General features: G+C 40.6%; 1 protein-coding gene and 1 long non-coding RNA gene across 8 annotated transcripts; one reads left to right on the plus strand and one right to left on the minus strand.

Annotated features, from left to right (window-relative positions):
* Positions 1-10,867: 10,867 nt before the first annotated feature.
* On the plus strand, positions 10,868-116,575 carry LOC127574876 (tudor domain-containing protein 15-like). Of its 7 annotated transcripts, XM_052024345.1 has the most exons (6): positions 11,880-11,977; positions 12,656-12,820; positions 88,671-88,778; positions 89,744-93,729; positions 96,513-97,517; positions 116,437-116,573. In XM_052024345.1, the coding sequence occupies exons 4-5, from the start codon at positions 89,749-89,751 to the stop codon at positions 97,506-97,508; spliced, it is 4,977 nt and encodes a 1,658-aa protein (XP_051880305.1). In that variant the 5' UTR covers positions 11,880-11,977; positions 12,656-12,820; positions 88,671-88,778; positions 89,744-89,748; the 3' UTR covers positions 97,509-97,517; positions 116,437-116,573. The 7 variants fall into 7 exon arrangements, 6 of the variants coding, with proteins under 6 accessions (XP_051880304.1, XP_051880303.1, XP_051880308.1 ...); XM_052024344.1 differs by lacking the exons at positions 11,880-11,977; positions 12,656-12,820 and adding an exon at positions 10,868-11,124; XM_052024343.1 differs by lacking the exon at positions 12,656-12,820 and having other exon boundaries at positions 11,857-11,977.
* On the minus strand, positions 63,233-75,021 carry LOC127574879 (uncharacterized). Its single transcript, XR_007956969.1, has 4 exons — positions 74,934-75,021; positions 71,335-71,389; positions 64,924-64,963; positions 63,233-63,946 (listed from the first exon to the last, which is right to left on the minus strand). It is a non-coding gene; the product is annotated as an uncharacterized LOC127574879 (long non-coding RNA).
* Positions 116,576-118,532: the final 1,957 nt, after the last annotated feature.

Genomic DNA, 118,532 nt, shown 5'->3' on the forward strand with positions numbered 1-118,532 from the left:
GTGGGCCAGGACTTGTCCACACTGCCAGACATCTAAAATCCAACGACACACCAAGGTCCCTGCACAGCAGTTCGAGCCTACCTGTAGAAGGTTCGACCACATCCACGTCAACCTCATTGGTCCTCTGCCAGTTTCAAGAGGAGCCTGGTACCTCCTTACCATCGTGGACCGGTTCACGAGGTGGCCAGAGGCAACCCCTCTATCCAACATCACGACTGATTCCTGCGCCCGGGCGCTGCTCACAACTTGGGTTTCGTGATTTGGTGTTCCGGCCCACATCACTTCAGACAGGGGCACCCAGTTTACCTTCAGCCTCTGGTCTGCATTAGCGAACATGCTAGGGACGCAGCTGCACACACCACGGCCTACCACCCTCAATCAAACGGGTTGGTGGAACGTTTCCACTGCCATCTGAAATCAGCCCTGATGGCCCACCTGAAAGGTCCTAACTGGGTCGACGGACTGCCTTGGGTCCTGCTCGGCATATGCACTGCCCCCAAGGAAGACCTCCACACTTCGTCAGTTGAACTCGTGTACGGTGTGCCCCTGGTCGTCCCAGGGGATTTCATACCCGCCCTTCGGGGCCAAGAGGAACAACCCACGGCAGTCCTGGAAAGACTGCGCGAGAGGCTCGGCAGCTTGGCACCGATTCCCACTCCGCGGCATGTTCAAGCCCCATCCTGTGAGCCCAAGGAACTATGAGACTGTAAGTTCATTTTCATTCGCAGGGGCACACCCCGGACACCGTTGCAACAACCATACAAGGGGCCATTCCGGGTCATCAGGAATAATGGGTCCACCTTTATGTTGGACACTGGGGGCAAGGAAGAGGTCTTCATGACGTACCACCTCAAACCGGCCCATTTAGATCTACAACAACCGGTCGAGGTCCCAACACTGCAACGCAGAGGCCGACCTCCTAAGCAACGGCTAGCACAGCCTGCAAACCTTGGGGACCGTATCGCCGGTTCTGGGGGGTGGGGTTGTGTAGCGACTCACCGTCCGAGCAAGCGAACCGGCTCGGCGGTCGGGTCACGTGTCGTCGGAGCGGTGATGCCCAAGATGGCATTGGGCCTTTGTCTTCCCCGAGCAACGGGGAGAACCCGCGTGCGGGAAAAGTTTGATGATGTAGCGCATACATCATTTCCGTTTTCGGTGGGTGGGAACCGTTCCTCTTAAAAGGCCCGCGCAAGGTGGGAAAATAAATCAGTTTTTGTTCTACAGCCCACCGACTAGTGTCTTGCTTTCACATCGCGGTAGCAGCCGCTACAAAATGATCAAGGAACATTACTGTTCAATTTTCAATATTTTATGAAAGAAAAGATGAATTGCCTTTTGTTACGGATTAGGTTACTATTTGGTGAATGTCCCTTTAAGACATAGTACAGTAGTGTGTACTGATAACGACGTGCTGACGTTTTGGTTCAGATGGAGTCAGAAGATGGAGAGAGAGGGGAGAGAGAGACACTGCCGGCTGGTCTCTGTATCGATGGATGAAAAACAATAACTGGGTCTGTCACTACAATCCACGTATGGATTTTTGGAACAAAGCAGTGGAGTCCACTTTGTCATTAACCTGTAGAAGGAAACAGGTATTTGTGTGGACGGCCACGTTTCGGATGCCTTTCGGGGTGGCAGATACTTTGGAACAAAGTAGTGAAGTAATCACTGCTGAGTAGACACTGAGGTGTCATATGGGTTCCATCGTGGAATATTTGGATTTCATAATTTCTCTCTGTTCTCTCTCTACATTTTCTCTTCAGTCAACGGTGGTTTTGCAAAAGCCCTTGCTCACATTTCACCTTACGACTTGCTGAACTGAACTTTGAGAACTATTCCTGGACTTGGAGTTTGGGAATTCGCCACACACACTTCGAGTTTAGTTTTGTGGTTAATGTTTAATATCTAACATTTTTACTTCTAACATTCTAACACCTTTATTTTTTTATTATCATAAGTAGTTATTAATAAAATAGTTTTTAACACTTATACATGACTCGGTGTGTTTCTTTTGTTGCTGGTACGTAACACCTTTGAATACAGAGATATTTTAATTTCCTGTTTTCAATGAGAGTTCATCTCCAACTCCAGCCTGTGAGCAATTTGCAACTTCTTCAATCTAAAAACCTAGAAATCTTTATTCCTATGGACCTTTTGGTGTGTACATAGATATGACTTCCTCTTTCTTGCTCATAGTCTTTTATAGCCTGCAAGCTTACATTTCTATCTGGCTCTTCAGCACAGAGACACGGCCCAGAGTACAGTTGGTTGCAAGGTGATGTTGTTGGGAGGGGTGAGGGATATTAATATTAAGGATTAGTGGGATTAGGAGTGACTACAGGGGAAACTGTGCATCATGAAGTAGCTCAAACCTGTCAACTTCTCTCCCCCGCCATCTCTTCAAATCTACTCTATCATCTACAAGTCCAGACTTCAATAGAATAAGAGCAGAAGGTGCTAGAAATGCTCAGCAGGTCAGGCAGCCTCTATGGAAAGAGAAACAGTTAATATTTCACAAAGAAGACCCTTCATCAAAAAGAATTCAGCATTTTCTGTTTTCAGATTTCCAGCATCTGTTGTTTTCTGATTTTGATTCAATAGAATAGCAACAGCTTCCCCAGATGAGTGCAGCCAAAACAACATTTGTGAAGCTCATTCCCATCCAGGACAGAATATTTAAATATTTCAAGAGTAATGTACACCTCTTCCAGGATGTTCTGCACCAACTACCCAAGATACTTTGACAGTTCTCTACCCCATTACATCTACTCATGAGAAGGATAAATCAGCAATTATCATGGGAGTCTCAATATTTCCAAGAAATACAGCACCTCCTAGGATGCCTATCATTGTCACTTGGTAAAATTCCTGGGATTTCCTACATATCTCCATTGTGGTAGCACAATTGCCAAAACATTTGCAGTTATTTGCTGGTGTCTCCTATATACCAACAACCAATAGTTTTACTTAACCAGATTATTTCACAAAAGCTCTAAAGCTGACAATTCTACCTTTTCTTCTGGTCTGTTGAAACCAGTAGATTGAATGCTATATAAATCAACCAGTATTGTTCTAACATTAAGATACATATATGCAATTTTTGCTTTTTCTAGAAATTAACAACAAATTTACTAGAAGCTCATTCTCAGTCAGCTTTGATAAAATATTGATATAGGAGTGCAACTCAGCCTCTGAAATTCAGTTTTATTGTCTTCAGTGGAATTGATTTTTGGAGGCAGAATAAAATGTGCTGGTGCATTTGTGCCAGGGATAAACTTCCAGTCTAGGACATCTTGTGGGATTACACAAACTGCAATCTCTGCTATCGGCCCTGCCAGTTCATCCAGTGTTTTGGGAAGTTTTCGGAAGTGGATGTCTTCAGTTTCTATTAATTATAATAAATGTGATTTAGTTTGAAGAGTGTTCAAACAATTCAAATCACGGTCCAGAATACCTCACCAGGTGATGGATCCTATTTTAAGACTGAAGAAAGAAAGAATATTTTCTGAAAATGGCGTTCACATTTTCCAGATTATTCTCCTTCGGATTCATTCTCCGATTTTGGGCACACTGTGCACTTTGGATTTTAAGTGCTGAACTGATTAGCCAGTAATAATGAACTAAATACATAATTTAGTTTTAATATACTCTCACTAAAAACATCACAGCAGTAAAACTGACATTAAATCTCCCTAGGCCACTGCAGTTTGCCAGCTCGTAATTAGAAATTAATTGGTCTTTAAATATTAATCAGCTAAGCTGAACTGTGAAATTTTATAAAGAATAACGTTGCTTGGTATTTTCATGTATATGAATTAAAACTTTTCAAGGAAATATTGAAAAGTACTCAAACAATTTCTAGGGGATAACAGTGTTATATAAATTTCATTATACGAGTCTTCCAGTGGTTTTCCTTATCTAACTGAAAATGCAGTTCTCTGTCAAGAAGTTGTTCAGCTTCCTTACAGAGGAACTGATCATCTAGCATTATCTTTGCCAAGTCCTCCACCACCATATCTTAGGGAGCACCTGTGACCAGAAACTCCCAACTTCATCAGCCAGTGGCTACAGGAGCAGATGATTTCCTGACACTCCAAAGCTTTTAAAAAGCACAAATCGCGAGTGTGATGGAATGCCCTTCACTTGCTGGCAATGAGTGCTCTTCCCACAACACATTAGGAACTTGACACTGTCCAGGAAATAGCAGCCTGCTTGATTGGCACCCCATCAATCGTCTTAAACATTCATGTCTTCTGCCATCCGTGCACTGTGGTTGCAGTGGATACCATCTACAAAATGGTGTGTAGTTACCTGCAATAGGTGCTCTGAAACTCCTCTCAAAACTGCAGTCTTTACCATCATGAATGACAAGAATGGCCTACACAAAGGGACACCTATTGTGGGAGTACCTTTACCAGAAGAGCTGCAGTGTTTCAAAAAAGCACCACCACCTTCTCAAGAACAATTAAGGATGGGCATTGAATGCTGTATTTGTCTGCGACAATGCAGCAGGCAAATTATATTTTTCAAGGGCTTTATACCCAATAGTTTAGTCATTATGGGTTAATACATACAAGGCCTTTCCTCTGCACAGAGGTCTTGGACCGTTCTATGGGTTGCTGAGGAGCGGGTGGGGGAAAGTACATGGTTATTAAAGGGATGGAGAGTCAGGTCTTTGTGTGAGTGATCAAAGCCTTACAGGTTGGATTCATGCATGGTTGAGGGAGTGTTGATCAATGAAGGAAGCATGCTAGCAGAGAATGATCTGGTTGAAGAGATGGGAGTGGATGCATAATAAAATTTCTAGGCTGCTGTAAACTATTGGGAGAGTTGTGTAGAACATTGTGTCCCTTTGTGAAAGGGGGATTCAGGATTAAGTACTAGCTTTTAAAAGAGAATTTGAGAAACACTTGAGGGAAAGCAAAGCTGCAGGTATGTGGGGAAGGAGATGGAGAATGTTACTGACACACTCCAAAGAGTGTGTGTAGGCTCAATGGGCCAAACTGCATTGGCTGTGGCTATGATCCTGTTTTATGATAAATCAGTGCTGCTTTGAAAACAGCTGGAAGAATTTTGTTCCAGGATGACTTTAGTGATTTTCTTGCTTGCTTCTGAGAACTAACAGCCTCAGTCTGGATTGAGAATTCAACCTTTTGAAGGAACTAACTGCATAAGAACAGAACAGTTTTTATTTGAATTTATTGGTATTGGTTTATTATTGTCACTTGTACCAAGGTACAGTGAAAAACTTGTCTTGCATAACGTTCAGACAGATCAATCCATTACACAGTACATTGAGGTACGGCTGAGGTAGTACAGGGTAAAAACAATAACAATATAGAATAAAGTGTCACAGCTACAGAGGAAGTGCAGTGCAGGTAGACAGTAAGGTGCAAGGTCATAACAAGTTAGATTGTGAGGTCAAGAGTCCATCTCATCGTATAAGGGAACCATTCAATAGTCTTATAACAGTGGGTTAGAAGCTGTCCTTGAGCCTGGTGGTATGTGCCCTCAGCCTCCTGTATCTTCTGCCTGATGGGAGAAGGGAGAAGAGAGAATGACCCAGGTGGGTGGGGTCTTTGATTATGCTGGCTGCTTCACCAAGGCAGTGAGAGGTATAGACAGAGTCCATGGATGGGAGGCTGGTTTCTGTGATGTGCTAGGCTGTGTCCACAACTCTCTGCAGTTTCTTGTGGTCCTGGGCAGAGCAATTGCCATAGCAAACTGTGATGCATCCAGATAAGATGCTTTCTATGGTGCATCAATAAAAGTTGGTGAGTTTCAAAGGGGAAATGCCAAAGTTCTTTAGCCTCCTGAGGAAGTAGAGGCGCTGGTGAGCTTTTTTGGCCATGGCATCTACGTGGTTGGACCAGGACAAGCTATTGGTGATGTTCACTCCTAGGAACTTGAAGCTGTCAATCCTCTCGACCTCAGCACCATTGCATGTACACCGCCCCCTTTCCTGAAGTCACTGACCAGCTCTTTTGTTTTGCTGACACTGAGGGAAAGGTTATTGTCACGACACCAGGTCACTAAGATCTCTATCTCCTTCCTGTACTCTGACTCATCATTATTTGAGATACTGCCCACTATGGTGGTATCATTTGCAAATGTGTAGATGGAGTTAGAGCAGAATCTGGCCACGCAGTCATGAATATATAGAGAGTAGAGTAGAGGGCTGAGGACGCACCCTTGTGGGGCACCAGTGTTGAGAATAATCATGCCAGAGGTGTTGCTGCCTATCCTCACTGATTGCGGTCTTTTGCTCAGAAAGTCAAGCATGAAGTTGCAGAGGGAGGTGTTGAGTCCTAGGTCTCGGAGTTTGGTGATGAGTTTGCTTGGGATTATAGTATTGAAGGTGGAGCTGTAGTCAATAAACAATAGTCTAACACAAGTGTCTTTACTGTCCAGATGCTCCAGAGATGAGTATAGGGCCAGGGAGATGGCATCCACTGTAGACCTGTTTCAGCTGTAGGCAAATTGCAGTGGGTCCAGGTTTTCCAGGAGGCTGGAGTTGATGTGTGCCATGACCAGCCTCTCAAAGAACTTTATGATGGTGGATGTCAGAGCCACCTGGTAGTAGTCATTCAGGCATGTTACCTTGTTTCTCTGAGGTACCGAGATGATAGTGGTCTTCTTAAAACAGGTAGGAACCTCAGATTGAAGCAGGGAGAGGTTAAATACATCTGCAAATACCCCTGCCAGCTGATCAGCACAATATCTGAGCATATGGCCAGGGACCAGGCCAGATGCTTTCCTCGGGTCCACTCTCAGGAAGACTGATCCTACATCCTCAACGTTGCCCATGGGTTCAGTTGCATTGGAGGCTGTCAGGGTGGGTGGTGATAAACCAATCCCCTTCTGTTCAAAATGTGCATATAATACGTTAAACTCATCAGGAAGGGATGCACTGTTGTTGACTATGCTGCCCGACTTCATCTTGTAGCCCCTTGTAGCATGTAAGCACTGCCACAACTGACAGCTGATCTGGGACTCTATTTTGAACTGGTATTGTCTTATTTTGAGATTTATTTATTTGAAAAGTTATTTTGAGAGATTGCAAGCTGATTGACAACAGATAGATTGAGACTGATTAACAAGATCTAAATAATAGAATTTTAGCAGTGTTGGTCCCAGTAGACAGCCAGGGGCGTCAAAGGCGGTGGATTCATTAGTCAACATTGTAAATTAACTGGTAGGTGTGGTCACTTACCAATTTATGCTTTCATGCAACTTTGCATCATAAATGTTTCATCTTGAGAGGAACAACGTATTTTTGCCCCTGTGACTTGGGTAAAAAATTTAATATATATGAGGAAAAAACTCATGGAACTACTCCATAGTACAATTCATTAAGGTTCCATTGAACTGCTTCTCTGCACATTGAGAACCATGCAACTTCCAGCTAGTGGTATCTAGTTCCCATACTGTGGTTGCGAAACAAAATCTGATAAATTGTGGTGGACTAACAGCAGGATTCAAAGGCCACATTACAGGTAATTGAATCATTGTGCCAACATGGGAGTCTGTCTTTGCATGTCAAAGTACTGATTTGTTATTATCCAGGCAGAAAAACAACAACAAAGCCAAAAGAATGAGGAAAAAAACTGTGGCAGAGGCCAGAATCCTGTTGTTGGTTTGTCTGCCCTTTGTCCCCAGGCTTAATTTAAAGATAATAACTTGATATTTCTAGTTTTTGCCTGCCTGCTTTGTAAAATAACCATATATCCCTTGTGTCTATATTTCTTCAGATCCTGATTGATTAGGCTGTTAGTTAGCCAGTTGAATATTGTTTTTCTTGCTCAGAGGTCAGATTTCCCCAAACTCTCACTTTAATTTTAGTGAAGCATTGGTGGCAAGTTCAGAAAAATAGAGTGAACTACCATTTCTCAAGGGTTTCCATTGAACTTCTTCTGAAATTGGGAGAACCTTCTGGAAATTTTATCCTAGGATAAGTTCTTTTCCACACAAAGTAACATAGACATGGGATCCAAAAGTCAAATGTGATGATGGAAAGGAAGTGAATTGGGCAAGTTGTTTGGAATATAGAACAGATCCTGGATTCTCTCTGCATCCACCCATTTTGTACTACCTTAAGTTTTCCACTGGAATTAGTGAAAGAAATAACATACGACTGCATGCAAATTAGATTGCAATGAAACCCCATTGCTTCTATCCAAGGACCTATCCAATAAACAGGAGCTATAGGTGGCAGGCCTTTGTACTAAGATCTGATTAAAAATTGCATGCAGAAGCTTTCCTTCACTACTGACCATCACACTGTTCTCATTCTGACAGCATAAAAGTCATGACCAGGAAATGCCTATTCCAGACATGATCTACAAACTCATTCATGATGTAATGCCTGAAAAGGTAAACTAATAATCCCTATTCTTTCCATTAGAACTATTTATTTGTGTATTTTTGCCTGTCCTATTGGTCTTCAGAGTTGATGCCCATTGGATGCAGCATGGTTGGTGGAACGTCACTGCTGTCCAGCTGAGGGTGACCTCATCCCAGTCAGAGGTTAAGAGGGTCCAGCTTCATACTGCATCATTTCATTCTGGATTGACAGGCTGACAGGCAATAGCAAGGCCACTGGTGGAGTAGCAGGCATGGGAGCACACAAGCTGTTATTGTTGTTGACTTGCTTCACGGACCCACCTCTATATTTCTGGGGTAGTGCTGGACAATCCTGTTGATCTGCTCGAGGAGAAACTGCAGTGATGACCTGGAAGCTCCTTTCAACATGACGGCACATGCTGACCTTGCAAGGCAGAGGTCCCACTGCAGTACTCAGTTAGCTGTTGGTGCTTCAGTGGAAGCCAATCAGATGCTGGATCACAGCGAGTTCCTCAGGTGGGCTGAGTGAAGCCACCACCTGACGCATCCGGGAAAGGAGGGTCTCTAAGGCCTGTGCAAAATCCTTTGCCATGACCCAGACTCAAATCCTATCCCAAATGAGATTCCTTCATGTTTCTCGATCAAAGGATATCTGGGAGTTTTTCCCCACTGCCAAGTAATTCTGTACATCCAAATATTAGAATGTGGCCTCACTCTTTGACAAACTGAAATCTGTAATCTTTCCTCTCATCCTGGCTCCTGCATACTTGTGCTCAGTATCTCAATATGTGCAGATACCTCCTCAAATGTAGTCTCTAAGAAAAGTAATTAAGGTATTGTAGATCATGGCTGCTGTAACTTTAAGATTGAGGAATGGCACCTCTTCACCATCATTGTCTACACCTCTTCATTTTTCTGGGTAGGTGCAATTTTTGACTCACTAAAACAAAAAGAGAAGCAGAGTTGGGTTATAGTAAGGGGAAAGAGAAAGTAAATGCACACTGCAGCTCTAAGTCAAAAGAAGTTGTGAGATGGGGGAGAAGTAGGGTGAGAGAGTGAGGATCAGAGATGCAGAAGTCAAATGCAAAACTTCACCAGAAGCCACAGAATCCATAATGCCTCCTCTCATAATGACCAACTTATTTCCTCCATGGGGATCTAAATATGCAGGCACATTTCCTCCCATGCTTTGCTGCTGCCTCTGGTGAAGGGCTTCCTTTCCTTGCCAGAAAAAGAAACATGCCAGTGTGTGTCCTGTAATATATTTGGGTATGATAACAGTTCTGGTTAATTAGCCATGAATGTAGATGAGCAGCATGTTGTTGGTGCATGTTGTAACAGTTAAGAATGGTGAGTATGAGCTACTTGAAGAGTTCAGGACTGATTTATAGTGATGGGTGATGGGGATACAATGAATTGAATGGCAGATGAGACTGGTGGCAATTGGTCGGACCTACCAATACATTTGAGATTATTCACCTTGTGAAATCTATTTCTTTCTACACTGCTTCAAATTATCCAACCAACATTCCTGGCACTGACTTCCAATACTAACTGTTGAGGCAGACATCTAAGCATCTGGCCTTGAGGGTCTTTTATCCCATCCCACTGCTCCCCCATGTCAGAATGAAGATACCTCTCCATTCTGTCTCTTCTAGTGGCGTTATCTGGAAACCTCAGTGCTTGTTCTCTTGTTTAGACATTCTAGCAAGCACTTGGGCATTCATGTTTAGTATCACAGTGCATGTTCAGTTTTCAAATGAAGTCTCAGCACTTCTTGTATCTTGACTTTGTAAGCAGTTCCAGATACTCACAACACCAAGCCCTGATTGATGTATGCAGTCAATGAGCTGTATAGTTATAGCTGGATAGTTAAACAATTATTTAAGACAACCAGCAGTAAGAGATTAACAAGCTGCTGGGAACACAATGAACAAGCATGGGTTAATCATATATCAATTTACAGGGGTTAATCAATTTCTCCCCCAATTTGCTTAAGTCAAGCTAGTGACTACTGATTGCATTGTCTCAAATCATTGGTCTTCACAGCATCCGAAGCTGTGAAGGGAAATTTTTCAATGATTTATATCTGTTTTCATTTTGAATTTTCTTGGTCCATCTTTAAAAAGGCATACAGGACCCATGCAAAACGATACGGAAATTGTTATGAGATCCCAAGATTTAGGTCTCTGGGTTATCCAACTATGCATACGAACATTACAGGACAATATGCAAGGAATCTTAGTTGTGCTTAGAAAGAGATACCCAATAAGAAGAAATCAAATTTGTAACAAAAGCAAGTGGAGAAAAACCAGGGAGATGTCTAAATACCTCAGTGGTTGTGCTGACTGAAAATTCTGTTTATGCATAGCACTGGGGACCAAAACACATTTGTGATGATGCAAGCCTCACATATGTCATTGTGGCTGAGTTAAAATTTAGCCCAAGCATTGATTCAAAAATTCACTCGTCAAACAAAGGCGCTGCATTCTTTGCTTCTTCAACTCACGAAGTTGATCTAAAACTGATTGCAGTTATACAAAAAAAACAACTGGTTCTTGCGATTGCAGGTTATAGTTGCATTCAAATGAAATATTTTTCTGAAAAACGATCTATCCATCTATGTAAATTTATAAAGCTAAGAGATTCAGCTGTGTACAGATCTGTGTAGATTAGCTGGAAGAATTTGTTGCTCTGTGTGATATATTCAACTGCTTCTTATGAAGAATAGAAGACCAATGGTTAAATTTTCATTTAAGTCAGTTCTAACTCAGTTACTTGGTAAGTAAATTATGCCGCAAGAAAAATGGTAGTTTGGTGTAGGTTGATATAGCAAAGTATTCAGTGTCGTATTTGTATATAAAATTAATTGTAATTAATTGACATTGCTTTTAACTATATCAATTATTTTAAGTTCTTATTTTTTCTAACAATTACCTGAAAAATATCTTCGGAATAACTAAGTTGACAGCTTCATGGCTTTGCTGCATGAGAATAAATCAGAGTGTCAAAGCAACCAAGTTATACATGATCTGGTGCAATAGATTGTCTCATATTGAGAAATAATTTGAAAGGAATTATTATAATTACTGACCATAGGTTTAGAAGTGGGTGAGTGTTTAACTTACAGAAATAATTAAACTAAATGACAATTTTTTTTGCCAACTGAAGCTGAATTGTGCCCAAGTTTGGTATAATCCCAGTGAAACATATTCGACTTGTGCCTAATGAGATTGGTGACAGGACCCAGAAAATCAGTCCTCCAGCCTTATTTTTTTTATTATTATTGGAGAGTTTCAGTCTCTGGTTACAGCCCAGCCTAGCTTCCCCAGTAAATAGCAAGGTTTCTGTGGTTACAGAAGGAGGATGTGCATCACAGTCCCAGGTCTTTCTGACTGCCAATCACTCCTGCCAGCAACATTCATTCAACCAATGCTCTGTGTCCACCTGCGGAAGGATCTGTGATCTCAGTGAATGAATATAAGAAGAGGAAGAAAAACAAGTTTCCTTATGAGATGAATCTGGTGGGGAATGGGGTTAGAAGCAGTCAGGGAGGTGTAAGCAGATGCTGGCAAAGTCTGCAAATCTAATGCAGAGCCAGATGGAATAAGTCAGCTTCTCCCAACAATATAAGGTAAGTAAAAATATTTTAAGCTTCCCTTTTTTGAAATAAGCCTTCAGTAGTTTGCCTGCAAAGTGTCTGAGAATATTGTTGGCAGCATGCAAAATACATACAGTATTGCAGGCAGCCAGAAACAAATTTCAGAAAGGATGCTACAAACAGGATTCAAGTCTCCAATCTGCATGTGAATAGTATTTGACACTTGTTGCACACACTAAACTCTGGTCACATCTGCAGGAGTCTTTAGCAATACAGGGAAAGGCTTACTTTTGATATGGGATCACTGCATATATCACCATCACATTGAGCATTCAGTGTCTGTAAAATGGATATAATGCCACATATTTTCCAGAGCAATAAGTTTTGAAGATTTTGGGTTTAATTATACATTTCGTCCAAGGAAGGAAGTAATAATTTTACTTAAACAAAAAGAAATAGAAAATGCTGGAAACATTCAGCAGGTCAGGTAGCATCTATAGAAAGAGAAAAGTGCTTAACATTTGTCGTTAACCTGAAACTTTTACCCTGTTTCTCTTTCCACAGATGCCACCTGACTTGCTGAGTATTTCCAGCAGTTTCTGTTTTTGTTTCAGATCTCCAGCATCTGCAGTTTATTTTTTGCTTTTCAGTAACTCTCCTAAGTTCTCCATGTCCAATATCCCATCAATATCTGAAAACCTGTTCTTGCAGGTCATAACTGGGTGTGTCAGTTATAAGTGATGTGACCCATAAGAACGGAATCCTGTTTCATTGCCGCATTTCACAGCAAAGATCATAACCAGGCTATGTCATCAGCTGTGGACCAACTTCCAGACAATGTCAAGGATTGGGACATGGAGGCCACAGTAACATCAAGTATTTCTTTTTATCTGCTTTGAAATTCATTTCTAGACATCTCTATTTCATTACTTCTCTATCTTCTTAAAATGTTTGTTAAACTAACCATTTCTATCACACATCTGCTCATTTTCCCTATTATATCATTAAGCTTGCTGTATGAATGTTTTTACTGATACTGCTAAGTTTCCAGGTATCAGTAGTACTGATACTGCTGATACTTGTTATTTCCCCGGCATGTTTCATTGTAATACAAATACTACATATATGCAAATTCAGGCCACTGTGGGATCTCCACCTTGCAGTACAAATCTTTACAAATCTGATAGTTAGCATTACCCTTAGCTAAGGAAATTCAGTTAATTCTCTCCTAGTAGATTGGTGAGATTGTTAATAGGAGAGTACCATAGCAAATTTACCAGATGACAAGGTCCAAGGTATTAATGAGGAAATTGCTTCATTATTGGGGGCACTTTTCCCTGCTCTCAATTGCATGAGCATCATCTCCTAAATAGTTTGGTGGTTTATGAACATATATATGTGATTTTTGATATTATTGTGTGTCATCCAAAGAGGTCCCATGTTGCTTTGCAACATCAGGGGACCATTTAGGCTGTGCAGCCCTTCTCCACCTTCATCGTTAACTTGTTCTCCTGGCAACTAAGGCAAGTTCTGGGCCAACAATGAACAGCAGGAGATGACCATGCCCTTCTTTTGGCTACAAATCTGTGAAAATGATTTATCTGGGTAACTATCTTGAATTTATTATCTTTCCTACATTGACTCACCTTTGTAGTAGGAAAGGAACACTGATATTTAGCCCATGGCTTTTTGAGACAAAGAGTAAGTGCATATTATTAATACTGAAAATATTAACAGCATCTGTGAAGAGAGAGACAGAGTTAATATTTCAGGTCAATTCAATCACCTTACAGCAGAAAGATCATTGATCTGAAACACTAATACTGTTTGAAGAATGCCAAATATGAGAGACTCTGCCCTGCATGTTTCAACAGATGGGTGATTTTGACACTTAATAGTGCCACTCTTTCGAGTTAAAACAAAGTTTGTGCTATCCAAGACACTTAAACATCTCTTCCATGAAGAAGCAGATTTGAAGGGCCTTATCTCCTAATACTGTCCCTTCCTCCATGTTCAGTGAAAGGCACAAAGTTAATAACTTTCCTTTTAAAGGGACGCCAAAACCAGTTAAGGGTTGCTTGATCATCTAATTTGATGGCCCCCAGTACAAACAGAATTACAGATTTAACCTCATAAAGATTCTCCATGTTCATGAAGAATTGGAAAATGAAAGAGGAAGCCTTTCCTCATAAAATTTAGTGAGACCAATCTTCCTATACCCAGCATAGATGCCTCTACAATACATGTGTTTTTTAAGTTTATAATATTTTAAGTTTACTATATTACATCTAAGAAATTCCTTGGAGCTCTGTCTGCTCACCTGTGGCAGAAACTACAGGGAAAAAATTAATGCCCCAGTTCCAAGGGAGATCAAGTCCAAATGACAGACATATTCACTTACTTTACTATGGCTGTAAAATTCTTTACCATTAGCATTGGAAAGACTGTACTACCAAATGATGTTTCTGAAGCTGAATGCAGAAACAATGGCCTTGATAAGGCACGTAGAGAAAATACCTTTGGATAATTTGAGATGGATTTGAATCTTATTATCCCAGAGGTTCATGGAGGAAAATTGTTGGTTTTTCAGTATGATAAAGAATTTGAATATTTTATTTGATTTTCCAACCACACTCAACCTAATTACCCAGTCAAAGTGTATATCTAAATATTGTTTAGATATATTTGTAATGCCTCAAAAAAGGCAAGGTGGAGGATCAGGGCAAAAAATGAGCAATCTAACTCATACTAGTGGGTGCTTTGTGGACTCCATTCCATGAATGTTTAGTGAATCTACTATTGGGCTGAAGGAAAAGTAAATTAAATCTCGTGTCCTTGAGTGTGAAGTTTGGGTGTCCTCTCCAATGCAGCAGTGAGCAGCAAATGAAGAGATGTGCAGTGATCAACAGCAGCAGCCTGGAATGATGTGAAATTAAGAGGCTGACAGATGCTGTGATCTTGACTTCCATGGGCAGAGCAGTTGAAATGCACATGTGAGATTGTAATTGAATTTGCTGGAGCTCACAGCTCACAGTGATGCCAGAGAATAGAGTTTGAACCTCAGATATTAAAACTTGGATGTTCTGTAAATAAGTGTTCTGGACCAATGAGGTTGAAAATCTTATTGGAGATAGAAATTTTGTGCTGTACGACTGTTAACATCTTTTGTGGAAGTTTTACACCAGAAAACAAGTACTAGGGAGAACAAAACCCCTGCTGAAAACCCTGACTGGCACTAAGGCACCTAGAAGAGGCACAACATTTTTATATTCCAGGTTGAGCCAATTTTCAATGACACAGCACCATTTATTTTTGAGTTTTATGAATAAATGCCCAACCCATTATTTTATTATTCATCTCTGGAGTATATTGTCTGTATTTTAACTATTTTGTGTATTTGTTAGTAAAATTATTAGATGAAAAACATTTTTTGAGTGTTTTTCTGCGCACAGTCTAGTCTAGAATTGAAATTGTGTGGTGATGTTTGTTTTAGTGCTGTGCAGCTGAAAATAAACTTTGAACCAAATGAAGTGTGAAGTTTAGTATTTCCAGGTCATTTTCCCAGAGACTGGAAATTCAACTGTGTGCTTCAAAATGTGAGCCACATTTGAGTGTCTGAGATGATTCAGTGTCAGGTAGACATCAAGTGTCAAAGTTCCTCTTGCTTCAATACTTTAGAATGTTGCTGGAGAAATTAGCCCATGTTATATTGGGAGCATGTATTGTTGGATGTGCCTTTGACAATCATATTTTCATAGTGATGTGTCTGAGCAGGACACCATTGAGATAACTCCATACTTATCTTGCTCATGCAATGCTCATACCCACCTATCTCCTAGGCCCAGACACCCCCAGACACTGACCAGCCCAAGCATCAGTACCCGAGCCAGCTGATGCCTTGCTTTTCAATCCCCTCTGACCCTGATAGCGGCATCCACTCCATCTACTTTCTGACCTTGAGCCTAATTGACTGCCTCCTCTCCCTTGTCCTGATCCTGATTGACAATTTGGGCTCATTCTTGATTGCTGGCCCCCAAAAACTACCTGAGTGCCATACCTGATTGCTGATCTGACCCAATTCTCCCCCACAGAAGACTTCAAATGGGCCCCTCCCCATTCATCCTATTATTTCCACTCCCCTCAATCCTACATCCCACTCTCTTAACCTACATTCCTTCCTTTATGAATTGTTGAAAAGCCCATTTCATAGTGCCTCAAAGCTCGTAGTGGCATTACCACATTGATATAGCCATTGCATTGCCTTACTGTGCAATGATTATTGGAGTGCACATATACCTCTTCCATCGGGTAGAAGGTACAGGAACCTGAGGGCACGTACCACCAGACTTAAGGACAGCTTCTACCCCACTGTGAAAAGACTATTGAACGGTTCCCTTATACAATGAGATGGACTATGATCTCACGATCTACCTTGTTGTGACCTTGCACCTTATTGCACTGCACTTTCTCTGTAGCTGTGACACTTTACTCTGTACTGTTACTGTTTTTACCTGTACTACATCAATGCACTTTGTACTAACTCAATGTAACTGCACTGTGTAATGAATTGACCTGTCCGATTGGTTTGTAAGACAAGCTTTTCACTGTACCTTGGTACAAGTGACAATAATAAACCAATACCAATACCAATACCCATGCATTACAGTTTCTAGACCTTTCTGCTTCATTTTTTGTGGTTAATAGATAGGGAAACATTAATAAAATTGTGTGAAGAAAGCAGATGTCATAGTGTTCAGTTCAACCAGAGAATTGCTCCACATCTGCAAGACAATAGCAAGTAGTTTCAATCAGGCACATCATGACAAATGGTGAGCTGCCTCCAACCACATTCTGGATGGAGATGTGAAAGGAGATTCTGGTGCATCTTGTTGAGCAAATCAACATTCTCAAGAAGTCCACAGATGAAGAACAGAGAAAAAAACCTTATATTTCAAAATCTCTTTGCAAGTACATTTGAGGAAGCCTCTAAGTGTAGTAAAACCAATGTTTTGTAGTGTGAATTTGGTGAATTGGTTTATTACTGTCTCATGTACCGACATACAGTGAAAAACTTGTCTTGCATACCGTTCATACAGATCAATTCATTACAACTGTGCATTGAGGTAATACAAGGTAAAACAATAACAGAAATATAAGCTCTCCTTGCTCTGACACCAAATTTCAATCTCCCTCCCTAAGACACTGAAGATTACCACATTGGTTATACTAATAAAGTGCTTATAATAAAAAAGAATTTACAGAGATGGATAGAGTATTTTGTTTTCCATGTACCTGCAACCAAACGAGCAACTGATTCTAGCCAAGGTCAGAGGTAGGGGTATGTATTAAGAGGTGCATGCTCAAAATAAATTGGAAGAGGTAGGGGGATGAAGGAAAAGGTAGCATGTGAGAAGTATTAGATAGGAGAAGACTATCATCTTCCATGATCCATGCACTACCACTGGCCACATTGGCAGCCACCCATGGCAACCATGCCAGCAAGTACCAGCACCTTCTCCTTAAAATAGTGAGTTAATGGACATCTATTTGCCTTGTTCCAATCAGCTGTTGCTGTACCTGTATGTATAAGTGTGGAGGAGATTTGACAGAGTGCTTTTCAATTTGCCAGAGTGATGTGCCTGCCATGGTTGAATAGTTGGCAGCTTTTGGAAGCTGTGAGATGTGGTCATGGGGGTGTTGGAGTAATGGTAAATATGTGAGGGTGTAATGGATTGGACATTAGGTAGGTTATGTAGAAGTGCTGATTGTTGTCTTAATTAATAGAAATTGTCAGGTGAGTGATTGGAGCATTGAGCACAGAGTTGTGTAAGGCTATTGGTGTATTTGTTGGGATGTAGGATTTAATGGTATATTCACTTGCTTTAGCCTGACTGTAAGACCATTAAGTTTTCTGTAGCACTGCATCCATGACTGTGGGACTTTATTCCTGTCATTGACCTCCAGTACAATGTCTTCCTCTTGTTATTTATTTTGTTATGTTATTTACAGAACCTGGCCACTGCTGTAACAGCCAGAAATTATTTCCCATCTTTGTTGACTTTCAGAAGGAAATGCCAAGTTGCCTATTAAACTGCTGCTATCAATATAGAATAGATTCTCAGTGCTGTTGGGCAGTTCTAGGATTTACAACTAATTCCTAAATTCTCTACTCAAGTCAAAGTGGTGAAAAAATTGGAGTGGAACTTGCAAGTGATGGTGTTCCCATGCATCTGCTGCCCTTGTCCTTGGCAGTGGAGGCTCAAGGTTTGGAAGGTGCTATTGGTGGAGCTGGCACACACTGCGGCTACTGTATACTAGCAGTAGAGTGAGTGAATGATTAGGGTGATAGATGGGATACCAATAAAGCATGCTGTGTTCTCTTGGATGCTTGAACTTCATGAGTGCTGTTTGAGCTGCAGTCATCCACCAAATCAAGAGTATTGCTTGTAGATGTTGGGAAGTGTTGAGGGGTAAGGAATTGAGTCATTTATCACAGGTTGCACAGGTTCTGATCTGCTGTTGTAGCAACAGACTTAATGTTGAAGAAAAGTTAGCAGTCATGATGACCTTCAATTTTAAATCCATAAGTTACGGTGGTGGATTCAGTGATTTAGTGTCAAGGGGAAATCTTTCCCTGTATCAAATCTTCTTGTGTCCCTTGAAGTCACCTTCAGGATATTACAGGTCATGGACTGCTTCATTTGGTGAGAAGTTGTGAATGGTATCATCAGTTAACTTCTGACCTTACAATGCTATTGATGAAGAAGTTGAAAGTAGTTGGGTCTAGGGCACTGTTATGAGGAACAACTGCTGTCATTTGATAATGGAGCATTTTCTTGGCCACTGGGGACAGAGAACTTCTCACTGTATCTCTCCCTTGACTATAAAAATATGTTCAGAGCGAATATGAAAATCAAATGTCCAGTCCAATGTTCTCTGCAAAAGCTTGCTCTGATCTGATTGTAGGCATTGAGCACCTCCCCTTTAAGAGGTGCAGGCATGGCTTCTGAATGCACCAGTTAGTTTCAAGTTTTTTTAAGTTTCTGTGAAGGGCCTGTTTTGTGCTGTATGGTTCTATGGTATGGTTCTATGGTTCCCATTCTTGATTGCCCTTGAGAATGTGGTGGTGAGCCACTACCCTGAACCACTACAGTCCCTCTGGTGAAGATAAGTCCAGAATGCTGTTGGGTAGTTGGTTTCAGGATTCAGATCCATTGACAAAAAAGGAATATATTTCTAAATCAGGGTAATGTGCAATCTGGAAAGGATGATATTTCTATGCGTTTACTACCTTTGTCCTTTTTGGTAGTAAAGGTCTTAGGTTTGGGAGGTGCTGTTGGAATAGTCTGGGCAAACAACTACAGTACATTTTGCAGATGGCACACAATGCAGCCAGTGTGCACTTATGGTGGAGGGAATGTGGTGGATGGTGTGTTAATCATGTGGCTGTTTTGTCCTGGATGGTGTCCAGCTTCTTTGGGGTTATTGTGGCTGCACTCCATCCAGGTGAGCATGTTCCTAACATGCCTTGTACTTGGTGAAAAGTTTTTATATTTGAGGAGGTGAATCACTCACACAGGATATCTAGACTCTGATCTGCTGTTGTAGCTGGGATTTTTATGTGACAGGTCCAGCTGAGCTTCTGGTCAATGATGATCCCAGGATGAGAATGATGGGGACTCAGCAATGGGAATACTGTTGTATTACAGCAACGGTAGGTTGTTACACTACCTCTTGTTGGAAGAGACCATTATTTTGCATTTCTGTGGCATGAATGTTACTTGCCACTTGTTAGCATATGGCTGAATGTTGTCTAAGTCTTGCTGCATGTAGGCAGGGACTGTTTCATTTGCTGATGAGTTGCAAATTGTGCAATCATCAGTGAAAATCCTCACTTCTGACCTTGTGGTCAAAGGAAGGTGATGGAAGAAACGGCTAAAAATAGTTGGCCGTAGGACACTGCCCTGAGTAACTCGTGATGTGATGTACTGGGGCTAGGATGATTAACCTCCAACAACTATAACCATCTTTGTTATAGCGAGGTATAACTTCACCCACTGGAGTGTTTACCCTTTGATGCACATTGACTTTAGTTTTACCAGGGCTCCTTGATGTCACACTTGGTCAAATGCTGTCCTGACTTGAGGGCAGTCACTCTCACCTCATCTCCGGAGATACTTTGTTGCTTGCCACTTTTTAGTCCATGCTTTGAATCTGCCCTGCAGAATCCAATGTGGTACTAAAATCAAGGATCATTGTCGAGTGAGCAAAGTTTTAACATAACTGTCAGAAGATTAAAGAGGGAAATTAAGAAGCATACTTGATTCAAATGATCATAAACACCAAAAATGCTAAAATTCTGTGACATTTGGAGATTGGTTTGGAATAAGCCAATGAACTAAGCCAGGTGGATGTTATTGACATACATGTCAGCCAAACAGCTAAAGAAACATTAAGCCAAATGGCCTATTTCTAATATAATGTCTAATAAATTAGGATCTTAAAACTGTGCAACAAAATTATGATGCCATCTGGTCCTCAATACCTTTGACAACTCTTTGAAAGAGGGATCCAATAAGAGCTACTTTCCTGCTCCTTACTCAAAGCATATTTTCCTTTCAACTATATACAATTTCTTCCTTCTTTCTTCTTCTTCCATGCTTTTACCAGTTTTCTTGAATCTATTCCTATCTTATTTAGTCTGTCAAAACATTTTATAATTTTAAATACTTCCATTAAATTTTTCTTTAACATTCTCTGTACTTCAGTCATTTCACATAATTGATATAATTTGGAGTCCCAAAACTTCAGATTGTAATGAAACCAAAAGCCCTCAAAGCTGTACAAAGTGCCTTGCACTAAAATTGATATCTAAAAATAGTACATGATTTCTTTGAAAGCTTTTATAAATGAATACAATACTTGGGTGTTTCTTCAGTTAAGGGTCTTGTAATTTATGGACTGAATACAAATATAAAGAAAATAGCTTCAAACACCATGAAGGGAAAAAGTCGTGTGCTGGTAAAGTATAGCTGTGGAATATTTATAACGTATTTTAAAATATGGAACAGAATTTTCAATACAAGTTAGGTGGATGATTAGTTAATTTTTTTGAAATAATTTTATTATGAATGAAATTGTTTAGTGACCACTGTTTGCTGAAAAGCTAAAATTCTGAGACTGAACCTCAGAACCTTGTGGATAATAGTTTAATGACTTTAACTATTCTGGACAAATAGAGTGGAATGATTCTGAGAATTGAACAAAATGTGCTTCCTTTCTATTTGTACAGCTTTTTATGTGTTTGTTGCCTGTTCTGATGCCTTTAAAACTTTAAACAACACCTAGACTATAAAAGCTACTGGACTGATTGAGATTGGAAGTGTAGATTTGCCACAAAGAAAGTAACTTTGAATTTGTAAGTTTTGTCAATACAGTGACTAAATCAATGTTGTTAAATTTGATTTTGTCTCCTTCCTGACTAACTTTGACATCTTAACTACAAATATTCAGAATTATTCGCAAAAGAGAGAAAGATTCTAATTTGCTTTCATAAAGGGAGAGTATATAAAACTAAGTTTAGTTGCAATTTTGCTGTTTTAGGTAAGAAAGAAGTCATTGTATAGTGCATTTGTCTCCACCCTGGTTTAACTATAAAATACAAAGAGGATTATTGGAATTCCTAATTGTCCCATGTGATTTTCTTTGTGTCATTCCTCCCTCTTGAATTATATAGAATATCTTTCTCGGTCCATGCAGTGTATTGTGATATTATTCACTATGTGTATCTGAACTCAAAGTAATATAGTTCTTATGAAGCAAATATTTTGCATGTTACAATTTCACACATGCAATTAGAACTGAAGAACAAATGATAACCATTTCGGCCTATCTAACACCCCACCATTCAGGTCCTTTTACACATATATGAGTGAAAATACAATATGAAAATGGTAGAAATCAATATTAGTATTTTTTTATAATTTGTTAAAGAAAGTTATTATGCCATTTTATGCTTCAGCATTAAATTAACATGTTAAAATGTCTTCCTGAATATTGTTATGAGTGATGATTTACTTCACCATATAATTACATCCTGTGGTGTTTCTCCAGCTGGTAATGAACAAACAGCTATGGACTCCTACACACCATAATTAGTTTACAATTAAATCTTAGCTCTAAAACAACATTATTAATATAAATCCTCCAAATAAGTTTTGCATAAAATTTCATGACATTGCACTCCTATTAAAAAGCTCTGCTGCTTCAAATTGCAAATTAGCAATTCAGGAACATTTGTGAATTTCTAAATTGTCATCTTGCCAGACATAACTCTGGATTAGGAGTGTAAACTTAAGAAATAAGCCCCAGTGTGCAAAATATTCATAAAATTCAAAGGTATAATATCAGCTTCGGATTGTAGTGTTCTCAAAACACCACCCATTTTTTGTTGTGATTATTAATATTTTTTAGAATTCCTGTTTGACCTACGTATTGCCATTACATTACTAAATAAATATTGATAATTCTCTATTATTCAATTTGTAACCCTGTAATATAAATGGAAGGTATTGCACCATTATAATATAATAGCACATTCAAAATACCAAGGAAGTTGTCCCTTATTAAACACAATTCAAATTTTATTATACGTATGCTGTGAATTTAATAGGTATCAACAAGAAGATTTTCATTAATCTAAACCTTGCCATCAACTTCCATTTCCCCCAAATGGGCAAGCATGTTCATAGGTTTGTTTCTCATCACAAAGATAACCCTCTTAATAATGTAGCATTATAGAGCATCAGCCTTAATGTGTTGAGGTTTTCATGCATGACCAAATCAGCGAATTTCTGAGTCAGAAAAATATATGCAAATAGGTCAATTAAAACATGTCCTTCTAAAATTTTGCTAATAATAATAATAATAATAATAATAACAACTATAATGCAGTCCATCTGTTGGATGGAGTATTTAATCCTATGTCTGCAGAACAAATAAATGAAAGTAGGGCAAGGGGAATTCCAAAGTTTTAATGGATCCCACCAGATATCTACCCCCTTTGAATTAAAGGTTGGAAAACTGGGTGCCTTCATTACAATGAATGAATCTATGCCCACATATTTAAGTGAAAACTTATGTTATTTGACAAACAACTTATTCAATTACTGCCATTTTCTCAATTAAAGTGGGATATAATTTTGTATTTAAATTAATTCCTATGAATTGCATATGTCTATGAAAAATGGCTTCCTAATTATCTCCAGATTATATTTCTGTTAAGCTCTGTCTGGCACCTACTTTTTATTTCATTCTTCATATTTAATCACCATTTCTGCAATGATGCCTTCCAAAATATTGTTTCACTTTGGAGCAAGAAGGACAAAATGAAGAGAGTTGACTGTAATATGTAGCAGAATCAAAGTTAGCAGCAGTTACATCCTAAGCAATTTATCTTTGTATAACTATAGATCATCTGTATGATATACAAGCATGATTAATAAGACATAGCAAGCTCTCAGGTTAAAAGGTGGAGAATGCCATATTTGATTGCACAACAGCTAATTGGAGAATTGATCCAAAAGCTGGCACTGGTATTTATCAGTAAAATATTATCAAACATGCTTAGTCAAATGTCTGAAAGTCCAATGTACATTTTTGTTATCTTTGACTGATAAAATGTAGAGCGCAGTTGCCTTGCAGAAGAGTTACACATATAAACTTATCAGTATGTTCAGCTATAGAGGGTGTATCCTGGAGCACATCAGGTGAAATTAAAATGGCACCTCAATATAAATATAACCCTATGAATGTTGCGAATTATTTGTAAGAACCCAGAGATAAAAGAACCACTTTGTGTGCTTATGTGACTGATCATACTGCATCACCAGGATGCAGGACAAAGCAGGAAACCAGAAGTATGTATATCTAAGGCCACCTGACTTATTATCTGTCTATTAATCTTAAATATACACAAAATTGGATAGACCTCTTGGCTTTACAAGTTTTTAGTTTTGTGCATTGTGACACTGAAAACAGAAACACCTATGTCATATTAATGGCTCAACTCAAGAATAGCATTCCAGGGCTAATTCCGAAAGTGTTATCTTCACCATTTTCTCACAATCATGTCAGTGGGAATTTTGCCAGAAAAGCTGGAAAGATGTTTGAAGCTCCCATTCTAAAGTGTCTGCTGCCATAGGAGGGACATGCTGGCACTTGTTCCATCAGCTGCTTTTATGTTCCTGAATATGCTGTTTGGTCGACTGATGTAAGCCTGCTGTGGCCATGTGTACCCTCAGGTGGAGGTGGATATAGATCACACTGCAACTATAGTCAGGAATTCCCAAAGACAATTTCTTTAAAAATTCATAACCTTATGGTTGTCCCATTATACATAAGTTCATTGGATAACTGAAAAATGTATTTGAATAGAGGTGGCTAATCTTCATTAGGACTAAGACACTTTTCAACATGAATTCAACCTCTAATGTATTCCTACCCCTCCAAAGGTAGTTAAAATATGGGGCAGCTCCCTTACACTGCCTGAGAAATTCCCCACCATAAAGATATCTAGTACCTAATTTGACTTTAACTAAAAACATAAAGATATGAATGTGATTTCTGCTTATCTCATCATTTCTATTGCTACATACCTTCCTTTGGTTACTATACACCATTTGTATTTTATTAAGAATTTTATCTTCATATTTTAAACTTTCTTGTTTACCTGCCCATATGGAAATCAGATAAAATTTTGTTCCAAAAAATGATTTTCACTATCTGAAGGAACAGACTGGGAAAATTTACATATTTATGTAAAATGTGTAGCCAGTTAGTCTTCAATGTGGTTGGTGGAGAAATTTGAAATAATTACAGTATATTTAAAATCAAAGACAAATATTAAAGGAAGTGACCTTAGAGATATGCAATCTGGTTTTCTTCCATACCCTGCATTCTGGTGATACAGTAATGAACAGGCACACAAGCAGCAGGTACAAAAGGGCAACACAGTGGTGTAAGGGCAGCACAGTGGCACATCTAGTAGAGTCGCTGTCTCACAGTGCCAGTGGCCTGGGATCAATCCTCACCCTTTTTGTGTGGAAATGGCATGTTCTTGTAGCTTTCATCCAGGTGCTCTGGTTTCCTTCTATATCCCAAAACAGTCCTGATGAAGGGTCTTGACCCGAAACATCGACTGTCCATTTCCCTCCATAGATGCTGCCTGACTCACTTGAGTTCCTCCAGCTCCTTTGTGTGTTGCTGCAGATTTCCAGCATCTGCAGTCTCTTGTGTCTCCAAAGATGATAAGGAGATGGGATGGCAAAATTAGTACAGCATATGAAACCAAATCAAAAGTGCGAAAGGATATTGGCTCAGAAAAGGTCAGTAGAACCAATCTGGCTGAAGCTAAGAAGCACTAAGGGGCAGAAAGCATTGGTGGGAGTTGTCTACGGAGTTCCAAACAGTCAATGTAATGTAGGAGATCCCTTCAAATGGGAAATTAAAGATGCATATAACAAGGGTACTACAGTAATTATGGGTGACTCTAATCTGCATATTGACTGGTCAAACCAAATTAGCAATGATACTTTAGGAGGATGAGTTCCTGGAGTCTGCACAATTGATTTTATTTTAGACCAGTACATAGAAGACCCCACTAGGGATCAGGCTATTCCAGGCTGTGTGATGAGAAGGGGTTAGTTAATAATCTTGTTGTATAGGATCCTTTAGGGAAGAATGAGCATTAATGACAGTTTTTAATTGAGGTGTAAGTGAAGTCAAGGAAAACATCTATTCCGCATCTACCTTGTCAACCCCCATAAGAATTTTGTATGTTTCAAAGAGGTCACCTCTCATTCTTCTAAACTCAAGAGGCTATAGGCCTACTCTTAATTGCTCCTCAGTGTACAATCTGGTGAACCTTCATTGCAATCTCTCTATCACAAGTATATTCCTCCTTAAGCAGGGACAACTGATCTGTACATTATATTCCACTCTGGACTTGCCAGGGACCTATGTAATTGGAGGAAGATGTCTTTACCTTTGTGTTCAAATCCTCCTGCAATAAAGGCCAACATATCATTTGCCTTCCTAATTCTTTGCTTTAAGCACACGTTAACTTCCAGCTCTTTGTTTACAAGGATATCTATGTCCCTGCAAACATTAACACTTTCAATCACACACCATTTAAAGAATATTCAATCTTTCTATGTTTTTCTATGGAAGTCAATGACCTCACATTATTTATATACTATACCATTGGCTATGTTCTTGCCCATTTACCAAGCCTGTTTATATCTCCTTGAAGCCCTCCTGCATCCTTTTCAAAATCCATTCAGCCATCAAGCTTTGTATCATCTGCAAACTTGGATATATTGCACCTGGGGTACTCTTTCCTGTGCCCCCACCTCCACCATCTAAATCATGCAGATTTTGGGGCCCTAGCATTGACCCCTGCAACACCATACACATCCATGAGTTCAAATCCAAAAATGAACACCTAAGTGCTTCCAGCATTTTCTGTTGTTATTTCAGCTGTCCAGCATCTGCCGTATCTGGCCCAGTCTCACTGCCATCTCAGGATCATCAAACACAAATTCACACCCTGTCTCATACATCAGAGAAGAAGAGTTTATACCAGATGATGTCAAAGATGCTGTAAATGTGACTATGTTCAAGAATGTAGACAAACAACAGAATGGTCACCCTGCTGTTTGACACGGAAAATCATTGCTAGGATCCTCCTCAACCCCCTCATCCCAGAGATGATCCCCAAATTACAGTGTGGATCCTGTGAATCAAGATATACAATGAACATAAACTTCAACAGATGATAGCTCCAAGAAAATAGCATCAACCACGATACAGTACATGACCTTTTTTAACTTCACAAAAGCCTTTGAATCTGTCAACCAAAAGGGCTTATGGAGAATTCGTTTCCAATAGGCTGCCCTCAGAAATTTTTCTCTATTCCCTGCCTGCCATATGATGGCACGCAAGCCATGACTATAACCAATGAGATCACTACATATCCAATTTTGGTGCATAATGGTCTCAGGTAAAGCTGTATAATTGCTTCAATCCTTTTCTCAATCATTTTCACTGTTGCACTGCATCTCATTTCCAACAAGTTTCCTGCAAGTGTGGGCTAATCATTGAGCTGTACTATGCAGAAGACTCTTGCATATACGCATCTTTGGAACCCAAGCTCCAGGTCATCATCAACTCAATCACTGAGGTGTGTGAAGGAATGGGCCCGCCACTTAAACATCCACAAAACAGAGATCTATGGTGAAATCCTTTTAGAGGTGGCTCCTCCCCAGATCTTGGGAGCCACTTCTCAACAAAGGCAGACATTAAAGATGAAGCTCACCACAGCTTCCAGTGCACCCACACGGCCTTTGGCATTTCAGGAAAAGGTTTGACGATCATGACCTTAAACCTGGCACTAAGCTGTATTCCAGACAGCTGTGATCTTCACCCTCATCTGTTCACTTGAGCTATGGATAACAACAGCATGCACCACAAAGCACCGGAGAGAAGTCACTAATAGTGTCAAGACAAAATCCTCCAAATCTTCTGAACTCACTGGCAGGACAAAATCAGCCACCTCTCCCAGACCAGCAGAACATTTAGTCTGGTCCAATGTTTGCATGCACCAGATCCAGCTCCCAAACAGGCACTCTAGTCTGAGCTCTGGAATGGCAAGAGATTATCAGGTGGACAGAAGAAATATTTCAGGTATGTTATTAAAGACTTTGTGAAATAATATAACATCCTTACTAATCTGTGTGAGTCCCTGGCCAGAGACCAATCAAAATAGAGAAGGAACATTTGGTGTGGCACTGAGTCTCTTAGTTAAAGACATTCAGAAGCCCAGTGAAAACAGAAGAGTGCACACTTCACAAACCACCCTCTCACCCACCCCATCAACCACTTCCTGTCCCACCAGTGCCAGAGTCCATGAGTTCCACAGTAGGGACATCAGTCACCTCAGAAACCACAGAACAAGAGTAAAGATAAATCATCGTCAACCATGAGGGAGCAACAAACAAAATGCTGGAGGAACTCAGTGGGTCAGGCAGCATCTATGGAGAAAATTTTGCATGTTGTTCCAGATTTCCAGCATCTGCAGTCTCTTGTGTCTCAACTTTGAGGGATTGCCTAAGAGAGAATTAGAAATCAAACAAATGCACCAACTATCCTCTATGTCAAGTTTTAAATTATTTCAGAATATTTAACTGACATAAAATATGAAAGTAATAATGCAAATTTACACTATTCCTTATAAAAATGTCAGCACTCTGGTCATGAACTGCTGTTACAGTACAAAGCAGCAAATGATACATATTTTCACATACTGTGCTCGCCACTTTTTTATCATTTACAACTGCAGTACAAATTATCTTACAATGATTTCAGGAACTGTCATCTAACAATTTTAAAAGTATTTGACAACATTCTTAATCCCACCCTGAGGCTAATATGTTAAGTACTCATGTTTTAAGATTAGTGTTCAATTTCTGTCATATTAATTCAACAATCATAATACCTTACAGGAATGTTTTTGAACTTGAATAATAGGATAGTTAGTCCTACTGACAATATCCAGTGTTGCATCCTGGGAGAGGCCAGATACCAGGAGTACACAAGACCTATGATAGGTCTTGATTGATAGGCTGGCATCAACAATGAAACCTTAATTGTATCAGAAGAAGAGTTTGATTTGTTTAGGAGGCAGTGCAACTTGTGTGCATAAATCTAATTTCTGTCTATCCCACTCCCATATCACCTCATTGCTCCAGATTATGCAAATGCATTGGTGGATATGCCAGGGCATTGCTTGGTATTTTTAACAATACATTACTGCTAACTGAATAAATTATTTTCAAGGATTTTGTTTTATAGTTTTGTAAGAATTGAACTTACTTTAACACCATTAGTTCTCAACAAAAGTTTTAAGAATTCTCAACAAATGATAAATTAGTCTTTCACAGTTGTTTCCCAGACAGATATTTAGCTCCAGATTTGGAATTCCCGATGTTCCATTGTGAATTCTGTTAAATTCCTAGCTTGTTGCCCTTTCCCACTGTCCTTAGAGGTGCAGACAGGGCAGCAAGAGTGCTATACTGTACATATACTATAAAGATAACAACTGTCCTGTCTGTACTGGCTACAGTGTCTTTTATTCCTATTTTTTCTCCCTCTTGCTATCATGCAAAAATTGTTTTAAAAATATACTTTCTTTGAATATGGTTTTTCAAATTCGTCATGAACTTTTCTTCAATTAATTTTGAAAGAAATAAAATAGATTTTGATAGAGACTCAGAACTCAGACTGAACAATCTGTCCATTCCTAGCCAGACTCCCCACGAGATCCTCACTGTCTGCTATTTAACTATTACAGAAACATCACCCAAACACATCTATTCAGTTCTTTGTTGGCATGATTTTGCAAATTCCCTTACCAGCCCATCCTTTAGTTGCTGATAATTTGCTGTCATCTCAACATATTTGCTTGGAAGGGGGAAAGATCTCTTCTGTATAATTTTGAATGTGGAGTCTTTGCTGCACATTCATGTAATGGGGCTGCTTCCTACTCCTACCTGGTGCCAGTGACTTAATCGAGAAAGAATCCTATTTGTAAAGAAAAGGAAAGTCTATCAATATAATGCATTCAGCTAATAAATGGTGACAAAGATGGCTATCCTTTATTGAGTCACTGACAGAGTATTTAATGCTACCAAGGAAAACGAATTTGAAGAACACATGCTTGTTGGGGCAGATGGTACCTTCTCAGCCCAGCCTTGATGGTTCTCAAACCAAGCACCTGGCAGGGTATAGATTGAAGTAGTACGGCTCAGGTGATCCTTCCTCAGTATGGATTCTCTCGAGGTCATAATTTTCAGTGTTTTCTTCAAAACAGAGCAAACAATTTCTTTTGATACTAACCATGAAGGTGAGATTCAGCTTCACACCCAACCTACAGCAGATTGAGAGGGCATTGAATGGCCCAAACAGAGGAAAAAGATTAGGGAGGCTAGGGATTAAAGTGATGCTGCCGCTAGAATGGGAAGTGTCTGCACTGGTGGAAGAAATAAAATTCCTCTAATATTGAATAAGAATGAGAATATTCTTATATTTTTCAGTCTCTTGAAAAGTTATATTTCATGGGAATGGGGGTTGGAATGATACAAGTGTGATGATTAAAGGCAAAGGCAAATTCAATGTTGTGGAACAAACTGGAGCCTACTGGTAAATGCCACAGACCCCAGTCCTCTGTTTGATCAGTGGTTTCAGTCTTCCTAATATCGCCAAAGATCTGAAACAGATGCAAATGTCATAGAGTTAGACAGTCACACAACACAGAAAAGGCCCTTTGGCCCACCACATCCATGCTGGCCATCAAGTAGCCATCTACACTAACCCCCCATTTACCAGCACTTGGTCTGTAGCTTTCTATGCCTTGGTGATTCAAGTGCTCATTCAGATGCTTCTTATATGTTGTGAGAGTCCGTGCCTCCACCATTTCTCAAGCATTGCATTCCAGATTCCAGCACCATCTAGGTGAAAAATTCTTCCTCAGATCCTCTCTAAACCTTGTACTCCTCACCTAAAACCTTTGCTTTCTGGTCTTAGACATCTCTGCCATGGGGGAAAGTTTCTTACTATCTACCCTATCTATATCTCTCATAATTTTGTATACCTCTATTGGGTTTCTCCTTAAACTCCTCTGCTCCAAGGTAAACAAACCCAGCCTAACCATTCTCTCCTCATAATGAAAACACTCCATCCCAGGTAACATCTTGGTGAATCAATTCTGCACCCTCTCTAGAACAATCATGTCCTTCCAAGAGTGTGACGTTCAGAACTGCACATAGGTGATGATGGACTGATGAACAATATTGTGTATCAGGTAGCACCTGATATATTAAGACCAAAATCTTAGCACAGTATACTTCAAGAAACAAGGTACGATAAAAACCTTCATATTTGCACATTTTTCAGCTTGGACATATTGGAGTAATCAGTGACTGTACCTATTTTGGGAAATGGTGGCGTGACACATGCACATCATGATGTTCAATGTGAAAGGAGACAAAACTATTGGTAACACACATTTCTGATGGGTATTCCGACACTTTATTGCAAGGTTGTTTCTGGTTTCCTGGCTGTAGATGTTTCATCTTGTTAAACAAATGCAAACTGAGAGATTGTCCTGAATCAGTAGTTGTGACACGGGGTGCAGAATACTATATGGTCTGCTTATCTTTAAAGAAATAGGATGTCCTATCATAGATGAAGGTGGAGCACAGTTTGTTGTTGCTTTTGAAAGGGCAGAAAAATGGGATTAACAGAGGGTCAGCACACATGTGATGGCCCAAATGGATTTCAGTGCTATAAAACTGTTGCAAGAGAGCTAATAATATCACAAACTCATGAACTTTGGAAGCAGTGTGAAATCTCACTAGGATCCAGCTGTTGCCTTCAGAACATGCATGTACTCTCACTGGGAAAACTGGTTTCCAAGCTTAGAATGGTGCTTTTGAAGGTTGAGGATGTGGAAAGCACCCTATATGCTGTCCCCACCTTTAGCTCCGCCCTCCTTCATCAATGCTGTGGGAGGGGTGGAAGTAGTTGAGGCTCCAGTACTAGTCTGAAAATGTCTGTTAATGTCTCCAGATTCTGTGTCACAGTGGGGATCAGCTTAAATTGATAATCAAATCTTTTATGTGAAGAAATTTATTTTAAGACTTCTGTAAAGTCTAGATTTAAATCATTGAAATACCAAAATAACAAGCTTGGGAGATGTTATTGAAGGCATGAAAAATTCCACGGAAAATATTGGTTTCATTGATGTTATCAATGAAAAGGTTATAATTAAATTGGAGTCACAGCACCTCCAGAGATTTTTATGGTTCTTATCTAAATAGTTGTAAAAGTGCTTTTAATCAGAGCACGTTGATTTGAATAATCAGGCAGAGATGTGAGTACGCAATACATAGGTCACAAACTATAGGACTTTGTACCCTCACTATCCAGGCTGGCTTAAACTTTGAACAGGATAATAAATCTGTGTGCGTGGCAAGAATGACACCTGGTAACAAATATTATCATAAATGCATTAGGGTTAGGGTTAAAAATCAGGTCATTTTAATTGGAGTATTTTTTTCTCTTGTTGCATGGTGCCTCTAGCTTGGGCTTGGTGAACCATATTCTGTAAAATTGTGTTTACTTCCTCTCCTCTCAAAGAGATGTTCTAGGACACACAGCTAGGAACAAAGCAGGAATAATCAAATAGTCTTCAGTAATTCTTTAGAATAACTTTTCTGACCTTGAAGATGCCACAAGTAAAACCCACCTCCTTTCAAAACACCTCTTTTCACAACATATAGTACAATAGGATCAGGCCACTCTCATGGCTTACAACCTTTTAATATTCCACTTATATTATGAGTCTTTCTGTCATGTTTGTTATGATAGTATTGGCTTTCAGGTTTGTCCTACAATGAGGGTGCACAGTAGTATATTTATGAACCTGTTTAATGGAAGTTATGTCAAATTAGCGGCATGGAAATATATAATTTTCTCCACCATCACACTTTATATTCCAGCTTCTTTTGACTCATATGCTGCTTAATTCAATTTTGACAGATATAAGGCAGGGGGCAGGTGGGATATTCATGGTTGCCAGCACAAAGTTTGAGAAGTTCAACCACTTTTCATGGTTGGAGCTTACGATCAATATGTTGGACAGCTGCTCATGCATTTGAACCAGTCTGTAGAGCAGATGCGTTGAAATCTGAAAGCCCCACTGCCAACTCCAAACAGTCCAGATACATTCAGAGAAAACCAGAGGCAATGCCTCTGGGACTAATGTCTGTGTTATTACAGATCAGGTATCTAATTTTCTCATTGTTAAGCAGCTTAAGACAATCCTTGCAGGTTAAGCCATGTTGCCCAATGTACAAATGAATAGAAATTTCATAGATTTGCAACAGTAATGGAAGTAAAAATAAACTTAAAGGAATCTTTATCTCCTTAACAAAGTTTGTAAGTCCAGACAATTTTTCTGCATTTTTGTTTTATTTTTTGGGATGTGGCCAGCACTGGCAAGTCCAGCATACATGCTCTATCTCCAATTGCCCTAAAAAGATGGTGGTGAGCCAGCTTCTATAAACATTAGAAGTAGAAGCAGGAGTAGACCTGCTCCATTGTCCATCAAGATGATTCCCGTTCTTATACCTCAGCACCACTTTCCTGCACTACAACTACATCTATATTGGTGAGATTTGAAGCGGGAGCTTTGAAAAGAGGTGAGTCTCTGTGCCTGTGCTTGTGAGTTTCACTTTGCAAGAGTCTAAAAGAGGCACATTTGCAAATTGTTACTAGTTGATTGGCTATTTAACAGCAGTGAATAAAAGGAAGGTAGGTATAAGCGAAGCAGTCATTGTTGCAGTGGGCCAGGGTTAGGGTGGAGCACTTGAGGCTTTGGCTCAAGAGGCTTTGGCGAGAGGAAGCATAGGCTAAGGTAAGTCTCTGATAAATTTCTTTCTTTCTTTCTTTGATTTTTCCTTTAGTGCCAGGCCAGAGTAGTTGGAATCGCTCCAGGGTCAGTAGTGTGTTCATCTTGTGAGATGTGGGAGCTCTGGAAGACCTCCAGTCTCTCTAATAGCTACACCTGCACGAGGTGCATCCAGCTGCAGCTCCTTACAGACCACGTTAGGGAACTGGAGCTGCAGCTGGATGACCTTTGGCTCCTACGGGAGAACGACGAGTTCATAGATAAGAGCTACAGGGGGGCAGTCTCTCCTAAGCTGCAGGAGACAGGTAGATAGGTGACTGTCAGGAGAAGGAAGGAGAATAGGCAGGTAGTGCAGTGTACCCTTGTGGCTGTTCCCCTGAATAACAGGTATACCTCTTTGGATACTGTTTGGGGGGTATGACCTACCAGGGGAAAGCCGCAGTGACCAGGTCTCTGGCACTGACCCTGGCTATATGGCGCAGAAGGAAAGGACGGAGAAGAGGAGAGTGGTAGTGACAGGGGATTCAATAGAAAGGGGAGCAGACAGGAGATTCTGTGGACATGAAAGAGACTCCCAGATGGTATGTTGCCTCCAGGGTGCCAGGGTCAGGGATGTCTCAGATCGGGTCCACAGAATTCTGAAGGGGGAGGGCAAACAGCCAGAATTTGTAGTACATATTGGTACCAATGACATAGGTAGGAAAAGAAATGAAGTCCTGAAGAGGGAATATAGGGAGCTAGGTAGGAAGCTGAAAAGCAGGACCTCAAGGGTAGTAATCTCTGGATTGCTGCCTGTGCCATGCACCAGTGAGGGTAAGAATATGTTGATTTGGCAGATGAATGTGTGGCTGAGGAGTTGGTGCAGGGAGCAGGGTTTCAGATTTGTGGATCATTGGGATCTCTTCTGGGGAAGGTACAACCTGTACAAAAAGGATGGGTTACACCTGAACTGGAGGAGGACCAATATTCTTGCGGGCAGGTTTGCTAGAACTGTTGGGGAGGGTTTAAACTAGTTTGGCAGGGGAATGGGAACCCAAGTGATAGGTCAGAGGTTGGTTCATTTAGTGTACAAGTAGATGCAGAGTGTAGAAAGACTGTGAGGAAAGATAGGCAGTTGAAAGGGCAAAATTGCAGTCAGTTGGATGGGCTCTAGTGTGTCTACTTTAATGCGAGAAATATCAGAAACAAGGGTGATGAACTTAGAGCATGGATAAGTACATGGAACTACGACGTTGAGGCCATTACAGAGACTTGGCTATCACAAGGGCAGGAGTGGCTGCTGGATATGCTGGGGTTTAGATGTTTCACAAGGGACAGGGACAGAGGTAAAAGAGGTGGGGGAGTAGCTTTGCTGATCAGGGACTGTATCACAGCTGTAGAAAGGGAGGATGTCCTGGAGGGATCGTCTACTGAGTCAGTGTGGGTGGAAGTCAGAAACAGGAAGGGAGTGATCACTTTTGGGAGTATTCCATAGACCCCCAATAGCAGCAGAGACACTGAGGGGCAGATCAGGAAGCAGATTTTGGAGAGTTGCAAAAATAACAGGGTTGTTGTTGTCATGGGTGATTTCAACTTCCCTAATATTGATTGGCACCTCCTTAGTGTAAGGTGGATAGATGGGGCAGAGTTCGTTAGGTGTGTCCAGGAAGGATTCCTGACACAGTATGTGGACAGGCTGACTGGAGGAGGGCCATATTGGACCTGCTGCTAGGCAATGAGCCTGATCAGGGTTCAGAACTCTCGGTGGGAGAGCATTTTGGAGATGGTGACCATAACTCATTGACCTTTACCATAGCCATGGAGAGGGATAAGAGCAAATGATATGGGAAAGTATTTAATTGGGGGAGGGGGAATTATGATGCTATTAGGCAGGAACTTGGGAACATAAATTGGGAACAGATGTTCTTGAGGAAGTGCACAATGGAAATGTGGAAGTTGTTTCGGGAGTACATGCATGGGGTTCTGGATAGGTTTGTCCCACTGAGGCAGGGTAAGGATGGTAGAGTGAAGGAATTATGGTTGACAAGAGACATAGAATATCTTGTCAAGAGGAAGGAAGAAGCTTAACCCAGGATTTAGAAAGCAAGGATCAGACAGGGCTCTGGAGAGTTACAAGGTAGCCAGGAGGGTGCTTAAGAATGGACTTAGGAGAGCTAGAAGGGGGCAAGAGAGGGCCTTGGTGAGTAGGATTAGGGAAAACCCCAAGGCGTATGTGAAGAATAGGAGGATGACTAGAGTGAGGGTAGGACCAATCAGGGCTAAAAGAGGAAATATGTGCTTGGAGTCAGAAGAGGTAGGGGAGGTCCTTAATGAATACTTTGCTTCAGTATCCACCAGTGAGAGAGACCTTGATATTTGTGAGGATGGTGTACAACAGGCTGATATGCTAGGGAATGTCGACGTGAGGAAAGAGGATGTGCTGGAACTTTTGAAAAACATTTGGATAGTACAATCACTGGGGCTGGATGGGATATATCCAAGGTTATTATGGGAAGCAAGGGAAGAAATTGCTGCACCTTTGGTGATGATCTTTGCATCCTCACTGGCCACAGGAGTAGTGCCAGATGATTAGAGGGTGGCAAATGTTGTTCCTTTGTTCAAGAAAGGGAGTAGGGACAACCCTGGGAACTACTTGCCCGTGAGTCTTACCTCAGTGCTGGGCAAATTACTGAAGAAGATCCTTAGAGACAGGATTTATGGGCTATTGGAGAAGCATAGGCTGATTAGGGACAGTCAGCATGGCTTTGTGAGGGGCAGGTTGTGCCTCACGAGCTTGATTGAATTCTTTGAAGATGTGACAAAGCACATTGATGAAGGTAGAGCAATGGATGTGGTGTACATGGATTTTAGTAAGGGGTTTTATAAGGTTCCTCGTGGAAGGCTCATTCAGAAAGTCAGGAAGCATGGGATCCAGGGAAACTTGTCTGTGTGGATTCAGAATTGGCTCGCCTATAGAAGACAGAGGGTGGTGGTAGATGGAGCGTATTCTGCCTGGAGGTCAGTGACCAGTGGTGTTCCACAGGGATCTGTTCTGGGACCACTGCTCTTTGTGATTTTTATAAATGACTTGGATGAGGATATGGAAGGGTGGGTTAGTAAGTTTGCTGATGACATGAAGGTTGGTGGCATTGTGGATAGCATAGAAGGTTGCTGTAGGTTACAACAGGACATTGATAGGATGCAGAACTGGGCTGAGAAGTGACAGATGGAGTTCAACCCAGAAAAGTGTGAAGTGATACATTTTGAAAGATCGAATTTGAAGGCAGGATACAAGGTTAATGTCAGGACTCTTAGCAGTGTGGAGGAACAGAGTAATCTTGGGGTCCACGTCCATAGATCCCTCAAGGTTGCCATGCAGGTTGATAGGGTTGTTAAGAAGGCGTATGGTGTGTTGGCCTTCATTAGTTGGGGGATTGAGTTCAAGAGCCACGAGGTAATGTTGCAGCTCCATAAAACTCTGGTTAGACCACACTTGGAGTATTGTGTTCAGTTCTGGTAGCCTCATTATAGAAGGGATGTGAAAGCTTTAGGGTGCAGAGGAGATTTACAAGGATGCTGCCTGGATTGGAGAGCACATCTTATGAAGATAGGTTGAGCGAGCTAGGGCTTTTCTCTTTGGAGAGAAGGAAGATGAGAGCTGACTTGATAGAGGTGTACAAGATGATAAGAGGCATAGATCGAGTGGAAATGAGTGAAAATGGCTCACACAAGGGTACATAATTTTAAGGTGACTGGAGGAAGGTATGGGAGGAAGTCAGTGGTAAGTTTTTTTTACACAGAGTGGTGGGTGCATGGAATGCACTGCTGGCAGAGGTTGTGGGGGCAGATACATTAGGGACATTTAAGAGACTTAGCCTCATGAATGATAGAAAAATGCAGGGCTATGTGGGAGAGAAGAGTTATATAGATATTAGAGCAGAATAAAATGTCGGCACAACATCGTGGGCCGAAAGGCCTGTACTGTGCTGTAATGTTCTATGTTCTATTTGATTCCCTTACTATCCAGAAATTTATCAATTTCTGTATTCAATGAACTCAATAACTGAGCTCATTGGTCCTCGGGTACAGAATGCCAAAGATAGGCATTTCTCTGCATGAAGAAATTACTCCTCACTTCAATCCTAAATGGCCTACCCCTTATTCTAAGTCTGTGACCCCTGATACGAGAAACCTCAGCCAGAGGAAACATCATCCCTGCAATCAGGCTGCCAAACTCTAAGACATAATAAAGTTCAACAAAATAGCCTCTTATTCTTCTAGAGAATACATGTAGTCCATTCAATCTCTCCTCATATGACAAACCCACTGCCCCTGGATCCAGTCTAGTGAATCATTGCTGCACTCCCTCTATGGCAAGAACATCCTAACTATTAGGTAAGGAGACCAAAACTGTACACAATACTCAAGATGTGGTTCACCGAAGCCCTATTATAACTGCACTAAGACACTTTTACTTCTGTACCTAAATCCTACTGTAATAAAGTCCAAGATAACATTTGCCTTCCCAATAGTTTGCTTTCTATTACTTGTATACAAACATACCTAGGTCCCTTTGAACATCAACATTACCCAATCTCTCACCATTTAAAAAATACTGTTAATTTTATGTTTTTTGCACCAATGTGCACATCATACTTTTCCAAATTATATTACCTCTAGGTTCTTGAACTGCTACATTCCACGTGCTGAAGCTACTATCGAAATTCAATGCAAGTGAATTTATAAGAAGAATTTTCTTTGGCGACCATGACTGTGTTAATACAACAAAGTCTACAGCCATTACTTTAACAAGAACTGGGTCACCATTACAGTCAAGTTTATTGGAATACTAAACTATAGGATTGGCGATTATAGAAGCTACCTAGTCATAAAATGAAAGGAGTTGGGTGTTGCAGAAAGGTGTCAGCATTGTGACACTGCAACACATTAGGGAGGGGGACAATTACCTGGATATGGTATTTTAGGAGGCAGTCACCTTTGATTAACTATCTCTAAATTGGCAAGTCGTCAGGGACAGTGCAGTGTGACTGCAGAAGAGGCAGGTAGAGGGATCTGGAGGCTAGTTCCAGTAGAATCTCAGCACTTAACTTTGTTGAACATTTACAAGGTTCTTGCTCCCTGTGTGGAAGGGGTGGGGACTGCAGGAAGGACATGCAAACTTTTCAAAACACCATGGCACAGATAGTCATTCACGTGGAGAGAAGAAAGAGAAATGTTGTAGTCAGAGTGGATAGACACTGTTCTCTGCAGCAGAGTGTCCCAAAGGCTGAGTTGCCTGCATGGTGCAAGGGTAAAGGACATCTATTCTGTGCTGGAGAAGAACTTGGAGTGGGGAGCTGGAGGATCCACGTGGTTATTAATGACATAGGTAGGACTAGGAAGGAGATTTGGGTGAGGGATTGTGAGGAGTTTGGGGCAAAATTTTAAAGCAGAACCACAACGGTAATAATCTCCAGATTATTATCTGAGTCATGTGCAAATTGGCAAAGAATAAATAGGATTAGAGGGCTAAATGGATAGCTCAAAGCGTGGTGCGGTGGAAATGGGTTCTGATTTATGGGGCACTGGCACCAGTAATGGGGAAGGAGAAAGCTGTTCCATTGGGATGGGCTTCACCTGAATCATGCTGGAGCCGGTGTCCTGGCGAATCACATAAATAGGGTTGTAGAAAAGGCTTTAAACTGAATAGGAGGGGGATGGTTCAAGAATGGAATGTTTAATAAGTCAAGAGGAAATGAGAGGATAATGGCACAGGATAGTGAGTGGGAAATTGACAAGCAAATTATGACAGGCTGGGGCAGAAAATGTAAACAGTAGCATGCAGCAAAGAACAAATCCAGAGTTAGTAAAAACTGTAAAAAAAATAAAAGCTTAATGATTACTTGAACACAAGTGGCATTTACAATAAAGTAGTTGACTGCACACCTAGCAACATATGGGTATGATCTTCTAGCTATTACAGAGATGTGGTTGCAGTGTGACCAGGACTGGGTACTCATTATTTCCAGAATATACAATGTTCCAAAAAAATAGGTCAAAAGAGAAAGGCAGTGGGGTGCTATTGGTAATCAAGGAAGGTATCATAATGGTAGTGAGTTGTGATTTAGAGTTAGTGCATTGTAATATAGAATCGGTTTGGGTTGAAATCATGAATAGTAGGGAAAGAAGACACAGGTGGGAGTGGTCCATAAAATGTGATCTCTCAATATGGTGGTGCAGAAATGGGCAAATATCTGGGTCATGTTTAAAGGGAACTGCAATTGTCATGGGAGATTTTAATCTACGTATTGATTGAATGAACATAAAACTGGCAAGGGTAGAAGAAGAATTTGTGGAGTGCATCAGGGATTGCTTCTTAAAGCGGTATGTTACGGAACCTACCCAGGAACAGACAATTTTAGATATTGTCACGAATAACGTGAAAAGATTAATGAGATCTTGTGGTTAATGATCCCCTAAGAGATGGTGACCACAATATGTTTGAATTTCAGATGCAGTTTGGGGTGAACACCATAGAACCAAATCCACTGTCTTCAACTTAAATAAGGGTATAATAATGGTATGAAGGTGGAATTGGGATTGCTCTTGGTATTGGTTTATTATTGTCACTTGTACTGAGGTACAGTGAAAAACTTGTCTTGCATACCGTTCCTACAGATCAATTCATTACACAGTGCAGATACATTGAGTTAGTACAGAGTGCATTGAGGGAGTACAGGTAAAAACAATAACAGTACAGAGTAAAGTGTCACAGTTACAGGGAAGTGCATTGCAGGTAGACAATAAGGTGCAAGGTCATAACAAGGTAGATTGTGAGGTCAAGAGTCCATCTCATCGTATAAGGGAACCATTCATTAGTCTTATCACAGTGAGATAGAAGCTGTCCTTGAGCCTGGTAGTATATGCCCTCAGGCTCCTGTATCTTCTGCCTGATGGGAGAGGAGAGAAGAGAGAATGACCCAGGTGGGTGGGGTCTTTGATTATGCTGGCTGCTTCACCAAGGCAGTGAGGTATAGACAGAGTCCATGGAGGGGAGGCTGGTTTCCATGACGTGCTGGGCTGTGTCCACAACTCTCTGCAGTTTCTTGCGGTCCTGAGCGGAGCAGTTGCCACACCAAGCCGTGATGCATCCAGATAGGATGCTTTCTATGGTGCATCAATAAAAATTATTGCGTGTCAAAGGGGACATAACAAATTTCTTTAGCCTCCTGAGGAAGTAGAGGTGCTGGTGAGCTGTCTTGCACCCAAGGGTTTTAAAGGAGGTAGCTGCAGAGATAGTAGACCCATTGGTTGAAAAAATTTCAAAGCTCACTAAGTTGTAGGGGATACCAAAAAATTGGAAAACAGCCAATGTGACCCCTTTGTTCAAAAAGGGAGGAATACAAAAAGTGGGAAACCATAGGGCAGTTAGTTTAACTTCTATTGTTGGCAAGATGCTGGAGTCAATAATCAAAGAAGGAATAACTAATCCTTTAGGAAAGCTCGTCAACATGATTTTATGAAAGGTAAATCATGTTTGACAAATTTGCTTGTATACCTTGAGGATGCAGAACAAATAGCCTATCAGATGAGAAAGATTAAGCAAATATAGAGGTTAAAGCATACAAGACAGGGTAGGCAGGTGTAGGACAAGGAATAAACAAACAAGCTGATCATTAACTTCAGGAAGGGGGGCAGTGCACATGTTCCTGTTTACATCAGCAGTGCTGAGATTATGAGGCTTGAGGGCTTTAAGTTCCTTGGAGTGAACATCAGCAATAGCCTGTCCTGGTCCAATCACGTAGACTCCATGGCCAAAAAGCACACCAGCACCTCTATTTCCTCAGGAAGTAAAGAAATTGGCATGACCCCTTTGACCCTCACCAATTTTTATCTATGCACCATAGAAAGCACCCTATCTGGATGCATCACAGCTAGGTATGGCAACTGCTCTGCCCGAGACTGCAAGAAACTTCAGAGAGTTGTGGACACAGCTCAGCACATCACGGAAACCAGCCTCCCCTCCATGCAGTCTGTCTACACTGTTCACTGCCTCGGTAAAGCAGCCAATATAATCAAAGACCTCACCCATCCCAGATAATCTCTTCTTGCCCCCTCCCATTGGGCAGAAGATACAATAGCCTGAAAGCATGTAACACCAGGTTCAAAGACAGCTTTTATCTTGCTGTTGTATTGAACAGTCCCCTGATACAATAAGATGGACTCTTGACCTCTCAGTCTACCTCATTATGGCCTTGCACCTCATTGCCTGCCTGCACTGCATGTTTTCTGTAACAATAACACTTTATTCTGCATTATGTTATTGTTTTCCCTTGTACTACCTCAATGCATTGTTGTAATAAAATGATCTGTATGGATGGCATGCAAAACAAAGTTTTTCATTGTACCTCGGTAGATGTGACAATAATAAACTAATTTGTTGATGGGTTAATCTGTATTTATTTTAATGTGAAACCTGATGGGTAAGGCAGATGAACTCAGAGCATGGATTGGCTCATGGGATTGTGATATTATAGCCATTACAGAAACGTCGTTGAGATGGGCAGCACTGACAGCTCAATGTTCCAAGATATAGATGCTTCCGGATGATAGAGGAGGTAAAAGAGGAGGGGGAGTTGCACTTTTGATTAAAGAGAACATCACAGCTGTACTTAGAGAGGATATCCCGTGGAGAACGTCCAGCGAGGCCATGTGGGTAGAACTTAGAAATAAAAAAAAGAGGGGATCACTTTGATGGGATTTTACTCCAGGCACCCTAATAGCCATCAGGAATGAGGAGCAAATACATAGGAAAATCGCAGATAAGAGTAGGAATAATAGGGTTGTAATAGTAGGTGATTTTAAATTCCCTAATAGTGACTGGGACTGCCATAGTGCTAAGGGATTTGATGGGGCAGAATTTGTTAAGTGTCCAGGAAAGTTTTCTGAAGTAGTATGAGGATGGCCCCATATTTGACTTCCTCTTAGCAAATGAGGCTGGACAAGTGGCTGATGTGTCAGTGGGGAGTGCACTTTGGGACCACTGACCATAATTCTATGAGTTTTACATTAATTATGTAAAAAGATAGGACTGGTCTACAAGTTAAAGTCCTAAATTGGGGCAAGGCTAATCTTGATGGTATTAGACAGGAAGTTGCAAAGGGTGTTGGTAAATGGCAGGATTTTAAAAGTGAGATAGGAAGAGTTCAGGGCAAGTGTCACGAACCAGCAACAAAAGAAACACACTGAGCATGATTCAGTGTTAAAAACTATTTTATTAATTATGACTTATGATAATATGTAAAATAAAAGTAAAAATGTTAGTATGTTAGAATTCAAAAATGTTAAACCTCGAACGTTAACCCCAAAACTAAACTCTTTGTGTGTGTGTGTGACAAAGTCCAAAACTCCCAGTTCAGGAATGGTTCTTAAAGTTCAGTTCCGCAAGCCATAAGGTGAAACATGAGCAAGGGCTTCTTCAACAACCACTGTTGTCTTAAGATAAGACGTAGATGTAGAGAAACATAGAGAGAGTAAATACGAAATCCAAACGTTCCACGATGGAACCCAAACGACACTTCAGTGTTTATTCGGTAGTGACTCCCTCACCCCGAAAAGCATCCGAATCGTGGTCGTCCACACACAAATACCTGTTTCCTTCTACAGGTCAGCAACAAAGTGAACTCCACCGGATTACTTCCAACTTCCATACATGGATTTCAGTGGCAGACACAGTTATTGTTTCTCATCCATTGATAGAGAACACTAGCAGGCTGGTGTCTCTCTCCCTTCTCTCTCTCTCTCTCTCTCTCCTTCTTCCTCTTCAACAACGTCATTACGTCCTTTATCTTCTATTAACGTAAGCACGCCCCACACACACATACACACACACTCTCTATCTTAAAGGGACTTTCACTGAGTCCGTAACACCTCCCACCTAAAAAAAATTTTCCCCAAGAAAATTTTAACGGCGCATACAGTTAGTAATGTTAATAATTATCATGCTACACAACTACAGACTATCAGATTAGTACAGATACATGTTTCCCATTTAACATCGGGAAAGACAATCAGCAATCACATTATCTTTGCCTTTAATGTGAGTTATCATGAGATCAAACTCTTGCAAAATTAAACTCCAGTTTAACAGCCTTCTGTTCTTGTTTTTGACTCGGCTTAGAAACACCAATGGGTTATGATCTGTATATACAGTCAATGGTTTCTGAGCGGTGCAAACATATACACTGAAATGTTGCAAGGCTAAAACAAGTGACAGTAATTCTTTCTCTATGGTGGAATAATTCTTTTGATGCTCATTAAATTTCTTTGAAAAGTAAGCTACAGGATGGTCAATATCATCAAGGTCACCCTTCTGCAACAACACAGCTCCTGCAGCTTCATCACTGGCATCTACTGCTAATGAAAATGGCTTTTCAAAGTCAGGTGTTTTGAGCACAGGATGGTAGCATAAAATGGCTTTCAGCTTCTCAAATGCTTCTTGACAAGAATCTGTCCAAACAAACTTTACTCCCTTCTTCAGAAGATTAGTTAGGGGAAGAGCAATATCAGCAAAATTTTTACAAAATTTTCGATAATATCCAACCATTCCCAAAAATCTTCTAACAGTCCTTGTACCTGTGGGAATAGGGAACTCCGATATTGCTTGAACTTTTGCCTGAACAGGAGCTTGCTTGCCTTGACCTACAACATAACCAAGATACGTCACAGTGGCATGGCCAAATTCACTTTTAGCCAAGTTAACTGTAAGGTTAGCCTTGGAAAGTCTTTCAAACAACCTTTCTAACGCAGAGATGTGATCCTCCCATGTATCATTCCCAGTCACTAAGTCGTCAATGTAGGCATCTGTATGTTTTAACCCATGAATCACTGAATTAATCATTCTTTGAAATGTTGCTGGAGCATTTTTCATTCCAAATGGCAAAACATTGTATTCATACAATCCAGAAGGGGTTACAAAGGCTGAAATCTCCCTTCCTCTATCTGTTAATGGAACACACCAGTACCCTTTTAATAGGTCAATCTTTGTAAGAAATTTTGCCTTTCCCACTCTGTCTATGCAATCATCCACCCTAGGAATAGGGTAAGCATCTGACTTCATTACAGCATTCACTTTCCTGTAATCTGTGCAAAATCTAACAGTTCCATCAGGTTTAGGTACAATAACACAGGGCGAACTCCAATTCGAAGTAGAATGTCTAATAATATCATTTTCCAACATGTACTTTAGTTCCTGATCAACAAGTTTACTTTTTTCCACATTCATTCTATATGGGTGTTGTTTGATTGGTTTTGCATCCCCAACATCAACATCATGGGTAATTATCGATGTTCTGTTTGGAACATCTGGGAACAGATTTTTAAATTTTAAAATTAATTCTCTCATCTGTTGTTTTTGTGAAACTTGTAAATGGTCCAACTTCGTTTCAAGGTTCTCCATGATATTTTGGTTTTTTAGTTTCGATGGAACAATATTTGGTCTAAATTGGACTTCCTCAACATCAACATCATGCATTCTAGAAACAACCTTTACATCATCCACCAAGGCCACAACTGAATCCCTCTCATAATAAGGTTTTAGCATGTTTACATGACAGAGTTGTGTTTTCTTGCGTCTATCTGGTGTTTTGATTATATATGTTAAATCAGTCACTCGAGATTCAATAACATAGGGTCCAGAAAAACGAGATTGCAAGGGATTATTTTGGCTAGGGAAAAATACCAACACCTTTTGCCCCACTGCAAATGTCCTAGGCCGAGTACGTCTATCAAAATATGTCTTCATTCTTATCTGGCTAGTTTTCAAATTCTCTCTCGCTAGCTGGCAGACTCTCTCCAACTGAGTTTTAAATTTTTGGACATAGTCCAACAGACTCAAGTGCACTTCCTCATTAACCCATTGCTCTCTCAACAACTCCAAAGGTCCTCTCACCCTATGTCCAAATACAAGCTCAAACGGACTAAATCCTATTGACTCCTGGATTGATCCTCTAACGGCAAACAAAAGTAAATGGATACCTTCATCCCAATCCTTTGTGTTTTCAAAGCAATATGTCTTCAGCATAGAATGAAATCTCTCCAGAGCTCCTTGAGATTCTGGGTGATATGCAGATGATATAATCTGCTTTGCTCCCAGCTCATAGACTATTTGTTGAAAAAAATTTGACATAAAATTACTACCTTGATCAGATTGGATTTCTTTTGGCAAACCAAACAAGGTAAAAAATTTTTAAAGAGCCTTTGACACCGTCTTGGCCTTAATATTTCTAAGGGGTATTGCCTCTGGAAATCTAGAAGTGGCACACATGATGGTTAACAAATACTGATTTCCAGTCTTAGACTTTGGTAATGGGCCAACACAGTCCACAATCGCCTTCTAAAAGGGTTCACCAAAAGCAGGAATTGGCTTCAACGGAACCACAGGGGGTTTTTGATTTGGTTTACCTACCATCTGACGTGTGACAGGTTCAACAAAACATCACCACATCTTTTCTCAAACCAGGCCAATAGAATTGTTTCAAGATCTTCCCTACAGTTTTATTCACCCCAAAATGACCACCCAAAGGCATACTATGAGCCAAATTTAAAATCTCATTCCTATAAACTTTTGGAACAACAACCTGATGAATAACTTCCCATTCCTCATCAACAGGAACATGAGGAGGTCTCCATTTCCTCATTAACACTCCATTTTTGACATAATATCCACTTGGCACTTTTTCAATCTCCTCACATGAGAGTGCTTTTTCTTTCAATTCTGTCAACTTAGGGTCCTTTGTCTGTTCCACCATAAAATCCTTCCTTGACAAAGACAAATCTTTAAATTCAGGCTCACTGTAAGGATGTTGATCCTCCAGTGAAGACAGAAAAGTCTCAGATAAGGCATCATAATTTTCTTCCTGTTTAGGACTGTCACAAGGAACCACATCAGACTGCACCGGACTGTCTGTCTTGGCTAATTCCTTAGCTCTAGCTCGAGTCACCGCACATGATGGGTAAACATCTGGATCATTCTCAGACTCATCAGTCCTTGGTTTGGTTGTTAACCGTACCACAGGAACAATTTCTCCATCTGCAAGGTCATTTCCCAATAACAAAGAAACTCCTTCCACTGGCAACCTAGGTCTTATCCCTATCTTGACTGGTCCTTCTACGAACTTTGACTTTAAAATCACCCTGTGTAAAGGGACAGACATGGTGTCATTTGTAACGCCTCGTATTAGATTTACCTCACCAGTGTCACTTTCTTCACCAAAATTTAAAACACTGTCCAGCAAGAGAGATTGGCAAGCCCCAGTATCTCTAAGAACTTTCACTGGCACCTGGGGTGACCCATCATTCAGTGAAACAAAACCCTCTGATACATAAGAACGGAATTCTTTTCTCACCTCCTCCAACTTTTCCGCTTTTACCTCTTGCAAGGACTGATCTTTAACAGCATCTCCTAAACCTTTTTGATTTTTAATTGCCTGAAAGCAAGCATTGGGCACAGCTTCCTTCCTTTTCTTCAAAAGGGCACAATTAGATATCACATGGCCAGGTTTCTTACAGTAATAACAAGTACGCTCTATAGGTTTCTCCAGCCCTGGCTTCTTTTCATCCTTCCCTTTTTGATTACTTCCCAATTTAATCTCCGGTTTACCTGGATTGTCCTTGTAACTCTTTTGAAAGGTTTTCGGTTGTCCCCATTTGGATTTATGGGTTAAAGCATAATCATCTGCCAACCTAGCAGTTTCTTGTAAAGTTTCCACTTCCTTTTCATTTAAATATGTTGTTAATTCAGCTGGAACACATCTTTTAAAGTCCTCCACTAGTATCAATTCCTTCAATTTATCAAAATCCCCATCTACATTTTTAGCCATATACCATCGTTCAAAACATATTCTCTTTCCATTGGCAAATTCCATATAAGTCTGATCTGCAGATTTCCTCAAGTCTCTAAATTTTTGTCTATAAGCTTCAGGTACCAATTCATAGGCCTTCAATACAGCTTGTTTTACCTTGGTATAATCAACTGCATCCTCAGCAGACAAAGCAGAATAAGCTTTTTGAGCTTTACCTTTAATCACACTCTGTACCATAAGAGCCCATCCTTTCTTTGGCCAGTTTGAACTCACAGCAACCTTTTCAAAATGTTGGAAATACTGATCAACCTGATCTTCCTCAAACGGAGGGACTAATCGAACCTCCCTGCTGGCTGAAAAACCATCATCAGAATCAGATTCCAAACTCTTATGCTTCATTTGTAACTCATGCTGCCTCTGTTTTTCCTTCTCCTCTGCCTCAAACTTTAACCAAATTAGTTCCCATTCCCATTCAGCCTCTAACTTCATCTGAGTTATCTTTTGTTCGGCCTCTAATTTCTTTTGCTCTCGTTCAGCTTCTAATTTATTTTGCTCTCGTTCAGCCTCTATCTTTGCCAGCTGCACCTGTGCCTCAGAAATTGCTATTTCACTGCCAGGAAACTGTTTTAACACTTCCTTCTCAAACACCTTCTTTTCCACATAATGGCCAGCTATCAGTCTCTGAATATCTGCCTTTCTCATAGACTGCTTTACTTCTGTAAGGTTTAGCCTTGTAGCAATCTTTATCAGATCATCCTTTTTCGCCACCTCCAATCCCTTTTGGGTTGGTGACTCCAAAAATGCCTTAATATCCATTGCTGCTGGTTTCCACACACACAAGCCAATTAAAAAGAATTTATCAGACCTCCCTCAAAAATCTTTGGATTGAATCCCGAACAAATCTCGTCAATCTGGTGAACGATCCCAGACGACACTCGTTAATCTTTGGATTGGATCCCGGACGAATCTCGTTAACCTTGGGAACTATCCCGGACGACACTCGTTAATCTTTGGATTGGATCCCGGACGAGCCCCCAATTTTGTCACGAACCAGCAACAAAAGAAACACACTGAGCATGATTCAGTGTTAAAAACTATTTTATTAATTACGACTTATGATAATACGTAAAATAAAAGTAAAAATGTTAGTATGTTAGAATTCAAAAATGTTAAACCTCGAACGTTAACCCCAAAACTAAACTCTTCGTGTGTGTGTGACAAAGTCCAAAACTCCCAGTTCAGGAATGGTTCTTAAAGTTCAGTTCCGCAAGCCATAAGGTGAAACATGAGCAAGGGCTTCTTCAACAACCACTGTTGTCTTAAGATAAGACATAGATGTAGAGAAACATAGAGAGAGTAAATACGAAATCCAAACGTTCTACGATGGAACCCAAACGACACTTCAGTGTTTACTCGGTAGTGACTCCCTCACCCCGAAAAGCATCCGAATCGTGGTCGTCCACACACAAATACCTGTTTCCTTCTACAGGTCAGCAACAAAGTGAACTCCACCGGATTACTTCCAACTTCCATACATGGATTTCAGTGGCAGACACAGTTATTGTTTCTCATCCATTGATAGAGAACACTAGCAGGATGGTGTCTCTCTCCCTTCTCTCTCTCTCTCTCTCTCTCTCTCTCTCCTTCTTCTTCCTCTTCAACAACGTCATTACGTCCTTTATCTTCTATTAACGTAAGCACGCCCCACACACACATACACACACACTCTCTATCTTAAAGGGACTTTCACTGAGTCCATAACACAAGCATGTTCCTGTTAGAGTGACTAGCAGGATTAGGAAACCCTGGTTGACAATGGATATTGAGGTTCCGGTTGGTAAAAAGTAGGCATATGTGACATCCTCAACCTCTCATTGCTACAGTCAGAGGTTCCCACCTGCTTCAAAAGGGCATCAATCATACTGGTACCCAAGAAGAGTAGGATGAGCTGCCTTCAATGACTTTTGCCTGGTAGCACTCACATCTACTGTGACGAAGTGCTTTGAGAGGTTGGTCGTGGCTAGAATTAACTCCTGCCTGAGCAAGGACTTGGACCCACTGCAATTTGCCTACCACCACAACAGGTCTACAGCGGACGCAATCTCACCGGCTCTCCACTTGGCTTTGGAGCACCTAGACAACAGCAATATGTACGTCAGGCTGCTGTTTATCGATCACAGCTCAGTGTTCAACACCATCATCCCCTCAGTACTAATAAACAAGCTTCAAAACCTGGGCCTCTGTACCTCCCTCTGCAACTGGATCCTCGACTTCCTTATTGGGAGACCACAGTCAGTGCGGATCAGTAACAACATATTCTCCTCACTTAGCCCGCTGCTCTACTCTCTTTACACTAATGGCTGTGTGGCAAGGCACAGCTCAAACGCCATCTATAAATTCGCCGATGACACCACTATTATTGGCAGAATATCAGATGGCGATGAGGAGGCGTGCAGGAGTGAGATAGATCGGCTGGTTGAGTGGTGTCACAACAACCTCGCACCCAACATCAGCAAGATCAAGAAATTGATTGTGGACTTCAGGAAGGGGAAGTCAGGAGAACACACACCAGTCTTCATTGAGGGGTCAGCGGTGGAAAGGGTGAGCAGCTTCAAATTCCTGGGCATCAACATCTCAGAGGATTTATCTTGGGCCTAACACATTGATGCAATCACGAAGAAGGCACGCCAGCGGCTCTATTTCATTAGGAATTTGAGGAGATTTGGTATGTCACCAAAAACTCTTGCAAGTTTCTACAGATGCAGGGTGGAGAGCATTCTGTCTGGTTGCATCACCGCCTGGTATGGAGGCTCCAATACGCAGGATTGAAAGAGACTGCAGAGGGTTGTAGACTCAGCCAGCTCTATCAGGGACACAACCTCCCCGCCATCGAGGATATCTTCAAGGGTCAGTGCCTCAAGAAGATGGCATCCATTGTTAAGAACCTTCACCATCTGGGACATGCCCTCTTCATGTTACTACCATCGGGAAGGAGGTACAGGAGCCTGAAGACTCACACTCTATGTTTGAGGAACAGCTTCTTCCCCTCCACCATGAGTCCACGAACTCATGAACACTACCTCTTTATTCCTCTTTTGCACTATTTATTTATTTTTGTAACTTATAGTAATTTTTATGTCTTGCACTGTACTGCTGCCGCAAAACAACAAATTTCACAACATGTCAGTGATAATAAATCTGACTCTGGGATCAAGTGAGTTACTTGAGGAGTATAAGGGATGTAGGAGTACATGTGACCAGGAAATTAGGAGGTCAAAAAAGATATGTGAGATATTCTTGGCAGATAAGGTAAAGGAGAATCCTAAAAGATTCTGGAAAAGCAAAACGGTACCTAGGGACAGAAATAGGTCCCCTTAAGTGGTAATCTATGTGTGAAGCAATGGAAGATGAGTAAGGTCTTAAATACATACTTCTCATCTGTATACACCATGGAGAAGGATATGGAAGCTGGTGAGTTCAGGAAAGAGAACAGTGATATCCTGAAATATATCGACATTATGGAGGAGTAGGTGTTGGCGGTCTTGAAGCAAATAAAGGTGGATAAGCCCCCAGGGACTGACTAGGTGTATCCTAGGACATTATGCAAGGCAAGAGAGGAGATTACTGGGGCCCTGGCAGAGATTTTTGTGTTTTTGATAGCCATGCATAAAGTACCAGAACACCAGAGAATGGCTAATGTTGTTGCAAATAGAACTGAACATTGTGTAATATTTTATGAACATCCTTATTTTAGACCTTATGAAAGGAAATTCATTAATAAAACACCTGAAGCTGGTTGGGCCAAGAACACAGCCTGAGGAACTCTTCCAGTAATGTCTAGAGCTGGGATAATAGACCACTAACAATCACAATCTTCCTTTTTGCTAAGTATGAATCTAACCATAACACTGTTGTCCTCTTGATACCCATTGATCTCAGTTTTACTAGTGCTCCTTAGTGCCTGGTGAAGTGCTGCTTCGATGTCAATGGCAATCACATTCACCTTACATCTGGAATTTATCTCTTTGCAGTTTGGACCAAGGGTGTGATAGCATCTAGAGCTCAGTGGTCCTGTTGAAATAGAAGCTGGACATTCCTCATTGGAGGATAAATGTCATTTGACAACATCTTCCATCACTTTATTGAAGGTTGACTGCTTTAATGAATGAATGAATGGACTAATTAATTAATTTTCAGTAATTAGCCGGATTGAATTTGTCCTGTTATTGCTATCAACATATTTATGACATTAATATTTCACTGCTGTTAAATCTTTTGCCCCTTTAATGACTCAGAGAAAGCACAGAATGTTACAGCTCAGAAGAAGGCCATTCAACCCATTCTGTCTATTCCACTCACAAATAGTGAGGTTAATTTTCAATGCACAGTTCCTGTAAGTCAGATCTTCACGTGCAGATCCAGGTATATGTTGCAGTTTCTGCCTTCACCACCCTTTCACTCTGTGAGTTCCTGAATTTGGTCCATGTTCTTTTGCTGACTAAAGAGTGTGAAGAATATGAGCAATACCTTTCCATTCAGAAAACAACAGTAACTTTGTACTCTACTGCTTCACCAGTTATTGTACATGTAAAGTTGAACTGTGGTTATAGGTCTTTTATGGGATCCTTCAAGCAGAGCAACATATAAATATCAAGCATAACCCCAATACACAATGTGATGCTGACAGAAGCATTTCTATCACGTGAGAACAAATAATTTCACCAAAGTACCTATGTGCTAAGACCACAACAGCCAGTCAATCTTCATAATTATTCACAGGTCTAGGAGAAGTTTTGAATACACTAATAACGGGAACAAAAATTCACACGTCAGAGAAAATTGAAATGAATGGAGATAATAAAGAGAAGTCCCAATAGGGTGCTAAAAACATTTAAAGTCTACAAAGAGAGACAAAGGACTGCAGATGCTGGAACCTAGATGAAAAAACAACAAGATGCTAGAGGAACCCAGCTGGCCAGGCAACATTCATGGAGAAAAACAGACCGTCAATGTTTCAGGTCAGGACCCTTCTTCAGGACTGAAGATAGGAAAAGAGGAAGCCCAACATATAGGGGAGATAAACAGAGCAGTGATAGGTGGACAAAAGAGGGGAGGTGGGATGGGCAAAAGGTGGTGATAGGTAGATGCAGATAAGGTGCGGGGGAGGAGGGGAGAGCAGATCCACCGGGGATGGGTAAAAGGTATGGAGGCAGGTGCCCCATGGGGGGAGGGAAGAGAGGGGAAAAAAAAGGTGAGGAGAAAAAAGAGAGAGAGGCTAGGAAAGGGAAGAAAAGAAGAAGTGGCATGGTGGGGGGGAGGGGTGGTTTGGTTTACTTAAGGTGGGAGAATTCGACGTTCATGCCGTTAGGCTGTAAGGTCCCAAGTCGGAAAATGAGGTGCTGTTCCTCCAGATTGTGTCTGGACTTCTCCTGGCAGTGGAGGAGGCTGACATATCCGTGATGGAGTGGGGGGGTGGGGGTGGGGGGTGAGTTGAAGTGACTGGCAACAGGGAGATGCAGATCGCAGTTACAGATGGAGTGCAGGTGTTCTATGAAACGGTCACCTAGTCTGCGTTTGGTCTCACCAATGTGGAGATCTCCTATATATTGTTATAATATATTGAAACCAGAGGCTTCAAAGGAAGTGGGGGCACCGTCATTCCTCACCTAATACAAGCTTAATGAAATAGTGTCCTGAAGTCCAAAAAATGAGTAAGTTTGAATCTGTGAGAATTAGATGTTTAAAAAAAAGATATGAATTAAATTATGCCTTTTCAATGATTGAGAATTTTTCACCGTTCCACTCTGTATCTTGCAGTCCATACCCTTCCAACCTTATTTACTTGCTCGACAAATGTAAAGACCATTGGTGCTGACTTTCTTTTTAGAGTGACTCAAAACAAGGTATTTATCTCCAAAAGTCTTCACAGCTGAATGTCCTCTAACACATGTTCTGATGCCTGTACTTCCAGCAGAGGCATCTAGATAGCTGGAATTCAGGTTGATATTGTCATTCTGTAGCATTGGTGCCCTGGCAGACTAGGCCACCCTAACTGTTGCTCAGGTTGAGATCATCTAAAGTGATACAAATCAGGAAGTCACCTAACACCCTTTATGCCATATGGTTAACCACATCATCTGATGTTTTTATGCTCTTGAAGAATTGTAAATATTAATTTTCACAATTCCATTTCAAGATGGATTACTGTTATTATAGAATACTAGTAGAAATGATAATTTGTTTGGATGTAGTTCATTGTAAATGGAAGTGTAACAGCCATGAACCATTTGTAAACATGTTATATCCCCTTTTAAAACCTTGACATATTCGAACGGGTTTAGTTATTTTATTGACATGTTGACAAAGTCAACAGACACAGAACAAAGTATTACTGATTTCAACTTATTAAGAATCCAGCAGACATACATGGATTATTTGATCAAAGTATTTACTTTAGATAAGAACTGTGATGCTCTACACTGCTATTTGCCTAAAAGCAAGAACATAAGAAAAACATTACATTCAGCATTAGAGCCTGGCTATTCAATTTGATCACAACAGAATCTGACTACAGGTCTGTGTCACCCGTATACTGCAATGAACTGCTTGGAATCAGGCTGGATCAGGTTGGGTTATGCTGCAGCTCACTTGCCCAACTCAGCATCCTGTCCAGGTCAGGATGGCCCAGACAGCGTCTCTGGCACATGAACAACACACCCAAGACTGCTGCACTCATGGACAGGAAAACTGGACGAATGGCTGAATGGCTGTTATTAGTTCTTGAGACTGGCTGGATAAACTGCAAATGCTCTTCATTCCGTAACTTATTTGTAATATACTCTCAGATATCTGCAATTCTACATGCAAAATTCTAAATATATCCTAGAGCTTTAATGGATCACAGAGGTGATCCTCCAATGCTCTTAACTCTTTCACTGCTCCTGAATGATCAGACTATGTTCAACACTGAGTACTGGATAAGCAATAAGTTGTTCCAACTGAAGGTTGGGAAAACCAAAGCCATTATCTTTGCAAACTCACTAATCACCAACTCCATCAGCTCCTGGCAACTGACCTCAGTGTCACATTTGACCCCGAGATGAATTTTGCATCACATATCTGGTCCATCATTTCAAACCTCCATAACACTGCCTGGCTCTGAGTTGCTTACCTCATTTGCTGCTTAAAACTTCATGCATACCTTTATTACTTTTAGACTTCACTGCTCCAATGTACTTCTGGCCTAGCTCCCATGTTCTACTCTCTGTTGAGTTGCATTGATTTGTAATTCTATTCTCCATGTCTCAACTCCCATCAATTTCCATTTTCTCATCAATCCATTCCTTGCCAACGTACATTGACTCCCAGTCAAGCAATATTTTAATTTTTAAACTCTTATCCTTGCTTTGAAATCTCTTCCATGGATCCTTCAAATTTGGTTATTTGGGTATTCCTGATATTAATCAGTCCACCATTGGAAGTCATGCCAAAGCTCTAATGACTGGATATCCCTCCCTATACCTCTCCATATCTCTCTCTTGCTTCAGATAACCCATCTTTGAATAAGCAATAATGCTTCTGCAAAACATTTCTGTATGTATTTCAATGCTAAAGCAGTAATGCAAGTGCAAATTGTTGTTGTTATACAAACAACTAATAAAATATATTTGTATTTTAATTGATTGGCCAAATGTGCCTTATTCACAGAGTGGATTGGGGGTTGGGAGGAATTTTGCCTTTTGCTTGCTTTGACAAGCATTGTGCAGGCCAGGTTTACTGAGGGGTACTGAGTTGTGTGAGTTAGAGGAATCAAATCAATGCCGGACAGGAATTTAGTTAACTTTGGTGGGCTCAGAGGGAGAAACCCAGCTCCATTTGCTTAAAGGAGACACAAGAGACTGCGAATACTGGAAATCTAGAGCAACACACAAAGGAGCTGGAGGAACTCAGTGGGTCAGGCAGCATCTATGGAGGGAAATGGATAGTCAATGTTTCCTATGTATAAATTCCTCCAATGCCTTTGTGTATTGTTCCATTTGCTTAACAATACACATTGCCTTAAAAATTCCAATTCTGTAGCAGAACATTTATATGCATGATATGATTGAATTTCTAAGAAAAAAACAATAGGTCAACATAATAGGGACAACGTACAAATCACAGTATCATTGATGTTCTTTCTTGGCTCTCATTTATGAATACATGAAGGCTCCCAGAATGTACCCAAGTGCCATTTCCATGACTCTCATTCACAGTGAGTGTGTTCTGTGGACAGTGTGGACCACGCACAAGGTTTGCTTTGTCATGAATTACACGGAACCTGTGTCAACAGATCCCTGGAATCCAGATGTGGAAAGTAACTTTGCATAGATGCAAGGAAAACAAATAAAACTGCACATGCTGGAATCTGAAACAAAAACAGAAATGCTGGAAGAATTCCTTTCCTTTTTTGAATCTCTCTGTCTCCATCTCAGAAGATGGACAAGCCACTAACATCTTTTACAAGCCCAGAGGCTCCCATAGCTACCTTGACTATAAATCCTTTCACCCTGCCTCTTGTAAGGATGCCATTCCTTCTTCCCCAGTTTCTCCATCTCCATTGCATTTGTTCCCATGATGAAGTCTTCCACTTTGGTAACTCTGAAATGTCCTCCTTATTCCTGAAATATGGCTTTCCCTCTGCGGTAGTGGATAGAACTCTTAACCACATTTCCTCTATTTCCTGTATGTCTGCTCTCAACCCCCATCTCCCCAGGGACAGAACAAAGATAGAGCTCCCCTGCTGCTCATCTTCCACTCCATCAGCCTATCCTCCCCATTCTGCATTTCACAGGGACCACTTACTTCGTGAGTCCTTGGCTCATTCTTCCATCCCTAGCCACCACTCCCCTTCCCACCTTCCCATACAACCAGAGGAGATGCAACATATATCCATTCACCCTTTCTCTTCCCACCATCCAGGTGCCCAAACAATCACTCTTAGTAAAACAGTGAATTATTTGCATTTCTTCCAATCTAGTCTACTGCATCCAGTGTTCACAATGTGGCCTCCTCTATACTGGAAAAAAACAAGCAAAGATTGGGTAATTGCTTTGCAAAGCACTTGCACTCTGGGAGTGGGATAGAGAATTAAAGTGACTTGTAACAGGAGTCTCAAATCACCCCTGTGGACTTTCTGACCTATCTGTCTGCAGCCTCCTCCACTACTGTGGTGAGGCCCAATGTAAATTAGAAGAACGATATCTTATCTTTTGTTTGGACACTTTGCAAACTTCTGGAATGAACATTTAATTTTCCAACTTCAGGTAAACAGCTCTCTCATTGTTTCTCTTTTCGTAGTCCCTCAACTCTTCCATTGCAACCCACTAAACCCCCACAATCCAATCATGACCCTGACTACAACTGATGTCCCAACCCTCAAATCCCCATACATACCCTGACACCCCTTCACAATATGCGATATGTTTTCCTCTGCTTGCCTAAAATGATGGGACAATTGCACTTCGTGCACAATAAAGTTTTGTACTGGTGGACCCTCAGAGAAAACATTTATTGGATCGCCATGCACTGCACATATTACATGCCTTTCCAGGCAGCAAAGCATTTCTCAATCTTGCCTTCCTTTCCTTAGATTGTGGCTTTCAAAATGCCTGGGCATGTGGCGGGCTTGCTTAAATCTGGAAAAGAAATTTACTTTGAACCATGTGGCCTCTATAATATTTAGATAGACAACCCACCCCCTAGGCTCATCTCCCAATTCTCCTCCGTTAAAATCAGAAGTTGGCACGTCAAAGTTAGATGGATACTTTTAAATTTTGTATTTCATCTGAGTCTAACCCACTGTTTTTGAGGGTTAAAATTCCTCTCAATGAATCAGGTGATTGCAGTTCTTGGTATTTATCAATGACAAATGACCCAGTACAGAAACAAAAGTGATAAAGTTCTATGTCACTTGCTGTTTACAAATGCAATGTTTTTTCCCAATGTTTAAGTAAAATATTTTCAAAGAAAATATTGACTGGTTATTTTATTTGAGCAAACATTAACAGAGACATCAGAAGTTCTTGAACTAAAATGAACGGTTTTTCAAATAATTGGCACACATTCCCTGACTTTCAAAAGATCTTGGGCAGGATTTTTGACTGCACCATAACATGGGCCAAAGTTACCAGAGTATGCATAGCATCAATTCAGATCTGGTTTCAGAAATCCTGATCAATCAATTTGAAAGTGTCACCTGCCTATGGGAAGATGGTGCCCTACACTGAGTCAGTCAGGCCATCAATGCATTCAGGACCATCAAGTGCTATTATTGGTCCAGCTCCCACCTTGCATCGCAAATAAGGGGCTCCTGAAGAAAACTGCAGTTGATTAGTGATGACCTCATGTTGGTGAGGAGTATAGATATTTAAGATATTTTAAGATATTTATTTATTAGTCACATGCACATTGAAACACACAGTGAAATGTGTCTTTTGCATTACTGTGAATGTGCTGAAGGCAGCCCGCAAGTGTCGCCACTCTTCCGGTGCCAACATAGCATTCTCATAGCTCCTAACCCGTACGTCTTTGGAATGTGGGAGGAAACCCACGCAGACACAGGGAGAATGTACAAACTCCTTACAGACAGCGGCGGAATTGAGCCCGGGTTGCTGATGCTGTAATAGCGTTACGCTAACCGCTACACTACTGTGCCACCACAGTGCGTAACTGGTCTGTGCATGGGTTGCCTGTTGAAGGAAACTTTATTCTTGGATATGTAAAACCATTAATGAAGGAGGATGAAGTCAATTTAAGGAATACATCACTTTCTGAAGCAGCAGTGAAACGTCACCCTGATTGACTTCCTTTACATCCTCTTTACCTGTATACAAATATGTTGTGCCTAATTTCAATGGAAGGATCATATGTAATAGTGTTTGTAAGCAGTAATTGCTACTTTAAGGCAGTTCTTTTAAAGATTGTGTCAGATCACCAACTACTCTCTGGTTTAATGCACACAAAATGCTGGAGGGACTCAGCAGGTCAGGCAGCATCTATGGAAGGAAATGAACATCCGATGTTTCGGGCCAAGATCCTTCATCCAGTCCTGATGAAAGGTCTTGGCTCGAAATGTCAACTGCTTATTTCCCTTCATAGGTACTGCCTAACCTGCTGAGTTCCTCCAGCATTTTGTGTGTGTTGCATCTCTTGTGTACTCTCTGGTTTGCAGTGATGTTTTGTAGATAATTCCAACGAAGCAGAATGAAGAATCCTTGAATAAACCAATACAGTTTGCTTGATCTTCACTTGTCTCCTGTGTGTAAGTTAGTAGATTCTACGATGGACTGCGTTAGTTATTAAGAACTTGTTCAGCACACGTAAGTACATTGGTGATGAGGAAAACAAAAAATCATGCCACTAAAACTAACAAAGTTGTTGATGATTTTGTGTTACTACATGACTGCACTAGTACAGTGATTCTGTGAGGCTCATGATTAATTACCAATAGCCTGAAGTGCAGACTCGAGCACGAGATTAAAAAGAGATAATATATACAAAATTGTGGATAAAAAATTCAGCCTAACAATCTTTGAAGTTGTAGATAATGGCATGTTATTATATCAGAATTCTCGGTGCTTACGGCAAGGCACAGGAGTCCTTAAATGTGTACATGAAAGGAACAGATATGTTCTTTCAGATGAATAACATTATTGAAATAAAGAAAGGGGGCAAAGACATTCAGAATGAGACCATATGTGAATACAGGAAAATGATCCTGTAATTAGAAATAGGGCCAGATATTTATACAATGTGGGCAAACAAATTTGTATCCCATAGTGAAACTGATGCCCCAATTAGGAGAAATAAATTACAAAATCAGTTCAACCCAGCACCAGAGATTTTAAAAAGTTACAAGTTTGGAACCATAACTAGAGGTCAGGAATGACAATTAATGATTAAACTGTTGCTCTGAAAGATCATTCATGGCATTGCAAGTTTGGTGGGTATCTGGATCGCTTATTAAGAGATAAGTTTGTGGCTGGACTAATGGATGAGTATTTTGAGCTTAAGTTACTTCATTCTCAAGATCTAATTTTTGAATGGGCATGCAAAATAGGAAGAGGAAGAAAACCTTCAGATATTCAAGGAAATGTTTAGGAGACTGCATTGATATAACATGAAACTTAACAAAAATCAAATGTTCTTTTGACCAAAAGGAAATAATCAGTAGGATAGGCAGCAACACCTCCGCCACAATTATCCTCACCATTGGTGTCCCACAAGGCTGCACTCTCAGCTCCTTACTTTCAATACACACACAACTGTGTGGTCAGATTCTGCTCTAACACGATTTAAAAGTTTGTAGATGACATCACCGTAGTGGGCTGGATCTCAAACAATGACGAGACGGAGTACAGGAAGGAGATAAAGAACCTAGTGGCATGGTATTAAGACAACAACCTCTCCTACAATCTCAGCAGAATAAAAGAGCTGGTCATTGACTTCAGGAAGCTGGTACATGCCCCTGTCTGTATCAATGGTGCTGAGGTGGAGATGGTTGAGACCTTCAAGTTCCTAAGTGTAAACATCACCAATAGCTTGTCCTGGTCTAGCTACGTAGGCAGTATGACCAAGAAAACTGCTTTCTCAGAAGGCTAAGGAAATTCAGCATGTCCCCGATGACCCTCACGAATTTTTGCAGATGCACCATAGAAAGCATCCTATCTAAGACCGCAAGAAATTGCAGAGCTGTGAACACAGCCCAGTCGATCATGAAAACCAACCTCCCCTCCATTGACTCTATCTGCACTTCTCACTGCCTCAGGAAAGCAATCAACATAATCAAGTACCCCTCCCACTCCAGTAAGTCTCTCTTCTCCCCCTTCCCATTGGGCAGAAGATACAAAAGCTTGAGAACATGTACCACCAGGCTCAAGGACAGCTTCTATTCATTGTTATTAGATTTGAACAGATCTCTTATATGATAAAGATGAACTCTTGATCTCTCAATCTACCTCATCATGGCCTTTGCATTTTATTTGTCTACCTGTACTGCACTTTCTCTGTAACTGTAACACTATATTCTGCATTCAATTTTGTTTTCCTTTTGTACTATCTCGATGTATTTATGTGCAGAATGATCTATCTGGATGGCATGCAAATGAAAGCTTTTCACTGTATCTCAGTACATGTGACAATAATAAACCAATTACCAATCACCAATTATCCACGTTTGAGAGTAAATGTTGAAGAGAACATTGACACTGTCATCAGAGCCAGGAAACCCAACAGCATCACTGAGCTTTGGTCATTTCTCAGTATGATCCAGTCCTATGCTAGATTTCTACCAGACTTTGCCACAGTATTGGCACTACTTCATCAGCTTTTATAGCCATGATGGTAAAGATCAGTGTTACGCATATGATCTGTGTAAGAAAAGGCTTGGCAATGGGTCGTTTTTGGTGCATGATGATACCTATTGACGTTTCAATGGGGCAGTGATGAGCTATGTCATGGACATTGGCTAAGAAATGCTTGTTACATCCATGTGATACAAACAGATCAAAGGTGAAACAAATTACTCTCAGATGGAGTAATTTGTAATTTGTACTTGTAACTTGTAATTATATTCAGAGTTCCAAGGTTTCACCAATTTTTGCTGGAAAGACCATTCACATCAGTTACTAACCACCAGTTGTTGACTATTCTAGAAATGAAGTCTGCTGTTCCCACCATGGCTGCATCAAGGCAGCATTGAAGTCTGAATATGACTATGAAATTGTGTAAATAACATATAAGTGAATCACAATGGCAGATGCCTTTTCAGGACTACCCTTTGATTAAGACACAAGGAATATAGAAGACAAAATTTATAATCAACCAGTGGTAGAAAACAATTCCCACATCATAGCAGTGGAACTAGCAGGAGCTACATAGAAAGACTGTTTCAAAGCAAGTGTGTCAACAAACATTAAGTGGATGGGCAAATTTAGAATCAAGCATGAAGGTAAATAACCAAACTGGCATTGACAAAGTTATTGAAGTTCAAGTCAAACGTTATATGGTATGACAGGATTACAGAATGTACCTTCCTAAAGCATCACTCCAGATGTTGACATGGCCTATAAGACCATTTCAGCCAATCCATGTTGATTATTGCTAAAAAGGAGTGGACAATTTCTTGATATTAGAATCATAGAGGTATAGAGTCAAATAGCATGGAAACAGGCCCTTCAGCCTGTTGTGTTGCCCAGACAGCTAGTTCCATCTGCTGTGTTTGGTTCATAGCCCTCTAAACTTCTCCTATCCATGTACTTATCTAGATGGCTTTGAAATGCTGCTAATGTGCCTGCCTTAACCACTGTTTCTGGCAGCCCATTCCAAATATGCCCCACCCTTTGCATGAAGAAGCTTCTGTTGATGTCCCTTTTAAATCTCTCGCCTCCGATCTTAAACCTATGCCCTCTTGTTTTCAGCACCTCCTTCCTGGGAAAAAGACTATGTGTTTTCAACCCTATTCTATGCCCCTCATGATCTTATATGCCTCTATCAGGTCACCCCTCAATCTCCTATGTTCCAGGGAATAAAGTCCTAGTCTACGCTACCTCTCCTTGTAACTCAGGCCCTCAAGTCCAGGCAATATCCTGGTAAATCTTTTCTGCACTTACTAGTTTAATAACATCTTTCCAATAACAGGGTGACCAAAATTGTAAAGTGTGGCCTTACCAATGCCTTATATAACTGCAACATAACTTCCCAACTCCTATACTCAATACTCTGACTGATGAAGGCCTGCATGCCAAAAGTGTTCTTCACCACCCTATCTTTCTGTGATGCCACTTTCAGCAAACTACGCACTTCCACTCTTAGGTCCCTCTGTTCCATAACAGTCCCCAGGGCCCTACCATTTACTGTATAAGTCCTACCCTGGTTTGATCTCCCAAAATGCAATACCTCGCATTAATTGACACAGCTGGTTGTAATATCGGAAAGTAAAGCCTGTGAACTTGTATAGCACCACAGCATGCACGACAGAAGAGTTAAAGTCTAATTTTGCAACACAAAGACTTCCTGAAGGAGTTGCATCAGGTAATGGTCCACAGTTCAAATTGTTTTACTTTGAATGATTCATGTAGAGCAATGCAATGCAACTCAATTTCACTTCTCCAAATGGGAAAGGTCAAGTTGTATGGTAAAACAGGCACTGAAGAAACAGGTTATGAAAAGTTGATTGAAATTTATCATGGACATTGACACAGTATTTCTCCTAGGCTATAAGACAACACCACACTCCACAGCAGAATATATTTCAGCTGAAATGTTAATGAATTAAAGACTCAAAACATGATTGAGTCTTATTAGTCCTAATATAGATGGGAGGATGGAGGAGCCACAATTAAAATAGAAAATACATCACAACCAAGCCACAAGGAGAATAACTTTGGCCTGCATGACAGAGATCATGCACGGAATCCTTTCAGCAGGTCAGACAGGAAGATATGGAACATCAGAAAATAGTAAGTAAAGGAATTACCTTGTGAAAATTGGAGAAAAATCTGAGAAGTTCATGTTAACCACTCAATCCTTGCAAAGGATACCCTAGGAGAATAGCAAAGGCTAAAGGCGTTTCTGAAGAGAATTCAACTATTTCCTTCAGAGGAATCAACAAGTGATATTTCTAACGAGAATCAAAGTCAAGGGACATCTTTAAGTCCAGAGGTAGATGACGCTTCAACAATAGTCATGAATCTAAAACTTCAGTGCGGGTAATACCAGCACTGCTGTGAAGATCAAAGTGCAGAAACCAATGACTCAGTTAAATTTATAAAATGTTAAGTTAATTTATGTTTATTAAAAACAAAGGGAAATAAAGTACATGAGCTCAATAGGTTGTTAAGCTGTAAGGAGGTCCATTGCAGAACACACTGACTTGTATTCAAAATACCAGTGTGGGTGTTTATTTCAAGGGCTGACTGTGGAACTTCTACAAAACATTGTTGCAATCCACAGAGCCATTAGTCAGATGATATAGACCTTAAATGTCTAACAGACAATAACAATCACATTTCACAATAACAAATAGATAAAAGATAATAATTCAGTACTTCTTGAACAACGTACAAGGGTAATGCAGAATGTAGCAGGTTTCTAGTATGTCATAATAATTTAATATTTTCTGCATCACCTGAAGTATCACAATAAGACCAAATGACTCTACAAAAAATAATAGTCTCACTCCATGACAAATAGGTGTAATCAATTTATGCATTTTAAATATCTGCAGTGGCATACTTTCTTAAAGGTGAATGTGAAGGCAATAATCATGAAATTTAGGATGGGTTCTGATTTTCATGTTAATTCCATCATTGTTTGTGAGACTTGGATGCTGCTCAGAGGTGAATGTTTCTTCAGCATGCTCTGACTCAATCAAATTTATGCTTGATGCTTCTGCAGTGAGATTCCCTTGCCCTATACATTAAATTATAATACCATCACAAAGTTGGGCCGATGCAATATACCATTGTTGATATATCCTTCATTTCTCAACATATAGTTATACACCAAAACTACTTTTATTCATACCGTGACACCATAATGTTTTATTTTCCTTTGTCATATTGCTGAATATAAATCTTCTGGACCATCTGTCTATTAAACAAAAATATTGCTTTAATAGGCTAGCTGTCTTAAAAGTCAGAAACAATTGAAGGCCATAGTTTTTACAAATTATTAAAATTAGTGCTATCAGTAATGTAAACAGAAGCAATAGGTTTTCTAAGGAAGATTTCTGCTTAAAAATACTGCTTCGTAATTCCAGATTTATTTTTGCTGACATTTAAGTGCTTTTATGGGAAACCTTGTAATCTTTTGAATATCATTGTTCCTTGTCTAGCATTTCATGTTCTGAGGTAAACTATACATAATTGTATATTTAAAATGAAAAAAAAAGCTTTTTGTTGTGTGTTTTATTCCCCTTTCAGCATTCCATAACTAATGGACTACATTTAGAAGTCCAGACAGTAACTGTTATTACATTAGCAACAAATCCAATAATTTGTGGACAGCAAAATCTCATAAGCAGCAAATGAGTTGAAAGAGCAATCAATTCATCTTGCCCAATATTAGTCAAGGAAGAAATGTTGCCCAAGATACTAAAGGAACTGCCTATTTTGGTCAAATGAGCAACTGAGTATATGACATTGAGTCTCATCCAAAAAGGCACTGCTTCCAGAGTGTTGCAGTCCTTGAGCACAGTGCAAGTGTTTAAGCCTAGATATTATGTTAATGAACAAAGCAGAATTTAAACCAAAACTTTATACTCAGAGGTGACACTGCCACCAGAAGAGAAATCTAAAGCAATATTAAGGAAGTCTGTTGATGGGATGGAAAGAATTGTTGTAAATTATTTAGCTATACTAAACATGAAACAAAATATCCCAGTGGCTATAAAAATCAACTGTGGAAATTGTAGTTAGAAAAATTGAATAATAATTCCAGTATTTAATAATATTTACACTGTATTTAGTGCATCCATTGGGGCTTTATTTACAAAGAGAGAGCATATTTTGAATATTTTACATTTAAACATATAAGTTGATTACAGAAAAATCATGCAGTGTGCCTACCTGAATTTCCAATATGCTCTGCTAGCAGGCAAGCATCTTACTGCAAAAAGGTGAACACAACATTAAGACCTCTTGGAAGGATATAGTTTCAACAATTTTGTATATTGTACATAGAACATAAAACAGTACAGCACAGGAACAGGCCCTTCAGTCCACAATGTTGTGCCAAATTAAGCTAATGACACCTAATCCTTTCTTTCTGCACATGGTCCATATCCCTCCATTCTCTCCATATTTGTGTGCCTATTTAAGAGCTTCTTAAATGCCTCTGTCATATCTGCTTCCACCACCATCTCTGGCAGCACATTCCAGGCACCCACCGCACTCAGTGTAAAAAAAATTTGCCCTGTGCACCTCCTTTGAACTTCCCCTCCCTCTCACCTTAACTGCATGCCCTCTAGTATTAGACATTTAAAACTTAGGAAAAAGATACTGGCTATCTACTCTATCTATGCCTCTCATAATTTTATAAACTTCTATCAGGCCTCCCCTCAGCCTCTGCCGCTCCAGAGAAAACAACCCTAGTTTGTCCAACCACTCCCTCTAACACATGTTCTCTAATCCTGGCAGCATCGTGGTAAACCTCTTCTGAACCCTCTCCACATCCTTCTTATGATGGAGACACCAGAACTGAATGGAATACTCCAGATGCGGCCTAACCAGAGTTTTATAAAGCTGCAACATAACTTCCTGACTTTTGAACTCAATGCCTCAACTAATAAAGGCAAGCATGCCATATGCCTTCTTTACTATCCTGTCAACTTGTGCGGCCACTCTCAGGGAACAATGGACTTGGACCCCAAGATTCCTCTGGACGTCAATGCTGTTACAGGTCACCTCTGCCTCCATGCCCTCTTCTTTGGCAAGGATTCCCCACCCCCTCTGATGACATCTTCTCCCGCCTCAAGCACCCCTCCTCCTCTTGGACACCACCCTCTGGCCTTCTGTCCCCTTTGGAACTTTTCAGCTCTAACTGCCGACAGGACATCAACTGTCCCAACTTCACCACTCCCTTCACCCACTCCAACGCACTGCTCTCCACTCTCTCTGCACCAATCTCAACCTCACCATCAAACCCGCAGACAAGGGTAGTGCCATTGTAGTCTGGCAGACTGACCTCTACCTTGCAGAGGCCAAACTGCAGCTGTTGGACACCTCCCCTTATCTACCTCTGGACCAGGACCCCACTGAGGATCATCAGGTCACTGTCTCCCATACCATCACTGACCTCAGCACCTCCAGAGATCTTCCCTCCACAGCATCCTCCTTGTTGCTCAACCCCACACTGCTTTGTTTATTGAATACAGCTCCACCTTCAATACTATAACTCCAATCAAACTCATTACCAAACTCTGAGAACTGGGACGCAACACCTCCCTCTGCAACTGGATCCTTGACTTCCTGACCAACAGACCGCAATCAGTAAGCATAGGCAGCAACACTTCCACCATGATTATTCTCAACACTGGTGCTCCACAAGGCTGTGTCCTCAGCCCCCTACTCTACTCCCTATACACTCATAACTGCATGGCCAGATTCTGCTCTAACCCCATCCACAATTTGCAGGTGATACCACCATAGTGGGCTGTATCTCAAATTACAATGAGTCGGAGTACAGGAAGGAGATAGAGGGCTTAGTGACATTGTGTCATGATAACAACCTTTCCATCAATGTCAGCAAAACAAAAGAGCTGGTCATTGACTTCAGGAAGGTGGGCGGTGCACATACACCTGTCTACATCAATGGTGCTGAGACCGAGAGGGTTGAGAGCTTCAGTTCCTAGGAATGAACATCACCAATAGCCTGTCCTGGTCCAACCATGTAGATGCCATGGCCAAGAAAGCTCACCAGTGCCTCTACTTCTTCAGGAGGCTAAAGAAATTTGGCATGTCCACCTTGAAACTCACCAATTTTTATCGTTGCACCATGGAAAGCATCCTATCTGGATGCATCTCGGCTTGGTATGGCAACTGCTCTGCCCAGGACCGCAAGAAACTGCTGAGAGTTGTGGACACAGCTCAGCACATCATTGGAAACCAGCCTCCCCTCCAATGGACTCTGTCTATACTTCTCACTGCCTCGGTAAAGCAGCCAGCATAGTCAAAGACCCCACCCACCTGGGACATCTTTCTTCTCCCCTCTCCCATCAGGCAGAAGATACAAAAGCCTGAAAGCATGTACCACCAGGCTCAAGGACAGCTTCTATCCCACTGTTATAAGATTATTGAATGGTTCCCTAGTATGATAAAATGGACTATTGACCTCACAATCTACCTCGTTATGACCTTGCACCTTATAGTCTACCTGCACTGCAAAGGAGTCACAGAGGGTGATCCCTGCAGAAAGCAGAGAGGGGATGGGAAGGGAAGATATGCCTGGTGGCGGGGTTCCGTTGTAGGTAGTTACACTTTATTCTGCATTCTGTATTGTTTTACCTTGTACTACCTCAATGCATTGTGTAATGAATTGATCTGTATGAACAGAATGCAAGACAAGTTTTTCACTGTACCTTGGTACAAGTGACAATAATAAATCAATTCCAATTGTGTGGAGCTTGTCAATTTCACCAACTTTGCTACCAACTTCCACCCTGCTCTCAAATTCATTTGGTCCATCTCCAACACCGCTCTCACCTTTCTTGATCTCTCTGTCTCCATCTCAGGAGACAGGTTATCCATCGACATTTACTACAAACCCACTGACTCTAACAGGTACCTCGACTACACCTCCTCGCACCTAGTCACTGGCAAGGATGCCATTCCCTTTTCTCAGTTGTTCCATCTCCGCCGCATCTGTTCTTGTGATGAGGCCTTCCATTCCAGGACATCCGAGATGTCCTCCTTTTCAGAAAATGGTTTTTCTCCCCCAATGATATTGATGGACCCCTCACCCGCATCTTCCCTATTTCCCGCACTTCTGCTCTCATCCCATGGCACAGTCCTCACCTACCACCCCAATAGCTTACACATCCAACATATCATTCTTCACAATTTCCACTACCTACAACGAAACACCACCAGGCATATTTTCCCCTCCCCTCCCCTCTCTGCTTTCCGCAGGGATCACTCTCTGTGACTCCCTTATCTGCTCATCCCTTTCCACCGATGTCCCTCCCCCCCCCCCCCCAGGCACTTGACCCTGTAACCACGCAAGGTGTTACCCCAGCCCCTGTACCTCCTCCCTCACCACCATCCAGGGCCCTAACCAGCCCTTTCGGGCGAGGCATTCTTTCACATGTGAATCCAGTGGTGATCCATTGCAGCCTCCTCTACATTGGTGAGACCAGATGGAGAGTGGGGGACCACTTCATCGAGCACCTTCCCACCGTCCGTCGTGCCAGCTGGGATCTCTCAGTGGCAAGTCACTTCAGTTCCACTTCCCATTCCCACACCAACATGTCTGTCCATGGCCTCCTCCACTGCCAGGTCATGGCCAAACAGAAAGTAGAGGAACACCACATATTCTGCCTGGGCAATCTCCAACCTGGCGGCATGAACATTGAAATCTCTAACTTCTGGTAACTGCTCCCCCTTTGTCTCTTTCACCCCATTTTTCTTTTCTCTCTCTCTTCCTCATCCAACCGGCCCCCATCACCCTATGTCTTTTCCCTCCCCCATCCTCTGTCTCTGCTCATCACCCACACTCTCCTCCCACTGGTTCCCCTCCCCACTTCCCTCCCTTTATTTCATGCTGCATCGTCTTCTCCTATCAGATTCCATCATCTTCAGGCCTTTGTCACTTTTACCTATCACCTCTCAGCTTTTGACATAATTCCCACTCTCCCCCCCCCCATCTGCCTATCACACCCCTCACCTGGATTCTCCTATAGCCTGCCAGCTCTTGGACCACCCCCTCCCCTCATCTTTTAATACTGGCTATCTCCTCTCTTTCTTTCCAGCCCAGACAAAGGGTCTTGACTCGAAACATTGACTCAATAGATGCTGCCTAACCCGCTGAGTTCCTCCAGCGTTTTATGTGTTGCTCCAGATTCCTGCATCTGCAGTCCTTTGTGTCTCTATCCTGCCACTAACTGTGTACTTTTCCCTTACATTTGATCTCCCAAAGTGCAACACCTCACACTTGCCTGGATTAAACTCCATCTGCCATTTCTCCAGCCATATCTGCAACTGATCTATATTCTGATGTATCCTTTGGCAACCCTCTACACTATCCACAATGCCACCAAACTTAGTGTCATCAGCAAACTTACTAACCCACCATCCACGCTTTCATCTATGTCATTTATATATCATAAACAGCCGAGGTTCCAGTACAGATCCCTGTGGTACACCACTAGTCATGGGTATCTAGCCAGACTAAGACCCATTGACCACTACCCTCTATGTCTTCTGTAGGCAAGTGAATTCTGAATCCAACAGCCAAGTCACCGTGGATCCCATGCATCTTAATCTTCTGCATGAGCCTACCGTGAAGGACCTTGTCGAATGCCTTACTAAAATCCATGTGGATAACGTCCACTTCTCTACCCTCATCAATCACCTTGGTCACCTCCTCAAAAAACTCGATCAAGTTAGTAAGATATGACCTGCCCTGTACAAAGCCATGCTGACTGTTCCAAATTTTTCCAAATGCTCATAAATCCTATCCCTAAGAAATCTCTCTAACAGCTTCCCTACCACTTATATGAGACTCACTTGCCTATAAGTTTCAGGATTATCCCTATTTCCCTTCTTGAACAACGGAACAACATTAGCTACTCACCAGTCCTCTGGAACCTTGCCTGTGGCTAGAAAGGACACAGAGATCTTGGTTAAGGCCCCAGCAGTCTCACTGTAGGAGATTGTTTTCTGTTTCTTAATAATTGAAGCCCATCTTCAATCAAAGTAATACAAAATAGGGAAGATGATTTTTATATATGTTTTGGAGCCTAGGATAATATTAAAAATTGAGGAATATTCCAGCAATATGTAGAGCTTTAAGTTTTTAATTTTAATTTTTGGTTTCTGGGGATTTTTGGTTTTTATTACAGTTTGGCAAAATCAGTTATCCTTGGCTATTAGAGATATACAGTCAAGTGATACATCAAATCAGCATGTACAAGGTACAACTAAATTGAAATTGGTAATAAAATCAGTAATAATATTCAAATTCATACTACCTTATTAACACTTAGTGCTGTTTACTTGATTAACGCCATTATCATCTTCATATTACTCACCATTAGATCCCACAAACAAATAGGAATGATCGGTTATTAATAAAAGCAGTTTGAAAGATGCAAGCAAAATTCTTAAAATTTTTAATGTACCACAATTATCAAGTCACATCCTCAAAGAACTCTAATAAATTAGTCAAAGATAATTCTTTCCTTATATGTCCACTGTAACTCTGCTCAATCCTATTATTCTTTTCTAGATGTTTTGTTATTACCCACATCGTTATAGATTCCAGCATTTTCCCTATCACTGATGTTAAGCTAACAGTTTAACAGTTCTCTGTTTTTTCTCTCCCTCACATTTGTTCCCCTCCAATCCACAGGAGCAATTCTAGAAATTTGGAGGATGATATCCAGAACATCTGGTAACTCTAAAGCCATTTCTTTTAAAACTCTGGGATGTAGATCATCAGGATCTTCAGATTTATCAGCCTCCAAGCTTGTCAACTTCTCTAGTACTATTCTTTTACTAATATTTAGTTCCTTCATTGCTTCACTAGGCCTTAATTCTTTAATATATTCAATGGGTTTTGTGTGTCTTCTGTGATAGCAGATGCAAAGTATTTATGTTGCTGCTCTGCCATTTCCTTATTCTCCATTATGAATGATCCTTTCACTGTCTGCAAGGGTTCCACATTTGTAATAAAATGCCCTAAATTTGGTGATTATTGTTATTGCTTATGCATATATGTGTTGCAATTCCTGTCCCTGCCGCTCTTGCGCTCTGCCTTTCATGAACAAAAAATTTATCGTTAATAGGCATTAGTTGCTATCGTGGGAAAAGAATTATGCAAATATAAATTACCTGCCAGATTATGTGATCCCTTAATCCTTTAGAATCAAAATATGTGCCAAAACTGTGCTTAATGATATTGTGGATTTCTTGAAAATTTAAGAAGTGTGAGGAACATTTCCATTAGGATTTAGCTGGATCACCATAAGCATTCTCTGATGCTGATTCAATGCTTGGTTAGATTTGGAGGAGTGCTTCACGATAGTTTAACCTAAATGTCAAATAATAGTGTATTATGCTCTGTGCTGCAGAATCTACCACATAGATAGGTTTGTCATAAAATACTTCCTATTACTTAGCTTTGGCAACACTGGGTACTAGACAAACAAGAGAAAGTAAAATGAATGACCTCTGACAAAACAGAGGCCATGCTGCAGACTAGAATTCTTCTGGGGACTGATGCAAATATATTTTACACATATCATAGAGTGCATTACATACTTGAGTGGATATACTTGCTTGGGGTCAGTTCAGCATGGATTCACTGGATTGATTCCTGGGATGGGGGTGGGGAGGATGAGAAATTGAACAAAATTAGCTATATTCACCAGATTTTAGATTAAGGAGAGGTGATCTGATTGAGACAGATTCTGTGAGGGATTGATATAGTAGATGTTGAGAGGTTATTCCCTCTAGCTGGAGAATCTAAATCTGGGAAACATAGTGTCAAAATAAAGGGCCATGTAAGATCGAAAGAGGAAAAAAGCCTCTACACAGAATGATTTGGTCGCTCCGTGTTTGAGTGTATTGAAGGCTGAGATAGGTAGACTTTAGACAAGTGAATCAAAGGATATGGTGATTGGGATGGAAAATGGGGAGGCACAGCATCAGCTGTGGTCTAAATGAATGACACAGCAAGTTCAAAGGTTTATTTTTCTTATCTTGCATGTTAAAGTCCTTGCATATCACCCATCACTGTGACTGGCGGGAGTGAACGTTTGTTGAAAAACATCCACATAGGAAACATGATTTGTTTTGAGCTACAGGAATTTTGGCAGTTGGAAGGGCGACCATCAGTTTGTGTTACAAAAGGAGATGGATTTTAATGGAGATAGTTGGAATACATTATTTTGATTCCAAATGGGAACATATTAATTTTCTGATCTTCAAAACAGGTGTTGAAGGTGTTGAATTGTGCTGAAGGAAAGCACCACATTTGCAGATGAATAATTCTATTTCCATAATCAGGAGCTAACCTTCAAGGGACTTTTTTTTTTGTTTTGATGTATTCTAAATAAATTACCCATGAAGATAGCTGTAATATCACTGCAGGGACATTTGCTTGTGCTTCTGGGAGGGTTTTAATTAGCTTGGCAGGAGAATAGGAAACAAAACTTGAAGTTAGAAATATGGTAAGCAAAATAAAGAGGCAGAGGAAACAAAGACAGGCGGCAAATAGGGTCAGAGTATGGGAAAATGTTAAATGGTCAAATCTATAGACACTATGTCTATATTGGAATAGCTATCATATTGGAATTCTCTACCCCACTTGGCTGTGGAGGCTCAGTCTTTGTTCTTTTGAAATAATAGATTTCTGAATATTAAGGAAATCAAGGGATATGGGGATAGTGTGGAAAATGGTGCCAAGATGGAGCATCTTGATGAATGGTGGAGCAAAGGGCCTATCCCTACTCCTATTTTTCATGTTCTTATTAGGGTAGTATGGTTACAGTTTCTGGCTGTTTTCCAAAAGGAAGTGATGAATTAAGTGGCCTCAGCAAACAATTGGTCAGTTATCTGCTTTGGGACAAGTATAGTCTGAAGCCTACCTATCACCTCCCAGCTTCTCACATCATTTCCACTCCCCCACCCCCGCCCTTCTCCCATCTACCTACCTTCCTCCCTCTCACCTGGATTCACCTATCACTCACCAGCTTGTGCTCCTTCCCCTCCTCCCACCCTTTTATTCTGGCTTCTGACCTCTTTCTTCCCAGTCCTGATGAAGGGTCTCGGCCTGAAATGCCGACTGTTCATTTCCCTCCATAGAAGTTGTCTGACCTGCTGAGCTCCCCCAGCATTTTGTGTGTGTTGCTATGGTCTGAAGCTTGTGAGATGTGACAAAGATCACTGTGGCTATTTGGAAATTGTCTTCCATATATAAAAAAAGCTCAACATTGTGGTAACCTTCACAACCACTGAAGATCTAGAAATCTTGCTACAAGAATGATGTTATAGATATCTTCAGGAATCTTGTTCTCTGCATGACCAGGTACGAGGAACTGGCCTCATACACATGATATTGGAGGAAGTGTACTGGAGCATTTAAGATGCAATATGATCTTTCTTTTTCAGAACCTACCAACACAGTTGTCTGCTCTCAGCTCCTCAAAAACCAAAACAGGTGCAGATGCAGATTCAGAGCAGATAAGAAAGCATCCAGAAGTCTCCATGTCATTTCTCCACATATTCTTTTGCCTAGTTACAACTAGTTATGACTTGAATATACAGTAAATGCATCAAAGAGGAAGCTAAGACTCCCTGAAGCATTTGTGTTTTTCCTCTCCTTCGTTTAAGATTCAGGAGTCAATCCAATAAGCTTTGTGCAAAGTTGACATACAAGTTTCCATGCACCTTAAGCCTTTGAGTCAAGTCATGGCCATAAGTATATCAGACACTGCTTAGTTTCAACCCTCAAAACCCACCTCTATATGGAACATGTGTCTGATACTCAGCAGCATGATGTTTGATCCTGGAAAGCAAAATTTTAGTATTGACATTTTGGGTAAATTGGAGAGCACTGGAAAAGAAGCATTGGGATTGTGATGCAGCAGCACAATGGATACACAAGACTGAATTACTAATGTTTTAAGGATGCGAAACAAAAGGCAGTTATTCTCATAACTTATTCAACTCTATGCACTTTATATTATGTGACAATCTGAAGGGTCTTCTTAGATATGTATTATACAGTGAACGGAGACCCAAAAGTTCAGGGTTAAAAAGTATACTGGAGGTCATTTTCTGAGGCAATGGAATAGTCTATTTTCTGTTGACTGCATAACTTAAATGGCTCTGAGAATATGCCTTTCTTGATGGTTTGCTCATTGAAGTTATATTACGTTAATTAATAGATGCTTAATATTTTTTAAATAAATAAAATACTGTACAGATGAGGAGGAATAAATACTCAATACTTTTGAGTAATGGGAAGTAGTTGGAGATTAAATATCAAATACAGATAATGCAACAAATGTCAGTTATGCTATGTCATTTAGTTGCACTCCCAATTCTAAGTTTGAAAGTTCCAGATTCAAATCCTGCTCTAGAAACTTGAGCATAAAAGTTGAGGCTGCAGTACAGCACAGAACTGAAGAAGTGCTGCACCATGGGAGATGTTATCTCTCAAATGAGACAGCACAGCTTGCTCTTTCAACTGGATGTAAATGGCATTATTTTGAAGATGAATGTCAGAGTTATCCCTGGAGTTCTGGCTAATATCAATCCTTCCAACAGCACTTCAACTACAGATCATCTTTTGTTCCGCACATTGTTCGCAAAACTGACTGCTTTACTTCCAACATTACAACAGTGAAAAGCACTCCATTCGCTCTGGGTTATTTTGAAAGGAATACGAAAGGTGCTTCAAATATGCATACTTTATATCTAGATCCAAATTATTGTACTGTCATCTGTTTATTAAATAAATAATCATCTATTGGTTTCATAGATCATGAATCTGATTTGAATAGAAACATAGAAAACCTACAGCACAATTCAGGTCCTTCGGCCAACAAAGCTGTGCTGAACATGTCCCACCATAGAAATTACTAGGCTTACCCAATAGAAACACAGAAAACCTACAGCACAATTTAAGTAGAAAAATCAGCGTTTTGAAGGGGACTTTCATTGTGGTTAAGATAGCTGGTGAAAGTCTGCAGCATGCTGTGAGAGATGGTAGATCAAAGGTGAAAGAGGACATCCAATCTCCTGATGCATCTCTGGATGTATTTGCTGTTGATGTCCTCCATTTGCAGAGGGCCAGGAGTGTACACAACTGACCAATGGCACCTATAGTCAATGCAAACATTCTCACTGCTCACCTGTAAACAATCTTTATCCATTCTGATGAAGAGTCTTCAACCTGAAATGTTAGCTGTTTCTCTCTCCATCAATGCAGCCTGGTGTTTCCAGCACTTTCTGTTTCTATTTCCTTATCTAAATGGAACGGAAACTAATCTTCAAATAGCAGCTCCAAGAGCTGTGTTCAGAAATGAAGGTGCCCAATCAGGAACTAAAGGATAAGCATTTGGAACAATGTCCAGTCAGAAGTATCTATCATCTGTTTACAACTGCAAGCTTGGCACATACGTTTCCCAGCCTGAACACACTGTCACTTTAGTTAACCATGACAGTTCATCTCCCAAACACAGTGCATAATACTTGCTGACACATTTCTTTTCCAAGATGAGGGACATGCTTGGCTGCAGTTTTTGCAATATCAAGATCATGTCCATTTGACTGAGTAGCGCTGGGGTTAAACTTGCCATGCAGAATGATTTTTGTTGACGCCCATTCTGCGCCCTTGCGATGCTACCCTTCCTCATGGCTGCCCTCAGCTTGTCAGGCACAGGCCAGATTGTTCTCCATGCTGCAGCCAATCTAAGACTTCCCCCAGACAACTTTTATGGCCATTATGGCCATGTGGGAGTGAAGGACATTGAATGGCAGGGCAGCACAACCTGGCTGTCAATCCGTGATCATCAGTAGTCCTTCCTGCATGAACAATGAATTTTCCAATTTCAGGTAACCCCCCCTCCCCCTTTCTGATCCTCCTCCGGTCATCTATTTTTGTCCCCTTTCCTCCCTCCCCCTTTCAGCCACCCTGCTTCTTTTCCCTCCTCCTCCTGGTTCCATCCACCTACTATCCACACATTTCACTCACCAGCTCTCCCCCATCTGGTCCTGGCTCCGTCTGCCTTTCACCTCTCCCCTGATAGTTCCCATTATCACCTTCCTTACTTATCAGATTCCAGCACTGGTAGCCTCTGTTTTCCTGCTAATCATCCTCCATCCCTGCCCCCTCCTAGCTCCATCTCCCTCTTTTTGTGTCTGCCTCCAACTATCATCCCTGTCTCCTCTCTCCTCCTCGCCTCTGTTTAACACCCCCGCCAGTTACATTAACCATCAATCTCCCCTCTCCACTCCCAGTCCAGATTCAGAGTTTTGACCCGAAACGCTGACAGTTCCTTCCCCACCCTCCACAGATGCTGGTCGACCCGCTGAGGTCCTCCAGAAGATTGTCTGTTGGTCCTCCCTGTTTAGGAGCTCACCCGGCAAGGAAGCAGGTGGCGCGACGGGGGTGGGGGAAGAGTCTACGCATGCGTGGGGTGGGAGCCTAGCTTTTGCTGAGAGGGGAGGAGGTTGTGCGGGAGAGGCTGCTGGTAAGAGCAGGAAGGTAAAGCGAGCACAGGAGCAACGAAGCGACTTATGCACTCCCATTCCCCGTGGAGATTTCGAGCGGTGGAGAAACCTGTCAATAGTTATTTTCCCCTCCGTCAAAATTGATTGTTTTATTCCCAGTGCAGTGGTTGAGCTGACATTCTGCAACTTGTGGTCAAACAAAGAAGGAGCAGTTATGAATTGCTAAATACTGATGACTGAAGATTGGGTGGTGCCACATAATTTTGCTGTAAAGTAGCTTCATTAACCTCCGTCAGTTTATGGCTTGCTTGCGGGACATTTTGTTTTTGATAATTTAACTGAAGAAATGCAATGTAGTAATCCCTATAATTTTCTGAGCTCTCCTTACCAAAAGGGAGTAGGCCCCTCGTTAGCCTTAAAATGATAAAATTCTGTGCCTCTTCGGAACTTCAGTTAACGTCTGTACCATCTTGTATGTTAATCTACCAAACACGTTCTCGTGAAAGGCCTTCAGCTTGAAACGTTAATGACGTTTCTCTTTCCAAACATGCTGCTTGACTTGCCGAGTAGCCAACATTTTCTCTTTATATACGTTTTGTGATAGCGTGTTTATTTCGTTACTGTTTTGTTTAGAACAAACTGGCGATTTTAACATTGAAACATTTTTGATCTTTATCCACGCAGTTTTTAATCAAAAGACTGGACCCGTTCAGAAGTAGCTAATATATTTCTTTAAACGTTATTGAGCGTGAAACTAAATCACTTCAGACTTCATGCATTTGCCTGCAGTGAAATGCAAAATTGATGTATAGGAAGACAACATGCATCCCAGTTAGGGTCTGATTTTTAAAAAAACATGCAGGAAAGTGAAGGCATCGATGGCCTTAATGTATCTGAGCAGCTAACCCACAAATCACACATGCGAAGGTTTTTTTTATAAAAATCGGATGCATTTAAAGATTACCATAGTTTTGAGACTTCTGGGAAGGAATAAGTTGCATTAGAACACATCAATAAATTGCATTTTCAGCAGTGACGATGTAATGAGAGTATATCTGTAACCAAGAAGGAATAAGGAGTGTATATCAAGGTACCATTATTGGTCTGTTTTGTTTTAATTGCAACAAAACTTTTAAAGTGGATTCGAATTACTGACTCATTAGTTAAGATGGTCATTAGAAAGTGGAACTTTATTTATTTTGAGGTTCTGGTTCAGAACCTGTTGACCAAAACACTGGATTTTCTTATTCACTACTGATGTTTTTAGCTGTTCTTATCCATGGCACCAGGCAGACACTTTTAATGCTCTTGTCAAGGTTGCTTTTATCCCCAATCCACGCTGCACCCCATTTTACTTTCCTCACTTGAAGCACCTTCTTTATTTTGATTCTTTTTTAATATTTGTATTTTTGGGGATGTGACTGTTGCTGGTAAGGCTAGCCTTGTGACCCCTCATTTACCTTGAAAACATGGAGGTGAACTGCCACCTTAATCTGCTGCAGTCCTGTTGTTGTTTGGCAAACAGTTTCAGATTTTGAACAGTGATAATTAAGGAATAATAATCTATTGTCAAGTCAGCATGGTCAGACTTGGAAGGGAACATGATGATGATTGTGTTCGTATGTGCCTGCTGCCCTTGTCCTTTTTGTTAGTAGAGTTTGTGGGTTTGGAAGGTCATGTTGAAGCAGTCTAGACAAATAAGTGTGGTGCATTTTGTAGACAGCAAACCACGTCTACAGTGTGTTTTGGTGGTGGATGGAGTGAATTTTTAGGGTGGTGCCAATCAGTTGGGTTGTTATTTCCTGGACAGTACTGAGCTTTTGGAGTGTCGGTGCTGTACTTATCCGGATATGTGGAAAGTATTCCGTCGTGCTCTTGGCTTGTGCCTTGTAGATGGTAGAAAGGATTTGGGTGTCAGATGGTGAGTTGTTCACTGTAGTAAACCCAAACTCTGACTTGCACTTATTGTCACTCTCAAGTCCAGTTGAGATTCTGGTTAATGGGGACCCTCAACGTTGATAGTGAGGGGACTCTGTTATGATAATACCATTGAATGCTCAAGTTAGGTAATTGGGCTCGCTCTTGTTGGAGATGGTCATAGTGGGTGGTGTGCATTCATTGTCTCTTGTTTGAATGTTGTCTGGGTCTTGCTGTGTTTAGGCTTGAACTGCTTCATTTTCTGAGGAGTTACACATAGAACTGACCATTGTGTAAAGGTTTATGGACATCTGTACTTCTAATCTTATGAATGGAAAGTAATTGATTAAGCAACCAAAGAAGATTGCTGCACACCCAATCTCTCAAGCTGGCTGATTGAACTCCATTTTCAAGCATCTTGCTTTGAAGTACAATGAAAGCTTAGGAACAATTTTCTCTCTGTACCCTTTAACTTCAGTCTTATCGGAGTTCACTAATGACGTACTTAGTTGTCAGCTGCCCTTGTCAAGGCCTGTCAACCTTTTGAACTGGAATAGTGAAGTCTGAAGGGAAGTGAGGTTCTTGCAAAACCCAAACAGAGATTGGTGAGTAAGTTCTAAGTGCCGGTTGGCATTACTGTTGACATCCTCCATAATTTTAATGATTGGGGGATTTTTCCTGTGTTTGTGTTTCCTGAGGACAGTATGTACCTTGGGTGGTTTTCCATGTCATTGGAAGGATGCCAGTGTTTTAGTTGTTTTGAAATAGTTTTGTGAGAGGCACTGCTAGTTCTGGAGCACTAACCATTTTTATAGTCTGGACGTTTCTGGTTTCACAGCCTTTGTTGTGTCCGATGTCATAGAGTTATACAGCATGGAAATGGGCCCTTTGGCCCAATTAATCCATGCAAACAAAGTTATCTGCTTAGTTCCTTTTCCCTGTGCTAGGCCCATATCCCTCGTAACCTTTCCTATCCATGTACCTCTCTAAATGTCTTCTAAATGCTGTAATTGTACCTGCCTCGACCACTTCCTCTCTCAGTTTGTTCCAATACCCACCACCCTCTGTGTGGAAAAAGTTGTACCTCTGATCCTTTTTAAATCTTGCCTTTAAACCTATACCTATTTCTAGACCCCCTACTCTGGTCGGGGGGGGGGGGGGGGGGAAGATTGTGACCATTCACCTTATCTATGCCCTTCATGATTTTAATGCCTCTATAAGGTCATCCCTCAGCCTCCTACACTCCAGGGGGGAAAAAAAAGTCCCAATCTATCCAGTCTCTCCTTGTAGCTCAAGCCCTCCAGTCCCAGTAACATTCTCGTGAATCTTTTCTGCACCTTTTCCAGCTTAATGACAATCTTCCTATACCCAGGCAACCAGAACTGCATACAGTATTCCAAGTGTAGTCTTACTAATGTCTTGTACAGCTGTAACATGATGTTTCATTTCTTGAACTGGATGCCCTGACTGAAGGCAAGTTTGCCAAATGCAGCCTTCAAAACCTGGTCTACCTGTGTCTCCACTTTCAGGGAATTATGTACCTGTACACCTCGGTCCCTCTGACCAACAACACTTCCCAGGGCCCTGCCATTTACTGTGCAAATGCTGTCCTGGTTTAAGTTCCCAAAATGCATCACCTCACACTTGTCCGAGTCAAATTCCATTTGTCATTCTCTGGTCCACTTCCCAAGTTGGTCCAGATCACTTTGTAAACTTAGATAACCTCATTCACTGACCCTTGCACCACTAGTTTTAGTGTGCTCGCAAACTTACTAACCATGTTAACAACATTGATGTCCAAATTGTTAATATCAGAGACAAACTATAGTGGACCCAGCACCGATCCCTGTGGCACACCACTGGTCACTGACCTCCAATTTGGAAAACAACCCTCCACTACCACCCTCTGCCTCCTTTTGTAGTCAATTGGATAAATCACCTTGATTTCCATGTGATCTAACCTTCCAGACTAGCCTACCATGTGGGACCTTGTCAAAAGCCTTGCTAAAGTACATGTAGACCATGTCCACTCTTGCCCTCGTCAATCCTCATGGTTACCTCTTCAAAAAAAAAACTCATAGTCAAATTTGTGACATGATTTTCCATGCACAAAGCCGTGCTGACTATCCCAAATCAGTCTTTGCCTTTCCAAATGCTGGTAGAGCCTGTCCTTTAGAATCCCCTCCAGTAACATTCTCACCACTGATATTAGGCTCGCCTGCCTGTATTTCCCTGGCTGTCCTTGCAGCCTTTCTCAAATAAAGGCACAACATTAGCTCACTTCCTGCCTTCCAGTACCTCACCTATGACTAAGGAAAATACAAATCTCTCTGCCAGGCCCCTTGCAATTTCTTCCTTGGCTTCCTGCAATGTCATAAGTTGCACTTGGTTAGGCCCTGGGGATTTGTCCACTTTAATGTGCTTTAAGACTGCCAGCACTTCCTCTTTTGTAATGTGGATATGTTTCGAGACATTACTAATTATAAAGCTTAACTCCTTATTTTGTATGATCTTCTCTATGGTAAATACAGATGGGAAATATTTGAGATCTCACCCATCCCTTTTGGCTCCACAGGTAGATGATCACATTGATCCTTAAGGGTGACATACTGTCTCCCTAGTTACCCTCTTGCTCTTAATATACTGGTAGAATCTCTTGGGATAATCCTTTATCTAATCTGCCAGAGATATCTTGTGTCCTCTTTTTGCCCTCCTGATATCCCTCTTAAGTGAACTCCTAAATCTCTTGTCCTCTTGAGGGATTTGCTTGATCCCAGCTGCCTATACTAGTCATAAAACTTTTTCCTACCAGAGCCTCAATATCTTTCGTCAACCAGGGTTCCCTAATCTTGTCAGTCTTGCCCTTCACTCTTAACAGGAACATGATGCCCTGAACACTCTGTATCTTACTTCTGCAAGCCTCCCAGTGCTCTCAGCTATTCCTTGATTGAGTGAAAATTGACTTTTCTGATGGCGGGGATCTTGAAGAAATCCGAAATAGATCATATACTTGGTACTTTTGACTGGACGTTGTTCCAAATGCTTATCCTTTAGTAGCTGATTGGGCACCTTCATTTCTGAACACAGCTCTTGGAGCTGCTATTATTTGTTTTAATATTTTAATTACTAGATGTGACAGGGTTGTAAGGTTTTGATTGTTTGACTGTGGGCTTGCATACCTCTGTATATTGCCTGCTGATTTTGCTGTGAGTGTGATTCATCCAGATGGGGAGAGACAGAATCTGGATGGTACAGTCAACTATGTAAGAAGATGCAGATGGCCCGAGAAGGAACAGGAGGGGTAGGTTATTTTTGTGATGATCACCTTGAATGGCACTGGAGTTGTTTCCTGATTGGAGGATGAAACAAGTTTTAGAAAAGGTGGTTAGGAAAGTGACAAGCTACATTCAAGGCTGTATAGTTTGTTATGCATTACGTTTCAATGATTTGGATAAAAAATTAGGGGGACTGCTTCTATAGATTAGCTATTTTTGTTATTTTACTTTGTATTCACAAGTGGAATCTTATGCTGACCATAGTTGGTAGAGAATTGCATTTTATTGTGGTGGCAGTTTGGGTGATTGCTATTTCTATAAGAAATGACTTGGAGAAGCTGGAACAACGTATTAATTTATTTCTTGTCCTTGCAATGCTCTGACAATATTTCAAAGCCCTAAATTTAAAGAAAGTAAAAAAAAAACTTGTTTTTGTAATCACCTGTCATGAAGTCCGACTTTATTGTCAATGAAGCACTCTACGATCACAGTTACTGGAAATGCAGGAGCCAATTTACACACAACAAGCTTCCATAATGTTATTGTAATAATAATCAGATATGATGTTGATGGATAACTCACCAGCTTTTAGAGTCATAGACTTGTAGAGCACAGAAACAGGCCTTTGGCCCAACCAAGTTGTCTACCTGAGCTAGTTGAATTTGCCTGTGTTTGGCCCATGTCCCTCTAAACCTTTCCTATCCATGTACCTATCTAAATGTCTTTTACACTGTAGTTATTTCCTTTGGCAGCTCCTTCCATATATGTGCCATATTCTGTGTGGAAAACATTACCCCTCAGGTCCCTTTTAAATCTTTCCCCTCTCTTTAAACCTATACCCTCTAGTTGTAGATTCCTCTACCCTGGGAAAGAGACTGTGACCATTTGCCTTATCTTTATCCCCTATGATTATATATACTGCATCTCTATAAGGTCACCCCTTGGCCTCCTATGCTTCAGGGAAAAAAGTCCCAGCCTATTCAGTCTCTCCTTATAACTCAAGCTCTTCAGTCCCGCTAATATCCTTGTGAATCTCTCTTGCACCCTTTCCAGCTGAATGTCATCCTTCCTATAGCTGGGCAACCAGAACTGCACACAGTACTCCAAGTGTGGTCTCACCAATGTCTTGTACAGTTGCAACATGACGTCCTAGCTCTTGTACCCAATGCCCAGACCAATGAAGGCAATGTATCAAAAGCCTTCTTTACCCTGACTACCTGTGTATCCACTTTCAGAAAACTATGTACCTGTACCCCTTGGGGTCGCTCTGTTATACAACACTCTCTAGGGTCTTACTGTGTTGTCCTGCCCTGGTTTAACTTACCAAAGCGTTGCACTTCACACTTGTCAGAGTTAAATTCCATCTGTCATTCTTCAGCCCACTTCTCCAGTTGATCTAGATCCCAGTTGTAATCTTAGATATCCCTCTTCAATGTCCACTATACTACCAATTTTGGTGTCATTCCACAAACTTGTTAACCGTGCCAATTACATTCTCATCCAATTTTTCCTTGAGATGGTTCATTGGAATTTTTTTCTGTCTAATTAACAGAGCAGATGGAGATAAAGTTTAATAAAAAAAAAAGAATGCTGGAAGAACTCAGTGTGTCAAGCAGCATCCAGCAAAAGGTGTAAGTCAGTATTTTGGGTCAAGAGGGAAAAGGAAAGATTGCTGGTGGGTTGGGGGGGAGTGGTTGCTGCAAAGAGATAGGGGCTGGTAGGTGATAGGTGGAACCAGACTGGGATTACTGGGGTTCAGTTTAATATTTCTTCTGATAGATGGTACCTCCTGATGTGCACATGCAGCATTTCCTTAGGACTGTACTGGAAGTGAGAGTGCTAGTAACTGTGCTACTATTGACAAAATGCACTGCAGTGCGTCTTCCAAACTGCTGTGAGAAGTTGGCCACTGTGGTGTAATTGCATAGTGACTTTCAGAACCGTCTTTATTCATTGTCCTCCTGCCCCCAGCCCCCCAACCCAACCCTAAACCCTTTGCATGAACAGTATCTTCTTTATGTTGCAGTGATAATGGGATGGCCTATTTAAAAAAAAGACCAGCTCATAGTTAAATTTTCAACAGGTATTATTGCGATTTCTGTTTCCTTTTGTGAATTTTGGTTTGTGCTTTGCATAATGTGGCATATTTTGATGCTTCATTATAGTTTCATTTCAAAGTAGTAGTCTCCATGACCATGACTTATTCATGTGCCAAGGTAGATTTGGAGAGAAAAGACAGACATAACAGAGCAGGGACTTGAGATTAATACAAAAGAATGAAGGAAGTTGAGAGAAAAGGGTATGAGACATTGCAATGAATGAGAGTTAGCGTAAGCACGGATGAAAAAAACAAAACTATCTTATAATGCCAACTACTTTTGCCTGTAAAATACCATACTTAATAACTCCTAGGGCCTTTATAAAATCCACAAAAAATATTTAACCACAAGCAATTGAAATGTTGTCCACCTGTCTGAGCAATCTTCCTGTTGAAATCATGCTAACTTAGTACTGGCAGAAGAAACTGTTGCCCCATTGAAATCCATGGGAACGGGCAACTATCACAAGAACAGTGAGGAGGCCATTTTGTTTGCTTCAAGCTGATTAGTTTAAATGCTACTTACTTTGTGTGTGTTATTTCTGATTTTTAAATACATTCTTTTTTTTATAGTTTGAGTCTTTGAAAGTTCTCAGCCATACAATTTCAGTGACAGTTTTGATGGTCAGAACTTGGACAGGGTCTCACCAGCTCTCAAAATCATTCTGTAATGGGAGCCAGGAAACTATGGTAGAAGAGGTGCTGAGCTGAATCAAATCCCAGTGGTATGTTTGGAGCTGGCCTTCCATTGGAAGACTGTATCCTGAAAGAAACAATGGACCAAGGGCAAATAGCCTGTAATTTCAGGGTCAGTGGAATATCTGCTCCATAGATTTACAAGCTCAGGTGCTTGATCTCTGCAAAGTCATAACCTCTGGCAAATGGAGTATAACATGGGGAAGTTTGAAGTTATCCACTTTGATGTAGAATAGAAAAACAGAATATTATTTAAATTGTGTGAGACGATTGAATGCTGGTGTTCAGAGCACAAGAAGGCAGCAAACAAGTACAGCAGGTTATTTGGAGGACAGGTAGGATGTTGGCCTTTATTTCAGTTGGACAGAGTAGAAAAGTAGAGTGTCCTGATGCAGGGTTTGACCTGAAGCGCCAACAATTCCTTTCCTCCCACAGATGCTGCTCAACTGTGTTCTTCCAGCAGATTTTGTTGCTCCAGATTCCAGCATCTGCAGACTCTTGTGTCTCCAGAAAAGTGGAGATGTTTGGCTACAGCAGTACGTGACTTTGGTGGGACCACATGGAGGAGGATTTAGCTCTCCTTGTTTAAGAAAGGTGCACTTCTCTTAGGGACAGTGCAGAGAAAAAAGGCAATGTTATGGTGGTCATGGGGGATTTCAATATGCAGATAGATTGGGAAAATCAGGTTGTTACTGGATCCCAAGAGAAGGAATTTGTAGAATGCCTGTGAGATGGCTTTTTAGAGCAGCTGGTGTTCGAGCCCACTAGGGTAAAGGCAATTCTGGATTTGGTGTTGTGTAATGAACCAGATTCGACAAGGGAGGTTAAGGTAAAGGAACCCTTAGGAGGTAGTGATCAATAATATGATAGAATTCAACTTGCAGTTTGAGTGGGAAAAATTAAAATCTGATGTACCGGTATTACATTTAAGTAAAGGTAACTACAGAGGCATGAGAGAGAAGCTGGCCAAAGTTGATTGGAAGGGGACTCCAACAAGGATGACCATAGAACAATAATGGCAGGAGTTTCTAGGAGTAATTCAGAAGACACAGGATCAGTTCATCCCAAAGAAGCAGCAGCATTCTAAAGGGAGGATGAGGCAACCGTGGCTGACAAGAGAAGTCCAAGACAGCATAAAGGCAAAAAAGAGGGCATCCAGTATTGCTAAAAATTACTGGGAAGCTAGAGGATTGAGAAGCTTTTAGGAACCAACAGAAGGCAACTAAAAAAAGCTGTAAGGGGAGAAAAGATGAAATATGAAGGTAAGCTAGCCAATAAAATAAAAGAGGATACCAAAAGTTTTTTCAGATATATGAAGAGTAAAAGAGGGAAGAATGGACATGGGACCGCTGGAGAGGTAGTAATGGAGAACAAAGAAATGGCATGTGAACCGAATAAGTATTTTACGATAGTCTTCACTGTGGAAGACACCAGCAACATGCCAGAAATTTGAGAGAGTCGGGGGCAGAAGTGAGTGTACTTGCTATTACTAAGGAGAAGGTGCTTGGGAAACTGAAAGGTCTGAAGGTAGATAAGTCACCCAGACTGGATGGACTACACCCCAGGGTTCTGAAAGAGGGAGCAGAAGAGATTGTGGAGGCATTAGTAATGATCTTTCAAGAATAACTAGATTCAGGAATGGTTCCAGAGAACTGTAAAATTGCAAATATCACTCTACTCTTTAAGAAGGGAGGGAGGCAAAAGACAGGTAATTTTAGGCCAGTTAGCCTGACTTCAGTGCTTGGTAAGATGTTAGGTTCCATTATTAAGTATTGAGGTTTCTAAGTACTTGGAAGCTCATGATAAAATAGGCCGAAGTCAGCATGGTTTCCTTAAGGGGAGATCTTGCCTGACAAATCTGTTGGATTTCTTTGAGGAAGTAACAGGCAGGATAGAGAAAGGTGAGTCAGTGGATGTTGTTTACTTGGATTTTCAGAAGGCCTTTGACAAGGTACCATACATCAGGCTGCTGAATAAGATAGAAGCCGAAGGTATTACAGGAAAGGTACTAGCATGGATAGAAGATCAGCTGTCTGGCAGAAAGCAGAATGGGAATAAAGGGGGCCTTTTCTGGTTGAATGTTGGTGACTGGTGGTGTTCCGCAGGGGTTGGTGTTGGGTCCACTACTTTCTCACGTTATATGTCAATGATATGGATGATGGAATTGATGGCTCTGTGGCCAAGTTTGCGGATGATACAAAGATAGGTGGAGGGGCAGGTAGTGTTGAGGAAGCAGGGAGTCTGCAGAAGGACTTGGACAGGTTGGGAGAATGAGCAAAGAAGTGGCAGATGGAATACAGCGTAGGGAAGTGTACGATCATGCCCTCTGGTAGAAGAAATAAAGGCATAGACTATTTTCTAAACATGGAGCGAATTCAGAAGTCAGAGGTGAAAAGGGACTTGGGAGTCCTAGTGCAGGATTCTCTAATGGTTAACTTGCAGATTGAGTCAGTAGTAAGGAAGTCAAATGCAATGTTAGCATTCATTTCAAGAGGACTAATATATAAGTGCAAGGATGTAATGCTGAGGATTTATAAGGCGTTGGTCAGACCACATTTGGAGTATTGTGAGCAGTTTTGGGCCCCGTATCTAAGGAAGGGTGTGCTGGCATTGGAGAACGTCCAGAGGTGATTTACGAGAATGATCCTGAGGATGAAAGGGTTGACGTATGAGGAGCATTTGATGGCTCTAAGTCTGTACTTGCTGGAGTTTAGAAGGATGAGGGGGATCTCCTTGAAACCTACCGAATATTGAAAGGCCTGGATAGAATGGACGTTGAGAGGATGTTTCCAGTAGTGGGAGAGTCTAGGATCAGAGGGCACAGCCTCAGAATAGAAGGATGTCCCTTGAGAACAGAGATGAGGAGGAATTTTTTTAGCCAGAGGGTGGTGAATCTGTGGAACTGATTGCCACAGATGGCTGTGGAGCCCAAGTCATTGGGTGTATTTAAAGTGGAGGTTGATAGGTTCTTGATTAGTAAAGGTGTCAAAGGTTACAGGGAGAAGGTAGGAGAATGGGGTTGAGAGGGAAAAATAAATCAACCAGGATCGAATGACAGAGCAGACTCAATGGACTGAATGACCTAATTCTGCTCTTTTGTCTTATGGTCTTATGGAAAAAGTTCCCTAGATATGAGGAGGTGATCCTATAACAAAAGATTAAACAGATTGAGCCTTTACAAGAATGAGAGTGATCTTAATCAAACAACAGGATTTTGAAATGGGGCAGAAGCTGAGAAGATAGGCTCATGGTTACTTGTATAAGACTGAGGTAAGATGAAGTGTCTTCTGAGATCTTTGCATTCTTAAATTCTCAATTCCAGAGAGCTATGGAGTCCAAGCATGAAGCAGATTGAAGGTTGAGATAAGTAGATTTTTAGACCTCAGGGGAATTGGGGTCAAAATTATGCCAGCTATAATGATGAATAATGGAGGAGGCTTGAGGGCTATTTCACTTCCTTCTGTCACATAATTTCTGTGTTAAAGGTCTAACTTCTTGTACACCCCCACTTCAAATTAATTTTGAGCTCAGCGCAGAGCTGTCTTTCTTTGCTTCTACCAAGACTTTTCATCTTCTGCACACTGGGCAATCTTTGAGGGATTTTCATTCCACCTGGATCTCTCTGGTCATTGACCTCTCTGGATCATATATTTGCGAGCTGGTGATGTGACATGTTCATCCCCATTTCTCTGGTACCCTCACTCCCATCAATTTCTTTTTATTACTTTCAGTGCTCTTCAGATTCAAGTTCAACCTTAATATGCCATCAAAGTTGCTGTCATTGTCAGTGCCTTGCAGAGGAGTAACATTGTCTCCAATGTACATTTTGCTTTCCCCTGAACTAAGATTCCCAGTAGTGAACTTCAAGCCCTCATTTCAAGGATCTTCTCTGTTATCACTAGAAATCATTCCTCCATTCACTTTGGTGTTTTGCTCTCCCAATCCCCACTAACAACTTCCAACCTTCAGCAGCAAGCTGTCCGCACTTGATAGTAACTTGTCATGTACAAACTTTCCTTCTGTGGTTTTTAACTTGATGACCTTGTGCTTTCAAGTTGGTCTAATTCTTAATGGCAAGACCCTTGGAGTGACGTGGCCTTGCCTGTTGTAATGCTGTTATTCGGCTGCAATGACATGTGGAGAACAAATTGTGCCCAGGAAATAGCTGGGAAAAGAAAGAATTGTCAAAAAAAATTGGAAGTTCCTTAATGTCTCTAAAATTTAGAAATATTTATACACATTAAAAATCAAAGTTTGAAAAATGTTAATCTATTTCAGCAAAATAATTATTTTAAGCAATTAACAAAATTAAGTAATTAAGCAATTAAACTAAAACACACTATGTGCATGGATGGCATCATATCTATTTTTTGGATTTTTGCTTCAGATTTTATCACAACTGACTGCTGAAATAAATTGCTTTCCAATAGAGCCTTCAGAGGAACAAAACATCCCAAGGTGCTTGAGAAGAATGTAAAGTGAAATTTGGACAACTGAGCAGAAGTTGTTGGGAGAGCTGTCCAATTGCCAGATCGGAGGTAAGTTTTGAGGAGGTTTTTTAAATGTGCAGAGATTTCATAGAGCAAAGAAACTTTGGAAGTGAATTCCAGAGAACAGGACATTTCTACATGAATACCATGCTATGGTTGTTGTGCCTGTTTAAATTGTGAATGGAATATTCAAAGAATCACTTTGAAGTTGTGTCATGCACCGGTGAAGGCAAAAAGTCTGTCTTTTTAAACTCTGTGCCAAACTGTTGGATATCTATCTAAAGTATTGCCGATGCTGAAGATCTAAAATAAAATCACAAAATGTTGGGAAATATTCAGCAGGTCAGGCAGCATCTTTTGAAAGAGAAGTAGGTGTCTGTATGCTGGTCATCTGTGTGTACTCTAACTAAGTGGCAGTATTTTCACTTTCAATTTGATAATTTGAAGTCTAATTTCAGGATTTGAACATAATTTAGGCCAAACTCCATAGTATTAGAATGTAACTCGTTTCAGGATAACATGTTAAACCAAATGCTGGCTATCTCCTGTGTCAAGAAGAGCAGGAGTTTTTTTTTCCATTGTGCTGGCCAATTTTTATCTCTTAATAAGCAGTAAAAGCAGATTAGGACATCTGTAAATGTAATGCTATGTTTTTCTATATAACAGTAGAGGCAGGATGAGGGATGTCCTGAGAAAAAGCAAGTTGCAACATAAATGCAAGCTCTTTAATTCATTCTTTGTGCAACAGAATTTGTTTGCTAGTTTAATCTTATGCAATGTTTCTGAGAACTAGCTGGACTACAAAAGAGAACCAATGCTATATCATGTATCTTATTCTGGCACTTGGGTGGTTTGAATCTATACATTTAAAAGTTAAATTCTGCAATCAAATCCCCAACTATATAAGCGTTTTGAATGTAAGATAGGCTGACAAATTTCCACATAGTATGTGCTATTACATTCTGTTTGCCATGATCTGATCTTAATATTTTTTTTAAATCTTGTGTTTTTAGGCCTTATGTGTTCAAATTTTGCTTCATCTTCTTGTATGGTACACCTTGATCTGAATGTAACCCATGTTGAATGTCATCCAGAAAAAATATTGGTATACTTTTGGGGGCGGTACTGCAATATATATGAATTGGACTATCATATACTACAGACTGAAATACAAAATGCAGCAAAGACGAGAGCCGATATTGCAGTTGATGAGTTGTGTTTTGCAGAGGACACTTACCATGGTGAATGGCATCGAGGAAGAGTAGTGAGAAAACATGAAGAATCGTATGAAGTCTTTCTCATAGATGTTGGGATGGTCATGACTGTTGATGCTGGGCACATTGCTCCTGCCTGTGAGAATTTGTTTCAACTTCCCCCAAAAGTAGTATGTGGCATATTTGCCAATATAGTTCCTGTCAGAAGAATATGGTCACCAATGGCTGTCAAATATTTTGCATCATTGGCACCTACTCAAATCAAAGGTTATGTTGAAGGTGTCTTAATGAACCAAATCGTTTTAGTAGAAGTACCCAGTGTTAGTCAAAAGCTCCTTGAACTCGGCTTGGCAAAAATTCTTGATGGCAGCACTTTCCATTTCCTGTTGAAAATATCTGAAGATTTACCAAGATATCCTAGTTGTGAAAATGCTAAAATTAAAAACACAAATAAACAATGCTGGAGGCCTGTGCTGGATAAAGCCATTATACTATCACCTAGTTTCCAACATATTATGGATGTTTTCAGTCCAAGTTTGCAAACTGGTTTTACAGAATCAGTAAGAATCACATGTGCATCAGGACTTCACAACTTTTATTGCCAGCTGAAAAGGCTGACTTCAGAGCTAGAAGCAATGACTGAAGACATGCATGATTACTATGAAAACAAAGAAAAAGAATTAAATGACGAACATGTTGATAATTCTGGTGCACTCTGTGCTGCAAAAGGTAAAGATGGAAAATGGTACAGGGGAGTTGTAAAGCAGCTCTTAACTTCAGGCCAAGTAGAAGTTTGGCTCATGGATTATGGAAGTATAGCAGTTGTATTTCCCCATCATATTAAAAAATTGATGCCAGTTTTTTTTATGATACCCATGATGTCATTTCCTTGCGCACTAACTGGGTTAGCAAAGCAAACAGAACATTGGATAAGTTTGCAGCTTAAAATTTTCAAGCAATCGCTGTTTGAGGAAGGATTAAACATTCGCATTGATTCCTACTCCTGTACAGAGCATCTGTACTATGTTACACTCTGTAATCTCCAAAACGTTAAAATCCATCAGATGCCTGAATTGTTGTCAGGAGTGAATCTAAAGATTGAAAGTGTCCCTGAGGAGAAAGCAAATAAGGATACAAACAGACAATTGGGAAAATTTTCAGGAACAAAGATGAGAGCAACTGGAAAACTAGCTCATAACCCAATGTGTTACAGTTTAAGATCTGCTGAGATGAAAATAAATGCTTCCTACATTGGATTCGTTGAATATGTTATTAACCCCTCTGACTTTTGGATTCGTACATCAGAATACAATCATGAATTTGAATGTTTAATGAATAGCATTGCAGATCATTACAGCAAAATTGGCATAAGTGAAGAACTCATTCAGAAACCAGCACCTGGCTTATTTTGCTGTGCAAGGTATAGTCGAGACCTGCATTACTACAGAGCAGTTATTACTGATGTATTTGACAGCTATCTAAGAGTATTTTTTGTTGATTTTGGGAATACTGAAATTGTAGACTTTACTGCTGTAAAATCCCTGCCTCCCCAGTACACGCATTTGCCATCTCTGGCTATGAACTGTTCTACTGCTTGTGTTTTTCCTATTGAAGAAGTGTGGACAAAAGATGCCACTAACTTCTTTAAGAAAGCTGTATTTAACAAAGACCTTTTAATTGATGTAGTCTCAAGACACGGAAGCAGATATATAGTTAATATTCATGACAAAGAATGCATGGAACAGCCATCTATTAGCACATTGCTGCTTAACTCTGGATATGCTGATTTTTGGAATGTAAAGGTGGATGATATTTTGCCTGAACAACATTGTAAATTGAAGAATTCAGGAGATAAAGCAACCAAGTTAACCAAAAGTGAAAAAAGGACATGCACAGATAACATCTCCAAGGTGAATAATACATGTATTGTTCCATTTTCACACAACAAGCTGTCTACTGTGTACTTTCCAACTGTGATGATGAAAGATAGCTTTCCAGCTGCACCTCTTACCACATCAACACGAAGTGAAGAGTCCTTATTAGCATCTCCATACAGACAACAAGTGTTTAAGCTTGGGTCTGTTCTTGATGTGAGAGTGTCTCATGTAAATTCCCCAGCAGAATTTTGGTGCCAACTGCAAAGTAAGTCTGATGAACTTGAGTTGCTAATGAGGAATATCCAATTTTATTACAATACTCCAAGGGACGCTTTTCAACCTGAACATACTGGGTGTGTTGCAAAATGCTCCAAGGATGGACAGTGGTATAGAGCAACAGTTATTCAAAGAAATATTCCAGAAGAGGTTACTGTATTGTTTGTTGATTATGGTATCCAACAAAGAACGGCTCTGAGGAATCTTTGTGCTATTAATCCAAAATTTCTTCAACTCAAAGGGCAAGCTTTTAGATGCACTCTTAACAGTATAATTCAGTCAATGAACCAAGACCCTGCTGTTTGGGATCAAGTTTCCTGCAACACATTTAAGCAGTTCATTGACAATGCATTGACATCAGGTGTCAGTCTTAAATGCACAATATTTGCAATGGTTTTGATGGATGGAAAGGGTCTGTGTAATGTGGTAGACCTTCTTACTCCAGATATTAATTTATGCCAGCTACTTTTGGACATGGGGTTAGCCACAAATGTTAAATCAACATTTTCATTTAGTTCCTCAATTTGGTTATATACATTTTATTATAGTGGTCATGGCATAAAAATTGGAAGCGAAGAAAAAGTCTATGTAACTCATGCTTCTAGTCTGTCAAAATTCTATTGCCAATTTGAGAAAAATACTGTGGTGGTGGATAAACTTATGACCGATGTCACCCTTATTAGCAAACAAATGCAAGGACAAAAATTGGACTTGAACAAAACTGCGATGTGCTTAGCAAAATATTTTGAAGATGGTCAATGGTACCGTGCTCTCGCCCGTTCTGTGCAATCACCTGTGCATTTTGAAGTGTTTTTCATAGACTATGGAAACACAGAAATAGTTGACAAAAATGATGTGATTCCAATTCCTCTGGAAGCAATGGAACTGATTTCAATACCTATGCAAGCAGTAAAGTGTTCTTTATACCTTCCTCTTCAGAAACTACCTGATGATGTTATCACTTTGTTTAAAGAGACTGTGATGGGAAAGCAACTGAAAGGCTTTGTAGTAGCAAAGAAATCTGATGGTCAGTTGGTTCTTGACCTTTATGATGGAAATGTCAAAATCAGTGCTGAAATAACAGAACAGCACCTTCATGGAGGTGGGATGAGATCCCTTGATGACACACAGTGGCAAAGTAGCAATTCTTCCTACCCAACAAATGTAGTCACTTCCTCAGAACAAATAAGTGAGCAACCTGATTATTTAGTGCACTTGATAAAAGAAACAAAAGGACTGAGCAGTTCCTTTCCGAGAGCAGACCTGTGGTATATTGGAAGAAAAAACAAAGACCAGAATAGTTCTCTTAATAAAATAAGAGAAAGAGGTGGCAAAAATACAACCACTAAACACTGCCTACAGAAAATTGTTCCTAAATATACTTTCCATCCAGCAAAATTGGGCAAAGTCTGCATCACAAGGAACTCGAGTGGAACAGTCCATCTCGGCAAGACAAGATCCCGTGTACGGAAAACCAAGATGATACCTGATGTGATTAATTCCAGAGAAATATCAACGCCAACTGTACTTCGTTCTCCTGTGCAAAGCATTGCTACAGTGCCAGATGCAAAGGGCAGTTTTGATATGATATGTAGAAGTAGGAAGAAAACTCCTAGGAAATGGTTTCCTCAAGTACGTATCCATTTTATTCAATTCGATCTGACCACCAGGTTAAAGTTTGAAAAATGTATTTTGTATGCAAATATTTTTCAGATTTTACACACACAGCAAAATGAAAATGAATTAGTGGTATAGCAATTACTGAAGTGAGACTGAAGTATTTTAAGAAATTGGTAAATTGGTTTATTATTGTCACATGTACCAAGGTACAGAGAAAAACTTGTCTTGCATATCGTTTATGCAGGTCAATTCATTACAACATTGAGACAGTACAAGGTAAAATAATAACAGAATGCAGAATAAAGTGTTACAGTTACAGAGAAAGTGCAGGTAGACAATAAGGTGCAAGGTCATAACGAGGTAGACTGAGGTCAAGAGTCCATCCTATCTTACTAGGGAACCATTCAATAGTCTTATAACAGCAGGGTAGAAGTTGAGCTTGCAGGCTTTTGTATCATCTGCCTGATGGAAGGGAGAAGAGAGAATGTCTAGGGTTGGTGGAGTCTTTGATTATGCTGTCTGCTTTACCAGGGCAGTGAGAAGTGTAGACAGAGTCCATGGAGGGGAGGCTGGTCTCCGTGATGTGCTGAGCTGTGTCCACAACTCTCTGCAGTTCTTGTGGTCCCAGGCAGAGCAGTTGCCATACCAAGCTGTGATGCATCCGGGTAGGATGCTTTCTATGATGCATTGATTAAAAATTGTTGAGGGTCAAAGGGGACATGTCAAATTTCTTTAGCCTCCTGAGGAAGGAGAAATGCTGGTGGACTTTCTTGGCTATGGTGTCTAGTGGTTGGATCAGGACAGGCTATTGGTTATGTTCATGCCTAGGAACTTGAAGCTCTCAACGCTTTGGACCTTAGCACTGTTGATGTAAACAGGAGCATGTGCACTGCTCCTCTTCCTGAAGTCAATGACCAGCTCTTTTGTTTTGCTGACATTGAAGAAAAGGTTGTTGTCATGACATTGTGTCACTTGGCTCTCTATCTCCTGACTGTACTCTGACTCATCATTATTTGAGATAGACCCACTTATGGTAGTATCATCTGTAAACTTGTAGATGGCATTAGAGCAGAACCTGGCCACACAGTCATGAATATATAGGGAGTAGGTGGCTGATGACACAGCCTTGTGGGGCACCAGTGTTGAGAATAATCATGGCGGAGGTGTTACTGCCTATCCATACTGATTGCAGTTTGTTGGTCAGGAAGTCAAGGATCCAGTTGCAAAGGGAGGTGTTGAGTTCCAGGTCTTAGAGTTTGGTGATGAGTTGGCTTGGAATTATAGTATTGAAGGCAGAGCTATAGTCAATAAGTAGCCCAGCGTAGGTATCTTTGCTGTCCAGATGGTCCAGGTGATCCAGAAATGAGTGTAGTGCCAGGGAGATGGTTTCTGCCATAGACCTGTTTCAGTGGTAGGCGAATTGCAGTGGGGCAAGGTTATCTGGGAGGCTGGAGTTAATGCGTGCCACGACCAGCTTCTTGAAGCAGTTCATGGTGGTGGATGTCAGAGCCACCGGGTGGTAGTCATTAAGGCACATTACCTTGTTTGTCTTGGGTACCAGGATGATAGTGGCCACCTTAAAGTAGGTTGGGAACCTCCGATTGAAGCAGGGAGAGGTTAAAAATGTCTGCAAATACCTCGCCAGCTGATCTGCACAGGATATAAGGACATGGCTAGGGACGCCATCCGGGCCAGATGTTTTCTGCGGGTTCACTCTCCAGAAGACTGATCTTGCCATCGTAACAGTGACTGTGGGTTCAGGTGCATTGGAGGCTGTCGGGATGGGTGGTGACATTCCAATCTCCTTCTGTTCAAAACGTGCATAGAATGCGTTAAGCTCATCGGGAAGGGATTCGCTGTTGTCGGTGATGTTGCCCAACTTTGTTTTGTAGCCCATTATAGCATGAATACACACTGAATCGATGTTTAGGACGGATCTGTGGAAAATGGTGCTTGGGATTGTGCTGTTGTAAAAGAAAGGAAATTCAGTCAGTTGCCTATAAAGTTAATTGATCTTGTTAATGTAGCAGATAATGATGCAGCTAATTCTAAATCAAATTTGTTCTGGAAGAAACTATTGCCAAAGCCAATATTGCACGAAGCTCAGGCTAATAAACTGATTCCCTAAAGCTGTCCCCCCTTTTGTAAATGAGCTAGCAAGGAAAATTGCAGTTTGTGAATTTGTGGAAAGTGCATCTTAGACTTGACACTAAATTATCAACTGGAAAATTGTTAGAAAGTGGGTTGGCAATCATTATATCTTCCAGTCAGTAAGCTTTGATTCTCAAAAGAGCTGAGATAAAACAATTTATTTCTAAGCTGTGTCTGCCTTTGTGTTTTTCTAATTCCTTATATACCATAAGGAATGTGAAGAACTGTGCAAAACAGAAATTGTCTTGAGCAACAGTATAAAATCAAAAAACTTGAATTTTGCACAGATAAAATATAATTATGTGTTTCAAGATAATTATTTGTGTCATTAAGGTTATCTATTTCATAAATAGTTGAAATTGTTGCCCTTGCCTTTAGTTATTGATAGAAGAATTTTATCTCTGAAGGAAATTAAAGTGAGTATTTTTGGTAAAGTTCAAGTTGTTCATAATGAAACTATTGGGAAGGTAATATATTATTGATAGACTTTGCTAATATTGATACTATTTTGCAGAGTCATAAAATGCAAAGTTTCAATCTTTTGAACTTTATTGATCAAGACATTATGACGTGCTGGAATGCCATTGGAAAAGAAAGGCAACTGTTGAAAGGATGTCTAACATCTTGTAATTCTGTTTGACCAGAATTTCACCAGATTGGTTAGAATGTTGGATTCTGGCATTTGGGAGGTTGATGCTGCTTCTCTGTCTGAAAGACACAAAGTGCTCCATATAAATGATGCTGCTACCATATTGAAAGATTGTTTGCTTGATTTGGATGGATGGATGAATAAAATGGCTTGTGCAGACGTAAAAATCACTACAGCTAATAAAGATGATGTGTCATTAGAAACTTTGCTTCCTGTTGAGAGCGGCAGGAGATGCTTATCAACATTCAACATAATAGCATGTGGCCCTATCCAGCCAACTAAAGAATACAGTGGCTTTGCTACTTCTGTGATTGATCCATCAGAATTCTACATTCAGCTTGATGATGCATTTGAAACAATGATAACCCTCAGTTCATTCCTGGCTGAGCGACCAGAGGATTTTCAAGCATTGTCAGTCGATTCATTGAACCCTGGGGTAACTTGTCTAATCAAACGTGCCAGAGATGAGCATTGGTGCAGGGTTGAAATTTGTGCAGTGTCGCAACAGTTAGTTCTTGTCAGAGCTGTTGATTATGGACATTATATCTTCATCCAGCCTTCAGATTTTAGCAGAATAAGGGCACTTCCTCAAGAACTTGCTGATGTGCCACACTTAACTAATCCCTGCAGTTTAAATGGAGTTGTGCCTGCAACAGGAGATTTTTGGACAGATGAAGCTATTGTTTTCTTTCAAAAGTCCTTGAAGAAGCAGAATTTGACTGTCATTTTCAGACAGCATTTTGCTAAGTTGTTCTGGGAAGTGGACCTTGTCATAAATAACAAAAGTGTGGCAGAAGATTTGGTTGCTGCTGGACATGCTACATTTCTGAAAGGAATTGTTAACTCCTCCACTAAAGGCACACTCAGTTCTGCAGAAGTCTTTCGGATTCTGGCAGAACCCATCTTAAACCGACAATTTAATAAATATGATGAGCGACAATTTAATCAAGGAAAAAACCCATCAGTGAGAAATTTGAAGCCAGCTATTTAACAACAAAATGTGAGTATTGATTTTCCAACATGATTGTTTTGCAATGAATGGCATATCCTCGTGAATTTTGTAACTATAATGGAAAATGCCTTGCAAATTGGGATCAGTACTTTTAACAAAAAAGCAATGTATTTGGTGTGCAATCACTTCAATTGATATTACCTATCATTACAAAAATCTTTTGTTTTAATTTCTCCAAGTTCCCAGTTATTTTTGGGAGTGTCTCATTCTCTTCCACACTTTCTCTACCCCCTGCTCCCCAATCATTTATTGTTGCTTCAATATTCCAAGATTGTATTTCATATCTAAACTATAAATTATCCCATCTGCATAGTCTTTGTCTTCTAATCCAGCATCCCTAATTTGGGGAGTTCAATTTGTACCTATGATACATAGCAAGCTCACAGTGCATTGTCAAACTCAATTCTTGAGTAATCAACAGGGTGTAAGTCAAGTCACCTGGCGTTTTGTGACAAATGGCAGTTGTGGCAATATTCTTCATCATCACAGATTATTGAATAATTTTCTGAGTTCACTCTTTAAGTTTGGGCCATTAAGTCTTTCTGTGATATAGTTAATTCTTGCTGCATTTTTAAGCAAGGATTTGTCTTTTCCTTTTGTCATCAATTTTATTAAGGAGTAACTGGATTTTTCTTGTCTGCTTGATCTATCAGCCTTCTAATTTTGAGTTTAAACTTGAAATTTTATCTGAGAGATGAAAATGTCAATGTTTGCAAATGCATCAACTGTTTGACTTGGTTCAAGATGATGTATTTTATCTCCCCAATGACAATGACCTAGGGTACACCTTGACCATCTGTAACTTAAGTTCATTGAGTAAGAGAGCTAAAAGAGATAACTAACTACATATTGATTACTTTGCTCTATTATGTAGTGGAGACAGTTGTAAGAACCTTGTTGCTTCTCTTAAATTAAATTCAGTTTAACTCATTTAAGTTGTTACATTTCAATTAATTTGTTTTGATCCAACTACTGGCAAAGAAAAAAAAACAGAAGGGAGACAGGGAAAGCAGTTTCAATTTTGCTTGGATAAGGTGGTCAAAATCTGGGATAATATTTTTAATCTTGCATGTTCTTGCCATTGTTTTTTTTTCACAATTTGTGTCATTTTATACTGCACTATGGCATTAAACTCCACTTGCATGGGGCAATCTGCAAAATACCCATATGCCAGTTAGGCAAGGTGCAAGGACAAAAAACCCATTCATTTGAATTGACTGAAAGGAGGAGGGTGAGTGTAAAATAATTCATACTTCTTTGCTTTAAAGCTTTTTTTAAATTTATTTGATTGTCAATATTTGGAATTCTTCTGAATGCTTTGTGCAGGGCGTTTTGTTTTGCTGGTTTTCAGATCTTTGGCTGCTTTGTGAGCATCGCTTGATCAGACCCACCTAAGTAACAGGATTATATTATGCCTTTCCTTTCAACAAGTTTTTATCGAGAGCTGCAAAAGTCAAGTTTGAAGTTTTATTCTGTATGCCATCATATAGTGTAGGTCACTCTTTGCAGTTGGCATGTTCTGCTCCAAAATATTTACATTGAGTGATTTGAATATTGATTTCTCTCCCACATATGAATTTTGCTTCAACAATAGTGAGTTAGATAAGTACTGAATTGATGGGCTAGATGGCTTGGTTTCTGTTCTAATTATTTATGATTTCATTGACAAATATCATGAAAAATTCCTGTCAATCTGCTCTCAAAACGTTTCAAATGACTCTTTAATCTTAACACCTACCAGCTTCTGACTAATTAGAGGGTCTAATAATAAAGAGAAATGGCAGATTAGCTGCAGCTGAATTCATGATGTGACCATGAAAGGGGAAAATTACAGCAATTGGCTAAGGTAGGTGTTTGATGTGAAATAAAGTTAATCAGAAAGAATATGTGCAACTCAATGCAGTAGAATCTTCTGGCACTGGGACTGGTACTGCTGCTCAGAAGGGAAGGGTGGGAAAGAGACATGCGGTAGTGATAGGGGACTCGATAGTCAGGGAAACAGATAGGAGGTTCTGTGGCAGTGAGCATGAATCCCGGATGGTATGTTGCCTCCCAGGTGCCAGGGTCCAGGATGTCACTGATCGTGTCCACAGGATTCTTGAGAGGGAGGGAGAGCAGCCAGAAGTTGTGGTCCATGTTGGCACCAACGACATAGGTAGGAAGGGGGATGAGGTCCTGAAGAGTGAGTTCAGGGAGCTAGGCAGAAAATTGAGGAACAGGACCTCAAGGGTAGCAATCTCGGGATTGCTGCCAGTGCCATGCGATAGTGAAGGCAGGAATAGGAGGAGGTGGCAGATAAATGCGTGGCTGAGAAGCTGGTGCAGGAGGGAGGGTTTTAGATTTCTGGATCATTGGGATCTCTTCTTGGGAAGGTGGGACCTGTACAGAGAGGACGGGTTACACCCGAACCAGAAGGGGGCCAATATCCTTGCGGCGAGATTTGCTAGGGCGGTTCGGGAGGGTTTAAACTAGTTTGTGAGGGAGAAGGGAACCGGAGGAGTAGGTCAGAGGAAGAAGGGGATGGGGAAAAGTTAGATCAAACAGGTAGAGAGGCTTTGGGGAAGGAGAAGCAGAATACAGGCTATAAAAGTAGTAAGGTAGATGGACTGAAGTGTGTTTACTTAAATGCAAGAAGTGTCAGGAATAAGGGGGATGAACTGAGGGCTTGGATAAGTATGGGGGACTATGATATCGTGGCTATTACTGAGACGTGGCTGACGTCAGGAGAGGAGTGGATATTGAATATTCCTGGTTTTCGGTGTTTTAAGAGGGATAGGGAAGGGGGGAGAAGAGGAGGAGGGGTGGCGATACTGGTCAGGGACACTGTTACGGCTGTGGAAAAGATGGATGTTGTAGAAGGATCATCTCTAGAGTCCGTATGGGTGGAATTAAGGAACAAGAAAGGAGCAGTTACTCTACTAGGAGTATTCTATAAGCCCCCGGTAGCAGTAGAGATATAGAGGAGCAGATTGGCAGGCAGTGTTTGGAGAGAAGCAAAAATAACAGGGTTGTTATAATGGGAGACTTCAACTTCCCAAATATAGACTGGAACCTGCTTAGTGCCAAAGGTTTAGATGGGACGGAATTTGTTAAATGTGTCCAGGAGGGATTCCTGACGCAGTATGTTGACAGGCCAACTAGAGGGAATGCCATGTTAGATCTAGTTTTAGGAAATGAACCGGGACAGGTGAAGGATCTATTGGTGGGTAAGCATTTGGGGGACAGTGACCATTGCTCCATAACCTTTAAAATTGTCATGGACAGGGACAGGTGCAGAGAGGACAAGAGGATTTTTAATTGGGGAAGGGCGAACTATGAGGCTACAAGGAGAGAACTTGGGAGTGTAAATTGGAATGTCCTTTTTGAAGGAAAATGTACCATGGAGATGTGGTCGATGTTCAGGGATCTTCTGCAGGATGTTAGGGATAAATATGTCCCGGTGAGGCAGAGAAGGAATAGCAGGGTGAAGGAACCGTGGGTGACGAGAGAGGTGGAACAACTTTAGGGAGAAGAAGGTAGCGTACATGAGGTATAAGCAGCAAGGTTCAGACAGGGCCCGTGAGGAATATAGGGTAGCGAGGAAGGAACTTAAGAAAGGGCTGAGGAGAGCTAGAAGGGGACATGAAAAGGCGTTGGCTAGTAGGGTTAAGGAAAATCCCAAGGCCTTTTTCAAGTACGTGAAGAGTAGGAGGATGGCTAGGGTAAAGGTAGGTCCGATTAAGGACAAAGGTGGGAGAATTTGCCTGGAGGCGGCGTAAGTGGGAGAAGTTCTCAATGAGTACTTGTCTTCGGTATTCACCAGGGAGAGGGGTCTTGATGACGCGGAAGGGAGTGCTGGTAGGGGTAATGTTCTCAAGGTTGTAGATATCAAGAGAGAGGATGTGTTGAAGTTGTTAAATAATATTAAGACAGATAAATCTCTGGGGCCTGACGGGATTTTCCCCAGGCTGCTTCGAGAGGCTAGGGAGGAGATCGTTGAACCGCTGGTAAGGATCTTTGAGTCCTCGTTGTCCACGGGGATGGTGCCAGAGGATTGGAGGGTTGCGAATGTTGTCCCCTTGTTCAAAAAAGGTAATAGGGATAGGCCAGGGAATTATAGACCGGTGAGTCTCACGTCTGTGGTGGGTAAGCTGTTAGAAAGGATTCTAAGGGATAGGATTTATGAACACCTAGAGAATCATGGACTGATTAGGGACAGCCAGCATGGCTTTGTGAAGGGAAGATCTTGCCTCTCAAGCCTGATAGAGTTCTTTGAGGAGGTGACCAGGAAGATTGATGAGGGCAGTGCGGTGGATGTGGTTTACATGGATTTTAGTAAGGCGTTTGATAAGGTTCCTCATGGTAGGCTTCTTCAGAAGGTCAGAGGTCAAGGGATCCAGGGAAGCTTGGCTGTGTGGATTAGGAATTGGCTTGCATGTAGAAAGCAGAGGGTTGTGGTGGAAGGAGTGCCCTTGGATTGGAGGGCAGTGACTAGTGGTGTCCCACAGGGATTGGTTCTGGGACCTCTACTTTTTGTGATATTTATAGATGACTTAGATGAGGGGGTGGAGGGCTGGGTTAGTAAGTTTGCGGATGATACTAAGATCGGTGGTGTTGTGGATAGTGTGGAGGGCTGTCGGAGCTTGATATTGATAGGATGCAGAGCTGGGCTGACAAGTGGCAGATGGAGTTCAATCCGGAGAAGTGTGAGGTGGTACACTTTGGAAGGACAAACTCCAGGGCAGAGTACTGGGTAAATGGCAAGGTACTTGGCAGTGTGGAGGAGCAGAGGGATCTGGGGGTTCATATTCACAGTTCATTGAAAGTTGCCTCACAGGTGGAAAGAGCAGTTAAGAAAGTCAATGGGATGTTGGCTTTCATAAATCGCGGGATTGAGTTTAAGAGCCGCGAGGTGATGATGTAGCTTTACAAAACTCTAGTTAGGCCACACTTAAGAGTACTGTGTTCAGTTCTGGTCGCCTCACTATAGGAAGGATGTGGAGGCGTTGGAGAGGGTGCAGAGGAGATTTACCAGGATGCTGCCTGGATTAGAGAGTATTGAATATGAGGAGAGGCTTAAGGTGCTAGGGCTTTATTCACTGGAAAGGAGGAGGATGAGAGGAGACATGATAGAGGTATATAAAATATTGAGAGAAATAGATAGAGTAGACAGTCAGCGCCTCCTTCCCAGGGCACCAATGCTCAAGACGAGAGGGCATGGCTTTAAGGTTATGGGTGGGAGGTTCAGGGGAGATGTCAGGGGGAGGTTTTTCACCCAGAGTGTGGTTGGTGCATGGAATGCACTGCCTGGGGTGGTGGTGGAGGCAGATACATTGGACAGGTTCAAGAGCTTGTTGGATAGGCATATGGAGGAATGTGAGATGGAGGGATATGTGGGAGGAAGGGGTTAGGTAGTGTGAGGGTGGTTTGATGGACAGCGCAACATGGTGGGCCGAAGGGCTTGTTTTGTGCTGTATGGTTCTATGGTTATTTCAAAATATTATCAAACGATGAATTTGCAATTAGATTCAGATGGCTTCTGCTGAAAATTGATATAGCTGTGGGTTTACTGAAAAATTTAACAGTGCCATCTAGTGTCTTTTTATAAACGGTATTGCTTCCCTTTGCCATATCACATTTAATTTGAAAAAATGTTTATTTTGAAGCAATAAAGTGAAATTACATTTTCAGATGGGACCACTTGAATTAAAGTACAGTTGAACTCCCATTGTAAATGCCTCTCAGTCTTTGATCAGCGCTCAACAATTTAGGGGAATGAATATTTTTCTGCCTTGGCAACTTTGAAAGGTCTGACCCATTTAAAGCAATGTAAAAGCAGAGATTTACTATCAACATTCTCAGGTTTCAGCCTCTGATAGAGAATAACTAGGATGGTGAACACTTCAAATCTTACTCCAGAAAACTGATTACATAATCATGGGTGGAACTTGAGTATTGTACCAAAGGAGTATTTTGTACTGTTAGATGTACCTTCATTCAGATAAGATGTTAAGCTAAGGCCCTGTCTTGTTTTTTAATGAGAAAAGCATTATAGTTTTAGTATCCAAGCTAACATTTATCACTGATCTGACAATTGGAGCATTCCAAACAGTTATTTCATTGCTGTTTGTGGAAGTTTCTTTGGAAAGTTAGTGACTCCAACTTCACAAATTAAGCAATGTAGTTTGGAAATGGGTTGTGAAATGCAGTACATACTTGGTCTTTTTTTGAAGTGATATAAATTCATTTGCAACCGAGGGAGGCCTTCATTCAGACTAAGTGACAAAGTTTCCTAATGGAATTACCCATACGCAGTATCAAATCTTAATTGGGCAGTGCATTTTAATACTGACCCCACAAGGCAAGGAAGGAGAAATAGTCATACTGTTTTGTGATACTGAACACCTGAAATATTGAGTTCATGAGCTTTAACGCTACAGGTTCTGGTAATGTCATATTGTGATGGAAGCCGTACAAAACATGGCAAATACTTTGTGCAGGTGGAGGAGCACAAAATTAATTAGGTTGAACCCGAGGACTATAGAACAACTATCATTTGCCTTGCTGCGTAGCTGAATTGGACTGGGTATATCAACTATATCTGGGTAAATTGATACCTCACAGTGATTGTGATTGAATTATGCTGCAATGTTGCCTGCAGCCAACTTGGAGGATGTACAAGTTTACAATGCACTTGAAAGCAGAACCAAAGAACCTGGGCTTCTTTTGGGTTTTTAATGCCATCAGTCGGTATGTTGCCCACAGATATGAAATAAGATAAATCATAGCTTTTTCATATGTGTTTATTTTTCTGCTAAGTAGCATTAGGAGCATTACAACGATGACTACAACATTAATAAATTGGCTTTTAAGAACTTGAAAAATCTTGAGTTTGTGTAAAAATCCTCCATCTGTGGTTTTTTTTAAATGATAGAGCTATCCAGCAGCTATCAATGTCAGCTATAACACAGCATCTACAAAGTTATTCCTGTAGGCCAGTTAGTTTAACATCTATCTTTAGCAAGATGCAAGAGTCAATAATCAGAAGAAATTGCTAATCATTTAGGAAAGAATCTAATCAAATCAAGTCAAGATTGTTTTGCAAAAAGCAAGTTTATATTTGACAAATATACATGTTTTTTATTTTGAGGATGTAACAAGTAGAGTAGATGGGAATCTGTGAATGTGGCATATCTGAACTTTGACAGGGTGCCACAAAAAGGCTGGTACACAAATTAAGAACTCGTAATATTGGAGGAAATGTGTTGGCATAAATTGAAAATTGGTGATCAAGTTGGAGTTTAGAAATGGGGAAGGTTTGTTACAATTGTACAGAGTGGTGAGGCCACACGTAGAATATTGTGCACAACTCTGGTCCCCTTACCGAAGAATCGATATAGTAGCAGTGAAGGCAGTCCAAAAGGCATTCACCAATGTTGGGGGAATTAGGCAGGATCTAGCAAAGGTCGATTGGGTGAGCCTGTTTGAAGGGAAAGGAGCAAATGACAAGTGGGAGGCTTTTAACAGTGTGATATCCAGGAGCAGCATGTTCCTGTTAGGGTGAAGGGTAAACCGGGCAAGTTTAGGGAACCTTGGGTGATGAGAGATGTTGAGGCTCCGGTTAAGAAAAAGAAGGAAGCATACACTTTGTTTAGATCAGAGATGAGTGAATCCCTTAATGACTATAAAAAGATTAAGAATACTCTTAAGAGAAAATCAAGAGGGAAAAAAGACGGTATGAGATGCATCTGGCAGGAAAATCCTAAGAGAATCTATAGCTATATTAAGAGTAAAAGGGTGGCTCGGGAGAGAGTAGGTCCCCTTGGAGATCAGCAGGGCTGCCTATGTCTCGAGCCGCAGGAGGTTGGTAGGACTTATACTGAATATTTCTCTTCTCTTTACTGAGGAGAAAATCATGGTTTCTCAAGAGATCAGGGAAACAAGTGGAGATGTTATGGAGAAAATTCATTTTACCGGGGAGGAGGTATTTGCAGCTTTGCAGCACATTAAGGTGGATAAATTCCCAGAGTCTGACCAACTGAAACCTTGGACTTTGTGGGAGGCTAGACAAGAAATTGCGGAAGCCCTTGCAGAGATATTTGCTTCATCCATAGTCACAGGTGAAGCTTCCGAAGACTGGAAGGTGGCTAATGTTGTTCTGTTGTTTAAGAAGCATAGCAAGGATAAGCCAGGAAACTACAGGCTGGTCAGCCTGCCATCGGTAGTGGGGAAGTTAATGGAAGGAATTTTGAGGGACAGGATCTAGCAATTTGGATAGATAGTCTGATTAGGATGAGACAGCATGGCTTTGCATAGAAACCTTTTAAAGTTTTTTTTTGAAGAAGTAACCAAAAAGATAGATGAGGACAGAGCAATGAATGTTGTCTATTTGGACTTTAGCAAGACCTTCGACAAGGTCCTGCATGGTAGGCTGCTCTGGAAGGTTAGGTTGCATGGAATCCAGGGAGAGCTATTGAAATGGATTCAAAATTGTCTTGGAGGTTGGAAGCAGAGGGTGGTGGTTGAAGGTTGTTTCTCAGAATGGAGGCCGGTGACTAGTGACGTGCTACAAGAGTTGGTGTTAGGACCCTTGCTATTCATTACTTATATAAATGATTTGGATGCGAATGCACAAGGTTTGATCAGTAAGTTTGCAGATGACACAAAATTAGGAGGTGTTGTTGATAGTGAAGAAGGTTATTCTAGATTACAGGGGCATCTTGATCAGTTAGGGAGATGGGCTGAGGAATGGCAAATGGATTTCAATACAGACAAGTGTGAGATGATTCATTTTGGAAAGTCAGACCAGCATAGGACTTGTATTATGAATGCTAGGGCACTAGGGAGTGTAATGGAACAGAGCGACCTAGGAGTTGTTACGGACTCAGTGAATGTCCCTTTAAGATAGAGTTAGGTGTGTGTGTGTGTGTGTGTGGCATGCTTACGTCAACAGAAGATAAAGGACATAATGACGTTGTTGAAGAAGTCAGTCGAAGAGAGAGAGAGAAAAAGGGAGAGAGACACCAGCCTGCTAGTTTCTCTATCGATGGATGAGAAACAATAACTGTGTCTGCCATTGAAATCCATATATGGAAATTGGAAGTAATCCGGTGGAGTTCACTTTGTTGCTGACCTGTAGAAGGAAACAGGTATTTGTGTGGACGACCACGATTCGGATGCTTTTCGGGGTGAGGAAGTCACTACCAAGTAAATACTGAAGTGTCATTTGGGTTCCATCGTGGAACATTTGGATTTCGTAATTACTCTGTTCTCGACATCTACGTTTTATCTTCAGACAATGGTGGTTGTGGAAGAAGCCTTTGACAATGTTTCACCTTATGGCTTGCTGAACTGAACTTTAAGAACCATTCCTGGACTTGGAGTTTGGGACTTTGCCACACACACATGAAGAGTTTAGTTTTTGGGGTTAATGTTCAAGGTTTAACATTTTTACTTTTATTTTTCGTATTATCATAAGTAGTGATTAATAAAATAGTTTTTAACACTGAATCATGACTCAGTGTGTTTCTTTTGTTGCTGGTTTGTAACAGAGTACAAGTGCATAGTTCGTCAAAAGTAGTGTCACAGGTAGACAGGGTGGTGAAAAAGACGTTTAGCATGCTGCCCTTCATCAGTTGAATATCAATAATCATCAGTAATCATCAACATTGAGTACAGGAGTTAGGACATTATGTGGCAGTTGTAAAAGATGTTGGTGAGTTCTGTACCAATGGAGAGAAATAAACAGTCGACATTTCGAATCTCGACCTGAAAGGTTGACTCTTTATTTCTCTGCATAGATGCTGCCTGACCTGCTGAGTTCCTCCAGCATTTTGTGTGTTGCTCCAGGTTCCAGCATCTACAGAATCTCTTGTGTCTTAGAGTTCTGTGTACAGTTTTGGTCTCCCTGTTATTGACAAGATGTGGTTAAATTGGAAAGAGTGCAGAAAAGATTTACGAGGCTGTTGCCAGGACTAGCTGGCCTGAGTTACAGGGAGAGGTTGGTCAGGCTAGACGTTTACTCTTTGAACGTAGGAGAATGAGGGGTGACCTTATAGAAATGTTTAAAATTATGAGAGGCATAGATAAGGTAGAGAGTAATGGTCTATTCCCCAGGGTAGGGGAATCCAAACCTAGGGGGCATAAATTTAGGGTAAGGGGGAAAGTTTTATAAGGGACCTGAGGGGCAACTTGTTCATGCAGAGGTTGGCGAGTATATGGAACAAGCTGCCAGAAGAAGTGGTTGAAGCAGGTACAATAGTATAATTTAAGAAGCACTTGGATAGATACAAGGAGGGGCAGGGCTTAGAGGGATATGGACCGAACGCAGGAAATTGAGACTAGCTGTGTGGGCACCATGGTTGGCTTTTTGGGCTGAAGGGCCTGTATCCATGCTGTATTGCTCTATAACTCTGACCAGGACATTGTCCTGTGAAGAGAGGCTAAATGGGTAGGTCTGGAGATGGTAAGAATGAGGAGTAATCTTGCTGAACCATGCAAGAAGCTGAGGGGGCTTGACGGTGTAGATGTTGTTGTGACTGTAATCTTAGTCACCGGAGGGAGACTGAAGCTGGTGATATAAAAACCTTTATTCATCACGACAAGCAGGCATGCTCCTGAGGACCCTCTTGGTAGAGTCTCCCAAATTCAAAGCTCTTCACATTTTTCTACCCTTAAGATCAAAGGTAACAGCAGGTGATTCAATAACATTTCAATAGCTGCAATGACATTGTTTACTTCAATATTTTTGAGTGTGACAATGCTTCCATTGAGTTACATATATACAAGGAGGGACATCTCTGAATGTTGAGACATATTTGCTGGGACAAAGTAATTCACGCGGATGGTCTAAATCTTCTGAGGACAGAGAACCCAGACACCCAACGTTACTGTTGTGAGGGCTGACTCTGAGTACAGAAGTATCCCAACTATCGACAAAGCAAATAAGCCTAGGACCATGTTGGACGTGCTAAGTGATGATATCAATCTGGTCTGCAAACTTCCTTGGTTACAGTGGTGCAAAATAACTTAGCCATAGTTGCCTGGTTTGAAGTAGGAAAATTAACATAACCCCACCGTCTTATGTTTGGCTGATGCATAGGAGAATGTTTCATGGTTACTTCACTTTGCAAACCACAGCTCTTGAGGTGCCAACCCCCTGCTGTGGGCCAGTAGCCTGTGCTCTGTAGACGGGACTGTTTGTTTACTAAGCTGTATTTTTTAACTTCAAACTGATTACTGCTTACAACTTACATTAAGAACTGAAGAGTGGTTCTTGTTTGAATTTATAATTGCTATATTCACATAATTTCATAACTCATGAATCCCTAACAGATGTCAAGATGTTCTCACTAGAGGGGGAATCTTTAAGGAGGGAACATAATTTCAAGGGGTTGGTCATTTAAAACCAAGGATGGTGAATCTCTGGAATTGTTTATTCTTTATTTGTCATTGTACTGTTGCAACAACAACACAACGAGATTACGATGGCACTCCCTTGCCTAATAAAAAAACCAAAACAGTAAATTGATAAGAGCAATTATAACTTATAAAATAAAACAAACATACTTACACAAATATAAAGTAGAAAAAAAGGCAGTGTGCGAATGAACCATGATGATAATAATAATGACAATCAACAACATATCAATATATTAAATAACACCATGATGAGTCCAGCTGGTAAAGAGGGGAAGACATAGTATGTGTATATATGTATGTATAGGAGGTGTCAGTCCATGTTCAACAATTTAACAGCTTTAGGAAAAAAGCTGTGTTTCAGTCTTGTAGTATGTGCATGTATTGTCCTGTATCGCCTACCAGAGGGGAGTAGTTTAAAAAGGTAGTGAACAGGGTGAGCTGGTTCTCGAATGATGTTTAAAGCCCTGCTCCAACATCGAGCCTGATAGATGTCCTCCATCGCTGGTAACTGAGTCCCAATAATGTTTTGGGCCGTCTTGATAACCCTCTGCAAAGCCTTCTGCTCCTTCGTAGTCCAGCTGGCATACCAAGCAGTAATGCTGTATGTCAGGATGCTTTCCACTGCACACCGGTAGAAGTTCACCAGAATGTTCTGAGACAGTCTGGCTCTCCTCAATTTCCTCAAAAAATAGAGTCATTGCTGTGCCTTCCTAATAACAGCTGAAGTATGTATTGCCCAGGAAAAGTCCTCGGTGATGTATGCCCCCAGGAACTTAAAACTGGAGACTCTCTCCACAGCCTCGCCACCAATGAACACTGGACCAAGATCTATCTTCCTTGACTTCCTGAAATCCACCACAATCTCTTTAGTCTTTTGGGTGTTAAGAATGAGATTGTTGGCGGAACACCAGGCTGTCAGGTTTTGTACCTCATCCCTGTATGCCAATTGTGGAGTTGTGGAATTGTGGAGGCTAGCTCATTAGAAGTTTTTAAAGTAGAAGCTGATAAATTTTTGACAGATTGAGGGCCACGGGGATCTGTAACTGAGGAGTTGAGAACTGGGATAGATCAACTGTGATCTTATTGAATGGCTGGGCAGGCTTGAGGGGCCAGGTGGATTATCCTATTTTCTTGTGTTCCCATGTTATTTCTCATTGTTTTCACCTTGTACTGCATTTCTTGGTTCAGGATCTTTGATGGTACTGCTTTCTTAAATACCCATTCTTTGAAAAGTTGTCATAGTGATTTTGTTTTGTTGGTATTATCAAGTATCTTTGTGGAATCCACAAAATGTAGTCCAGCTCGTTACTGTCATTATTTGTCTTGCTCATTAATATTACAAAGAATAAAAGTATGGTCAATCAAAAATTTATTTTGAGGAAGGTCATCTTGCTATTTTTATAGCCTGTCAATGACTAAGCCGACTATTGAAGATAAAGGCCTGCAAGTTTTTCCCCAGGTTGATGTAGTAATTAAATACCATTAGTGTATTGGTATTTGTCATGACTTTTGCCACCATTATTGTCCAAGCTTTTAGTATTGTTTCCGTCCAACAAAGGATAGCAGTTCACTTGTTCATCTCCATCTTTCAGTAATTCTAATGCTCCACAGATGATATTTTCCAACTAGTCATGGCAGATCTTAACATGTGTTGATAGAAGAGCTAATTCATAGGTAAATGGAAATACACTCTAGAGGGATTAGTTTGCAGGGCATTGGGGAAAACGGAGGTGATACTGAGATAATTTGACACTTTTTTATACAAATGCAAAGCATTAAGATAATTTTAGCATTTTTAAACACTATTTACTGTAGCTCTTCACGGCCACATTTTTAAAGAGCCAATGTTATATTGACAGACTGCTAATAATAAGCAAGACCTTTCTCAAGTTAAAGAAAATTAATTTTTTGGCTGCTGCCAAACTCCCCATACTATTGCTTACAACTTCATCCTTTCCCCTTCATTTGGGTTTAACTAAACTGTATGTATCCTCATTATCTCAACTACAATTATACTGAACTATAAGCCATGATTTATTTTAACAAAATTTACATCTTTGCTATCTTCACAAAGTACACCTAAATCTTAAACTTTACATGATCTCTTTTGTTTTTTGTGGTAGTTTTGCAATATTTACTAAGTTCTGGGTAAGTGTATAGGTGGATTGATCCAAAGAGAGAATGCAGTGAGGCCCCTGCGCCAGGTGGATTTAATTATTACTCTGATTACATTACAAAGGAAATATATGAGTTACTTGGAAGTAGAACTTTATAAAATGTTAAAACCTTAAAGAAACAACATTAGGATTACAGACTAGATGGTGACCCAGTTCATTGTACAAATGAAGTGGAGCACATCAGAAATTTCCTCCAGCTTATACTTTGCCTCATTGTTTTACTGGTAGCCAAAATGCTGTTGTAAAGTTCTTTGTTTTATTAAACATATGTAGCCTGAAGGCAAATAGGAGAACTGGTTGTGGGCTAACCTAGATAGAGTTATGCTAAGAATTAATAATGAACTGGATAATTTGTCAGATTTGTTCTCATGTTCAGCAGTTAGGCAGGCTAACTCAAAGCAGCATCAAGTTTTGAGAAACACAGCTTTAATCATCATGGTACAAGGATACTTTTATTTCAATATATAATATACTCTTTGGAAATACTTTTTTTTAAACTGGTATATCATGTACCATCTCTATTTGATAATTGTATTCTATAAATGTTAACTCTTAAAGCCATATATTTTTGAGCTAGAGATATGGTACTACCTAGCTGTTGTGATTTTTTTTTTGAATAGCTGGCAGGAAGGAGTTACAATCAAGAAATTGTGAAAGGATTTTAAATATGCCAGAATTTATTTTCCTTAAGCTCATAGGATATTTGTCCATTCCCTATTGCATAATTCTTTTTCGAGCAAAAAAGCAGAGAAGCTGTGCTGTATACTTGTGTCTGCGGGGAAAAGAAAACTTCTAAATTAAGCTTTTCATCTGCATTAAACAAAAAGCACGTGCAATAATAGTTCAGTACTTTGACTTGTAATTTGTATTAGTTTCAATCTTGTGAAAGTTTAGTCTTTAGGGACAGCCAATTACTTTTATGATTTTCTTTTTCTCCCTTAGGATAAGCTGGACATGTATCTATGCTAGATTTTCTCATGTCTTGAAATCAAACTCTAATGCTAAGGTAGAAAATAAAACAGGCACTGTTTAATTATGATTCCATAAAACTAGCTTAAAGATGTTCATTTATTTGTATTCAATCTGGTGCAAAGAATTGCCTTTTGTTTTAATGATCTTCAAAATCCTTAAAGTAGTGAGCAGTATTTTAAAAATATTCTGTGGACAATGTCTGCAGGGAGAAGGAGCACAGCCTGGTGGTCTGATTTATCAAAGTGTGGGTGGGGGATGGCTTGGTAGGCACCTTTGGTTGTTTAGCAATAGTCAAGGGTGTTTGGGCCCCTGGTGGGACAGGAGACATGCTGGTAATATTTTGGTAGCACACTCTTGAAGTTGGCCTGGTTGAAGTCACCAGCAATGATGAAAAGGACCTCAGGGTATCGCATTTTAAGGCTGTTGACCAAGGAGTATAGCTCATTAAGTGTAGGCTTCACAGATGTAGATTGCCGTCAGGATAGCTGAAGTGAACTCCCATGGCAGGTAGTATGGGCGGCACTTCACAATTAGGTATTCCAAGTCGAGTGAACAGGAACTCGCCAGAACAGTCATGTCCGAGCACCACGAGGAATTGATTAGGAAGCAGACCCCTCTGCCTTTAACTTTTCCCGAGGATGCCATACAGTCCATCTGGTCGATTGAGAAGCCTTCAGATTGTATGGCGCAGTCAGGTAAGACAGAGCACACAGCAGTCCCTCAGTTCTCTTTGATAGGTCTGTCTTGCTTTTAGTTCATCAGCTTTGTTCTCAATGGCCTTGACGTTAGCTAGAAGTATGCTGGGTGGGGGGGGACTCGAACCCACACTGTTTCAATCTCACCTGCGGCCCAGCCCTCTTACTATGCTTCTGGAGTAGGTGGCTGCCTCTGGTCAGTCCTGGGAAGACCTGGGGTGGATTCAGGCAGTTGGTAAGCTAAGTTATTGTTCCCATACAGTCTGAAGGTCTTGGAGGAGTGGGCTGCTCCAACAGGTAAGTGGGGGTGTCTAGGGGCCCTGGCATCTGGTGCCCCCACAGGTCAGGTGTTTGGTTGGGTCAGGTCTTGGCCCCTGCTGCCTGGGTGGGTCGGGGCTCAGGACTCGGCCCCTGTTCCCTCTGTGATTTGGGTGTCAGGTCGGGCCTCGGGACTTGGCCCCTGCTGCCTCCATGGGTCAGGCCTTGCCTTGAGTCAGGCCCCAGGCCTCGGTCCCTGCTGCCTCCGTGGGTCGGGCTCCAGGTAGGTTGAGGCTTGGTGGATCAGTGTTGGGTACTCCTTCTGGTCGGGTCTTCACTCCAGTAGGTTCTCGGCACTGGATCTCCTGGAGGTGAGTCTCGGTGGCAGGGGCTTCGTGGGGTTGGCTCTCCACCCTGCACCGGCTTCCACGTGGACGGGCCTGTCCTAGGCTTCATTGGTCATTTCCATGTGGGTCTGGTCAGTTGATCAGTTGCTCCTGGAGGTCGGAAGATTGCCAGACCTGTAAATAATTTAAAAGACATTATTGGTAATTCTTAAAGACATTAAATTTAGATTGAAACTAGTAGAACAATTATAATAGAATAATGAGTAGATCTGCAGAGAGCAGCTTGCAGTGAGTTGCCACACCAGGTCTAAATCCCGCCACGCCAGGTCTAAATCCCACCACGCCACATCATCCCATGCCAGGTCTCATCTTGCACAGGATCTGGGAGGTCATTTTCCTGGCTTAATACTGGGGATTTCTAGCAGTTCTGATCTCTGCTGCTTGAGGCCATGGGGAGACCCATGTTGGTGTCTACAAAGTAATCTTCCTTTCGGTAGCATGTATGAATGCTGAATACATGTACACTTATTAAAATAGTGGTATATATCCATGGTATTATGGCAGTTTGAATCAGAAGCAGGTTTATTATCACTGACATATGTCATTAAATTTGTTTTGTGGCAGCATTACAGTGCAAGACAAAGACATAAAAATTACAAGTTACAAAAATAGTGTAAAAGAGGAATAACTAGGTAGTGTTCATGAAATGTTCAGAAATCTGATGCTGGAGGGGAAGAAGCTGTTCCTGAAACATTGACAATGGTAGTAACATGAAGAGGGCATGGCCTGGGTGGTGAGGGTCCTTAATGATGGATGTCACCGCCTTGAGACACCACCTCTTGAAGATGTCCTCTATGGTGGGTAGGGTTGTGCATGTGATGGAGCTGGCTGAGTCTATAACCTTCTGCAGCCTCTTTCGATCCTGCACATTGGAGCCTCCATACCAGGCGTTGATGCAACCAGTCAGAATGCTCTTCACTGTATATCTGTAGAAATTTGTTGGAGTCTTTGGTACTAAATCTCCTCAAACTCTGAATGAAGTAGAGGTATACTGTATTTATATATAAATATATACTTGTACAAGATATCTTTATTAGTAACGTACATTGAAACACACTGAAATGCATCTTTTGCATAAGAGTGTTCTGGGGGCAGCCTATAAGTGTCACCACACTTCCGGCGCCAACGTAGCATGCCCATAACTTCCTAACCCGTATGTCTTTAAAATGTGAGAGGAAACTAGAGCACCCAGAGGAAACTCACGCAGACACGGGAAGAACGTACAAAGTCCTTACAGACAGTGGCCAGAATTGAACCTGGGTCGCTGGCGCTGTAATAACATTATGCTAACTGCTACACTACCATGCAGGGCTATGCCTTAAATATATTTAAAATAACTGCAATTCTTCATGAATATCATAATTTGTGACTGTTAGTTTAAATTTCCAGTAGTAGTAATGCATCTCAATTAGTGTGTAAATTTTTCTTAGCTTTGGGCAAGACTTGCAACAATATTTCAGATGCCTTTGCCCCACTTCCCACCCCTCAAACTACAGAATACTTTCCATCAAACTATTCCCTCTTACTTCCATTGTGTATTTTTAGTTTTAATAGTATTGCAGGCATCAGAGTATGAACTTTTTGTTTACTTCACTATTTATCGTCCAGCTAATTAGCACTTAAAAACTTTTCCTTAAGAAACAGACATTTGAATTTGGGCTTTATCTTTCAGGTAAAATAAAATTTAACTCAGATACTATTGCTAGAACAAAGCAGCCAGCATTTATTCATTTTCTTATTTGTTGATCAGTTGTACTTGATCACACTTATATTGTTTCAAGTAGGAATATTTTAGCTTTGATTCTAATAATCATTGGGCTATGATTCAAACTTGGTTTTATTCCGAGTTTTGTGATGTGCTACCTGCTTATACTTAGACCCACTGAATCTCATTTCCGTATGAAGTTAGGAATTTTTTTCATTTTTATTTTTGTTTTTTTTTCCATTGGGGAGAGGGAGATGATGGTTAAAAACTGCAAAATAACAGTTGTTCTTATTTCTTATGATCTCTTATCTCCACTCCCCACCAAACCTCTTTTTTTTCTGAAACCCTGTCCAAAATTGAAACTTAGTACTTTTCCAGCTGGATCTAGCCACAAACACCCTGGTACCTATTTCCTGGCACTTGAGTACTGAACCGTTTTCTATGATTCCTGGACCTTGGGATAATATTCAAAATATTAGCATGCCTTGGGGATGCAGACCAGTAAGATGGAGGATTTGCAAAAGGGATCTTGGAAAGCATAGGATGAGGAAAACTGAGAAGAGATCTTGTGTTCTGCTGTTAGATCATATACTCTGCTTGCCATAGTCTTGTTTTCTGCTCCCACATTTCTTGGTGGTTGTCTGTTGTCTACAATACATGTTTCTACTTCAAGTTCCTGACTCATTCCAACACTAATCAGTTCTTGAGAACATTCTCCAAACATTTCCACACCTCAGTCCTTCTGGAGCCTGAATACGACTCCCAGATCCTACAAATACCCCAACATTAGTCAAAAAAGTACGAAGGAAGTAGTACTTTTAGTTTAGTAAAGTTTAGTGGTACTACTTTTAGTTATGCTCATATGAAACATACTGTTCAGCTATATCATTAAAACACTTATTTTGTGCATTAAAATTTCATTAAAAATGGCTGGTAAAGATAATTGAGTTATTTTGAGTATTATAGTTGATCAATGTTTCATTCATTTTGTGACATAAAATATTCATTGTGATAAGGGGGTTAATGATTTTCGAGTTAATAAATTATTAGCATGTTTAACTATGTATAACATTAAAAATCTATCAGCAGCATTTTAATTTCATTAAATCAAAATCAAATACAACCAGTACTGTATTTGAACCATAATGCCAAATGTTAACACTTGAAATGGAAATGTTTGAATTATCACCTTCATTAAACATGTATTTCTTAAACTAGTACATATCAATAATTGAACATACAGTATATACAGAATTATGCACGTGCTATTAATGCATCTCTTTCATTTCTTAGATATGAGCATAACTTACTAAGGATCTCTTCTCCAAACAAAGCACTTGTGAAGACTGGCCTTCACTCTACAATTTTTCACTGACATATCCTGCATTGAATCATGATCAGAATTAGAGCTTTGAGATTTCCAGATAAAAATGAAGGAATGTGTAGAATATTACTTCAACAATTTCCACACAATGTCTTTGAAGGATATCACAAATGCAAATGTACTTAATCTGGCACAAGGTTAATTGTAAAACAAAGTTTAAACAGCCCATACAGGTTAATGAAAGCAAAGAATCTGTCACCAAGATTGGAATGCAGAACAGGAATTTTGTTTTTGAAACTCTTCGTAGATTTTTTTTGTTGAAAGTTGGCTAGTTTGAAATCTCCTTAATTTAAAAGATTGTAAAGGAAACTCCATGTTAATTTTTAAACATGTTTAAAATATGCAATTGCATTTCAAATATAATTTAAAATGTTGGATAATGTATCCGTTATACCTTGAAATCTTGTGTTATTTGTACATTGTTTGAAAACAAAATGTGTACAATCCAAAGTAGATTTTAATTTAGTCTATTGAAATAAAAGTTGTGTTATGCCATGGAAAAAAGTTAACTAATAGTTCTTGTGTTGAAAAATAACTGATAGTTAAGCATAAACCATAAGTTATAGACACAAAGCATCCTGAATTGGTCAGAAAATAACAAGCCTGCAAGTCTAGCCTTTATATCACGGTTTGTATCAGTGCTTTTAATTTTGAGTGTACATGACCCTTGGAGGCCACTTGAAGTTGGCAGGAGCTTAATGCAGAAAGTGGTCAATTAACATTTAGACTCCACTGCAAAGAATTGCTATTCTTTTGATTCTGAATCTTTAATATTGGACTTCAAGTATATTGTAACTAATTTAGATAATTATCACCAGTTCCTACTCCTATCTATCCAGTAAGCTTTTGGAATTTATTTGAAAGTGATTTATAGGCGATACCCTGCGTTATAAAGGGGGTTACATTCCTAGAAAACTGTCTGTATCACAATTTTCCATAACACAAAACCCTATTTCCCATTGAATCTCATGTTATAATTAGAGATGTGTTCCCATGGTATGTTTGTCTCAGTAATGATGAGTAACACAGCAGTGTTGGGGAAATGCACTTAAGAGATTTGCTTTGGAAACTGACAAGGAATCTCTTAAGTGGCCAGCAGCAGCATTTGGAGACACACGTGACTGCAGATGTTCTTCACCTTCCAGCCTTCGGTTTGAATGGAGATGAACACTTTTAAACACCTATCAAATATCGGTAAGATAGTTTAATGATATAACTCTCAACAAATAGCAGTGTTGTTTAGGTTTACAATTTGCACTTAAACTTGCCCTGTTTCAGATACCTTGAGCATAAGTAATATGGAAAACTCCTTGGGGAGGAATAAAACTGCTAGACAGCAAAATGAACCTGCTGCGTTTGAAACATTGTGTACCTTTTCAAGAAAAAAGTGACATTTGTTTCTTTTGCATTTTATTACATTTTTCCCCAGAAATTCCATGAGTTATTTTATTATGTATCATGGATTTTTTGGTGGTGATTTGTGAATTTTGAGGATGAATTCCCATAATCCGAATGGCCGTAATGCGGGGATTGCGTGTACACTGCTCTCGTAACTCAGCGGGTCAGGCAGCATCTATGAAGAGAAATGGATAGTCGAAATTTTGGGTTGAAACCATTCATCTGTACTGAAGCATATGCAGTTTCTTGTGTCTCAGCTCATACATTGTTTTTGGGTAAAATTTAAAAACACTTGAAATGCGTGTAGTTGTTGATTTGGCTTTTTGAACTTGTCATGTATTCTGTACTGCAATTTTATTTAATGTGCTTTCTGTTAAAGAAGTAGCACTGATTTTCTCATCTCATTTATCAGTGTGCTATGTTTATGAAGCTTCGTACTGTTCTTTAACCTGACACAAGGTGGTTGATTTTAAAATGAGAAATGTATTCAAGTAGAAAACATTGTTGCAAGTTCCTATATCTATATATTTAATTCTTAACCATCTAATCACCAGAATTCAAAGTAAATCACTAGAACTAGGATAAGGTTATGACTTGAAAAAAAAAA

This window comes from Pristis pectinata, chromosome 10, assembly GCF_009764475.1.
Source record: "Pristis pectinata isolate sPriPec2 chromosome 10, sPriPec2.1.pri, whole genome shotgun sequence".
Lineage (NCBI taxonomy): Eukaryota > Metazoa > Chordata > Chondrichthyes > Rhinopristiformes > Pristidae > Pristis > Pristis pectinata.

Bases quoted from the DNA above. Each gene is read 5' to 3' on its own strand.
- LOC127574876 (XM_052024344.1), top strand. From the start codon at position 89,749: ATGTGTTCAAATTTTGCTTCATCTTCTTGTATGGTACACCTTGATCTG. The intron at 93,730-96,512 runs GTACGTATCCAT...CTGTTTGACCAG, and splicing joins CTAGGAAATGGTTTCCTCAA to AATTTCACCAGATTGGTTAG.